The 132,470-nt window shown below is 31.4% G+C and overlaps 17 protein-coding genes and 1 long non-coding RNA gene across 25 annotated transcripts; 8 read left to right on the top strand and 10 right to left on the bottom strand.

Annotated features, from left to right (window-relative positions):
* Positions 1-7,238: 7,238 nt before the first annotated feature.
* On the bottom strand, positions 7,239-11,774 carry LOC101221331 (RNA-binding protein BRN1). Its single transcript, XM_004148836.3, has 9 exons — positions 11,480-11,774; positions 11,191-11,273; positions 9,905-9,956; positions 9,618-9,743; positions 9,436-9,515; positions 8,720-8,899; positions 8,090-8,423; positions 7,857-8,000; positions 7,239-7,707 (listed from the first exon to the last, which is right to left on the bottom strand). Exons 1-9 carry the CDS (start codon positions 11,667-11,669, stop codon positions 7,580-7,582), a joined length of 1,317 nt encoding a protein of 438 aa, XP_004148884.1. The 5' UTR covers positions 11,670-11,774; the 3' UTR covers positions 7,239-7,579.
* A 7,186-nt stretch (positions 11,775-18,960) lies between these two features.
* Positions 18,961-24,613, bottom strand: LOC101221566 (mitochondrial substrate carrier family protein ucpB). Of its 6 annotated transcripts, none has more exons than XM_011661016.2 (9): positions 24,455-24,613; positions 24,232-24,348; positions 23,485-23,546; positions 23,161-23,397; positions 22,919-23,086; positions 22,710-22,759; positions 21,292-21,424; positions 19,876-19,948; positions 18,961-19,651 (listed from the first exon to the last, which is right to left on the bottom strand). In XM_011661016.2, exons 1-8 carry the CDS (start codon positions 24,495-24,497, stop codon positions 19,904-19,906), a joined length of 855 nt encoding a protein of 284 aa, XP_011659318.1. In that variant the 5' UTR covers positions 24,498-24,613; the 3' UTR covers positions 18,961-19,651; positions 19,876-19,903. The 6 variants fall into 6 exon arrangements, with proteins under 6 accessions (XP_011659318.1, XP_004148885.2, XP_031744482.1 ...); XM_004148837.3 differs by having other exon boundaries at positions 19,040-19,651; positions 19,876-19,913; XM_031888622.1 differs by having other exon boundaries at positions 19,040-19,651; positions 19,876-19,913; positions 22,919-23,074.
* A 220-nt stretch (positions 24,614-24,833) lies between these two features.
* LOC101221793 (U1 small nuclear ribonucleoprotein C) lies at positions 24,834-27,892 on the top strand. The gene is made up of 5 exons (XM_004148838.3): positions 24,834-24,991; positions 25,111-25,153; positions 26,187-26,228; positions 26,450-26,699; positions 27,323-27,892. The coding sequence occupies exons 1-5, from the start codon at positions 24,984-24,986 to the stop codon at positions 27,571-27,573; spliced, it is 594 nt and encodes a 197-aa protein (XP_004148886.1). The 5' UTR covers positions 24,834-24,983; the 3' UTR covers positions 27,574-27,892.
* Positions 27,893-29,239: 1,347 nt separating this feature from the next.
* Positions 29,240-34,738, bottom strand: LOC101204397. 2 transcript variants are annotated; one of them, XM_011661014.2, is made up of 9 exons: positions 34,551-34,738; positions 33,973-34,326; positions 32,363-33,658; positions 31,936-32,159; positions 31,592-31,861; positions 31,405-31,485; positions 30,939-31,050; positions 30,794-30,860; positions 29,240-29,579 (listed from the first exon to the last, which is right to left on the bottom strand). In XM_011661014.2, the coding sequence occupies exons 1-9, from the start codon at positions 34,618-34,620 to the stop codon at positions 29,543-29,545; spliced, it is 2,511 nt and encodes an 836-aa protein (XP_011659316.2). In that variant the 5' UTR covers positions 34,621-34,738; the 3' UTR covers positions 29,240-29,542. The 2 variants fall into 2 exon arrangements, 1 of the variants encoding a protein (XP_011659316.2); XR_004218123.1 differs by lacking the exon at positions 29,240-29,579 and having other exon boundaries at positions 30,824-30,860; positions 31,410-31,485.
* A 2,575-nt stretch (positions 34,739-37,313) lies between these two features.
* On the bottom strand, positions 37,314-38,975 carry LOC101222027. Its single transcript, XM_004148839.3, has 2 exons — positions 38,600-38,975; positions 37,314-37,810 (listed from the first exon to the last, which is right to left on the bottom strand). Exons 1-2 carry the CDS (start codon positions 38,873-38,875, stop codon positions 37,550-37,552), a joined length of 537 nt encoding a protein of 178 aa, XP_004148887.1. The 5' UTR covers positions 38,876-38,975; the 3' UTR covers positions 37,314-37,549.
* A 1,330-nt stretch (positions 38,976-40,305) lies between these two features.
* Positions 40,306-48,635, top strand: LOC101222267 (protease Do-like 2, chloroplastic). Its single transcript, XM_004148840.3, has 21 exons — positions 40,306-40,685; positions 41,390-41,530; positions 41,931-41,981; positions 42,809-42,882; positions 43,041-43,104; positions 43,489-43,533; positions 44,172-44,279; positions 44,506-44,583; positions 44,713-44,779; positions 44,922-44,980; positions 45,217-45,316; positions 45,459-45,538; positions 45,791-45,847; positions 46,256-46,359; positions 46,480-46,567; positions 46,693-46,778; positions 46,879-46,903; positions 46,996-47,067; positions 47,261-47,311; positions 47,885-47,945; positions 48,033-48,635. The coding sequence occupies exons 1-21, from the start codon at positions 40,473-40,475 to the stop codon at positions 48,278-48,280; spliced, it is 1,872 nt and encodes a 623-aa protein (XP_004148888.1). The 5' UTR covers positions 40,306-40,472; the 3' UTR covers positions 48,281-48,635.
* A 593-nt stretch (positions 48,636-49,228) lies between these two features.
* LOC101222503 (probable indole-3-pyruvate monooxygenase YUCCA10) lies at positions 49,229-54,297 on the bottom strand. Of its 2 annotated transcripts, none has more exons than XM_011661013.2 (4): positions 53,582-54,297; positions 51,862-52,095; positions 51,615-51,743; positions 49,229-49,674 (listed from the first exon to the last, which is right to left on the bottom strand). In XM_011661013.2, exons 1-4 carry the CDS (start codon positions 54,206-54,208, stop codon positions 49,501-49,503), a joined length of 1,164 nt encoding a protein of 387 aa, XP_011659315.1. In that variant the 5' UTR covers positions 54,209-54,297; the 3' UTR covers positions 49,229-49,500. The 2 variants fall into 2 exon arrangements, with proteins under 2 accessions (XP_011659315.1, XP_004148889.2); XM_004148841.3 differs by having other exon boundaries at positions 53,570-54,291.
* A 4,773-nt stretch (positions 54,298-59,070) lies between these two features.
* LOC105436164 (classical arabinogalactan protein 26) lies at positions 59,071-59,707 on the top strand. The gene has a single exon (XM_011661012.2). The coding sequence runs from the start codon at positions 59,148-59,150 to the stop codon at positions 59,550-59,552; it is 405 nt and encodes a 134-aa protein (XP_011659314.1). The 5' UTR covers positions 59,071-59,147; the 3' UTR covers positions 59,553-59,707.
* A 6,986-nt stretch (positions 59,708-66,693) lies between these two features.
* On the top strand, positions 66,694-71,964 carry LOC101222742 (uncharacterized isomerase BH0283). The gene is made up of 6 exons (XM_004148842.3): positions 66,694-66,875; positions 66,987-67,205; positions 69,480-69,809; positions 70,174-70,335; positions 70,484-70,567; positions 71,757-71,964. Exons 1-6 carry the CDS (start codon positions 66,846-66,848, stop codon positions 71,862-71,864), a joined length of 933 nt encoding a protein of 310 aa, XP_004148890.2. The 5' UTR covers positions 66,694-66,845; the 3' UTR covers positions 71,865-71,964.
* Positions 70,578-70,936, top strand: LOC116404982. Its single transcript, XR_004218011.1, has 2 exons — positions 70,578-70,744; positions 70,776-70,936. It is a non-coding gene; the product is annotated as an uncharacterized LOC116404982 (long non-coding RNA).
* Positions 71,965-73,361: 1,397 nt separating the features above from the next.
* LOC101222982 (uncharacterized isomerase BH0283) lies at positions 73,362-77,867 on the top strand. Its single transcript, XM_004148843.3, has 6 exons — positions 73,362-73,561; positions 73,668-73,880; positions 74,919-75,239; positions 75,780-75,941; positions 77,223-77,306; positions 77,599-77,867. Exons 1-6 carry the CDS (start codon positions 73,532-73,534, stop codon positions 77,704-77,706), a joined length of 918 nt encoding a protein of 305 aa, XP_004148891.2. The 5' UTR covers positions 73,362-73,531; the 3' UTR covers positions 77,707-77,867.
* Positions 77,868-79,194: 1,327 nt separating this feature from the next.
* On the top strand, positions 79,195-80,763 carry LOC101204883 (probable aspartic proteinase GIP1). Its single transcript, XM_004148853.2, has one exon. It carries the CDS (start codon positions 79,227-79,229, stop codon positions 80,580-80,582), a length of 1,356 nt encoding a protein of 451 aa, XP_004148901.1. The 5' UTR covers positions 79,195-79,226; the 3' UTR covers positions 80,583-80,763.
* A 3,627-nt stretch (positions 80,764-84,390) lies between these two features.
* LOC101205132 (general transcription and DNA repair factor IIH helicase subunit XPD) lies at positions 84,391-93,180 on the bottom strand. Its single transcript, XM_011661011.2, has 12 exons — positions 92,492-93,180; positions 91,751-92,031; positions 91,427-91,509; positions 90,930-91,333; positions 90,016-90,209; positions 89,690-89,870; positions 89,475-89,599; positions 86,600-86,689; positions 86,224-86,302; positions 86,071-86,147; positions 85,226-85,334; positions 84,391-84,907 (listed from the first exon to the last, which is right to left on the bottom strand). The coding sequence occupies exons 1-12, from the start codon at positions 93,023-93,025 to the stop codon at positions 84,788-84,790; spliced, it is 2,277 nt and encodes a 758-aa protein (XP_011659313.1). The 5' UTR covers positions 93,026-93,180; the 3' UTR covers positions 84,391-84,787.
* Positions 93,181-93,990: 810 nt separating this feature from the next.
* LOC105436163 (hypothetical protein) lies at positions 93,991-97,281 on the bottom strand. The gene is made up of 7 exons (XM_011661010.2): positions 97,070-97,281; positions 95,889-95,946; positions 95,502-95,807; positions 95,383-95,431; positions 95,189-95,283; positions 94,585-94,715; positions 93,991-94,402 (listed from the first exon to the last, which is right to left on the bottom strand). Exons 1-7 carry the CDS (start codon positions 97,204-97,206, stop codon positions 94,345-94,347), a joined length of 834 nt encoding a protein of 277 aa, XP_011659312.1. The 5' UTR covers positions 97,207-97,281; the 3' UTR covers positions 93,991-94,344.
* A 1,326-nt stretch (positions 97,282-98,607) lies between these two features.
* On the bottom strand, positions 98,608-101,842 carry LOC105436162 (hypothetical protein). Its single transcript, XM_011661009.2, has 5 exons — positions 101,657-101,842; positions 101,408-101,518; positions 101,103-101,304; positions 99,503-99,592; positions 98,608-98,940 (listed from the first exon to the last, which is right to left on the bottom strand). The coding sequence occupies exons 1-5, from the start codon at positions 101,735-101,737 to the stop codon at positions 98,783-98,785; spliced, it is 642 nt and encodes a 213-aa protein (XP_011659311.1). The 5' UTR covers positions 101,738-101,842; the 3' UTR covers positions 98,608-98,782.
* Positions 101,843-106,831: 4,989 nt separating this feature from the next.
* Positions 106,832-108,745, bottom strand: LOC101223214 (40S ribosomal protein S19-3). Its single transcript, XM_004148844.3, has 4 exons — positions 108,526-108,745; positions 107,636-107,726; positions 107,319-107,502; positions 106,832-107,162 (listed from the first exon to the last, which is right to left on the bottom strand). Exons 1-4 carry the CDS (start codon positions 108,607-108,609, stop codon positions 107,090-107,092), a joined length of 432 nt encoding a protein of 143 aa, XP_004148892.2. The 5' UTR covers positions 108,610-108,745; the 3' UTR covers positions 106,832-107,089.
* A 1,388-nt stretch (positions 108,746-110,133) lies between these two features.
* On the bottom strand, positions 110,134-113,182 carry LOC101205373 (pentatricopeptide repeat-containing protein At4g02820, mitochondrial). The gene is made up of 2 exons (XM_004148855.3): positions 112,832-113,182; positions 110,134-111,933 (listed from the first exon to the last, which is right to left on the bottom strand). The coding sequence occupies exons 1-2, from the start codon at positions 113,132-113,134 to the stop codon at positions 110,641-110,643; spliced, it is 1,596 nt and encodes a 531-aa protein (XP_004148903.1). The 5' UTR covers positions 113,135-113,182; the 3' UTR covers positions 110,134-110,640.
* Positions 113,183-115,014: 1,832 nt separating this feature from the next.
* Positions 115,015-125,381, top strand: LOC101202946 (mitochondrial Rho GTPase 2). The gene is made up of 13 exons (XM_011661008.2): positions 115,015-115,341; positions 116,312-116,594; positions 117,213-117,389; positions 117,498-117,749; positions 118,516-118,584; positions 118,718-118,773; positions 119,167-119,248; positions 123,037-123,248; positions 123,416-123,485; positions 123,730-123,842; positions 124,372-124,522; positions 124,656-124,842; positions 124,944-125,381. Exons 1-13 carry the CDS (start codon positions 115,142-115,144, stop codon positions 125,015-125,017), a joined length of 1,926 nt encoding a protein of 641 aa, XP_011659310.1. The 5' UTR covers positions 115,015-115,141; the 3' UTR covers positions 125,018-125,381.
* Positions 125,382-132,470: the final 7,089 nt, after the last annotated feature.

Here is a 132,470-nt window from a genome sequence, read left to right as displayed (position 1 = left end):
TCTTAATTACTATTTTCTTTTTAGGTTTTGTAACCGTTCATAAAATCTTTATTTCGGAAATGGTAAAAAAAAATTGTTAAGAGTTAAGAAAGTTTCACAAATTGTAAAAAATCGTCATGTCTTAACGCTCGGGGTGGCTCACGTTTTCTTAGCAACCAAAACTTAAAATATAGTGAGTGATAATTTAGGAAAAAAGCTTTTAGAAATGAAGTACACACCATAAAATTATTTACAACACCTTAACATCAACATGTTGAGTATGATTTCAAATTTGATGCAATGCTTCAATTGGTGTTTTTATAATATCTTTTATATTTATTTGGTTTATGTATTACTAATTATTTATTTTAGTTAATGGATATTAATTTATTTCAATTTGTTATTAATAAATTTCAACTCATATTAATTTTGAAGAAATAAATTTACCAAAATAAATAAAATTTAGAAGTACAAAAACTACCGCCACAAAATATCTAGACCTTTCATAAAAGTTCTTCTTTCCACTCGAAATTTTCAAGTTTTATTCATTTTATTTTAAATGATACATTTTGACAACATGTGAACTATAATAGTAGAGAGATTTGAGCTCATAATTTTTTAGTAGGTATTAATTCTGATCGTATACTTTTAATTTGTCTATTTTTATCTCGATACTAATATTCTTTATTATTTATTTTAAACAATCAACTTCTTAGTAACTTCATCCATTACGCAGAATTATGACATAGACATCAAATTTGTTACTAGAAAGTGTGACGGTGTGAATCTCTCAGACCAAATAAGATTGAAATGACAAAAAAGAAAAAGAAAATTATTATAAAACCAATTTGCAAATGCAAAAGAAGAAATCTATTTTGTAAACTTGTATATTAATAAAAAGAAGAAAAAAACAAACAACGAAATAAATAAAATGAGTAAATCGATGGTTTTTGACTATTTTGCAACCACAAAAGGACGGCAAGGAGGCAGAAAAGAGGGCCCATTTTTGTCATTTCGTAATCTCGAAATACGTGTATCGCATGCACACGGCATATCATGCGGTCGCAGTCAGTTTCACCATTAGATTCAGAAAGTTACAGGTGGCAGAAACAGAACAGTGGATGACATCCTACTCATTCAATCTCACCAATCATCTTCTTTTCCTCTTACCACCAAAGCGTGTGAAAACCACTTTCCCCCATCAAATTCAATCACTAACCTAATCTTCCTTCTAGAAGGATCAAATTAAGTCTAAAACCCTATTTGATTATTGATTATTAATTTTGATATTTTTATAGGATAAGATATCAATTGTTCAAATTTAGGTAAAGTATGATCCTTTTTTTTGGATATGGTGGGGACATTTTGAATTTACATTTTATTCAATAGCAACACCATTTTTAAAATATCAAAACTATTTTTAAAATTTTCAAAATTCTAGAACCAGAATTTAGCGCATAATACGTTTCTTTATTTCTGCTTTTTTTTCTTTGTTTTCTCGATAACAATATTGGATGTTAGCCAAAAATGTCTAAAATTAGTAATAGTTCATTACTATTTACTATATTTCAACAAAATTTAAAAACAAGATGAGTTTTGAAAATCATCATCAATCTTTCTAAATAGATATGGAGTATACGTTTAATATTTTGGTAATTTGCTAGAATGTGAATATACATATCACATATACCTTTGTTTATGTTTTAGTGTGTTTAAGAATATACTAAAAAGATATATATAAACGCTCCATACATTGTTTAATATCTAAAGCGATATATATATTGCGGACATGCATTTTCTTGTTCATGCACTTATCAAGTGCGCTTTAGTTCATTTTTAGAAAATTTAAATATATAGCATTGTGTATGTCAAACATATCTTATTTTTCTACTTCTTGTTAGTTTTGGCTTTTATTTATGAGCACAAACGACTTTTGAAGTTTTAGATAAATTTTCCTTACTTGTGAAGGTTTTCAAAAGAAAATTGACTTAGGAAAAGTTCATAATTATAGCGTATGGATAAATATTTCAATCAATATAATAATAATAATAATAATAAGTTTCATTATTTATGTCTTAATCCACACGATTAATATTAAATCATATAAAAGAAAAAGATAATTACATAAACTATATATACTTCGATGTCACAAGGAATTTGACTTGTTCAATCTATTAATAAAATTTTCATTGAATCATTTCTCTAAATTAATCACTTGTACAATTAAATTATATTATTAATAATAATAATGTAGAAGCCAACAACTTAGGCATATACATAAACATATATATATATATATATATAAATGATTGAAAAGAAGCTTTCTAATATAAATTCTTATTACTAAAAGATAATCTATAAATTTGACATTTAAATGTATGTTCTACTTAATATATTTAAAAACAATAGTAAACCAATTAAAAGAATTTATGAATATTAAAAATGAATGCATCATAAAATGATTTGGTTTTTTTTTTTTGAAAAAAAGATAATGGGTTCACCCATATTTTAATAATAAATTAGTGGAATAACTTTTCATCTACTAATCTTGTTTTCTTGTCTTATTCAAAAAGAGTTTGTAAGGCATCTCTCCCTCACCAATTTTCTTTTCTTTTCTTTCCTTTTTCCTTTTTCTTTTTTTAAGTTTTACATAATAAGTTAATTATATATATATATATATATATATATATATATATATATATATATATATATATTAAAAAATAATTAAAAAGAACCACCCAACCGTGTGAAGCACAATTATTTAAAAATGTATTTGATTCTCACTTTATTTACTAATAATCAAAACTTTGAGATTTATATTTTTTTTCATAAGCTTTAGAAAACAAAACTTAAATTCATCTAATAGATTAATTAATTTAAAATAGGAGTAATTTGTAATTGGATAACAAAGAAAAGAAATGGAAAGACATGATACTCATCTTGTTTCATAATTGAACTTTAAATATAGATGTCAATTTGAAGAAAGGAGAGTTGCATTGGGTTTTTAAATATAATTAATAATTAATTGGATATAGTTAGAGTTTCCCATAGATTCAACAATTTATTTGTTTCACAAGAAAATAATTTATTGAAACAATTAAGATTGTGAATTTATGACACATCTTAATCAATCTTTCTTTCTAGAAAACATCACAATCAAAGACTAATATAATGAATTACTCACATCACGTGTATAACATATATATATATATATATATTAACACTAAATGAATATAGCTCTATTAGTCGAAATTTAAATCTATCATTCAAACCAATAATCAAAAGGAAAAAACAAAAATATTATTCCATTATAAATCTTTTTAAAAAATGTTCTATATTTAATGAATGTCAATTGCGTTTTATTTGGTTTGTCCAAAGGAGAAAAAAACACATGATAAAATTTTCATCGTTGTAGTCAATTTTTTTTAAAAAAATGAAAGAAATTGTTCTTGAAGCATCCATTTATTTTATCTAAAATTTGACTTAAGATCCCTTTTTTAAAAAATAATTTTATTATAACAATGGTGTATATATATAAAATTTGGATATAATTGCAAAATAATAATATGGATATAATAACTTTTGAGGGCCAAAGTATGAAGGAAATGTAAGGATGAGGCAGAGAGTACTGATAGAAAGATAATAATGGAGATAGAGAGATTGCATGATTTTCCCACGTTTAAAATGGAAATTAAATTTAACCCTTTATTTATTTATTTATTATTATTTTCTTATGATATAAAGTTTAGAATATAAGACTTTTGGATATCGAAATTAATACTGTAAATTATGTTAATTGAGTTATGCTCGTATTATTTTTAGCAAACGAATATTCTTCTTCATGACAGAGAATTATCCAAAATATTGAAGTTAAAAATAGGTTTAAGTTTTGATTTTTAAACTTTAAAAGACATATGTTTATTACAACAAAAAAAGAATGTCTACTATGATTCTTACTTTCGAGATTCTAATAACTTTTTAAAAGAATGATGGGTAGGATTCTATCTTTGATCGTTTAGTATTTTGGCTTGTTAGTTGTTGACATTCTGCTTCAGTAACTTTGATTGCTTGTTCTCTAAAGTTGGGGATATTTTTGTGGTTATTTAGGGTTTTTTTTCCACTTCTTTCCCATCCCTTCTTTTTTTTTTTTTCTTGTTAATTTTTTTATTAAGGCAGTAAAATGAAGTAAATCACTAATAATAAAATGTATACATATCAAAAATACGTAAATTCTCTCTTGCTTTTGTTTATTCGATTAAAATGTCATTGAGTTTGTTCAACTGACATAAAAGACTTAGACTACGTTAGCAAAATAGGTTATTTATCACACATTGATTGTATGCAATTAAACATTGTTGAAAAAAAATCAACATTGACACAAACAAAACAACCAAAAGTTCTAATTTCATAAAGTTAACGTAATTAAACCAATCGACTATAACAAACGATCTTAAAAGTTTAGAAACCAAAATATAAAAAAATGCAGATTTTATTTACACATTACAAATATTATAATTGACATTTCATAAACGTTTTATATTGCATTTTGTTGGACCACTGGAAAAAAAAATGGATGTAAACTTTTAATTTGATCGAATTGCACATCAAAATTAACTAAATATGTTGTTTTCATATATGTTTTGGTTGTATTATAAAACATATACCACTGAGTTGATAAGATTTGAGAGAAAATGACATCAAATCTAATTTTTTTGTTTAAATTTGCAAGTTTGAACAAAGTTATGCAAGTTCTCTCTTGTAGACTACTCAAACTTAAAACTTAAATTTGTGCAAAACTTGATCTCATTGAAATGATCAATTTCATGCAAAATTATATTTCTTTTAATTACAATGAACAGATGACATAACATAAATAGAAATCATAAAATTTAATTATATCTATGGATAGCTTTGTTGGACTTGAGACATACTCAGAAATTCTATGAAACCCTTCTTACAAGAACAGGCTTGTTATGAAAACGAGCTTGAAATGTTTGTATATTCCATTGGAGATCGTTCTCAAAGAGGTGCAATCCAAGGTTTCTTTCTCGTTAGTCACAAGTGCAACTCAGTAGTGTACCGGTTTACTTGCCTTCTCAAATAGGAATATACGTAGAACGACGAAAGTTTGACTTGGAAGATCACCATCCATGGATGGCTTGATTTGATCTTCTACCTTTGTTAGTTCTTATGTTTGCTGAAAGAAAATGAATTAATTAAAAAAATTGATACAAATTTGAATATTTCCTAAGATGGGATATTTATTGAACACTTAACACACACACACACACACACAAGAAATAAGTAAAGAAAAGTCAGCTTAAGAATAGTATTTGGTATTCACTCATTCTCTGGGACAGCTACAAGGGACCAATCCCGCATGATTTAGTATGAACAGAATTATGAGAAGACATCAAAGTTGATCAACAAAGACTTTTGAAAAGTTCATTGACTCAATAAATTTACTTTTAAAAGAAAATGAAAGGAATGCATTAACATGGACATATGAATCTTCTATCATTCATATCTGAATTGGGAAATATTTGGGTTTGGTTGAACCTTAAGGCCTCTGAATGAAAAACAAAACCAAAAATCAGGTGGTTACCAACCTAAGATTCATAATTCTTGGAAGGCCTAAGAAGAAAGCAAGATGGCTTTTGATTTAACCTAATTTCACATGTGATGGATGCAATGGTATTTTTAAAACTCCACATGCATCTCAGTATTGCTACGTGTTTAAGCCATCCAGTTGTTAACATAAAATAAGCACATGTTATATATATTAAAATGCAAGACGAGGTTTGAATCTTCTCACATAGATTAGATTTCACACTTGCTTACATTTTCATTCATTAACTTTCACATGCTATTATTCATTTCCAAATATGATATGAAAGTGTGGTGCATGTGATTTGAGTATGCCTAGTAAATTTCTATAAGAGGGTAGCAAAATTCATTCAAAGACCATAATGAAATATTTAGAAAACTTGTGGAAATTATATTTAAGATGAAAGAATCTAAGAGCACAAATGAGAACCTCTCAAGATCACTAAAACAACAAAAGCAAAATGGAACAAAAACAGACAAAATCACGATATAGCGAAGTTATTACATTGAATTGCGTAGGGTTCATGTCTCTGTGACAGCCCTAGTTAAAGATATAGTAGGATCATCAGTAGATTATAAGAATGGTTATTAGAAGGGGGGAAATTTTAGTAAGTTGATATGAAGAATTTTGTGGGATTTCCTTCGGAAAATTTCGGAGAATCTAGCCCCCTCGAAAGCCTACATTATCATATTACTTTTTTTACAATGTTACATCAAATTTTCATATGTTTCTATCCTTTAGTGTTCCGTTTGTTCTTGAATATTCTTGTTAGGTTGTATTGTATTCCAACAGTATCTCATTGTGAGGATTATCAATTGTACCCTTTGGATAATTCATTTATCAATGGGATGGTTTCTTATTAAATCTGAATTGCCTAAAGAAATTTCTAAATTTTTATAATATATAGTAACACAGATAGTTAAGAATTAATGAACAAGGAGAGCTACAACACAAACCTTATCAAGAATTTAAAAGACAAGGTCCATTACGAACATCACAGTGAAAAAAAGTAATTGGTTGGTTGGTTTTAATGGTACGAACAATCTGAAAAAGGAAAAATACTTATCCTAATCGAAGACCATTACAGACCAAGTGTAGTTATTAAGTCCTAAAAACTTAGAAACGACAATAGTCATCAAGTGTGATTTCAGAACAAACAAAATATGTATCGAAAGAATCAAACTCAAAAATCAATTAACCGTAATACCTGTATAATGCAGCAGCTAATGAGTTTGCATGGTAACAAATATCCAAGCATTCTTCATTTGAAAACTGCAAAAAGAAAATGAAATAAAAGAATTAAGTATTGAATCTTGTGTCTGTGATTGTCAAAATAAAGATGCAAGTCTGTGTATGAAAAACAGCAAAGCCACATGAATAATAAACCAACAAAGCCATCTTCTAACAAAATATAAGGACGAAAATCAAATAACTTTTTGCTGTTTAAATCAATGCGTTTAAAAGGATGTCAGATTGTTTGAAACTATGTTGATCATCTTCAACAGCAGGTCTCTTCATTCTGGAGGAAAAACAATATAGATAATCAAGAGCAAGATACACTTCCCACAGTACAACAACCAACAAAGTGCACGAGATGACTTTTTGTTTCAAAGAAACAGAAAGAAAACCAGAAGAAAAAAAAAGCATCAAATTAGGCAATACTAAATCAATAAACCTAAAAGAATCAAGAAATCATTTATAATTACATGGTATTTTACAATCAACAGATGTCCCGGAAGAATCAATTAAAGAATGTTAATCTTCCAAAATACATAAATTACAAATTGCATCAGCATGGCCGAACCATGAATTACAAGTATCTTTGATTTGATCTGATGCAATCACAGGCAGGATGGAGTAATGAATTTTTAAACATAGAAAGTCCCTAATCCACCCCAAGATATCTGATAATGGAATGATTGTCATGCATTTAGGCCCCCCCAGTGTCAGCAAGTGGTAGCAAATTTGCTGCCTTCGATAACGTTAACCGAATCAATATGGTTTACTCTGTTTGTTGTCTCTCTTCAGCTGGACTTTTAATTTCTTTCCACCTAATTGGCATCCATTCATCGTACTTATGGCAGATTGAGCAGCCTCGGCGGAATCATAACTAACAAACCCTGTAGAGGAAACAACGGTTAGACATCTACACATACCAAAATACAGAAAACACTTTCATCTTCAACATTTGATTTTGCAAAAAGTTGCAGGTGTAAAATAGCAAGAAAAATTTTCAACCCCTCATTAAAGGTATTATAACTGTGCTCACCAAAACATTTGCTAACTCCAGATGTTTTGTCAACAAATACTTTAGCACTCAAAACTCGGCCAAATGCTCTAAAAGAGTTAGCAAGCTCCCGATCTCCAAATTCTTGGGGTATGTGATAAATAAAAAGATTCGCACCAGGTGGACCTAGAGAAAAAAGATCGTGAACTATAATTCCCTGAAGCTCAAAACCAATCAGCAAATCAAAGTTGGATAAAAGGGGAATAACTATCTACCTTCAATCTGACCTCCAGACCCTTTACCCATACTAGACGTCGGAGAGTTCTTGCCACCAGTAAATGGCCCTGGACCAGGTGAACTGCTCACAACCCCTGGACTCATCATTCCTCCAGGGTACGCCATGGGATGCTGAAGAGCTGGAACTCCAGGATAGGCAGAGTAGCTTGCAGGAGGCATGGCATAATTCCTAGTGGCCATACCTGGGCCAAGGTCAGGTGGGATCCCACGCATTGCATTACCTTGGTTTAATTGAGGTATCATGTTGGGAAAACCAGATTGATTCTGCATTGGAGGTAGGTGATATTGCATAAGCCCATAACTTCCAGGAGCCTACAAAGAGAAAGTAAAGACTATCATTGGCTACCTTCGTGATTCAAAATAAAAATGCTCAATTGTAAACATGAAAATGAAAATCATTTAAGATCATGGATCAGGTACATGATTGATAACATTCATACCATTCAAACAAAAACCGTTCTTTTGAAGTGCATGTTAACCAAAAGTATAATAACAAGGACAACACAGATCCCTATGCAATAAATAAAAAGAGAGGAAAAAAGATCCTTGGACATGACACATACATACATACAAATTGAAGAAGCCTAAGAACAATCCCCTGCACTGACCTGATAACCATAGCCGTTATATGGTGGAACATAACCCAGTGGCATGGCTCCAAACAGTGAAGGATGTTGGGAGTCTGCATTAAGCACATTAGTGGCCTGTGATTGAGCTTTCTGAGCTTTCCGAGCTTGCCTTTCCTTCTCTGTGTCGGCCCATTTAACAACCAAAGGGACACTGGATCCCTGGGTAGGGGGAAAAATAATCAAATACATGATGCCTCCGTAAACCTATGTCTGTAAGTATAAATTCATAGTCTTCCATACTTTCAACGGGGTAAAAGATATGAGTATTAAGACAGACTATCCTACTTACAGGAAGCTAGGATTTTCATAATATGTCAGCCCTAAAATAACGTTGCCTTATGCAAGAATACTCAACTATTGAGTACATTGAATTTGACTTGAATAATGATAAAAAAAATCCTTTCCAAAAAAATTCCAACCAGTTATAGTAGCTAAAAGAATTTTAGCCGTCAAATAATAATAATAATAATAATAATAATAAACCCCACGAAAAGTGTTCAACATAACAAGAGCAAACAATATCTTTGTTCTGAAATGTCATTAAAATGTCGGGAAATATTAGAAGTGCCCACAAAGGTACAAAATATCAACGACGTGAATATGGATTTTCAGCAATATATAGGCTTTCTATGATTTCAATGATTTTAGTATTAACCTCCTATCTTTTTCCGGAAATATCATGAAAATTCCATTACCTCCATTTTACACTTTCCGTTAATTGCCTCAAGTGCTGCCACAGCTTGATCCTTCGTCTCATACTTCAAGAATGCACAACCTGAACATGAGCAACACATGGAGCTAATGGTGAAGATTCAACTGAATGTGTGATATCTTTCACAACTTCAACTAAATCAAGCTGAAACAAACCAAAAACTACCTTTACTTGTCTGCTGTGAACCTCTTAATATTTGCAAGTCTTTTATAGTTCCATACTGAGAGAAAAGACCAGAAACTTCATCTTCGGATACATTTTTCGGAAGCATTCCAATAAAGAGTTTGTGTTCTGCTCTTTTCAGAAATAACCAACCATTACTATCCATACAAACTAAATATTAATCTTTCAGGAAGATAAATACAAGATCGTTAAGAAAGTGGCAATGTAGGTTGATGGATGTTAGGAACCATCTTTTAGATGAGATATTCAAGCAGGGAATGATATTACACCTAGTCTTTCCAGCTCGCCATCTGCATATTTAACTTGCAACGGACTAGAAGCCTGGATTGAAGAGAGAATGAAGGGTATTACTACACACATTGACAAGAACAATGTTTAATTACAGATTTCACGGAAAAATTGAAAGACATTTATTTTATCAGAGGTATGGTTCATTGACTATAAACTATATTTGAGTACTGATTTGGTCCTTCGAAATTCAATTGCAGCGTTAGGACAGATTATTAGATCAAATTCAGTTCGGTGCAATGGCAAGGGCAAGAGAAAAATAGAAAAGAATGTCTCAGCAAGCATGGACTTAATACTTCAAAATACCTACGATTCATCAAATAAATTCCAAGAATAGCATACAAATTAAATAAAATAATTTGAGTCCACTCTACCACTATTTCCTAAATATTGCCCATAATTCCATAAATTTACAAACATTAAGAAGCTCCAAAGTGAATCAGAAATATACTTCACATGAAATGCCTAAAGTCAACTCTACAATTATTTCCTAACCAACTCACCAAAATTTTAATCATTTCGGCAAATTTTAACCATTAAAATGGTTATCGATGATATTAACGATAGATTCGATGGAAACCCATACTCTTCCTCGCATAATGAATACATCATTGTTTGTCTCTTCAAAACGCCTTTTATCACTCAATGGCAGACCATGCCAGTTACAAGCAGAACGATCACATCAGAAAATCAATGCTCGGATCAGAAGTTGATCCCACTTCATTGATGCGCAAATCTAGCTTAATTTAGTAAAAATAATTTCTCTAAAAGGTCTCCCTTTCCTTTTGTTCATCACAAAGTCATATCTTTGCATTCAATGCTAAATCACAAGGATAACATCTTTCAGAGTTAAAGAGCTTGATTCCGTAAAGCATAATTAAATAAAACTATTATAGTAAAAGAAAAAAAATGAAAAGAATCAATAATTATTTTTCCTTAAATAAAGGGAAGTGAAATCTTAGAGTTGTAGAGCGCTCAATTAGTTCATTTTCAAGTCCAAAATATAAGATGTATCACAATGTGGTGTAGTCTGAAACTAGAAAGCAGCTTTTACAGAAAAGCCAAGAGTTTTAGAATTTCAAGGTTATTGATAACAGCAATTACGCACAAGGCCAAGTCTATCGCATCGATCAATTGCATTGATTAGCATTATCGACAAGAAAAAAAGAAAAGACATAAAAAACAAAACAAAACATTGAGAAGAGAGAGACAGAGAGAAATAAAAATGATTAACAATTCGCAACTTAAAAATCCAGATTCCACTAACCCCAGGCAAAGTTTTCTTGTTATGGCAAGCATTGACCGCCTTATCCGCCTCTTGCCTCGAAGGACAAATCACGAAACAGCAACCTGAAAAATGCAGTAACCAAAACAAACAACAACAAAGATTAGGGTTCAAAACATGAGTTCACAATGTCAATCGATGATTAGACTCTACTCAAATTGAATCAAACCAGAAATCATCACAAACGAACATAACGAAAGATAAACAGAGAGAAGGCGAGTGTAAATGTAAAATTAAAAAAAAAAAAAAAAAAAAAAAAAAAAAAAAAAACCTCTGGAGGCGCGAGTGGTTTTGTCTCTGATGATGTTGACTTCATCCACAAGTGCAAACTCTTGGAACATTGTGAGAAGTTGAGGTTCGGTCATATGCTTTGGAACTTGACCAACAAAGAGTTTGACGCTGTCTTCTTCCTCCTGATTACTACTCTCCTTTCTCTCTCCTCCTCTACTCCCTTCCGCCATTAATGCCGGTTTGAAGCTTTCTCTCTCTAGATTTCGCCGTCAACTTCTCTCTCTGAGATTGGATTTTTCTTGGGAGAGTCTTCGTTGGGAAAAAATATAAAAAATATAAACTGAATGGCAAAAAATTGGATCTCTTCCAATAAATTTTTTATTATAATTATTAAATTCAATTTGATTTAGCCCTTCACTTTGTCCCTTATTTACTAATATGCCATTACAGCTGTTTTTACTTCTTCCCCTCTTTTTTGTTCTTTTGTTGTACCCAAAGTTGGTGTACTTATTTATGTCTTCCTCAATTACTTTTTTGCCCTTTTTTTATTAAATCTTTTTCTTCTTTTCTATTTCCTTTATATAAAAGACAATGCCAATACTCAATTCTCCCAAAATACAACCTTTTTTATTTTGTTCTATTTTTAATAATAAATAACCCTTCTTTTTCTTTCTTTTTTCCCACTCTATTTTACTTTTCTAGTACTTCGGTTAAATCCATTCTCTCAAAATTAATTTCTATCAAAATTAGTTAAATAATAATCAAAAGTTTAATGCAAGAAAATATTATTGAAAATAATATTTTTAAAGTTTAAAATAGAAATGTGAATAAATAACAAGAAAAAAAAAACTAACAGCTATGATAAATTTAATATTTATTAAAAGTTAGATTTGGACCATTATTAAAACTTAAAAGTACCTTTAACTAACTAAAAACCAAATTTAAACTTTTATTTAATTTGAAAAACCTAAAAATAAAAGCTTACAAAGTTTTTTCTAAAAAAAAAAAGAATTTTGCATGCTTTTCTTTTTTGTGAAAAGATCTAGCATGTGTTTGATATATCATTAAATTTAAATTTCTCCTTTTCCTAATTGTCTTTATTGTAATTTCCATCTTTTCAATTCGGGAAAGGAAACACAAATCTGTCTTTTAAATTAACCTTTTGGAAAAACAAAGGATATGAAAAGACCTCTTTTCTTTTCTAAATTCCAACCACACTAAAAAGGTTCAAATTTAACAAAAATAAAGAAAGAAAAAACAATACAATATTTGTCTTCAAATAATGACTTTCTCTCCTTCCAATGAAACCAAAATTATTATTATAGTTAAAATACTATTTTCTCTATATATTTTAATTTTGATAGCTTTTGATATAGTTGGTAAATAGTTTTTTTTGTTTTGTTTGTATTTGAAAATACTCCATTAATTTATTAATCAAAATGGTATTTTAACCAATTTTAATTTGGTTTTAAAACAATTAGGGTAAAGAGTTATAATTTGGAGGGATTAAGTGGAGTAGGGGTAAAAAGGTAAATAAGGAAGAAGGGTGGCACGGACGTAATAAAGTGAGGGAAGGAAGGGTGTTAGGTTAAAGAGGCCAGACTGTCGCGCCAACAAGGTTCCAGGGGTGCGCCCCAAACACGGAGAGACCAAGCTGTTTCTCGTGTGCCAAATCGCCTACTTCCACAATCAAATTTAATCCCTTTTCTTTTTATATTTATTCATTTCTTTAATTTAATCTCTCTGCTTTCGACTTAGTCTATCGTATTATTATTTCCAAAATGTTACTTCCGCTTTCCATCTCCTTTCATTCTACTATTTCCATTTTTTTAAATAAAATTATATTTATCTAAATTATATTTATAAATAACAAAACTTACACTTTTGGAGAGGCACTTGCAAAAATAGTAAAATAAGTTATAATAATTCAGTTCATATTACACACATTTTATTATTTGCAAAAATGACAAAAACAAAGTCCAGCTCACACATTAAGAGGTAGAATGTCACAAATGTTCTCGTTACTAATATATTTTTTATACACCTAATACACCAATTGACACACCCGATAAATTTGATTGGTACACTTGATGAACCTGATACTTTTTAATACATTTGATACCAAAACATTACTAATATATGTTTGATACACTACAAATACATTTTGTATTTTTCACTTATACAATTGATTGATTAAATGCACTTGATATGCTTGAAGTCTTATTTATACATTTGATATACTATTGACATACACTTAGTAAACTCTATTCATATACTTGATAATGATTCACTTTACTGATATTTTTTTAACAATATATTGTTGATATACTTGATAATGATACAATGAGTTACATCATTCATATACTTAATAATACTCTAATGAACTGCATAAAATTTGAAGAGAAAAATAATCAGTAAGTATATTAACCAACTAATACATATAATAAAAGTATATCACAACACTGATATACGAAACTGAGACAAAATAAAACCAAAATAATAATGTAAAAAAATAAAACAAAATCATTTGGAATTAGATTCAACTCAAAATACACATCGAAGAAAGTAAAAAAAATCACAAATGAAGTTAAATTATTCCGATCAACAACCATTATATTATATTTCATATTACAATTATTGTACTATTGATATTTTAAAATTAAGACTAAGACAGAACGAATAAATAATTTTTATAGTATAAGAATAAACAAATAATTAAGGTCTTAAAAAGTGGAAACATAAATAAATAATAAGTAGAAAATTAAAAAGAAAAAGAGAAATAAGTTATTAAAGAGTAGTTTATGAATAATATCAAATTTACCATGGAAAAGTAAATTTTTTTCCATTTGTACAAAATTTTAAAGCAATGTACTATAATTGTTATATTATATTCTTAAAATGTTATCATATGCAATTTTTCTATTTTTTATTAGAATTTACTTGTGTCTTTTGTCATATTAAAAAAGTACAATGACGTGGATTTTATTGTCATAATTTTCTTTGATATTTTTGCAAATTTCTCGTAATATAGTTATTAGGTTACTGTTGCGATGTCTTTTTCAAATTAATGATTTATTTGGGTTATTGACTTTTTAGAAGTTAAAACAAATGATATTGTCACTTAAAAATGCATTTTCAACCACTTAATGCATCTTAACCTCTAATAAATTAGAAGTTAAGATAATGTAATAATTTTTATTTTATTATATTCACAATAATGATTTTTATTTTATTGATTTTAAACTTAAATTATTTATTACTTTCATTCAATTAATTTTTTTTATTTTTTAATATTTTTTTAAAATTTATATCACATTAATTGAATTGCTTGACCATAGTACAAATTTGTATTTATTTTGTTTTACACATTTATTTTCACTTATACATTGTAACGTAACTCATCTTCACTTTGAATAGATGCATCCTATCTCGAATAATCATGTATCATCAACATCAAATGCATTAAGTCATTGAATATTATATTTTACTTGAGATAGGATAAAAAATATAAAGATAAAAGGAGCAGGTAAAGATTCTTGCTCATTTTAATTTCAATAGAGAAGATTTAAATATTATATTTTTAAATAGTTTAAATTTATGCGATGAACTTAACTTAACAATAAACGTGTTTGTTTAAGACAATAACATGTAAACTTTTTATCACATTTATTTTAGTTCATAAATAATTTATAACATTTTTACTTTCTTTTTCATAAATAAGTTGAGTTTAATAATTATACTTTTTTGACTTTTTTGTTTAGGGTTCTCGAAAATTAAATATACTATTTTACCACTTTGTTATTTAAAAAAAAAAACAAACAAAAAAAAAGTAGTCATACATTGAGGCTAAATAGTTTGGGATGATTTTATCATGCTTTTACAAATTTGTTTCCATAAGTTTAACTTGATTTAATTTTGGAATATACAATCACTTCATAACTCGAACAATCTAGACTATTCTATCTAAATTGTATAAGTTAAGTTGGTTAGTTTTATTTTTAAAATTGAGTTGGATTGAATTTTTGTTGATTTTTAAGGATCATCCAATTGAGTTATATGTATATATATTTCTACAAGGAGGAGATGAATTTGTGATTTTTTTAAAAAAATGTTATTCTATTATGAATGTTTGTGTTTGTTTAAAATTTAACGATAAATTTAAATGTTTTAAACTAATATAATTGTTTGGCTTTTGGGGACGTTGTTCAAATTTATCAATATACCAACTCAAATTTTCATGTTGGTTCAAGAAACAACGTAACTCAATCTAACTCATGTACCCCTATGTTCAAAAAAATATTTTTCAACGGAGTCTTTATCTATTTTTTAAACATTAATGTGTAAGATATATTAATATGAAAACTAGTGGTATTATATTGATTGTTTAAACATGAAGAACTTATTTATTAAAATTAAAGTCCAAAGCATATGTTTATATTAAAAAGAGATGAGCCATTTTTTAATCTTTAAACTTGAAAAGTCAGACAATTAAATATAGAAGTCCACATTAATCATCACAAACAACTTAAATTTTTTAGAAGTTTTGTAATAAATATATGAGTCGACTCAACCAAAGTTTAACATGAATGTTTAAGTGTATATTGATCGCAAACCTCATCTAATTGAACTCATATGAATTAATCCCATTGCGGCGCTTGCCATATAGTTAACATGATACAAGCTCAAAATAAGTTAAGTTGTCATCCTTTCTTTTACAACTTGAACAATTTGATAGAAGGTCGATTTTAATCAATCTAGCTCCTTTGAGAAATTCGTTGAACTCGAACTTAGCTCCGAGGCAAAGACATGCCAAATAGCAGCAAGCTAATAGACCAATTGGCCGAGGACGAGGCGACCGAGTCAATTGGATTTTGGCACAATTTTGTTCTCTTCAATTACTTGTTAGGAACCACTCTCATGAACCTACTTCTTACTTGTGTTGGGTTTGGTTTTATGATTAAGTAACTCTCTCCTAGTTTTATACTTATCTGTCCAAAATTACCCACAAGTTCATAACTATATAATTAAAATTACATAATGTGACCTATTATTATACCCTTTTGAATGTTTTAGTCTTTCACTTAATTAGGTAATGTATTTAACCTAAAATTAATTCTCCCATTTTAGAATTCCAAAATCCAAACTTAAGTTAATTAGTTAACTTTAGTTGTAAAGTTTTCAATAATTAATTAACTTAATTTAGTTCATTCTCAAGTCAACTTTAGTTTTAACTCTTTTTCATTTATTTTGTTTGGGTCATACCCATATGGTCACTGACTCAACTCTGTGTAATAAGTTTGTTTCTCTTAACATACAATATGGAGATTTGTTCTTATTTAAACAAAAATTTGAAAACCATCAATTGATTTATATAATTGTATAATGACTTGTGACTATATAGAAAAATGGATATGTTTGGTAGAGAATTTGAAAAGAATGGATTGAGCGAAATCAAAGTTGTATATTGTGTTTTTCATATATGTGTTTGGTAGCAAATTTATAAATTAGCTTTTAATTTTAAACTTTGTAGACTGATAATACCTACTATAAAGCTTATCAACGGTACGATATTATTAATTTATTTATGACATGTTTTTATGTTAAACAAATTTTGTATAATTATTGATTTATAATATTACATCATTTACAAAATAAATTGAAATTTTGGTGTATATGGTACGAAGCAAGTTGGAATTTAGGTTGTACATTTTATAGTTAATGCTTCGTAAATAGTATCTATAGTAGATACTATTTTAAGAAAAATTTAAGAAACTAGAAGGACAATGTATGAACTATGAAGTTGCATCAAACTATAGAAATAAATTCGAGCTCTTAAAACCATGTAAACTAATTAACTTTCAACTTTAGTTTAACCTAATTTATAATATATTACAAAATACATATTTTAATTTTAAACAAAAGAATTAAGCTTACGACATGATATATTGTGTTTCTAAATGTTTTTTTTCTTTATTTAAGGTGATTATGCATTTTAAGTTTTGAAATTTCAACAAGGGGTACAATAAAACATGAAAATAGTATTTTCCGAATTTATTTTGTTTGAATGATTAAATTCGAAACAATTTAAAAAAAATTCAAATTATTAATCAAACGCATAATCTAAAAATATAAAACAAAATTGAATTATCAACAAAAGAAAGAACTTGTTTGATAAAGAACCTAAAAACAACAATTTAAAGTATAGTTCATGTTTTTATATGTGATTGATAACAAATTCAAAAATCAGATTAACTAAATATAGAATTGGTTAATCTATAATTCATAATTTTGTTGTTTCTAGAAGTTGCACATTTGAATCACATAATTCAAAAATAGCTTTCATAGTCAAATTTCAAGTTACCTTTACCTCTTACTGAATTTGAAAACATAAGATAGAATCCATTTCACCTCATCATTTGTTATTATAACATTATCATCTTAAATTTGTATAAAAGACGTATTTGACAAAAAAATGTAGACGTTCAAATATGTACTATTTGAGTCAATTTTACGTGACATACTTGAAATCGTTCAAAAATTAAAATGCAATTCAACTATTCAAGTACCTGTACTTCCAATTATATTAAATACTTTTAGCAAGTTGGATTTAGACACTTTGCCCCTAAGTTTGAAAATTTTGATGTTGAAGTTATTAAGTTCAACAATTTTCATGATTGAACTTAGCCCTTTTGGTGAGATGAATAAGAGAGGCCCGAGGGTGTTAATAGTTGAATATTTCAAATTTCAAAATTTAACTTTATGGAGACATTAATTGCAACACTTTATTTCGCAAAATCAGACTATAGAAGAGGTAAGTTTAAACTTGAAATCTGTATTCACTTTCCTTCTTTTTTCCAATTAAATAAATCAGCCAATCAGATGACCCTATTTTACAACAATTTTGCTTTTCATGAGTTTTTAATTACACAATTGTTGTCTTTTTCAATTTTGACACACTCAAAACTCTATTCATATACTTCTTTTTATTACTTTAATTTTAAAAACTATGGTTCAATAATTAACTTATGGCTTCATTGTTTTTTATTTAATAGTTTTTATTTAAAAAAGTAAATTATTAACTTCCGATACAAATGAAGAGATAGTTATCAAAAAGTAAACACGGTAAACAAACTTTCGATACAAGTATAAGTGAGTAATTAATTAAATGTAATACCATACTCGTTCCGTCTCCACAATTTTCAACTCAACCTTTTTCATTATATTCACGCCTCACAATCGGCCTCAATTCCTCATGCATTCTAACACCTTTCAAATTTTCAGTCCCAAATAATTCCTAAATAGTTACCAAACAGGATAGGACTAGAGAAGGGGATTAAAATTCTCCATGAAATTTGGGAGAAATATTAGAGGAAAAAGTTGAAATGGATAACACAAGTACCTATCATGATAGCTGTAGTCCAACTCCAAACCAAAGCCAACTTCCTTTGAAGTCAATTACACACAACTTGGTTGGTTGTCTTTGTACCTAAATTGTAAATGAAGAAAGGATTGCCAGTTCAATAAGCCTAAAAAGCAATTAAATCTTAAAATTTTGGGGTTGTTTGTTCAAATACAGCCAGAGGCTGGTCAACTAAGACAGTTTTCAGTTCACACCAAAAAATTATAATAGAGGAAATTTAATATACACATATCATTTCAACCATGTCCAATTCTGACCCTTTCCAAGGGATATAATAATCTTAAGAATATAATCAATCTGGAATTCAATCGGAAGAACAATTCTGTATAATAAGTGCACATCGAGGTGGCCTAGACTTCGAGTTTAACCACTAGATGAAAAACTAGGTATTTTAAAATTCTTATTGTCTCTTGAAGCTCATAGGAGCCTCCCCAATGACCGATGGGTGACCGGGTACCTAAGGGCCTCGGTTGAGAAAGAAATGGGGTGGAAACGGATTCCTCAAGGGGGTAAACAATTGACCAAATAGAAATAATACGAGGGGTAGATCAGCAATTCAATAAATAGGAGATGTCTTTTATCACCTTTCTTCTTCTTCTTCTTCTTCTTTCTTTTTTTTTTTTTTGGTTGGAGGGGGTGAAAAAGAGATTAAATGTTTGTCACTTGAAGTTGGAACTATATAGTTGGATTTACGTCTAGATTGCATTTAATCCTGCAAGCTGGCGTAACTTCTCACAGACTATGAATGTGATTGTGGTTTGTGGACCCAATCTTGCAAAAATGGCTAGGCCCCTGCAAATATTCTGAGTCAGCAAACCTGTTCTTACACAAAACACTTTTAAAGCTCATAAAAATGCATGTTTCTTTGCATAGTTGGAAACAGTCATGTAGGCTATAAAAAAGTATTTAAAGAACTTTATTATATGTATCTACTGTTTCTAAAAAGAAAAGCATATATACATTTACACACTTTTTTGAGCTAATGAAAATGAGGGATTGGAAAAGAACATACTCACCCCTTGTAAAGTGCCAAAGGCCCTTCAGTTAGCACAATCTGAAATTAATTCCATAAATCCATGATGAGACAATCTACACATTATTGCTAAGCGAAATGAGGATGAGTTGTAAAAATAATATGAAAATGGAAGAGAAAACTCAGCTCCCTAAGACAACTGAGAGTCACAGTGAATATCACGAGTGAATCCCCAACCACTTTAAAAAGGACCCTCAAAATAGATAGAAGGAGCATGCTTTCTGAGGCCTACTGATGTTGTGAGACATGGACAATAAATTATGGACCATCTTAGTAATTAGCAAGAACGTGATAACTGAGAATAATGAAAGCAGAGCAAGGAGGATCAAACACTCCCGGTAATGAAGGTTCCCCATTAAAAAAATTAGCCTATAAAGATCAGTTGCTCACCCCCATTGTTAGATATAGATTCAAGTAATCAACGACACCAAACAAATACCAATCAAAGTTGAAAAGGAGATGGAGGAAATGGGATGTCTTTTCTGGCATGGGTATCTTGTTGCCACCATTGTTGAGCAACTAATTAAAATTTTAAAAAGATTTATATACGATAAAGTAAATTTACTTTCCAACTGCGTACAAATTACAATTTTTTTTTTATGCAAGATCAAGCTATATAGTGTAATCAAGGTCGAAACTTCAACCATAGTTGATTAACGCCTACAAGTGTGCAAGACACTAAAGATAAATGAAAATAACCAGTTGAATGAAACAGAGTTTTGAAGTAAAGAGATAGGGTGTTTAGATGGTAGAAAAGTTAAGATAATATAAATCATTATCCATCATTGTTGTAACACTCTAAATATGCCATGAACTTAGGTGAAATATGTAGGGGAAAATGACCCTCCACATATCTCCAAGATGGTATTAGTTATGATATCACCCACGTTAGACATAAACCCTCGTGGCCTTACTTTTGGTTTCACCTAAAAAGCTCCATACTATTAGAGATAATTGTTTTCATTTATATATCATGAATCTTCTCCCTTGTCCAACCAAGACTTCGGTCACATTCAATAAAACGAAAGTTTGATAAGATAAGTGGATTGTACAAGGATACAATTTCACAATTTCTGTCATCTAAAGGCGAACTTCTTACAGAAATACCTGGTTAAGATAATTAATTTTAAGGAAATAGACAACCTTCATGTGCAAGATAGTTACATTTACGATTAAATGAATTAATAAAATGGGGAATTTTTGCTTGCTTGACACTGAAACTTTTCCACCTCCCACATCGAAGCTAACAATAATTAATGCGGAAAAAAGCATGGACTTAAAAGGAGAAGGATAACCAAGCACACTGTGAAAATCCAATATGTAAGATGCTATTTTGCATATAGATAATATTTTTAGATGCAAGATAAAGGGGAAGAGGAAATGTGCGTAGGTCATATACCTGATATGCACAATGTAGTCCGTTCTTGTAATTTCCAACTCTTTTAGACTCACGTTGTAACATAAGACGTGTTTTAATCATGTCAATAGGCGTTGTCATGAGAGTACTCACCACTCCAGCTACTGTACTTGAGCTTCACAAGGGTGCAACAAATGGTTAATCATTGATGTAAACTAATGAGAGATTTAAACAGTTGAATTTAAAAATATTATGTAAATAATGTTCAAATGGTCTATCTTTTTTGTATCTATGATCTTAATTTGTTGTATTGGAGTTCCATTTTCTAATTTCTCTAGGTCTCCCTTTTTTGCTGGGTTGTTTTTTCATTTTTTTATGCCCTTGTACAATCTTTCATTTCTCCAAACGAAAGTACGGTTCCTAACAAAAATAATAAAAAAAAAAAGTTCAAATGATGAATATCTGTGTGTAGAAATGAAAAGAAAAATAGAACATTTGCCAATTGATAGAATTGGGTTGAAACCAGAACCTAAAAACCAAAACAAAGCTTTCGGTTACAATTGAAAACCAAACAAGCTAGTATGTAAATATTGAAAAATCTACTTAATAGTTTCTGAAATGATTTTTATTTTATTTTTGTTGCTAGAAAATCCTCCTTCAACCCGTTATTGTTGGATAAAAGGACAATAATGAGTGTTTTGGGATGCTAAGTTGGTTATTATAGTATGTGAGTTATAATAGCCCGTAGATTATAATAATTTACATTTGGATTGCAAACTATTTAGTCCGAGTTATAAAAGTTTGTGTTTTGGGTGCATACTATTTTAGTTTGAGTATGAAATAGTAAATACGGTAACAAAAAGAGAGATGATGGGTAGGAAATGGTAAACATCATAGTTAGTTGTGGGTATTAATAGTTGGAAACACTAACTACTATAATGGGAGCCATAGCCACTCCACCCACTTGAAGTTGCGCTTTGGGAGCCCTAACGCCCCCCTAAGCTTCAAGAGGGAACTTCCTTGCCACTTTGTACAGATATACCAAGTTTCCGACCACAAGAATTCAGTTTTAGACATCTTCTGGGGAAATGGAATGTCTATTTTAATTTTAAATTTTAATAAGTAAAAGAATCAAGGGGTTTGGGATCATATCCATTTTATGGTCTCCCTCAGGGCTTCTACCAACAGAAACGTATAATTTCCTTCTGTTGTTGTTTCGAGCTGATTAGAGTGTAGCATCATTACTTTTCCTAAAAACTCCAAATTCTTGTTTAAGGGCCGGCTCTTGGCCAGCTAACCATTTAATAATTTTTTCTGTTAATGTGATAATATATTACATAAAGCCTGAATATTCAAATAGGAAGCATGGCATCATAAAATAAATGAGTTTTAAGGCTAAAATGAAAGGGGAAGCAATATAGATAACAAAACATTTGTACAGATAGGTCAGAGTTTCATACATGAGATGCAAAGAAAATCCTTCTTGTAAGGGCGTCCACTTAACTAAAAGCTGCAAAATACAAATTAGGAAAAACTTTAAGGATAAAAAAAAACATAAGGATAAATAAGCTTGCAGAGCTATAACATATATATACAGATTCAAAAATCAGAAACTGTGGAAATTACTTCATGCAAGTTTAAAATGAAAAGAACATTCTTAGAAATGGACCTGCTTTGATTCATCATATGTCGCCAGCTGAGATGCTGTCAAAGCACCTGCTCTGGCCATAGCAGGACCAACACCCTTCCAAAGAGCTTTTAGTCCCTCCTCAGAAACAATTCTGGACATTTCTTTCATTGGTCCTTTGGTTGAGTTTGGATTCATCTGTAATCGCACCTGGCAATAACAAATAATTTTAAGACCAAACTATAATTGGAAAGTTAAGTAACGAGAGGAAGTCTAAATATCACCTTGAGAACTTCAACTGGATTGGTTAGAGCAGTTGCAACTGCACCAGCAATTGCTCCAGCTCCAATCTTAACAAATATATTAGTAGACCCAAAAAGCAGATCAGAAGCATGCTTTGATGGTTCATATAAACCTAGACGGAGACCTCCATAGAGAACTGATCTTGTCAGAGCTGGTGATAACCCCAAATACAAAGACTTTGGCCCTTCATTATTCAACAGTTGCACAAATACTTGTCCCTATGCATGTTCCACAATTAATATACAAAAGAACAAGAAACTTCAAGGAAAAAAAAAACGAAACCCTTATAAGAAAAACGTGAATACCATTCCAATCAAAGGCCCCCTCTGCCCCACAAGTTGCATTTGCAACCTAACTTTAAGTACATCTGCATTCAAGCTGGAGACAAATTAAGATCACTGTTTGTTGGCTATAGGATCAATTTCTTCTCTCTCTCTCTCTCTCTCACTTCTGAAAATTAAGAATCGTTCATGTCATTTCTACATGGTTCGGAATAAGAAAGGGTTACATCGACAACAGCTTGCCAAGAAACAACCAATTTGTTCTAGTTCAGAAATTCTCTTATTAACTGCTTCCAGCTTTCCATTCATCATTCATATATCAATCATAGCATGTACTAAGCATTACTATATCAAATAACAAATATTTTTTCGATGCAAACAGGTAGGAGATTTGAACCACGAACATTTTGATCCTCAACACATACTGATCCCAGTTGAGTTAACCTATTTTTTTCTACATCAAACAACAATTACCAGGAAAAAATTCGTTATAAAGTTCCACAGATCACAAAATTCTCACCATGAGCGTAACTCTAAGAAATCAAAACGGTTGCATCAGATTCAATTCTAAGTCCACTAAAACCTAATAACTTACAAGGATGACATACATTTAAAATCCAAATGAACCACAAAATACCCATCAACGACACCTGAATTTTAAATTTCTAAGCCAACAAAACAAGGACAGGAAAGGCATTTTTCAAGATTATAAAGGAAAATATAAATATATATATATATATATATAGAGAGAGAGAGAGAGATAGAAAGTACCTAAAGGGTGAGTAACGGCGGTGGCGATGGCGACGGAGAGGCCGCTGGTTCCAAAATGATTAAGAACATCAGAGGGAGAAGCTGCCCAATTCCGTCTCTCATTGCGCGGCAAAACTCCTGAATAGAATTGATCGAAATTGAGGCAAACAGAAGAAGAAAGATGGAATTGGAAGATTAATAATAATAATAACAACAATAATAAATGAAGGAATAGAGAGAGAACCTGAAATGGAGGATTCTTGGGGAGAAGAAGATTTGTTAACCATTACCCTCTTTGTTAGAGAAAATGGAAAGCTGCAGCTTCACCCACATTGTTATTTATATAGTGGACATGTTCTTATTTTCTCAGTTCACCTCTTCTAGTTTAAATAATCAACATTTTATTTTTAACTTCTTTAAAAAAAGTTCCATTATTAACACATTGTTACAAATTTGAAATAAAAACTATAGTCTATAGTGACTAAACCAAAGTTTCCATACATAAAATGATTTTTAACCGAATTTTGTAGTACACCAATAATTAAAAACCGGATCAACCTAAACCGAACCAAACAAGCTCAAATCTTAAAATGAGTAATCTATACGACCGAACCGAACCGATTGTATTGAAAATTCGAATCGAAAATAAAACCCAATACCTTCTCCTGCAAAAAGACTAAGCTTCTCTCTCTTCTTCCCTTTCTCGCAGAGTCGCTGATAGGGTTTTTGTTGGGTCTGCCATTGTTGCTTCTTCTTTGAGCTCTTACACCGCTATGCCTCGGTTCGTTCTTCCATATTCTTTTTCTTCCAGCCCTTATTACTTTATCCTTCAATCAAATTTAATCATCTCTCCGTTTCTCTCTCCATAGTTAGTGATGTGATCTTGTTGTGTATATGCAGGTATTATTGTGACTATTGCGATACGTATCTGACCCATGATTCTGTAAGTTATCCTCTTCTTATTTTCAGATGATAATGTCATTTCCATTTCGTTTGACCATTGCCTACCTTGCTCGCCATTTTTTTTTTTGTTTATTTTCGTTTTTTTGTTCGTTGATGCTGTAGTTTCTTGATGAGTGATGTTTTTGGGTTGATAATTCTTGGTTTTGGTTCCACATCAGTTATTCGAAGAAATTGTAGGATGATTCATATGACCGTGGTTGCTGTTGGGATTGGATCGAATGATGAATCAATACGACTGTTTGTTGTTTTTTTTTTCTCATATATATATTATGATGTTTACATAAATGTGTTTTAAGAGAAGCTAGAACTTATGTTAGTAATTGAAAAGTTACAATGTTAATGATGAGAAGACTTTCCATTAAGAATTAAATCTAAAGAAACAAGTAATGGTGAAAAGGTTTGGAGAGAGCACTCCAAGAAGCTAACTTTTGAGCGTTTGATATATCTTAGACTGAATAACTTGAGCCCACAAAACTACCGTTGGTTGGCCTAGTGAATTGTGGTTGAGGTCAAGGAAGAAAGTGAGTGTAGAGGCTATTGGTTCAAACTATTGACTGCATACATAAGATTTAAAATTCTACAACTTTCCTTCAACCAAATGTAGGGTAAGGTGGTTGTGGCTTCATGTTAGTTGAGGTGTGTGCAAAACCGGACTCCACACTTGATATCCAGAAGTGAAAAGTTAGGAAACCATAGTAGCCATTGAAAATTCGAATCGAAAATAAAACCCAATAACTAAACCATGGCTACTATGTGTAGTTCTTGATTTCAAGCAGGATGTGTCAAACCTCTGGTTTCCTTGAAACTAACATTGTTTCAGTTATACTTGATTCTTGTGTTCTACACGCAATAATATTTAGCTCCTTAGCATTTTTTTGGCTCCCCCACCCCCCTTTTTTAAAAGGTTGGTGGGTAGAGTATTGCCTTGGGGGCAGGCTTCAGATTTTTGTCATTTATATTGAATCGGTGAATGTTTAGAGTTGCTTATATTTAGTTTTTCTTTGATGTCTCAGCCATCTGTGAGGAAGCAGCATAATGCAGGCTACAAACATAAGGTATCTTAATATTTCCCACGTCTCAGTTTAGCGTATAATTCCCTATTCCGTGGAGGTTGAGCTCATCGGGCTGGTTTAGAAATTAAACTTAATATTGTTGTTTTATGTTTTTTAAAAAACAAGCCACTTTCAGATTAAAAAGAACTTGATTGTGGTTTATTGGTTATAATTTAGAAATCGAACAACAAATTCTTAGTTTTTTGTTCATGGATGCACTCCAGGCAAACGTGCGATCATATTATCAGCAGTTCGAGGAGCAACAAACCCAAAGTTTAATTGACCAGAGGATCAAAGAGCATCTTGGTCAAGCCGCAGCATTCCAGCAGGTTGGTGCAGCTTTTAATCAACATTTACTTGGCCAAAGACCTCGTCTTCCTGTACTACCTACTCCTGTAATGCCAGGAGCTGCCCCAGGGTTAATGCCTGGAATTAGGCCTCCAGTTTTGCCAAGACCAATTCCTGGTGCTCCAGGTAATATTCACAGATTTGATATTGTTGGAGATGTAACAATTTTTTTTAATGCATCTCCCTTTGACTCTGTTGATGTTATTTCACAATTTGCATTTTGAACTACTATAACCACATTGTCATGTTTTATGACTCAGTAAAAAAAATGCCTTAAAAACTTGAAAACTTAAAATAGTCAAAGTAATAACATACAAGCTTGAATAGTGGAGATATTAGATATAATAATTACTGCCAAAGTAGAATCTGGCACATATCTGTCTAGTTAAAATTATTTCTATTGTTGCTAGAACGATGTATAGTCCTTTTTTCAACAAACAAAAGACCAAACTTTGTTAGAACGTAAGATGGAAGATGATTAGAGCGATGCAGATTTTCCTGCTCACATTCTGATGAAGTTTCTCTTTTCCTTGCTGGAAAAAAGTAATAATCATTTGAATAAAAGAAATCAGTTTAACCAGATGTAGCTACTACTATCTCTTGAAGCTCAACTAGAATACTTCAAACCGACTCGTGTCAGTTAGTGACGTTGTTTTTGCTGATTTCGGCTTGTGCTTCCATTCATTACTAAATGGAAGTATTTAGCATATGTCTCTAGATGACTGAATTCCTCTCCTTTGTCATTGTAGGGTACCTACCAACTCCCACAATGCCACCCATGATGGCCCCGCCTGGAGCTCCCATCCCTGGCCAAGTGAATATTCCTTCCAGGCCACCTCCTCCAGCACCACTTCCAGGGAGTGCACCTCAACCTTCTTCAACCAATGGTGCACCATTGGCTGCACCGTCGACATACCAAGCAAACCCAGCCGCACCAGGAAGTGGAGGGTATGATAGTTTCACCTCCATGGCTCAACCTTCCTCTGAGTCTAACCATTAGAGCTCCTACTTGTGCTGTTTATGTATGATAACCAAAGCTCTTCTAATGCAGATTGTGACCAACATTTTTTAAAAATCTGAAGCAAAATTTGGAGCCTTTGATATTAAATGTAGAAAAGTTTTTCTAAATGAGCAAAGGAAATAATTTTTGTGGTTGATTCCTTGCTACTTGTTTGGAGGTAGAATACGTAGTGTGATTATATGGTCAAATGGGTGATTCTGAATCCGTTAAAACACAACGGTTTCGATTTTAGTTTTCTTTTCATAATTTCTAGATTTTGGGAATGGAATGTATTTGATGTTTATTTGCTCCCCTTTAATGTCTGATTTTCTTTTAAAAATTGTTGCTGATTATGGAAACAGTAGGTTGACTTTTTTTTTGGAGAGAGTGACCAACCCGACTTTCGTTTACTTTGACTAATGTCACGAGCCAAACTGCATACTGAAAAGAACTTGTCAAATATTAAATTTTAAGTTAATGAACATAGATTATGCTCATTTCTCTTGAAGACCTTCATTTTGTCCAGTCTTAATTGACCTTTATTAACCACTAAGCTATTCGACAATGGTTCCAAATTGCTTGTTTTGTTGATAGTTAAATTGGAAATACACACCACTGGTTATTATTATTTGTATCAAGGGATTCAACCTCAACAAAGATTGTGTCATTAGACATTAGTTGTTTGGCATTCATAAATTTTACTTTTTACTTTAATTAGTTTTTATAGTATAAATGGGTAGGTGGATTTGAACACAAGTCTTTTGGTCTTTGGTGGAAAGGTGTTAGCTTCACATCATCTTATTACTGAGTCATATATTACTTGTACCGTTTATCTCAAATTGAACTCTTGAGCTGATGGAGAAAGAGTATTTCCACGCAAACCACAGATTGATTTTCATACTTTTTATTGATTCTTAAACTGTTCTTAAGTGAAGGTAAAAAAAATACTCCATTATTATGTAATATTTATATTCTTTGAAAAAAAAAAAGGAATGAATCTTTCATAATAATTAGATAAACAAAAACAAAAATAGCACAATTTATTAATATAGTAAATCTAAATTTTGTTATATCTAAATTTAATTGTCAATATTTACCACTGCTTCTTAATATTATGAAGATTTATTACCTTTACTATTCATTTTAATAAATTAAACCCGTACTTAAAAGACAATACAATGTAAAATTGACATGTTTTAAGCTTGGTTCATAATCATTTCATTTTTAGTTTTATTTGTTATTATTTTTTGTAATAATATTTCCTAACAATTGATTGTGCCTTCACCTATACTTAGAAACATATTTAAACTCTTGGCTGAAATTTATAAGGATAAAAAAAACATGAAAAACATAGTCAAAGTTTTCAAAAGTATTTTGAGATTTCAAATTTTGAAAGAAAAATCTGAAATTGTTTTTAAAACGTAGAAAGAAAATCAAATAAAAACATAGGTAATTGTAGTACAACTCAATTTTTAAATCTAGAAAAAGAAAATGGTTATCAATCTAAGCTTTAGAAATTTGTATGTTGCCTTTTAAATAAAACTTTTGAAAGAAAAGAAGTCAGAATCTCTATTATTTAAAAATGAAAGAAAAAATTATTTATATTTTAGAGGTGAACTAAATTATAATGAAATTTGAAAGTTCATTTTCAAATGGTAAATAATAATTTCAAGCCCAAAATAGTATTTACTTCTATAAAGGTCGCCTGAAAATTGTTTCAGAAACAGTTTTTCTTTGTCATGGTGTTGGTCAACAGAATAGAGAAGAAAAACGAAGCACACAAAATTATGGATTCCATCATAATAGAAAGAAATTTATGTACAGTGTTTGGATCTTCCAAAAAATGCACTCAAAGAGATGGAGGATTACCTCTTTGAGTGAAAATACGTATCCATCAGTCATCTTTACCACCATTTCAATGGGGGAAGAAAGAGCAATTCTACTTCTTTTCTAGTGTTGTTAACCGCTATCAAAACCTTTTCGTGCTGTCTGTGAAGAGCTCATGCCTGTTCATGACAAGTGTAAATCAAACAACAAAGCTTAGTAGCTAATAATTTCTTGATGATTACTCTTTTTATTTGTCAATTAATTGTAAGATTCAACTCCATGTTTTTAGATATCGAAGTTCATATAATTCAAATGAGAATTTGGTTTGGTTAAAAAATTGAAACCTTATAAAAAATGTCAATCCAATTTTTAGGGCATGTTAGAGACCTTATATTTAAAGATGGAGGTACCTCGCACACTCTTAAAAGAAATATTTGCCACTCTGCCAATTTTTTATTGATTGTGAGATACAATCCATATTTCTTTCACAAATCAACGCTAGATTTGAGATCACTTTTGAAAACAAAGCTCACACTTAATGGTTTGGTTACATTATAGTTTTGGAATCACATTTAAAGAGGTTAAAACTACTTTACAACCTTGAACAAGATCTAATCATTGGAGGTTGTACAACTGTGGAAAAAATTTCTATATTACAATGGTATAAAAAAAAAATCATACTACCTCTATTTATTATTTACTACGTTGACCCAAGTCAGATGCAATCCATTAAGATTGAGGTAGGGTACACAAATATTTATGACAGCAAATTTAAAATGTGAACTATACAGAAGTATGATACTCTCAAATTCTCTTACAACTGTGCCCTTGAGTTCCAAATTCTTCTAGGTTAGCAATACCCTGCCTCCAATCTCCATTTCCCGACTTATTTACTCCAACCTAACTTTGGAGTATGGATGGGTCAACTTATTTAATCCCGGAAAAAGCAAACTAATGTAACCCTTTTGTTGAATTGATTTTCAACTTGGCGGATGTCAGTGAAAAGCACATAGATACAACCCACCTTGTTTCATGGAACCTAAGCCTATTCCTAAAACATAGTTTCTCGCACCAAATCCAACTTATAAAGAAGCCTAGGGCGAATCCAGGGGAGTTCTTTCCTGGGAATTTGTTGATGCATCTCGGAATTAAGTGAGAGGTAGCATAACCACTATTATTCAGTAAAGATCCAGTTGAACTCTCAAAGTAGTTTAATATTATACTCATTATTAAATCCAGCTCTAGAACTGGGCTCCAACTACTGAATCATTTTTATGCTAATTAGTAACCTTGAATGATGTTTTGCTAGAGTCAACATCTATAAAAGATTACAATAACTAGTACTTTCGTTTGTGTGTTCTTAGCACGTATGGTTTGGATAGAAAATACTAACCGTTTGTTTTCAAGTTTCTGGATAACTATCCCATTCAGTAGAAGCTCGGAACTGTAAACTTTTGCTCCTGCAGAAAGGAACTCTAGCATTATTCTTTAAAAAACCAGGTGTTTACTTACTAAAAAGGGGTTAAATAAATCCGTACCTTTTTTGAGGAAATGAACACAATCTGCATAATCTTCTTCGCATGAAAGAATAAGTAGATTGTTCGGGAACTTTTCATTCTTCCCAGTGAAAATCTGACTCATCTCAATAGGCTGCAAGGCGTTTAAATTTATCAACAATTTTTCAATACCAAAAGGGATAATCATAGATGGAGGTGAAATTTACTACAAACAATTATGGTCAATTTAAAAATTAAACTTATAAATACTATTTCCATCTATAGATTCCACTCTTATATGTTATATTTCTAAATATATTTAGGAGTGATTAAAAACCCACCCAACTTTTGAAATAAAAAATAATTTCTAAAAACTAGTTTTTGAATACAAATGTGTTAGAAAAAATGAAAACTATGGCAAAGATTAGAAAATAAGTACAATTTTTTAAAGACTAGAAACCAAATAGTTGAACATTCACGATTAGGCACGAGAATGTATATTCAGTACCTCACCCTGAGACATCTTTACCAAACTAGCAATGATTTCTTTACCAGGTCTTATGTTTTGGGTGACGAGGACTTTGAAACCCTGCTAAGTAGGATGGAAGAAGAAAATGTAAGATTTCTATAGCATTAATGAAATATAAGCTTGGAAAAAACCCTAGCATAGATGAAACTAAAGAACAGCATTCCACCTGTAGAAGTGGACATTGGGTAGCACGAGATAAGGAAACAGGCAAGCTAAAACCAATTTCCTTCTCCTTCTTAGTATCTCTTAGAATATATTTCTTTTCATCGATAAAACAGCTTGCTTGTCCACAACTTTCAAGCCATGAATGAGTAACCACTGGTTTACCAAGAGCAATAGCCTCCAACATGTTCCTCGTACGAACGAACTTATCTGCTACAAAATGTGTGGCATCTACAGAACTCGATGCAATTGATATTCCCAGTTGTAAGACAACCTACGAAGAAACTAGATGGTAAATACACGTTACGAAATAAGTTGGCTTCGTAGAAACGCGAAGTATAAATTTACCCTTTTTTGTTGCTTGAGGGTAACTTCGTCCAAATGCTGGCTAAAGCATACTCTTACCAAAGCCATTGTTCTTCTTCTCCTCAAATCTTTCCATTTTAGATCAGGCATCGACTCTGAGACACCTAATCTTGCAAGCTCTTTTGAAGAAGACTGTGGTAGCATTATTCTACGACTTGTATTGTGATAAACTTTGAATTTTGATCTGGACCTTGATGTGTTCTTCCCTACAGTAAAGCACAGTATGTTACTGAACCTGGACTACGTTATTATAGTATAAACAGAAAAGTTGAGAACTACGATTAAAGTCACGCAAGCATTTCAAAAATATTTTTGCACTGGGCGTTAATCTAGAACATGTTGCAAATTGCTTATTTAACTTGTACAAATCCCATATAGAACATTCTCCTGATTACGACAGTTGACTTACTGTTAGAATTTCTGCCTACTTTCCCATTTTTCATTAAGATGGAATTGTTGCAACTTCCATCAACTGCTAAAGAAGTGTTGTTCTGATTTTTTGATCTATTTGGATGGCTTTGGATGTTGCGAGGTGTTCTTCTTCCTCTGGGATGGCTACATAAACCAACCATCAAACGGGTGGAAACTTGATCTCCAACAGTGAGACCTCGCTGACTCAGTTGGCAACTACCTGTTTCGCTAAGTAAATTGGAAGGTGTGGCTGTATAATTGCTCTCATCAGGAGACTTTCTATAATTTGACTGTCCCTGCAACGCCAACCAACTTCTTTTTGCTTTACTCTTAGTTATCAAAACGGCTTGTAATTCCTGACACTCACATTGTACCTTGGATGTATTCAAATACTTTGCGTTAAGCTTCCTCTTAGATTTCAGTGTTCGCTTCGATTTCCCATCAGCGCCACCTATAGTCTGAGGATAAGAACTATTCAAGTGTGGTTTATGTTCTATCATAGAACATGAAACACTATCTAGGGCATTCTCTGAACTGCAAGCATTGGCAAGAGTATCGTTGTCTGGGATATAACACAGTGCTTCCATTGCCTCAGCAGCAATTTGAGTACTAAAGCCAATATCTAATTCGTCAGGTGCATCTCTCTCGTCATCCATAAATTCAAGTTGTCCCTCTACTAATTTTGCATTTGTTTTCTCGTTGGACCTATTCTCTATTTCAATGCTGCTCATCCCATCAGTCTCTAATGAATAGATATCTAATCTTGGATGTGGAAAAGTTGAAGCAGTTGAATCAGTCTGGAATTTAATGCCTGCACTTGCTTCCTCCTTGTCTTCATACCTTTTAAGTAAACAATCTCTTATATTGCTCAGTTTCGCCATATTATGAGGCTTGGTTGTATACGACTGTCCTCTGCAATTACTTAAATCAGAAGATGCCTTTTTGCACTTGCCAAATGAGTTACATTCTGCTTCTTGATTGTTAATGTCCACCCACTCAAAGTTCCCTGTTTCATCAATCGACTTCCTACCTATTCTCTTTGCCAAACTTTGAGGTCCCTTAATTCTTGAAAGAATAGGTGATTGCACTCTAGCAGCCTTTCTCTGGCCAATTCCTTGAGAAGGATTTACATTTGTAGTACTTAGTTTTACAAAATGATCAACAAAGCCAATAGCTTTGACTTGGGTTGACTCTCCGGGTTCTTGAGAACTGCAATAGCTTAACCTTGTCGAAAGTTGAGATGAATCCTTCTCCATGTCAAGCCCATTAAAACAATTTGAAGAAACTTGCTCCCCTTCATACAAATTTATAGACAAGTCAACCAAAATCAATATTAAAGAAAATGAACAGAGTTTAAAAAAGGGTTAACTCAAAAGTTTACTTTTAGTATTTTGTCCCTGTACTTTTAAAACGGCAACTTTTCGAACGTATTAGATAAAAATACACATTTTGAGAGTACATTAACCAAAAAGAATGTTTTTAAGTATATGAACGGACCAAAACAAAGTTTCAAAAGTATGAACTGGTAATTACATATCAAAATATGACTTGATTCTTTAAAAAATGTCTAACAATGTCATGTTTGAAATTAAAGCAGTGAGTATGGACCTGCATCGCATGGCTTGTGATCAGAAGAGTGGAAGTCCAATACCATATTCTCTTCTTGTGCATCACTTTTAACTTCTTGTTCCGCTTCATTTCTAGACAGGGAGCTAGAAACTCTAATCACTCGACTCCCATTAATTCCCTCATCCTCGCTATCAAGAACAACATCATCCTCATACTCGAAAGTAGGAATGCATAAGTTCTCCGAACAATCATCAAGTCCGTACACCATTTCAGTATCAACGAAAGGACTCTCCAGACGAACGACGCGGTTATCAAATCCAACACTGTCTTCAAAAGACAATGTATTTTGCAGTAGTTCAAAGTCATCAAAACTCCCACCGGAATCATCATTACCTAATTTTGAGACCATCACAAAGAAAACAAAACGCCACTAAGTACTAAGCCAATAACGTGCAAACATTTCGAACCTAGGGAACGAAAATCAATGAAAACAGAAAGAAACTTTCACGTTAAAAAATGATGCAGGTGGAAAACGATTCGATTCAGTGAGTTTATAATTCGTTTTTCGATCGATTACGCTAGAAAAATTAAGCGTATCGAAGATTAGTGATGATTACCAGAAACGGAAGATGAAGATGGAGAATGGAGATGAAGGAGACGAGTTTTGATATTGGCAATGGGTGTCATAGGGATCGTTGGTGAAGATTTCTTTATGAGAATCAAATGAGGTTGCGGAGAACATTAACACATTTTGAAATGCTTTTTGGTAAGAGCATGAAGTTTGGGAAAATGAAATGGAGGGAAGTTTTTGGAACGGTTGTCAATTTTGTTTAATATGTGTTTAAATCTTTTTTTATGGAGGGAAACACAATTTACCAAAAGAAAAACTTAAACGTAAAATTACTCTATTTTGTTAATATTTTTATTCATTCATTTTGATTTTTTTTTTTTTTTTTTTTCAAGAAAAATAAGCAAATTTCATCTTCTCACATGATTTATATACGTTTTAGGTAGAGTCGATGAATTCTTACCCAACTTTTGATGACAATAATTTTTTATTTTAGAAAAACAAATTTGCTATTAAATGGGCTTATGAATATATGGAGAGTCGTAAAAAAATGAGAAATTTGATAAAATATTTAAAACATATAGTAAAATTTCAAATTTTATCGATGATAAATATTGATAGACATCGATATGCTTCTATCAATTATCAAGACAATAATAAGAGTCTATCAAAGTTTATAATTTATAGAATCCAAAATTTTATTATATGTTGTACTATATTTAAAACTGGATGTATTTTTAAATAGAAGTAAATTAAAATAAATTTTATTATAACATATTTTAAATCTAAGGACTAAAATGAAATTATAATCAAGATTTTAAGAATGAAAAGTGTGTTGTTTTGAAATTTATGGATTATCCAAAATTCAAACACCAAAAGCGTATTGTTTTTCTTTTAAAAAAATGAACTATATGTTTTTCATTATTTAAAAAATAAGTTTTTACCTGATATGTTCACTTTAGTTTTATATGTTTGTTATCTAATTTCCATAAATGATTTAGAAAACAAAGTCACATTTGGAAAGTGTAAAAATAGTTTTCAAAATATTGTTATTTGTTTTTTAAATTTTATCTGACGAATAGATAAATTTTGTACAAATACTCTTGAACAATATTTGTTGTCCATAGTGAGTTAGATACTATATTAAATTTGCTTTCACTCGTTGGCTTAAATGTTTTAGACCGTTGGTGATTTAAGATGGTACCAAAGCATGTAGCTTTAGAATGTCATTGATTCAGCTACCTATATTGTCGTTTACTCACCATTAATATTGATTTTCAATTGTTAGATCTTTATTACATTTCTATAGGTATTCGTGTCGTTAGTCGTAACAAAATAGTTAAATATGTTTTTTTTTTTTATCAATTTTCAATTTTTGTTATACTTCAAAAAATACCACCATGGACATACGACTTTTTGGATTGTACATTGCTTTTAAGATGAATTATATAATATGGTATCATAATCAAATGAACGATGAATCCAAAAATACTAAAATTTGATGTAAGAACGTTAACCCAAAGAGATTCCACCAAAATATAGAAGGGTTGGACTTGGGATGACAATATCTCAAACTCACCAGTAGAAATAGAAGAACAAACATACATCAGAAAACATAATCAAAATATTCACATTCTAAACAGTCTCTTAGTAAAAAAAAAATGTCAGTAAGGACTTTGAAAGATGTCTGAACCAAGCTTAAATTTTGATTCTTGATTGTACATTTAACAGGATGTTTAATCCACCATTTAGAAAGTTGGTGGTAAATCACTTAATACTACTTTAATATATTAGTTTTGGACTTCATAACTCGACCTACTGCCCCAGCCACCCCTCAGTAAAAACGTTGATACCTGCACATTGAGTCATTAAGCTTGTATCATTCTCCATTTTTCGTCCAGCAATCGCTCCAGACTTGCACAGGTAGAATGCAAAATTGATTGTTAAGCTCGTTGCTTCAAACTTGCTTGAGTAGCATGTAGAATTGACTTGCTTGCTCCAGCTCTTGTTCTTTATTTTCCGTCTTTATTTAAATTATTTCAAAACCGAAGCTATATAGTAAATAAGGAGCATACTTCCATTAGAGAAAAAAAGGCCAGAGGGATGAGAGGTCTTCTGCTGTATTTACAAAAGTATTAACTACTTTAATTGAGAAAAAGAAAAAAAAATGAAGTACATACGAAAAAAAGAACAAAGGGCTCCAACCATACAAGATAGTTCCTATAAAATAGTTACAAAAGGACCTCGAAATCAAAGTCTAGAAGGAAGCATGGGATATGACAAGGGACCAAGCATTACTAGGACCCCTCACCAAACCTCTAGACACTCTGTCATTATAATCCCCCAAAGAACGCAACGCTCCCTCATGAGCGGATGGAGGAGAAACTCCCTGTCATGCACTGGTGTCCCTGTGTTGGGCCAGCAAGAAACCAAACATCTAAAAGAAGTAATTCCAGACGGAGCTCTGCAACCTCACAACTCTAGAGAATAAAGGGCCAAGTCTTCCTCCTCCTGCCAATTTGAGAACGTGTAGTACACGTTTCCAAAAGACTTGGAAAACCTATACAAGTATCATTTAAGAACCAAATAGACACCCTAGCTTATATTTCATAACACTTCCCTGTATAGTTATAGCTTTGTCTTTGACCCACAAACCTGAAAACACTCCTTGAAGTGCTGCCTTTATCAGACATAATTTGAGATCAAACAACTATAAAATGGAAAAAAAAAACACACACACAGTTCAAAAATCAACCATGCCCAATTACATTTCGATCAAATTTTTATTTAATCCAGATCAACATAAATGCAATAGAAGAAGCTCTACTTTTACTTATAGCAAACCTTCCAAGAGGAGTGGTGCAAGATCTGGTGCGTGGAACATCCATACTTAGTCAAAGAAAGTTGCGTTGACATTGAAGAAATAAAGCAATACATGAATTGTTTGTCCAGAAATATAGGTCTGACCATAAATGAGTTACTAGTAAGAAAATAAAGTAAAAGAGACAAATTAGTTAGTTACTTTCAAAATTGAAGTGGTTGATACAGTTAAGACAGTTCTATTCTTTGTGCAATTAAGTTCACTGCTGCATTGGCAGAAGAGAATGCTCCATGAAAACTTTCCTTATAGGAAATAGATTCCAATTCTCTTGCCATATTCAACAAAATTTCGCCTAGGTCGGTCGTCTTCTTTAACAAAGAATTGTAGTATGACTTTGCAGCAACCTTGCTTATATCTACATTAGTTTCCTCTGGACAGTACTCTTCATCTAACCATTTGTGCAAAGTAACCCTAAGCCACTCTGATTCCTGAAAAAAAATACCTCAACTGATTGGTCATAGAGGAAAGATTGATGCGCACACTTAACTGAAACTAAATTTTCAGAAAACATATATATTAAAAAGAAAAATTTAACCATTAACTGGACAGCCATTATGCTGGATTAGTGAAAATAGCTACACTAGACAGTAAAATTGGATCGCTCAAACTTATTGTTGCTATAAATTTCCTATACACATCTAGAAGAGCTTCCACAAGCTAATTAGACAAGTAGATTTGATTCTAAATCGTTATATCGAAGACACCAGCATATCTAATAGGACATTCCAAGACTGATTTCAAGGATTTCCAATCTCCTTCACGTAAATTGCTCGAAAAGAAAGGTTAAAATTGTCTTGGATCATCAAAACAGCTGTAAAATGGTGGCATCCTTCACAGATTTGACTTCAAAGCCTAATATTATTGATACTAACTTGAAAATATTTCCCAGCTCAATCCATTTAACATCTAGTGCTACACCATTTTCTTTTCGAAGAATACATCAAAAGTCATGCCTACCGTACTCTAGAGACCGTCCAAATTTGTGTTCACAAAAACATTGTCTAATTTGTAATTAGTTTTCATGAAGATAACAATGTCATCGCATCACATTCATCATTCAAAAACATCAAGAATGCACCATCGTCAACAAAAAAAAAAATAATAATAATAAAAATAAAACCAATTATTACGTTAAAATCATTAAATGAAGCTCGACAAGCAGCCTAATCAAGCAGGTACAGAAAAACCGAACGAAAATCAGAAGGAAGAAGCAATACCTCCAATGCCTTTGAAGGAACCGACCACTCATCAGGGACCCTGAGGCTTTCAACCTCCAGTTCGGGATCATCATCTTCCTCCCCATACGGTGGGCCATTCCGAATATAAGACCTGGAAGTTGTTTGAGCATGCAAACGGGCGTTGCAATGGATAATCTGTGGACAAAATTGTGGGAATTTGATGGCGCGCTTTCTGGAAATGAATGGGAAGGAAAAAACAGAAGAGTTTGTGATGGAAACGTGTTTAGTTGGTGGAATCAAAATAAGAGACTCCATTTCTTGTTGTGCTTCTCTGTGCCAAGCTCCCCGAGGAGTTGATGGCAGGGCGATTGAGACGTGTGGATATGATTTATCGGTGAAGCTTTCTTATTTTATCGTTATTTTTAACTTAAAGACAACAACGAGTAAATAAGGATAATAACCAAACACATAGTAAGGTACACATAGGGTCATGTTAGTTTATTGCACCACTTGCTTCAAACAACAAATACAAACTTTAAACTAAATAGTCGGACTAACCACGTAGGAATGTTGCAATGCAATGCCAAAATATGATATGTAACAATAATTTGATCACCCAGTGAGATAGGATTAGTTCGTGAGATTTTATGTCTCGGTTGATTATCCATCTAAAGTAACACAATTAGTTTAGTTTTTTAATTTTGTATCGTCGTATGGAAAACACTTGTTCCACAAAAGCATGTCCCTTGTAGCCATTTTAAAAGTATGTTAAACACATACAAACAATTAATATTGACAAATTGTAAAGTGAGTGATTTTTTTCGTAGTATTGCTTTTATTTCAAATGAGACTATTTCCATACATCACATAATAGTTAAAAATGTAATGATTTTCATACATTGTTAACAAATAAACACATATAAACAACAAAGGAGTTATGTTATGTTATCTTTCTGACTAACCTCGCTCTCACCATCAAACGAACCGATCAAATCAATATACTCTTTAAAGTTAAAACACTAATCCCAAGCCCACACGATATAGGGCACAAGAGAGCACACAGGCGAAGAGAGAGAAACACCGTTGTCGTAGGGTTTGGGTTGACGTGTTGAATCGATGGATATATACTATTCAAACAAAAATAAATCAAGTTGAGATCAAATCGATACTACACGACATCAAGTAGCTACAACATTCTCATCAGCTATATCTTCACACATGTTGTAATATTTTATTATAATACATACTTATAAATAACTTTACTTAATCACCTTGATCAATTTTTTTTGTGAGCTTAGATGAATTGACAATTTATCGTACTAATCTAGGCACCAAAATATGTTGGTCTAAAGAAGTCTTGGGTTCACTTAGAAGAAAATTAAGAAAAACTAAGAAGAAGTTGCTCACTAAAGACAAATGCCACAAAACACACCTATGACAAAGTCCAATGTAGACAAGATCCAAACCTCTAACAATGATATTTTCTCAAGTTCTCTTTTGAGCGCAACAATAAAACTGAATTATGACTTTGAAATGCAAATGGACGTCGTCGTTGGAATTAACAGTAACTTCACGTTTGGTAAATAAAGCGTGGTTTAAGATCTTATAACCAAACCATACACTTCTCATCAAAATTTGTGATTCTTTTCTTGGGAGGCTAATCACACAAAGGCCCAAAGTTCGGCCCAAATTAAATGGGCCGCAGTATTATTCCCAACAAGCCCACTGTTGGGTCAAAACTAGACATGGAGGCGCCAAAATTTCGCCGGGCTTTACCTAATCCTACATTTTCGTTTAAAGGATAAGGAAATTCTCCGGCACTGACCCACCGTCTCCGACGGCATTTGTATGTAAAAGTCTCACATATCTCACTCTCATTTCCTCATTTCCTCATTTCCCTCAGCTCCGAGCAATGGCTGCAGCAATGGCCAGCAGCTGTTTCTCTCCCTTCGACTCCACCGTTAAATTATGCTCCTCACTTCCCTCCCGGAGCCGCCTGCCCAAGTCGCAGCGATCAATTGCTTCGCTCACTCCTACAGCTATCGGTGGTGACCGGAGAAACGCTTCCGGCTCTAAAAGACGTTCCTCTTTGGCCGCTTCTTCTTCTGGCAACTTTGACGGCGAGGTATTTTGTAGTCCTAATGCTTCTTGCTATATCCACTTAAGTGTCGTCCCTTTCTTTTCTTTTTTACATGTTGACGGTATTATAGCTGAGAATTTGGAGTGAAACGTACCGAAATTAGCCTTTTCGTGTCAAGAGACTCGAGCCTTGGTTGATCTTGTGGAGTGATATGTTCTTGCAGCGCGTTGTTTTATTATGGAGTCTTCAGAATTTTCTTTGTGTTGCTCTCCCTCTTTCTTGCTTCTTGCTTAGAACTGCGAGTTCATCTACCCGAAAAATAAGCATTGTGTGTCAAGAGATCGAAATCTCCGTTGAGCTTTTGGAGCGACACGTTCTTGCAGCGTGTTGTCTCAATTTCTAGTCTTCAAAATATCCAACAACGCAATACCAGGACGAGGCGGGAGGCTAGAGAATCACCTACAAAGAACTTACTAGTTTCAATAAGGAAACGAAACAATATAATATTAAAATAATTAGACTACCTAACATAGTGTTACGGTTTCTTGAATAAAATGATTTTCAATTTTGAGGAGAAAGAAGCGAACAGATTCATTTGTTTAATTTATGTAATATGAAGATTCAATGCCACAAATTTAAAAGGAATGATAATTGTTTAACATTTACTGACTGGAGAGAAAATCTCATTGACTATTTTTATTGCATGATTTTTCTAACATATTTTGGTCAATTTGGGTCACCAAATGAAGAAGGAATCTGGCATACCACTGCTGCATCGGAGAGATAACAGTGCCCAACGAAATTCCGGCCGAGTGCAGACAGAAGCTTATAAATCATTTGGCATGCAGAGGAAAGATAAAAAAGAGTTGGTTAATGCAATCGAGGATCAGGTATGATTAGGGGCCATGGCATTTGGTATTTAAGTTGCATTATGATGCTAATAGGAACAAATCAGTCATTCTTCATCAACTTATTCAAATTAGATACAATTGCTATTTTCATTAGAGACGGTGAAAATTGTCATTTTCCATTGTTATTTCAGCATTTCTTCAGGTGGTGTTAGGATTATTTCAAATCAAAGCTTAAGTGATCTGTATATTAGCTGTAGAGTAGCGAAAAGTTTTCATGTATAATAGCTGTAGAGTAGCAAAATGGGAATGCTCAAATACCAAATTTTCTGCAATACTTTTTGTGTGCCATAGGTTTTCATGTTTACTATGCCCATTTTTTTGGGAGTTATTTTTTTTCCTGTCTCTTTTGATCCCGTGGATGACTGCTTGGAAATGTTAGGTTGAATCGGGGAATCTCCAAGGTGCAGCTTTCCTGAATGCTGTTGTGAAGGTAGTTTAAAGTAAAATTTTAAGATTGAATGCCTTAAGCAATAACAGTTACTTGGTATCACATCCATTTTACTATTACCTTCAGGTTTCTCAATAAATGTTGTAAAATTTGATTAACTTTTCTAATAAATAAGTCAGAGTTGGAATTAGGACCAGTTATTTATCTTCAGGATTCATTTTTTTTACTTACTTGATCTAACATGTCAATGACCAAAATAACTTAACTTCATCATCCTATGTATAATTCTGAATTATTGTTTTGTATGGTGAAAATAATAACCAAAATAACTTAACTTCCTCATTATAAGGCTAATTCTTGGATTATCCTTTTGTACGGCAAACAGTGAATAACATTCTGTATCCAGTGATATAAGTTATTTACTAGTTTCCAGGCACCAATACCTTTTCTTTGGGATTTCTTGTACTTCAACGAATTGGTATTCACCAGGGATGATTGTCTTTTTCTTTCTTTTATTGATGTCAATAAAAAAAGTCTTTATATCTGGTAAAAAAATGAAAAATGTCTATTCGCACGTGTATATATTGTTTATTGTCGTTAGAAAGGAAAAGAAGATGTGAAAAGGTGAAATGTCCTTTGCTATTTGGCAGTTGCAGACTGTCTAAGCTGGTTTGCATATTTTCTTCAATTCACGACTTGTTTTATCACTTCACTTTTCAAGGCTTTGTTTTTTTATTCACTTGTTGGAGCCTGTTCAAAAACTGTCTTAAATTATAACTTATCTCACTTTTGCAGACTCACCGAGCATATATCCACATGTTAATTTAGTTCATGAGATTTTCTTCTCACATCTGGGATCTATTGTTTAGGTTTATTGTACCCATACTGCTCCAGATTATTCTCTACCATGGCAGAAACAAAGGCAGTTTACAAGTACTGGGAGGTGAGTAATAAAGATGTTATCTTTTTTCCAGACATGGAATATGTTGAATTTCAGTTTCACACTTTGAGTTTTGGGGTCTATTTTTATATTGTAACTGTTCAAACCACTTATTATGCTTTGTGGTCGCTTTGTTCTTGTTCCTTTTATCTTTTATGCAGTGCCTTCATGATTGGCGATGGTAAACTCTTGACAAATGCACATTGTGTTGAGCATGATACACAGGTAATGCACTGAGGAATTTGAGCCTCCGTTCATGTGATAATATCTATTTCCTATACATGTTGTTGGCTCAAGATTTCCAATAAATTGTGTCATCTATAGGTTCCATCAGGCATAGTTGGAACCCTTCTTTTGGCTTCCTTTTGTGGGGTTGATTTTTTGTATGACTCTTTCAATTTATTTTTTTCAACTAAGCACATAACGAAGTTATTATTGTTTCTTATTCAGAAGGAAAAAGGAACAAAATGTTATTTTAACACCCCCACTCCCCCAAGAAAAAATAACAAAAAAAAGAAACTAGCTTCTTTCTAACCTGATCTTCCCAAGATCATTTTTATTTACCATTTTTCACGTTTTGTTGATGCTGGTCCCTGTGTCTGGTTGCAGGTCAAAGTAAAGAAAAGGGGAGATGATACCAAGTATGTAGCTAAGGTATTATTGGTGGAGAAGCTTGTTTTCATTTTTTGAGTTTTGACCATTCAAGCTGGAGCATCTGAAAATTTTGATTAATTTGAACAGATTTTGAGAACTTAGGCATGGAAACACGTACCAATACTAACATTCTTAAAGAAAAATAAAAATTTTAAACAGGTTTACTGTTCAAAATATTCCGAGTTTCTTGTTTATGTGAAAGGAAAAGTCTATAGAATATAAAAGAAAAATACTTTCCACTAATTTCTAAGCAAGTTCAATGGTCAAACATATGCAACCCAACGTTGTTAGTTGTGCTCTAGTGGTTTTCATGTCCTGAAAAATTCAACATGGTTCTTTTGAAATCATTTTGACTACTATAAAAAAAAATTGTTTTGACTATATCAGTGAAAAGTTTTATTTCTCGTAAATAAATTCCTTCTGTAGCTTCTTTGCACATTAGCTATAGTATTACTACTGTCTTTTGTCTAATAAACTACATATTCTCAAGTCAATGAAAAATATTTTCAAAATTTGATGCATGTGTGAATACTCGGGCGTACCAATTTCTCAAGTGAGATGTTTAATTTCAAGCTGTGTATTTATTGATATTTGCAAGATCCTTGCGCTTACCATCTTCTCAGTGATATTGTATACAGGTTTTAGCCAGAGGAGTTGATTGTGATATAGCTTTACTTTCAGTTGAAAATGAGGAGTTTTGGAAAGGAGCTGAACCACTGAAGTTTGGGAATTTGCCTTGCCTTCAGGTTTGTATTTGGCTATTTGATAAAGCGATTGATTCCAGTTGATGTCATCTTTTTCATCGTTCCTTAATTTTCTTCCTCTTTCAAATGATCTATTTTGTTAACTATGACTCTTAACCATTCAAATATGAAGATTGTTTAGTTAGAAATCATCTACGTTATTTTGCTTTATGTACATAATGCTATAGCTATATAACTTACACTCAATTCTTACTGTATTTCTGAGCAGGATGCTGTGACTGTTGTGGGGTATCCCCTCGGAGGAGACACCATATCAGTGACAAGGGGAGTTGTGTCACGTATTGAGGTACCACTTGTTCGATTCTGACTACCTTTTAACTGCTTATTTGCCGCATCAATGATAGATTACTTTCACGATTAAATGTCTGGCTGTTATAGAAAATATTCTATTGATCTAAGAAACTAATTTCCTCAGGTTACATCCTATGCCCATGGGTCATCAGATCTGTTGGGCATTCAAATCGATGCTGCTATAAATCCTGGTCAGTATATTATTATTTTCACCAAAAAATTTATCCCGCCAATTACTTTGTGGTCATTTATTATGTATTTGTATCCTTGCATTCTTGAGATATTGATATATTATCTATGTAATATTTACTGCGTCTTCTTGCTAGATTTTAGGTAATAGTGGTGGTCCTGCATTTAATGACCAAGGGGAATGCATTGGAGTGGCATTTCAGGTAGATTTTCTAAGTAATTTTTTTTTACTTGTTAGCCCTATGAAAAGACATTTTTGTCGTAAATGTTAAAATCCATATTTTAGATTGAATGAGACATGGCTAATTTTCAATTATGTTGCCTTTATAACCTGTCCTAATTTTAGATTGATATCTCAATCCAATCTTAAGCAAACTCCTGGTATTGTTATGTAAGAATATTTTCTATCAATTGTTCCTTTACAAGAAATTTCTTTTAGGTTTACAGATCTGAAGAAGTTGAGAACATTGGATATGTTATTCCAACGACAGTTGTATCTCATTTTCTGAATGACTATGAAAGGAACAGGAAATATACTGGTGAGACTTTATAACTTTCTACATATTATTACGTTCTTTTTCGTTCTCTATCACTTTTTTATGGTAGATCAGGTTAGGCAATCACTTAAATGTTGTTGCATTGAATGTTGCAGCATGTACCTAAATATTCATGAAATTTCAGGTTTTCCTTCTCTTGGAGTTTTATTGCAGAAGTTGGAAAATCCAGCATTACGTGCTTGTTTGAGGGTGAAGTCAAATGAGGTCTGTCTTTTCTTAAAATGCATTTCTTTTATAGGCTAATGGATTTTATTAGTATTATTATTTATTGTTGGCATTAGAGAAAAACTTTCTTTTGAATATTTGCAATATTAGTGTGGCTTCTTACAATTAGCCAATATACAACTTAGGTTTGCTTAAGTTGTCCCTTGTTTTCAATGCTAGAGCTTGACATCATTTTATTTTTAAAGTGATAATTTCTAATGCTTCCCTGACCTGACATCTATGTGAATTTAGGGTGTATTGGTGCGGCGAGTAGAACCCACATCTGATGCTAATAAGGTCCTAAAAGAGGTACACATAACATTATTTGGAGTTTATTGTTTTGGTGTGTTCTTTGACTTGTTTAAATTCTTGGAGAACTGCATCCGTGCATGTGAAATCCAACCGATTGCCCTTGTCATGAAGGATGTGGTCTGTCCAATGTGGAGAAACCTTGCAGTGTGACTTTATTATGACAAGTTGATTTTCATAAACTTTAAAACCACAACTTCACTCTTACATCAGTTATTACGCACTTTTACACCCTATTGAGGGGAATTTTGCGTAAGAGTTAACCTTAGTCTGGTCAATCTTTTTGGCATGTGAGTTTACTCATCTCAACTTACGAATTAACCTTTCAAGTGCTAGTAATAGAGTCAAATTAACTAAAGGCTAACGTTTTGAAGTTCAGGTAATTGATTGGCTTATTATTTTTTTCAGGGAGATGTCATTGTTAGCTTTGATGATATTAAAGTTGGATGTGAAGGAACAGTACCTTTCAGGACTAACGAGCGTATAGCATTTCGATACCTTATCAGTCAAAAGTAAACAACCTTAAATCCCTTTTGATGTTTATCATTATAATTTATGCTGTTCTACAGAAGAAACGACTTTGCTGTGGCTATAACTTAATTTGAGTCATTACCTAATTACAACTTTTACAGATTCGCTGGTGATGTTGCAGAGCTTGGTATTATAAGATCAGGAGAGCTTATCAAAGCCAAAGTCATTCTCAATCCACGCGTGCACTTGGTATAAATCCCTTCTGATGTCTATCATTACAATTTGTGCTTCCGGATGATGACAATGGAGCTCATTTGATTTGGTTTTGTATAAATTTCTTGTGCTGATTGTGTTTCTCATGCACTTCACTGAAGGTTCCATTTCACATTGATGGTGGACAACCCTCTTATCTGATAATTGCTGGCTTGGTGTTTACTCCACTCTCTGAACCCCTAATAGAGTATGCTGTAGTAGAAGTTTCCCTTAAATTTCATTTTCTCATAGAATATTTACAATTTTCATGCATTTGAAGTATTTTTATTGGTTTTATTTCTCTGCAGCGAAGAATGTGAAGATTCTATTGGGGTAGGTTACTTGGATGATACTTCTTAAGTCAGAAATTACAATTACTTGTTTGATAGTTTGAAGTTTTATCTTTCATTTTCTCTTTTGATTAGTTGAAACTACTGGCGAAGGCACGCTATTCCTTGGCAAGTTTTAAAGGGGAACAAATAGTGATCCTGTCGCAGGTAAGTTTCAACTTTGATTGATTTTAACCACAAACATCAAAATTGTTTAGAATCTTCAGATAATGGGGATATCTAGTTTAGGGATCTTGGAGTACATTCCTTGCTTTCATTTTAATGAGAGGACAAAAAAAAAAAAAAAAAAAAAAAATCACTTCTGATCATATAATCTTATTTGACGCCTTCTCACACTCAGGTCCTGGCTAACGAAGTGAATATTGGATATGAAGATATGGGGAATCAGCAGGTACTTAACCTAAATCTTTAAAGCTTATATTACAAATTATCTAATAGATCAAAGGGACAAAATTAATAGTTTAGAGACGTATTAAAAATTTGGGGATTTATTGGACACCTTTGAATGTTCAAGGATGGGAATAGATACAAACCTCCGAGTTAAAAGAGACAACTTGATAATTTCTTTTGAGAATTTAATTTTGTTTTTCTAGTCTTCCTTTTCTAAAAATAATCCAAAATTAAATTCTTAGCCAAAAATCTCAATTACACAAATTCTAGTCTCACTTGTTAACCATTTTGGACTAATGAACACTATTTTTATCCATTAATTTCTATATTTTGTTATCTATTTCCACGTTTTGAAAACATAAGCCAATTCTTTAAGAAAAATTAGTTTTCAAAAACTTGTTGTTATTATTATTATTATTATTTTCTATTAGAATTCGACTAAAAATTCAAGTGTTTCCTTAACCAAGGGAAATTAAGAGGAACATAGAAACAAACTTAAGAATTAAAGAAATCGTGATTCAACAGTTTGTGTGAATTCTCTCAAACATAAATGATGTACGTGACACCACTGCAGGTTTTAAAACTGAATGGAACTCGAATCAGAAACATCCATCACTTAACACACCTTGTCGACAGTAAGTCTCCAAAATCTCAAACCTCATACCTGTTTTTGTTGGCTTCACTTTACGTTTCTTCACTGATGGTCTTTGACATTTATTCAGCCTGTAAGGACAAGTACTTGGTTTTCGAATTCGAAGAGAACTACATTGCCGTTCTTGAGAGAGAGGCCGCCATCGCAGCTTCGTCCTGCATACTCAGAGATTACGGTATTCCATCCGAAAGGTCCTCGGATCTTTTGGAGCCATATGTAGATATATCAGAAGATGAGAAAGGAATGGTAGTTCAGAATTATGGTGATAGTCCCGTCTCCAATGCCGAAATAGGCTTCGAGGGACTTCTTTGGGCATAGTCACACAAAATCTTGCTATTTGATCTAAATTCTTACCTGCAGATATGATATGATATGGATGTTTGCTTAGAAGTTGCAGGCCACTAGAGTCGATGAGGCTCGACTGCGGTCGGTTCGGTTACTTACAACAGGTAATTTTGCTGTATTCTCTCTCCCTTGTTTGTGGGTTACAATTTTTTCTGCCATTGGAAAAGGGGAGCCAAAGTTTTGCAGAATAATAAACCATTGAAGGGCTTGTACCATTAATGTAAAAACATTAGTGTAAAATACATTATTCTTTTCATCTTCCAATCTCTAAGGTTCGATTTAGTCACGGTTGATTCTAGACATATTTAAGCCGTACAACTTTTTGAAAGGTGGAGTTACTTTTATCGTACTCATCTCTTTAGAAAGCGATTCTTATGCAGAAATGAATTGGATTCATACCAAACAAAAATGTACCTTGATTAGTTTTGTTACAAGTTTTCAAGACACTATTATATAATATATAATGTAATCCGATGCAAATGGCATTATACTTAAAATTTTCTTTGAAATCAAAAGGTTCAAATATCTTTGTAATTCGATTTAAAAAGTAGTTAAAAATTATAGTAGAAAGCTATGTTATTAAATTATTGGTTCATACATTATAGTTAGAATTATAATTTTGGTTACGTTAGAATCTAGTTGTTTATAATTATAATTTAGTATTTAATAAAACTTTCATAAATAGTTCATATATTGTGATGATAATTTTTTAAACGAGATTAAATCTTAACTTTCTTTGAATGGACCAAAAGAGAACCAATCACTCATATAGGAAAAAATACAGTTGTGATATTGAGGAACAGAATGATCACCACGGGTATATATTATAAAAGTATAATGAGGAAATTCAAGAAAAATAAAGAAAATTAGAAATTAAATATGAAAATAAGATAAAGGAAGAAATTGAAAGAAAGTAGAGAGTTATGAACCAACATTTTTTCTCTCACTAATTTCTTGAATTCTTAAACACACCAAACTCCAAAGTTACTATAGGTAATTTAACAAGTAGGACATGGCATTAATTGTGTACTAAGGATGTATGATTCCACATAGATGAAGGAAGCGTCCTTGTTTAAAGAATTGTACACAACGGTATTATGCATGGGCATCTATTTATAATAAAGGGATATAATTTCATAAGTAGTTTTGTTACTTTGAATACTTAATAAATAAGCTTTTAAGAAAATAAAGCACTAAATACATTGGAGTTGAGCTGCTATGTCTTTGGCAACTTCTTGGGCCTCGAACTTGGACCCAAAGAGCCCTCTTTTGGATAGGCCCACACAATAAAGCCCATTGCTTCCTTTCCAGTGATTGGGTTGATTCACTTTGGATAGTCCATCATCATTTAAGAGAGATCCATCATCCTAAATCAATAACATTTTAGGGAAATTGGTATAGACAGCAAATTTGAGGGTTTGGTTTTAAAAAATGTTAAAAAACAAAAAATCATAAGAATTATACTACATGTGATTTTACTTTTGGATAATCCTAAAATACCCTTGGGAGGATCTAAATAGATTGCAACTATTTTCCACTCAATATATGTTATACCATTTGAATCATATGGTCATATTAACAACAACAAAAAAGTGTATAATTACCTTAATTAGCTTTTCATTTTGTTATTAAACACTATTCTAATCACGGATGGATTTATGTTCGGCCAGTAAGAGTACTTGTCTCCTTTCATATTATCGATTTTTATATTTTTATATTAATTTTAAAGTGTTAGATTATAATATATATCATACAATTCTTTATTTTAACTAAAGTATGGTCGTTGTAGTTGTGCTTCTATCACAATTCTATAAATCTTAAATCACGAGTTCAAATTTTTTTTATTTTGTAAATAGTTTCACAAATGAGTTTTTATTACAAATATCAATCATTTTCTTTTTCCAAATATAAAATTTCTTCCTATATTTCAATAGTGTTTTTCTTCGAATATTAATTTTTTTTCAAATTTCAATAATTTTATTTCTCCAAACACTTCAAATGTCAATTTTATCCTCAAATTTCAATAATATCATAAAAGGAAGATAATTTAAAGAAAAAAGGATAAAAAACCTAATTAAGATAAAACTTGAACTTGTTTTCTACCCGTCATTTGTTATCCAACAAATATTTAGAAAAAATGCAAAAAAGTTGGTGATCTAACATTTCACTCCCTCAACAACATTCCATGAAAAAATATTATTATTTTTCTTTTTTTTTGATGCAATTTTTAAATTCACACTTACAATATTTATGTATATATTTATTTTATTTTATTTCATAGTTAAAAGCTACAAGATATATTTTTTTTTCGTTCATCGTTAGAAAATACATATCATATCAATTCACTGGTAAGTTCAAATTCTTTTTAATCTTTTTAGTTTTAATACTTTATAATCTATGTGATAAATCATAATACTTATATTTTTAATATTAATTTTGTAGAGTAAACATATCAATATGGAGAGATATTTTAAAAGAAAAATAACAATAGAAACTATAGAGTAATCATCTTAAAAAAGAGACATATACCTGATTTTGATAGATTTTATACAAAAATCAATTTATGAGAACTAGATTCTAGTCTAAGGACTAGAATTTCATATTATAATTATAATATTCAAGATCAAGTTTGTAGAGCATATCTACAAAAAGATCATTGTCAACCTCGAAATCATATTTTTTTCATTCAATAAATTTGGGACAAAGTCAAACGATTTCATCTAGGTTGGTTTAAACAATATCCTAATTTGGTTAAAATATAACATTTCAAAGGATGTTGCATTTTGTTTATGTTGCTACTTGTTCAAACTAGAAATAAGTGAATAATCACGAGGGAAATGTTTTCTAAACATTTTTTTTCCTGTCTTTATTATGTAGCATCATCTTATATAAAATTTATAGATTCGCCACATACTCTACCATTACCTTTTCTATTTGATTCTATATTTTCTAAAAAGAAAATTTAAAGATAGAATCAAAATTAGAAAGAAAAAAAAAAGTAGTTTTCAAGCCCTTAATCTATATTTTGAATTTGACATAAAGTTCAAATGTTTTTGAGGAAAAATAGTGGCACATACATAAATATTAAAAAAGAAAACATAAAACAAAATGGTTAAAAGGTGCATTATTTTTCTCTCATAAAATAGTTTTCTTTTAAGTCACAATCTTATCAAAATTTTAAAAATGTCTTTTTCATTCATCCTTTTGATATTGAATAACAAATAGTAATAATAATAACAATAAAAATTACCTCAAGGACTTTGAATGTGGAATTAATAAAAAGAGAAGGGTTTGATATATGTTTTACCTTAAGCCATGAGTTTGCAGAGCTAGTAAAGCCAGTGCAAAATATAATATCGTCGAATGAAACCATTTTCCCATCTTTAAATATCACATTCTTCTTGCTTTCTACCTTCGCTATTTCCGAAGATATTACCTAAGTTGAAAGTTAAAGTTATCGATCATTGTAAGTTATGAAAAGAGAATGATCTTAACGTTTCCAAATTATCAATCACTATAAGTTATGGAAAGACAATACACTTAGTTTTTAATACCTGAATTTCGCCGGATTTGATTTTGTTGCAGGTTCCTGCGTCAATGATAGGGAACTTTCCATGATGTCTCTTCATGTAGATAGGACCTTTGTTTGGTCTTTTCATTCCATATTTGGTTAAATCTCCAAAAACCATTTTGCTAAGAAATACCATCAATGAATCCAAAAACCCTAATGGAAGATATTTCCCCAAAAACACTTGCAAATTTATCAATCTTCTTGTCAATATATGTATCTGTTACGAACATGGTAGAAAGACATTCAACTTTGGAAATCAATAATATATGGATCCACAAACTTTTCAATTTTGTATCACATGGATAGTTGACTTATTTACTTTCTTAAAAAAAAATGTTTTGTAGTTATAAAAATTAAAGAAAATGTGAATTGTTCAATCTCACATATTTTATTTACTATTTTTTTTATATCCCTGAGTACGCTGGTCTCCACTTCAACTAATATCAAGTGAGACTTGCCTGACTCGATAATTAATTCTTAGATAGATGGTCACCATAGATTAAACTCGTAGGCAATAAATTTTCAAGTAGATGGTCACTATGGATTGAACCCATGATATGTTAATTGGTTATTGAGATTACCTTTTTACGATCAGTCAAATTGACTATGACGATTCGTATTTTATTTACCATTTTGAAAAAAAGCTTTTAATTTAATGGACTCAAATATTTTTTTTCAAATCCCAATCCTAAACGGGAACGGCTAGATTTCCTAATTTAGGAAAAAATGAAAACAAATAAAAGCATTAATTAATTTAGAAAGAATTTTGGTAAAATGAAAAAGAAAATAGTTTTTTAGTGATATTTTTTCTTTAATTTGGAGAGGACAAAGTACGAGTGATACAAAAACTTCAAAAGAATATTATTGTAATTAAGATTAGAAAGAAGAAATTTGTGTGATTAAAATAATTTATTTTGTTTTTATTTTGGTGGATCATTAGAGTATTTTTTATTTTCTTAAGTTCAAGGTAATTTATTTTAAACAAAGGTAATAACATTTTTGAAGCCTTTTAAATGTTGAGAGGGGCATGGTTGAAAATTTTGAAAGTTTATATACATTTTTTACACAAACTACGTAGATCAAGAACTTTTTTTTTTTTTTTTTCAAATTAACATAATAATAAAAAATTCAAATTTTGGCATATTTGAATGAATTATTATAAATCCCTCTCCTAATTAATTAAAGTGAATGGTTAAATAAACTTCCTAATTTAGAAAATAAGGTATCTTATCAAATATAACCAAACGATAAAATACTTATACACTATATAACAATTTCAAAAATGAGAAAAACTCACAAGCTCACCAATGAAAGTTATCACAAATGTTTCATAACCACATGTCCATGGTAGAAAATACAAAGAATATTTAGTGATTAATTGATATCTAGGGCTAAAAAAAAGTGTTGTTTAGATTTATAATTTTTTTTTGAAAAATGTGGTTTAGATTTGACACACGATTGTTCAATATAAAGAATGAAGAACAAACCTGAATTTTTTTTTAAAAATGATAAATTTCTTTTTTAACACGTGAGAGGTGATATAAATATTTATGATTGTTTGTTGTAGTTATGAAAGTGAAAAAAGAAAAGAAAAGTTAAAATTGAGAAAGAAAACAAATAAAAGCAATAAAAAATTAAGAAAGAATTGTAATTGTTGGTAGAAGGAAAAAGGAAATAAAAAAAAGAGTTACCGGACTACGAACAAGAAGGGAAGTGGCAGCGGAATGATTAACAAGATCATACGCAATTTCCATTCCCGAATTGCCCGATCCAACCACCAACACCTTCTTCCCTTCGTATCCCTTCCCCGATTTGTACATCTTTGAATGCATCACTCCTCCCCCGAATTTCTCCATCCCCTCCACCTCCGGCATGTACGCTTCTGCCGTCTCTCCCGTTGCCACCACCAAATACCTTCCAACATACTCCTCCATCTCTCCCTCCTCACCATTAATACTCTTATTCTTATTATTATTCCTCACTCTCACTCTCACCTTCCACTTCTTCAACTCCCTATCCAACTCCGCCCCCTCCACATTTCTCCAAAACATAGGTTCTATTCCGAATTTCGAGATGTAAGAATCTATATACTCTACAAACATCTTCTTCGTCAAGTAATTAGGGAATGGATCCGGAATCTCCATGAACGCCAGCTCCGATGATTTCTTCGGAAGATGGAGACATAAGCGATCGTAAGCGTATTTCCGCCAAAGTGAAGCAGAGCAATCCTCTCGTTCGAGGAGCTTGTATGGAATTGAAGCTTTAGATAAACATGCGGCGGTGGATAGGCCAGAGGGACCTGCTCCAACGATGATCACGGTGGTCTCCATTATGATATTCTTGAGATGTTAGAGATGTGAGGTAAGGGGTTTGGGTTTTTGTAAGGGAGGAGGACAAATACGGTGGATGGGAGTTTGGTGGATGGGAGTTGGAAGTGTTTGGGTTTTTTTGAATTATAATTTAGAAATAGTTGCAAATTTAGCACTTAAATTCAAAATAACGAATTAAATAGCAACATTTTAAAAAATTTACAAACATAACAAAATTTGTCAAATTATATTCTATGACCGATAGATCATGTTGTAAATATTGATCTATAACACACGAGTTTATAAGTCGTACATGTCTATAATGATAGTTTTGCTTTATTTGCAATTTTTTTTAAAATATTGTTATATCCTTAATTATTATTTTTAAAATGGTCATCAACTACAAATACCCCTATAATTTATGATCTTCTAAGATTGCATTAATTTTGTCTTTACTTTAGAGTTTGATGTTTTGCGTATTGACATCAATAAATTTTCATCTCTCAATGTGAGTCTAATATGTCTTTTCCAATAAAACATCGCTTTTTGAGTTTTCATTCTCAATCACTTTTCAAAACCTAATCTTTTTCTCTTTTTCGTTATTTCTTGTTGATGATCAAATGACAACACACTTTTCTTTTAAGAAACGAGAGCTACAACAAGAGTGAGAAAACTAATGAAAAATGAGTAGTTGCTAAATTGCCAATGAATCCACACTATGATTTGCCCTATAGATAACCACTCTAACAAAAGGTTATACAACATTAAGTTTTAGAGGGTGTGAATCAAATATTACATGAGCCCATTTCTTATACCATACATCCAAAAAGAAAAAAAGACCTATATAATAGATTCTTTACATGTAATTTTTATTAGAAAAATTAACTGATATATTAAACATAAAATTAAATTTCATATCCAATAGGTTTCTAAATTTAAAAACTCAAAAAATAAAAGTTTTTGTGATCAAACTTAAAATGTTTGGAACTCTAGTCGTATCCAAACCCTTTTGTTTTAATCATCCACATCTTGAATGTCACATTTGTCTTTGGTGTATTGAATTTGTTGAGAAAAAGTTGATGTGTAGTAGTTGTAAATGGTTGGTTAATTCTTTGAAGGAAAAAGAAAGAAAGTAAATACTTTAATGAAACATTGGGCTTTATGCCAAATAATTTTTTAATGAGAGTGACTTAATTAACAATAATTCACTTTATGTCAAATAATTTAATAATTCACTTTAGGTCAAAAATGTAAATATTATTTCAATGAGATGAGTTAATCGAGAAAGACCCAAAACAATTATTGAAGAGCGACTATGCACAAAAGAAAGATTATTGAAAAAAATGATATGATTTTAGGTGTCTTTATCTCTTCAAATTATCTTATAGTTAACAAATATCTTTAGGTGAAAGGAAAAAAAAAAGACAATTATTTGGTGCATATATCTTTCCATCACACATATTTTTTTTAATAATTCATTTTTTAACGGGGTGGAAATAGGAGTGGCAAATGAGTTGGATGCATTTTTCATCGTTTTCAAATAGTTATAAATATAACAATTAGATTTACATGGTTAAAAAATATATAACAATATTTTATCAATGGTAGAAGTCGATCACCGATTGACTTAAACCATGTTGCAAATATTGGTATATCAATTGATTTTACTATATTTTGCAAAATTTTATTAATATGTTACTATACATTTAATCATTATTCTGAAAGTTGCCTAACTATATATATTTTTGAGAAATTTCAATAGATAATAATAATAAAAAACTATTTACGAAAAAAAGAAATAAAAAAGAAAAAAATTAAATGAAATATAGAGAATTTGATAGTTTTTCTTTATTTTCTAAATAATTTCAATATTTTTATATTTAAAATCTCGTTTTTAAAAAACATTGATAAGTGAATGAATTATGAAAAATACTTTTAACTACTAAAATTTCAAAAAATATTCTTATATCCTCAAATGAGTTAAAATATAGGAAGTTTACACAAATAAAAAAAAAATTAGAATAAAAATAACAAATTTAAAAGCATTACTATTACTTACTATCGATGAAAGTTATATTTATCAAATTTGCAATATAAAACTACTAACGTGTTATTTTTCATGTAAAAGTTTAAAAATAGCTTTAAAACTTGAAGAAAACAAAAAGATTGAATCCATCGTTTTGAGCTAAGCCCATCTCCAGGTTTCTTTGAGCCCATTACCATTAATAAGCCCCAAGATAAATGACAAATGCAACAAATATATACCTCAATCATTTGAATTTGCTACCATTTTGCATCTTCAATGGTCAATCTATTTGTATTTCTACCATATGTTATGGGTGAAAAGAAAAAGGTAAAAATCAGTTTATTTGGTTAAATATGGAGGCCTAGATTAATTAGCCAATCAAGTGTTCGGTTGGTAAACATATTACTATATAATCAAGAAGACTCGTAATGTTAGTGACACAAATGAAATTCATGTATTGAATTCTCTACTAGTCTCTATCTAACTCTCTAAAAAAGCAATTAAAACTTGATTGTTTGTGTAGTTTTAGTGACAAAATACATCATACCGAAATAAGTTTTTCCTCCATTGTGGTAGAGAGATCATTCTTTTAATTTTCTTCATCCAAAACTTGACCATCATGTTAACTAATAATCAAATTAATTCAAGACGATGATTCATAATCAATTTTTAAATTTTAAAAACTAAAATATCTCTCCTTTGAAACTTCAAATATAATATCAAATAAATACTAGTTTCAAATATTAATGAGATTAGAGAATGAACATTAGGTACTCACGTTGTAGACTTCATTCCTCATGTATGTAATTGATGATTCACAAATTTAACGATGGATGAGTGAACATGTTTATCAAGTATGTTACATCTAAAAACATATCTTAAAAACTAAAAGTTTGTTCATGGAAGAAAAAACTATTTCTAAAGATTGATATATTTTAATTTGGAAATGAAACAATTATTCTAAACTATAAAGTAAAATAAAAAATTTAAAGTTATTAGACAATAACTTATATTATTATGCACCAAATTCTCATTATTTATATCCATCTCCACATTATTGTGTGACTAATGTCCAAAATTTTTCAATATTAAAATTCTCATAGTGGTATTCACACAAAGCACATCAACATTAATGGAAAAAAAAAAGTTAGTCTTCACTAATTCTAGGTTTTATATATTCTTTATGTGTACTTTAAAATGGTTAAATTAGTCTTTATATAAGGACCAAATTAAACTAAAATTTTAAACTTTAGGGATTAAATTGAATCCTAATTTTGAAAGTATATAATGATTAAAATCTTAAAAAGAATACATGAATAATCAAAGTGAAGTTTAAAATATATGAAATTAAAATAGTATTTATTGAGAAAAAAAAAAAAAGTAACCATTTTAGTGCTGAAGACAGAGAGCTGACCTAACACAAAGTATATTATAATTAAATAATAATAATTAAAAAAAAGTTTCACAAATTTGCTTTTATACAAATAAGATCAAAATAAATTTTTTTATATTCTTAACTTTTCATTATCTCTTTTCATCAGTTAGACAGGTTGGAAAATTCAAAGTAAAAGCTTAAATTCATATATTTCTATAGTTTTTGTATTAAGAAAAATTAAACACCACTTTAATTTCTATAGTTGAAATTTTGTTACATGTATTTTTAACACATCTTTCAAATAGTATTTATCTACATTAATTTGAGGCTAATTTTCATGATTTAAGAATAATAACTCAAGGCCATGATTTATATAAATGTGTTTTCTCATATCTTTTTCAATAAAATTTTTAGTTGAGATCTCATTGGGTTTAATTATAAATTTAGTCTAATTAATTACTCATAGTCACTCGTAAAACCCACCTATCCATTAATAATAACTAATGGATCGTTTGATAATCTGATTATGAAGGAGTGGAGTGAACTATTTTAGCTCACTTTAGGTTTGTTTCAATAATTATCATAATTCTAGGAATATGATTATTTTACTTTTTTATTCTTCCTTAGTTCTTCTATTCCACACTCCCCTATTCTACTATTTCTCACATTCCATCTTTTTTACATGTCACTATTCCTAAATTCTCAATTTCATTATTTCTCACTTCCCTAAACATAGATTATAATAACGCAAACTATAATAATTTGTATTAAACACAGACTATAGTAACTCACAAACTATTATAACCTACAGATTATAATAACTCATTCCACGTCTCAAACTATTATAACCTACAGATTATAATAACTCATTCCACGTCTCAAACATCTCTTATATGACTTCTTTAAACTTCTATATAAAGTCTATAATAAAGAACAACTAGATAAGGAAAATAAAACAAGAATGGACTGTTTGACACATGTCAACTCTTGTTTCTAGTGTAATACCCATCAAAGACAAGCTGTAAATACCTATTTTAACTCTCAAACGTATCGTTCGACTAAATAAAAAACAAAAATAGTCATCGTTTCTAAAAATTCTTTCTATTTTTCTTCTGAATACAAGTGAAATTGCATTCAATAATTATAAAAATCTCATAGTGGCATTCACACACAACCAACACAACACACAAAACACCAAATGCAAAAAGTTCAAATAATAACAACAATAACAATACAATATTTAAAAAATAGGGAAGGAAAAAAAAAACCTTAGCAAAACATTTCCATGTGATTGGGAATGGGGAAGAGAAGAAACCCAACACACACACAATATCAAGCCTTGTCTGTTAGCGTCACTTGCCAAGCTGTATTATCACATGACAGCCCACTAATATGCTGCCACGTTTCATTCTCTCTACACCCTTTACCAACACTCTCTCACCCTCTCTTTTCACCTTTAATAATCATAACCCCTTTCTTCTTCCTTCATATTCTTTCTTCTTCCTCTCAATTTCTCTACTTTCTTTTAGAAACATAAAATCTCTCTCTCATCATTGTAAATGGCTTCCATTTTCTCTCTCTACATTCCCATTTTCATGGCCTACACAGCTTCCGTTTTCCCTTTCTCTTTCGCTTCGTATCCCAATGACTTCCCTACCCACCTCATTTCTTCCATCTCCGCCGCGCCCGAATTTTCTCCGTCACCAGCGCCGGCTTCAGACATTTCTCCACTCTTTCCCACTCCGGGAGACGCTACCCTTCCCCCCTCCTCCTTGCCTACCATACCCTCCAGTCCCAGCCCTCCGAACCCCGATTTTATGGACGCTGCGCCGGCGCCGGAGATGCCTCTTTCGCCCTCTCAGTCCTTGCCATTCTCTACAGCTGCTGCTCTTAACTCCGGTGGGTGGTGTTGTTCGGTCTTTGTAGCTCTTACGACGACTCTCGTTGCAGAGCTACGCCGGTGACGGGTGCACCGCCATTGCTCGGATTTTAGTGGACATTGGAGTGTAGTTATGTTTTATGGCACGAGTAATTCTCTTATCTTTTACTTTTTGTTTTCTTGTTACTACATATATGTATATTTAATTTTTGGATTTGAGTCAATTTTTATTTTTTCAGTTCCATAATTTGGGTTTTTTGGGGAAAGAAAAATTGAATTATTCTTTGAATGTTCAATTAAAATTAAACAAAAATATTATTATATATGTTAGGGTAGAGATGTTTGACAAAGTTGAAAAATGAATTTTTCTTTTGAATATTTTGTAATTTTTATTTAAAGTTATATAATTGATTTTCCTGACAATGGTAGATATTGCACATGAAATTGTATAACCTTTTAATAATAAAAACAATTCTTTTGGTAAACTTATGATTTTATTACATCTGAAAATATTTTCTAAAGTTATTACTAGTCTTTTTTTAGTTCATCAACATTTTAAAAATAGGTGGAATATTATTAACGATTTTATTCTTAAAATTTCTACTATGTTTATGTATATTTGATATATCATAAAAGCACAATAATTAAGGTATTATAGTATACTAAGTCCCCTAAAACTAAAACTAAAAGTGCCTTGAAAAAGAGTTGTCCTTTTGGGGGTTTCTTTGTTTTTTTCTCATTTTCCAACCACACTCATAAGCTTGTCCTTTCCTCCCACTTCAAAAGTAACCATTACATTACATCTAAATATCTTATTTTAATTTTTCAATTGATTATATAAATTTATAAATCATGTTCAATTTTATATTTTAGTAAGATTTTTTGTTTTATGAAATGTGAAGATATATAGGCATGAATCAAATTTTGATTTTTTTTTTCAGTTTTCAAAATTAGAAAAACTAACAAACCAAAGAAATATCAATCAACTTAATTTTTTTTAAGAAAAATGAAATGATTATCTAATGTCACTTTAATTAAATAATACAACACAAAGAATATATATAAAAACTGGAAATTAATAAAGAGAAATAGAATGGTACGTATGATTCTGTATTGGAAGTTGTGTCTCTTTTGACATTTCTTATTTAAATAATTGTTTCTTTTCAACTTTTCAATTTCACTTCTTAAATAATCATTACTTAAAAGTTAGAAGTGATTTAGAACATTAGAAGGAACAACGTAACCTGTCCTTCTTTTGCTACATTAATTATCGGTATAAGATTGGAATAGACTTACTTATTCATCTTATCGTATCTTCGATTTTCTGTAAAAAATAGAGAGTCGAATAAATTTCCTCGGTGTCGACCTTCATCTTCCTCCTTCTGCATTTCAATCCAATTCTTTTGCTTCTCTTCCCATCCCAACACGGATCTTTTCTTCTCCCCATCTAAACTCGTCGATAACGGCATCCAAATAGGCACATTCCAAAGGTTTTGCTCCTTGATCGCTTGAAAAATCTTCAACAATGTCACACTGAATTCCACCATAATTTCGATGACTGCTAAGATTCTTGTTATAATCCTGTTGAATGCTTTTGGAATTTCTTCATCGTCGTCTTGGAATTTTTGTTTTTTTAGTGGCTTTTTAAATAAAATGTAAATAGTTTGCCATTTTTTTTTAAAAAAAAAAACCGTCCAAAACTTTCACTTAAACTCATTTTTGAAATTATTACGAAAAATAAAGGGAAACTTTATGGATAGTAAAATATTTTCTAGTTATTAATATCCGGAAGATTTGGTTTCTAAATTTATTTTATTGTGTAATTCATATCGAAATTATACAATCAACTTATCTTTGATGATATATATATACAGACACGTTTTATTAAATCAATTTTTGTATTAAATTTAATATATAAAATTTTCGTAAAATTTAAAATGGTTGGTGTAAATTGAACTTCTTTGTTATATATATATAGACCATTAATTTATGTATGACATTATGAAATTTTAATTAAGATTTTTAAATAGTCAGCAATATATTGATATAAAAACACTATAACTCTTTTATAATTCATATCTGATTAATAATAGTATTAATAAAATATAACTTAAAAGTATTAATAAAATATAACTTAAAAGTTGAAGGTTGAATCATAAAATATAAGAAGTATTCCATCATCACACATAATATAATTTTTATCAATCATTACATAACTTCAAAGTTCCTCTCTAAAAAGTGTAAAGTATACGTAATAGTAATTGATGCATGTAACATTCTTCTTCTTTTTTAATTTTTTATATACTTAATTATTATTTCTAAAATTGCTACACAATATAATTACCTTTAAAAATATTAACACACAACTTTAAGTCCTAAAATTTAACTTGAATCTTAAAGTCTGGCATTATAAGAATTTTGGTCTCTGCTGACGCAAAGAAACGTGGACAGATCTTAAAAAGAAAAAGGTGGGCAAAGCTTTTGCCGACATTATTTTTGCATGTGGTGGTTGAAACTTCATCTTTTTTTTTTTTTATTTGCCCACGTTGTTGACATTACGTCGGCAAAACTGTCAACACCAATTAAACTCGTGGACAGAAAAGATATTTTCGCCCATAAAAAAAAACGTTGATAAAAATGTTTTTTTTCTTATCATTGAGCTAACTGTACATGCACTGTTTCAAATGAATGTGAAACTATGTTCAAACCATTAGTCTTTTGATCATATGTTAATTACTATCATAAGAGTTGATTACTCAGTAATGATATGATCATATGTTATTTTGATCCTTTTTGTTTAGCGTTTGGATTAGTATTTTATGTTTGGATACTGTTATATTTTATGATATTTTGAATTGGGCAATGATATCACTAGCTCTATCTAATTCCATTCTCCTCCATTTTTTTTAGCGCAAAGAATCATTTTAAAAATACAAAACGAAACAAAATTGGTCATGTGTGATAGATATATGCTGCCCGTGAAGCATCTAAGTATTTTTCTTTCGAATTATTATTACGATTTTGGAGAATTTTAGGTCTTTAATTTTTACGAGTTTTGCGTGCTTTTTCTATAAAAAAAAAAGTCATTAATAAGACGACGAAAACCATAATTAAAAGAGACATTTTTAAATAATAAGACGACGACAACCATAATTTAAAGAGACGTTTTTAAAAATGACTATCGGTAACAGTCATCTATCACTGTAGCTTATCAATGACTATGAATGATAGAATTTGTTATAGTTTATAAATATTTTGTAAAATATACTATTTTTAAAAAATTTCCTAATTTAAAAGGGTAAAAACCAACTTAGATTTTAAGAATTCTATTCATCGAGTTGTCTACAGATTTGAAACAAGCTGAAATTATTAGGGTTGTTTTCAAATGTAACAAAATTTTAAAATCTATAAATGAAAAACACTTATTGATATATCGATACACTTTTATTGTTGTCTATAAATGTTACTCGTAGACAAAGATTGATTTTAAATTTTTGTTATATTTGTAAATATATTCAACAATTTTATCCTTTCAAGAAGAAAAAGTTCATTAATTACTATCACGCTAAAAAGGGAAAGAAAACCAAAATTTACCTCTAAACTTACTTATTACATCAATTTGGTACTCTAACCTTTTAATTTCGTCAACTTTTAAGTTAATTCATCCTATAGTTTTAACAAAAGAAAAGTACAAAATTTCATTAACCTGTTAATTTCAATAACATAAAGGTTTTGGAAAAAAAAAAGGCATCTGTAATAGTTAATTTACCGACGTAATTTAATTGGCATAGTGATGTGTACCATCAACTTTGAAGATTAGAGATTTGATTATTCTAATTCCCCATGTTAATACAATACCTTTAAAAAAAACTCAAACTTGGTCTCTAATGAAATTTCATATTTTATATTTGTTTAATAAGGTTAAATTAAAATTGGAGGTATGGTTTGGAGTAAAATTAGGACTTTACAAACTAATTTAAATAATTATTCTTCCAAGTAGTTGATTTTGTATGTTCTTTACAAACATCTCGAATGTTTGGTGTCTTTGCATATTCAGGATTTTGTATGTGGTAGTGCACATTGTGCCTTGGCGATCTACTGAGCCAAAAAGTTGGGCAAATCTGATTTTGTTGCTCATATGGTACTCTCTCTTACCTATCAACTTATTTTCAAAGATGCTCATGGTTAACCTTATCTCTTCCTTATTTATTCATACCTTAGATCAAAACTACAACTGATGAACAGTCTTACTATGAAAAGGTACCCTTGAGGACTTAAAAAGGTAGTTTGACAGCATTGGGGAAGGAAAAATATGAAGGAAACTTTATTGACTGAAATAGACTTAAAATGTATATGGATGTGTGTGTAATTCTACACTAAGCATATATATAACATTTCTAGTAAAGTGTGGAATGTTCGTTTTAGACCCAAATTAATTGAACATATGAATGGATAAGTTTTACCTTATTTGAACTCATCGATGGACTTAGTGTAGGTCTATGAGTCTTGGGCTCCGGTTCCCTCAACCTTATGCTATTTATATAATATATTTGACCTATTAGCTAGCCCAATGGTAAATTTGTCTTCCAAACCCAAGTTCAACGTTCATTCTTTATATTTGTGTTTTTCATATTATTTTTTTAATTATAAAAAATTTCTAGATCTGCCGAACTCATCCTAACTCAGTACATAAGGTTTGGAATAGCTGTTATGACTAGAATTGAGTTTATTAGATTTTGTTTCTTGACTGAATGTATATAAATTGAATTGGATGGTTTGGTTTTTTTTTTTTTGGTTAAGCATCACCTAGAAGTGGAGTATTGGACGTCCATCTGGATGACCAGAAACAAAAGGTTCTACTGCGAGGGAAAGCCATTACTACGATGGAAGGTGTTGTGTTGGTTTGAAATTTCATTTTCAACCATTGTGTTCAATCCTGTCGCTCTCTCTGATCTCTTTTGCATAAGAACCTTACGTAAGTGTTATTTGATTTGATCAAATTGGTTATTCTCATCATCCAGCACATTACTTTATCTATCACTTGGATTTGCATTTGAAATTGGGATGCATGTTGTTATCTTCTGTGATATGGTAGTATGGAATCAAAACAACTTTGATACCAAAATGCTAAAAGATTTGCATTGGATCTAAGAACTATGTTAACGATAAGACTCAAAATAACTCAACTTGAATTGCCTTTTAATAATAGTCTTGTAATCAGTGGAGGATCCAGAAAATTTATTGATAGGGGACTTCAAGATGTAACTTAGAAAAAAAAAAATTTTGGTTGGAAGGGAACAAGCATAGTTACCACTAAACTATCTATAAATATTAAACATTAATTGGTTTTGTTTATACCTATTATATAAAAACAATAAAATTGAGGAGGGGCTCGATCCCCTGGACCTATACTAAATTGCCAGTGCTTGTAATAATAGAACTCAACTTGAATAGCCCTAAATTAATCCCTAGATTATATATTAACTTAAAGGATATCTAATGAACCAACTACCATAGATCATAGATGAAACTTGAAACTATCATCGACGCTTGATTCTCAAGGTAACTTGCAAGCAAGGTAGATCAATCTTTACTTGAATGATCCAAATATTCACGTACTTTACCATAAAAACACACCAGATCACAGCGTAAAAACTCTCGAGGTTTAAAACTCAAAATATTACATTTCCAAATCAGCTCAATATAGCCTCAAATCAAGACCATATATCTTTTTATGAGGCATTTCAAGGATTGTAACTCTAATAATCTATGGCCATGATGAGCCATAATGTAAATGTAACCTAGCTAAGAAGCACATAAATAGACTTAGAACTGAAAAAATACATTTAATAATTTTTTTTTAAATATATAAAAATCTAGTAAAATATTCACACTATATAGAACAATTTTGAAAATAGAAAAATCTCACAGACTTACAGACTCACAATGAAAAATACCAAAAATGTCTCTATTAACAAGTGATTAATTGATCACACATGCGTAGGAATAATCTTCTTCTAGACGATCATGTTGATTATGATAAGCGATCGTTAAGATTATGCCAACATGATTGCGTAGTTCATTTTAAACTATGAGAAAATGACTTCAAAATTTATACGGTGGCTGTGTTGATAATGATCATATTGACATTGGTAAATGATTTTTTAAATCATGTCAAAATGATATTTAAACGATCACGATATTCTTAAATATGAGGAAGCTTCATAAAATCTTGTTGAAAATGGTAAAAATAAAATAGGAGATTTAAACACAAGAATAAATCGTTTAAAAATAGAATAAAGAAAATCTGAAAAAGAAGATGAATAAAGAGAAGTGACGAATCGTCTAAAACATTCAAAGGTAAAATGAAAATTATGAAAAGATTTACCGACTTCCTGAACTTTTATTTTTTTTATTACACGGACCATAAATATGGTTGGATTTTGTTAGGTTGATGTAAATTATCTTTTAATAAAAATCATAAATTTTGTAACCATCCAAAAGCTGTGATGGAAGTTTTGTTCCATAAAGGAAATCATAAATTTTGTAACCATCCAAAAGCCATAAAGCAATGTTTATTATTCTCGGTCTCATCTTCACGTCTTGCATGAGAATAATGAATAAATCTCTCACTCACATTATCAATACATATCTATACGTATATTTAGCTATACTATATATACACATTAAAAAGGGCTGCGAGAGAATTTTTAACTATTTTGCTCTTAACTTTTTTCAATAAAGACTCTTTCCCTTTCACGTTTTTCTTTTTCTTTTTTCATTTAATTTTACATAGCTTTCATTATATATTCTTCAACAAAATTCTTTTTTTGAATGGTCAACTTTTTATTCAAAAAAATCAAACAAGAAAATAGTTGTCTAATTTATAAAATTACACAATGTCAAACCCATTATATAGCTATATTTCAACCATTTTTATCTTCTTGTTATTTATCAAAATAGTTGCCCACCTATTTCTCGCCATCTCCCCCAATGAATTAAAATAATAACTCTTTGATACAAAGCTACCTTAAACTACACCTAATTAGTGTTAATCACCAATCTGATCTTCTCTTCCATTTTACTAATAGAAAAGTGTATTAAATGTATGACTTTTAATTTATTCCACATTTTTTATTCAACGAATAATAAACAATTCTTTAATACAAGTGGAATAAAAAACTATTTAAATGAAATAAAGAAACAGCTATTATATATATATATGTAAAGAAAATGTATATATAGTAGAAAGTTGTTTATTTAAATTTCACAAGCAAAGACGCATTGGAGGAGTCTGCTCTTGTTCTTTTTTTTCTTCTTCTTGTTGGCAGAAACGATTGACTGGTTTCACAGTTCTTGTCTCTATTTCTGATCAACCATGGCTAAGAAATCAGTAAAGTATTTCGTGGTATTTTACTTTAACCTAATCTCTTTCACCTATTTCGCATTCGGATTTTGATTTAGACATTTTGAGAAGTGTATATTTTGATTTTTTTGTAAATGAATCCAAACCAAATAGGTGGATGCATTCACTGACTCAGCGTTCAAGGGAAATCCTGCAGCTGTTTGTTTATTAGAGGAAGAAAGGGATGATAAATGGTTGGCTGATTTAGCCGCTGAGTTGAATATTTGCCAGACCTGTTATTTGATTCCTGTAAACGAAGAAGAAAAAGAAGAAATTGATGATTCAATTAATCCACCCAAATTTAGACTCAGATGGTTCAATCCTGTTGATGAGGTTTTTTTCTTTTACTGATAAGTTCGATTATTGTTTTGAATGCTACGTTTGTGTTTGATTAAAGTTTTGAACTAAATATCCTTTCCCGTTTAATTGTCATTTTTCAAAATTTACATTTTGTGGGTTGGTTCGGATCGAGTTGGTTCAACAATCATTCCATCGTTCTTTTTTATATTTCTTAAACCCAGATGACTTGTAATGAACAACATTTTGAGTTAGTCAGATCACTTATTAAAAATTTAACCATACAATTAGTAATGAGTTGAAGTTGTTTTTGGTAAATAAATGAAACAAGAGGAATTGTTATGAATAAAAAAATAAAACCATTTACAATATATCGATCAATTTTGCTTTAATTTGTAAATAGTTTTACTGTTTTGTTATTTTTCAAAATGTCGTCACATACAATAAATCAATTGATAATATTTTCATTTTTTTAACACAGCTCAAATCAAATGGGTTGATTGGATCTTTGGAATGAAGTTTTTTTAAATACCCTAATTTGAGTTTTTTTTTGTTGCTAAATTCCAAAAATAAAACCAAAATTTTAGACCTTTTTGGTACACCCTTTGTTCTTCAGTTTACTTTTTCTTTTAAACTTAAAGCCTAATTTCTTAGGGTTTCCTTCTTATCGTTTGTATAAGCAAAAGAGTTCACAAGCTTCTTTATTTGTTCTAAAAGTGTTTACTTTATAGTATGTTTGATAATGTTTTTTGTTTTCCATTTTTTGTTTCACGTTTTTCATTTTTTATAAAAAGATATGAGATTATCTTGGATAACTATTTCTATTTTCTGTTTCATGTTTTTCTCATTTGTTGTTTTCTTGTTTCTTCTTTTTTTAGAAGAATCGAGACTATATCTGATAACTATTCTTTTTTCTTGTTCTCTATTTTCTGTTGTCCTTGTTTATTCTTTTTTTAGAACAAAAGCAGGATAATGTTCGATAACTATTTTGGTTTCTTGTTCCTTGTTTTTTTAGAAACAGAAATGAAAAACGAGACTATGTTTGACAACTATATATTCATGTTTCTTGTTTTCTATTTCTCTTTTTTTTTTCTCTCTCTTTTTTATTTCGTGTTTCTCCTTTTATATTTCTCATTCCTTGTTTCTTTTTTTTTAGAAATAGAAACGAAACTATGTTATGTTTGATAATAATTATCTCTTTTCTCGGAAAAGAAAATAAAACAAAGTTGAGAAATGTAAAAAAAAAAGTAGATAAAAGTTGAGAATTGAACTGAGACCTTAATTCAAAAGTGAATATAAAATGTCTCTCCACCGATTAGCCAAAATTTAAAAGATAATGAAAATAGAATGAAATAAAATGGAGACAGAACTACTAGTAGAACTTCGTATCAACGTTCCTTCTACTCTTAAATTTCTTTATTATATATGACCAAAATGTTTTCAATAGTGTAGAAAACGTTCGAATTAGTGACCAAATTGGACTAAACCAAAAAAAAAAAAAAAAAAAAAAAATTATATGTGAGAAATCAAATGGAAAATCGGTCTTGCGTTTTTTTTTTATAATAATTTGTTCCTTACTTTGATCTTCAATCTTCCTTCCTTTCCCTTTTGCTTTTTTTTGTATTTTTTTCTTTTCTTTGGAACATGAATTTACTTTATAGGTGATTAAATGTTTGTATTGGAGTTAATGTGTTGTGGGAACAGAAAGTCACTAAATTCCAAAATCTTTGTGACTGTCTTGTGATTCACCATTATTCGTTCTCTGTGTGGTGTGAATGAATGCCAGATTTTTGGACAAAGAAATATTTGGTTTTGAAATTCTTTTAAACCGAATCCAACTTTATTTGGTTTTGATTCAATTTTTAAAATATGTTCCTAAAAAAACGTTTCAGTTTGTGTGGTTTTAATTCCACCCCTAGTTTTCAAAACTAAACTAATTTGAAATGGTTAAACCTTAACTAATATATTCTATGTAAAAACAACTAGAATTAAAGATTTAAAATCCCAATAAAATGATTGAATTATTGGAGAATTAAATGTTTGGTTAGAGCTTTAAATCGAACCTGAAGTAGTCTCAAAGTCATGCATGTTGAAGAAATAATGACGCTAGTCTCATATAAGACTATTTTCAAAGTGAAAGTTTTCTTATATGAAAACGAAAAATAAAGCATGGAGCTGGAACAAGGACGGGAAAGTCCTCGTTTCGTGAAAATCCCTAGTTACTTGTATTCGCAACTAAATGAATTGTAACATAATGTTTTGGTTGATGTAAATCTTGTTGTTTTTTATTAAGATAAACATTTTTTACAGGTAAAGCAGCTTTGTGGTCATGCAACGTTGGCAGCTGCACACATACTTTTTTCAACTGGTTTGGTAAATTCAAATATTATTGAGTTTTCCACACTTTCAGGAATTCTAACTGCTAAAAAGGTTCCAGATGTCAAGCTTCTTGAGGTTTCAAGTAATGCTCTTCTTAATAGTGGTGAATCACAAGACAGTTACTTCATTGAAATGGATTTCCCAGCTATTCCTACTGTTGAACTCAATTCTGCTGTTGATGTTTCTTTAATCTCCAAAGCTTTGAATGGTGCTTCTATAGTTGACATTAAGACGTGTAACATGAAACCCAATAGACTCTTGGTAAGTAAGCCCTTAGTTTATCTTTGATGTTTTGTTCACAACCCTACTTTTCATTCTTATAATTAAGATTGAGAAACAAAGAAAGCGTAGCCCATCCATGATCGTCGGTCTAGTGAGAAAAAGAAAAAAACAAACGAGAGAGATGGAGGAACAACTAAGAGGTCATGAGTTAAGTGCAAGTTCTTCTCTAAGATTAGCTAGAGTGCTTAAGGTGGCTTAGATACTCATAGATATATAAATAAAAAAGGAGAAACGAAGAAAGCCTAGACAATAACATCAACAACATCAACCGAGAGAGTCAGTCTTAGAATACAAGAATATATATATTAAGGTGTGTCACTCCTCTAAACCAGCGTTTTTGCAGGTTGTTCTTCCATCAGAAAAAGATGTTGTAGATTTTCAACCTAATTATGACGAGATACGAAAGTGTCCTGGATCTGGGTTAATCATAAGTGGATTAGCCCCTGCTGAGTCGAAATTTGACTTCTATACTCGACACTTCGCTCCCAAAGTAGGGATCGACGAGGTACAGTACAATCTCAATCTTCTAGTGCTGTATATAGATTGTATATATGCAGCATGCTTTGAGATGAAGCCAATATATGTCATTAGCTTGAACGATCAATGTTCTATTAATGGTTAAATATTTGGTTGTTGTTGCATATTATATACAGGATCCTGTTTGTGGAAGTGCACATTGTGCGTTGGCAGTCTACTGGGCCAATAAGTTGGGCAAATCTGATTTTGTTGCTTTTATGGTACTTTCTCTCTTCCTCCCACTTAAGAGTTACGTAACCAACATGTTGATCAATCCATTGCTTATATCACATGCAGGGGGTGTTCAAACAAAATTCAATAATCACAAAAAACCCATCAACTCCAACCTAATTCCTGCAGTCTAGACTGGGGTTATCAACTCATTTGACTTGGGTTAGGTTTAAATAAATAAAAATTATTATGGGTTAGGTTTAAATAAATAAAAATTATTATGGGTTAGGTTTAAATAAATAAAAATTATTATGGGTTAGGTTGGTTAATAGACTTGTCAATTCAAACCTCCAATAAAATAATTAAATCAAAAATAAAAATTAATAAATAAATAGAGTAACTCGAACTGATTGACTTGAGTTCATATATTTTTATTTTTTTATATAAAAAACTATTTTGGATCGAAGAAATTTACCATCCAAATAATTGAGTCGGATTTAAAGTCTTTATGCCCTACCCACTACCTATTTGTTTAGGGTAACTATAATGCACAACAATTTTAGAATTAATAACTAAGTATATAACAATATTATATTTTAGAAAAATTATAAATATAGAAAGTCGGTCAAAGTTTATTACTTATAGACCATAATCCAAATAAATCATAAGAGTCTATCGTTGATAAAATTATAACTCAATATTGGTCTACTTCTCATAGATTTTGCTATATTTACAATTTTTGGAGAATTATGCTATACACTTCATTATTATTTCTAAAAATGATGCATTCCATTATGATTTTTTTTTTAAAACAAAATTAACAAGATGGAGTTGGGTATTTTTGTTTGACCCAAAATAAATTCAAGAACTTAAATTAACTCAAATAAGCTTATAATAACTTAGGGTAATTATGATGAATTAATCACAATTTTACAATAATAATTAAATGTTTACCACAATTTAAAAGATTGTAAATATAATAAAGTTCTATCAAAGCTATCGTTGGTAAACACCTGTGATCCATCATCTATTACTCATAGATCAATATGTTCTACTAGTGATTAACTTCTATTATATGTTTTCAACTTTTTAAAAATATTTTGGTATGTGAGAATATATTTTGAGCTTATTTGCTGTATTTAATTTGCAACCGTGTAACTTTAACTCAATCCATATAATTTGAATGAAGTTGTTTAGATTTTGTAGTTTTTTTTTTAACTTTTAAAAGCATATTTTTAGGCATCACCAAGGAGTGGAATATTACACATTCATCTTGACGACGAAAAACAAAGGGTTATGTTGCGAGGGAAAGCTATTACTACGGTGGAAGGTTTTGTTTTGGTTTAAAATTTGATGTTCAAACTATATGGTTAAAATAAAAACTTTTAATAAGAACTGTTAGCTATTCAATAATGATATATATGATATCGCTACCTGCATTATCTAATTCCATTTTTCTCAATTATATATTTAATACAAAGAATTATTTAAAAAGCAAAAATGGTCAAATGTGAAAGTAGATACAACTCAGGAAGTATCCAAATATTTTTCTCTCGAACTATTATTACGACGACACAAGTTGGAATTATTTAGGTTTCTTTTTAAATATAGCAAAATTTCAAAATCTATCAACGATAAACCCTAATAAGTACTCATACACTTTTATTGATGTTTACCTACGTCATTCCTATACAATAATTGATTCTAAAATTTTATTATATTTATAAATATATTCAACAATTTTACCATTTATAAAAAAGTTCATTACTATCGTGCTAAAAAGGGAAGAAAACCGAAAACCAAAATTTACCTCTAGACTTACTTAATTATTACATCAATTTGTACTCTAAGCTTTTAATTTCGTCAAACTTTAAGTATAAATTTAAATAAGTGTTACATTATTCTATTTTAGCTAAGTTACCCAATAGTTTTAACAAAAGAAAAATGCAAATCTTCGTGAACTTATTAATTTCGATAATATAAAGGCTTTGCAAAAAAAACAAAGTAAGACTAAGGTACAAATTAAAGTATTGAATAAAATTATTTACGAGCTTAATTTAATTGATATAGTGCTTATATTACCAACTTTAACATTAGAAATTTGAGTCTCCCTTTCCACACATTAATCCAATAGCTTTGTGAAAGAAAAAAAAACAGCGGACAAAAAGAATAGCAAAATAGAATGTTTATGGATAAATGACAAATTGTTATTTAAATTAGTAAAATAGAAAAATAGAAAAATATGGAATGAAAATTGCTAGAACAATGTCTTAAATGCCCCTACTTTAGTTAGAAACAAGAATAATCTTGTCAATCTCGAAAATATCATAAATTAGTTAAGATTTTTCAACACCATGTTAGTTTGCAAATACACTATATTTGTTTATGCTTGTGTGATATTTCATCTCATTATTTGTATCATGCAAAGTATCAGTACAAAATGTATTATCTTACGTAAAAAAAGTGAAATTTTAAAGAGAAAGAAAGATAATGTATTAATTCAAATCCTAATTTTTTTTTTTTTTTTGTGAGTAATCAATCTATAGAAGTGGTGAGCATAATTATTAATTATGGTGCACGTCTTCATGAATAAGTAGATAAAAATAGAAAAATAAGAGATACAAATTTGATTATTTTTCTGATTAATGTTAGGCAATCCCAACATTTTTAACAAAAGTTGTATACAAATAAAAGTAGAATTATATATTTTGATATTATTTAAAAATAAAATACATATCTTTGATTTGAATTGATTAACTCACAAAAGTTAAAAGTCCTATTTCTTTATGTTTCTATGCTGTGGAATTTCAATTACAATTTTGTAAGGACTAATTTAGCCAAATTTTTAAAAATTAAAATTAGTATACAAAAGAAGTCCGTTTGTTGAAATTTCGTAAGCACAGACGCAATGGAGGGAGGCGGCTTTTCTTCTTCTTCTTCTTCTTCTTTTTCTTCTTCTTCTTCTTCTTGGCAGAAACGACCATTCTCACGGTTCTTCTCTCTGTTTCTCAACAATGGCTACGAAACCTGTGAAGTATTTCGTGGTATTTTACTTCAACCTAATCTCTTTCGCCTATCTTGCATTCGGATTCAATGGCTACGAAACTTTAGATTCAGATTTATTTTTATTTTTCTGAGTGAATCAAACAGGTGGATGCGTTCACCGAGTCCACGTTCAAGGGAAATCCAGCGGCTGTTTGTCTATTAGAGGAAGAAAGGGATGAGAAATGGCTCAAAGATTTGGCGGCTGAGTTCAATATCTCCCAAACCTGTTATTTGATTCCGTTAAACAACGAACAACAAACTGATGACTCCATCAAACCCCCCAAGTTTAGCCTCAGATGGTTCACTCCTGTTGCGGAGGTTTTTCTTTTCTTTTACCGTTTTAAGTTAATGCTCTGAGTGTGTTTGATTAAAGTTCTGAGATCAACCAGTTTTGGCTATGGATAATCGTTTGATTTTTTATTTATCTTTTAAAAAAATGTGTCTGATTCGAATTCTAAGTCAAATTACGAAAAACAAATCAAATTTCTTTAAAAAAATCTTTTTAGTTCTCGAAATTTGACTTGAATTTATGTATAGATAACTCTGTTTGTAGGCTTGATTTTTCAAAAACCAAACCCAAAGGTAATAGTTATCAAATTGAGCCCAATTAGTAGCTTTAGTTTTTTCTTTGTCACCGAGCAAATTCCAGTTGCTACATTTTCCATTTTTTTCATTGTTTTTTTTGTCTCTGTCTAAATGTTCTCTTTGACCGATGGAACTACAAAATCAATTTTGATGATATTGTAATAACAAAATACCACTGCCTATTTACTATATTTGTAAATCTTAGAGAGGGTTTTCTTCATTAAAATAATTTCCCTTTTTTATATGTTTGAACCAAGATTACGATGTAATATATTTTTGTTTTCTAAATATTATTTGTTCAAAAAATTTCTAAACCTTTTTCACTGGAAATTAACCATTAAAATGGTCATTTTCTATTATAAAAATCATTATATTTTATTACTATTTTTTTAAAGAAACTAAAGGATCTTCGTAGGAATCCCTACAAAATTAAATGAAATTGTGGGAACAAAAAAAAATGAGGCTAAATTTCAAGTTCCGTTTCTATTATTTGAAGAAGGACAGAGAACTTAGTCCATATAGTTGGATAAAATTTTCATAAATAGTTTCTACGAGAATTTTATCTAACCACCATAGAAATTAATCATAAATTGTTCTCAAATGTTAAGAACTAAATTCTAACTTCATGAACTATAAAGACTAGACTTAACTTAAATGGAGTAGAGACAGGGATGTCGTCCCCCCCATGAATAATCCCTACTTGTAATGAAGGTAATACAATTATTTGTATTGTAAATCTTATTGTTTCTGATTAAGACAACTTTTTTACAGGTAGAGCTTTGTGGTCATGCAACATTGGCAGCTGCACACATACTTTTCTCAACGGGTTTAGTAAATTCAAAGATTATTGAGTTTTCCACTCTTTCAGGAATTCTAACTGCTAAAAAGGTTCCAGATGTCAAGCTTCTTGAGGTTTCAAATGTTCATAATAATGGTGAAACACATGACAGTTACTTCATTGAATTGGATCTCCCAGCTATACAAACTGTTGATCTCGACTCTGCTGCTGATGTTTCTTCAATCTCCAAAGCCTTGAATGTTGCCTCTATAGTAGACATTAAGTTGTGCAATGTGAAATTCAATAATCTCATGGTAAGTTAGCCCTTCATTTGTCTTTGATGTTTCGTTGACAACAATACTTTTCATTCTTATAAGATGAGAAAATTGGTTGATGCTTCTGGACATTGAGATTTTATATGTTTTCAAGTGAAGTTCTTTTCTTTCTTTTTTTTTTCTCTAAAATTGTGTGTACGAATCTGCTAACCTGCCTTCTATGGAAAGAGTGTGAAAAAAGGGGCCCAACATACGGGAGATCCTTCGAAAATGGAGGAGCTAGCCAAACCAAACGTCACTTAAAAGGAAATAAAAATGGCTCAAATCCAAAAGAACAAGGCCTAATGGATACTTTCTATGTCTAGAGAAAGTCATTATGAAACACCCGGAGACGTGGCGGTGAATTCAGATTTCAAATTCTAATTTGAATCTTGAGTCTAGGCTTTACATATGATATGAAAGCGGTTTTCTCTCTGATGTGGTTCGCAGAGGAACGAAGGCAGGAACTAGTGTGTGCATGTAACACTTGGGAATGTGGGTATCTCAAGTTATTCAAGTAACCAATTGTACACTTTGCAGGTTGTTCTTCCTTCAGATAAAGAAGTAGTAGATTTTCAACCTAACTATGATGAGATACAAAAGTTTCCTGGAACTGGGTTAATCATAACTGGAGCTTCCTCTGCTGAGTCGGAATTTGACTTTTATACTCGATACTTCTGCCCCAAATTTGGGATCTATGAGGTATTAAATGCTCAATCTTTCTCTAAATATTATAATATTGAAAATTTTAGATTGTTTATGCATGAGGTGAAGGTAATACATGGAATTAACCGGACTAAGCATCTCTTCATTATTTGTAAGTTGTTGAAGGAAAAAAATCATTATTGGTGTAAAGTAAAAATTAAAATAGTCTCTAAATTTTAGTATGTTAGAATGTAATTGGTTAACTTTAAAATTTGTAATGATGTAGAGTTTGTTTGAAAGTGATAGTTGAAGTATTAGATTTTGAAAAAATAGATTTAGATATAATCGATTTTGCAAAATTGATTTTTAAGAGATAAATTTATATTTGATACCAAACTTTTAAAAGTTATATTTAATATGTATTTTTAATATTATGTTTAGATCCAAAAGTTAATATAGAGTTACCCAATTAGTAATTGTATTTTCAATTTAAGAAGTAATTATTCAACTAAATAATTATGGTAAAAACATATTTCTATTTATTTTATTGTTAAATTTTTGGTTGTATAGGTTTGTATACAGATATTGAAATAAACTTCAAAAACATAACTTTTATTTTATTAACAATTTAATGACAAGCAAGGTTTGTTATCTTTTTTCTTTTTTTTTGTTCTAATATTAAATTTCCTTTTTAAAAAAATCACGAATGCTAAAATATCTATTTTGGGAGTGATTGATGGGAATTCTCCAAAAAAAAATCACCCATCACCTAATTCTTCCAAAATCAATTTGAAATGATTTTATATTTTTCTACAATCAATTTTAGTTCATTGAAAACACCACTATTTGAAAGAAATGTGATTTTGACGAGCGAAAAAGTTATTTTTATCGTCTCAAATCAAAATTATTGTTAAGTTAATGGAGTCCAAATCTCTTATATAGGTATTTCAATAAACTAATTAGAGACCTTGTATGTTTATTGGCCACAAAGTCCAAATTTTTAAATAATAAAAATCAACACTTAAATTTGATAGAATTTGGTATGAAATTGTTATAAATTTGAAAGTACATACTAAATTATTATCCTACCGTATAAGAACTAAATTGTTACAAAATTGAAGGTATAAGGACTGAATCGTTACAAATCAAAGTACGAAACTAAATTATTATCACGGATGAAAAATATTTTTTTAGCCTAACTTGTTTGAGTTTGGGTATCAAAACTAGGGAGGAAATGGAGGTATTGGAAATCTCAAAGGATGTTCTTTCCAACTACTTCAGCCTCTATGCTCTTTACAAACTTCTGATATGTATATATATTTGTTGCATATCATTCAGGATCCTGTATGTGGGAGTGCACATTGTGCTTTGGCAGTCTACTGGGCCAAAAAGTTGGGCAAATCTGATTTTGTTGCTTATATGGTACTCTCTCTCTTCCAAACAATCTTTATATGCTATGAAAATCTAGTTTTCAAAGTTTTTGGAGGAAAAATATGAAAGAAATTATTGAATAAAAATAGAGTTAAGATAGATACAGATATTGTTGAAACTTTTTGTAAGTTCAAGAGAATGTACAAATCCTGTAAAGTGAATATATGTTATCAAAAGTAAGTATTAAGTGTAATTAAGGTATATAAAGATTTTAGTTATCTAACTTCTCAAAAGAAAAAAAAGAAAAAACAACCTGCCCTTTTTATTGTTTCTTTTTTAATAGGCATCACCTAGAAGTGGAATATTGCACATCCATCTGGATGAACAAGAACAAAGAGTTCAGTTGCGTGGGAAAGCTATTACTATAATGGAAGGTGCTGTTTTGGTTTAAAATTTCATGTTCAACCATTGTTAAATCTTCTCATTTGCATTAGAACTTTGAGTAAGTGTTACTCATCAAGTAGTTATTATCATGTACTGTTTTACTTTATTTGGAATTTGGAGGATATCGTACTCTTTAGTAATAAAGGACTGTGATTTTTTTTTCTTTTTTCTTTTTTTCTTGTGTGTAACTCAACAACCGTGAAAATGAGATATTGAACCTCTCATCTCAAGGAGAACTACATATCAATTATCATTGAGTTAAGTTCATCTTAAAAAACTATTTAGTACTAAATTTCTTTTTCAAATTACTAAAAAAAAAAAAAATTCAAGGTATGCTTTCATTTAAAACTAACATTAAGAGGATTTTTAAACTCGTTTTAAACGTTTAATTTAATTTATTTTTTAACATGGAATAAAATATATGGATGTTTTGTTTTGTATAATTTGTCAAAATATTAAACAGTAAATTGGTTTCATTTTTTAAAATTTAAGAATGTTTACTTAAAAATAATTGTGATATAAAAGTTGTGAAGAACTTCCACAAAATTCTTTTTATTAAAAGAAAAAATTATTATCTTTCACAATTAATTATTTTTATGTTATTTTTTCTAAAAGTGAGATAGGATGCCAACTACAACTACAACTATGTTTACTTACCATTTATTTTTGGGCTAGAACTATGTTTATTTACAACTTACTTTTATTTTTTCAAATTAGGTTATAACAAAATTTTAGATTCTATCAATAATAGAAATCGATAACTTTTAGTCACTGTGTATGGAAGATCATCAAATAGAGTTTGATCTCTAAAATTTCAGATTGGATTCAGTCCTACAGCACTAGTGGAATGAACTTCATGTTCAAACTTCAACTTCTTACTTGTGTGAACAACACTTCCATAAATATTCGATCTATCCCACATGGAATATCACAAAATAGTATTAGTTTTATCTCACATGTATTTTATTAAAAATTATTAATAATTTTTCAAAGTAGAGTAATTATTTAGCATTATGATTAGATACAACCTCCTAACATTAAAAAAAAAATATTATATCATGAAAGAATAACACAAAAAGAGATACACGTGATATTGGATTTTATATTTTCTATAAACAATAATATTGTGTGATCTAAATTTCAAGAGGTTCTTCATTGATACGTTCTTATAGAACAAAATTCGAACACTACGAATCATAAGTAAACTATACATTTTATGGTAATTATAATGGGTAATAATTTTTAAAATAATAATTAAGTGTATAGTAATATTTTAAAAAAACTGCACATATAACAAAGTTGATATTCCAATATTTTCAAGAAGAGAGTTTTTTTCTTAATTTTTTTTTTGTTATTTTGTTATTTTCAATTTATAAATTGACCACGTTTTTCTTTCTTTCTCTCTCTTTTAAAAAAAGAAAGAAAAAGAAAGAAAAAGAAAGAAAAAGAAAATTGGAGTGTTTTTAAAAATGGTTTATTGCTGTATAAAATGAGTTCCATTTCAAACTAAGAACGCAAAAAACAAACATGTCAACTCCTCCCCTCTTTTTCTTCTTCTTCTTCCTCATTTCATTTCCTTTGTATTCTCTTCAAACAGCTCTCATTGCTCCTCTCTACAAACACCATACCTCTCTCCTCTACTCCATCTCCCTCCACCTCAAAACTCCCCTCCGCCCAGCCTCCCTCTACCTCGACCTCGGCGGCGCCTTCTCCTGGATCCACTGCTACCAAAATTACAACTCTTCCTCTTACAAATTCGTCCTTTGCAATACCCCTCTCTCCAATTCCTTCAACCAGGCTATTTGCGGCTCCTGCGTCCAAGCTCCCTCTCCTATCTGTGCTAACGACACCATCTTCTCTTACGCCTATCCAGAAAACCCATCCCTCAGAGATCATTTTGTTGATTACGATCACCCTAAGCTCACCGATTCCGAGAATGTCATCACTGATGTTCTTGCTCTCTCCACCACAGGCGGCTCCACATCCGCTCCACTCCGTCGCATTCCTGAATTTCCTTTCGCATGCGTCAAGACCAATTTCCTCCGAGAAGTTGCTAAGAATGTCATTGGCCTAGCCGCGCTCGGCCGTTCCAACTTATCGATTCCATCGGTGATTAGTGCAAAATTCAGTAGCCCTAAGTATTTTGCCATTTGTTTATCAGGAGCGAGGTCAGGGCCTGGTGTTGCTTTCTTCGGATCTAAAGGCCCGTACAGATTTTCCCCCAATGTTGATCTTTCTAAATCCCTAACTTACACACCATTGCTCTTCAATCCGGTTAGCGCCTCGATTTACACCTATTGGTTACCGTCTTACGAGTATTACGTTGGACTCTCCGCCATTAGAATCAACGGCAAGGTGGTGCCGTTCAACACATCTTTATTGTCGTTTGAGCCGATTCACGGTCGCGGTGGGGCTAAGATCAGCACCTCCACCAATTACGCGTTGCTACGGAGTTCGATTTATAGAGCATTCGCGACGGTGTTTATGAAGGAAGCGGTTGTACTCAACTTCAAGTTGATAAATGCGGTAGAGCCGTTCGGAGTGTGCTATGAGGCAAAGAGCGTGGGAGTGACGGCGGAAGGACAGGCGAAGGCTCCGGTGGTGGATTTGGTTATGGAGAAAGAGAAAGTGGTGTGGAAATTAGGGGGGAGGAATACGATGGTGAGGATTAAGAAGAAGGGAGTGGATGCTTGGTGCTTGGGATTCATCAATGGCGGAGAGTTTCCAAGAACGCCGATCGTGATCGGAGGTTTGCAAATGGAAGATCATTTGTTGCAGTTCGATCTTGAAAATTTCAGATTTGGATTTAGCTCTTCGGCATTAAAGGAGGGAACTTCATGTTCAAAATTCGACTTCACTTCTGCAAACAACACTTTCTTTTAAATAATTTTAGAAGAAATTTTGGGTCAAACTTCAAATTTGGTTGATTACTACAAACTTAATCTCCATCATCTATGATTACAATTCAGTCCCTAATATGTGGATTACTTTTCAGAATTTTATTAATTGTAGAGACTGCTTGTAACTTTTAAATCTATCAGAATAAAAGTTTGACATTCTCTAACGTCTTCTTTAAAATTTCGGTTTTGAAGATTTCAATTCCTAATATGTTTCGAATGAATTTTGTTATTTAGTACATTTTTCAAAATCCAAAATGATCTCAAACCCTATTTTTACTTAGAAACTTTCTTAGCCAAAATGCTTGAATTTTGTAGATTTAAAAGTAAATTAAATAGTTCACTTGGTCATTTTAAAGGTTTCAATTAATTCATTTATAAAGTTTTAACTTATACAGTCTAAATATAGACTCAATTACCATTTTTTTTCTTCATAAAAAGGACATTGAGCTTCAAATTTACAAAATAGTAAGGAATAAATGATAGCATTGCCCATTATTATGATTGTAAATTCCAAACCCTAAGAAAATTGAGTTTTTCAAAAGTTTGGGAGGTCAATTTAAAGGAAGTTAAGATGGAAAGTAAGCTTAAGAAGTGTCATTGTAAGTATGTCATGGTAGGTGAAAAGAAGGAATCATAAGTAGGAATATTTAAAAAGTTAAGGAGGCTAAGTTGAAAAGTGAGAAATTTGGCTAAATCCACACTCTAGGTGTTTTGGACTTGGTGGGCAACCAAAAGAACAGAAAATAACATCCAAAGAGGTTATCTAGTCGTTTGGACATAGGTTGGTAGCCATGCATGAGTTTGTGTGTGTGGCCGAGAAAGCTTGTCTTAAGAGGTTATTGGGCGGTGAAGATGGTCATTTAGGCGTTTAAGCTAGGCGGCTAAGTGACTGAAGACTTTGTCTTTAGAGGTTAGTGAGGCGTGGAGAAGTAGGTGTTGAGACTTGAGTAAGCAAGATGGGGCTTGCGGTCAAGGTTAAAGAGGTTAGCAAGGCTTTCTAAAGGCTTGAGGCGTTTTAGTCAGGTGTTTTGAGTAAAGTTGGACGAAATGGTAAGTCGGTTTAGTGGTTTCCACGTGTCCTCTGCATGCCTAAGTTAAATTTCGACAAGTAGGAGGTGTCAAGAAGGTTTTGTGCAAGGCTCATTATACATAGATCACTTCATAAGGAAATTTTTTAAATTTTACACGTGCGATTTGGCTGAAATTAGTTCGAAAAATTTAAAAATTGGACATTTTCTAAGTTGGGGCTGCTAGTTAAATTTGTAGAGAGGAAGCTTGAGTTTGAGTTGAAAGAAGTGAGAAAGGTCGTTCTTAAAGGAAGCCTTAGTCATTTTCACTCCAAGGAGGCTACATAACGCATAAATTGAAGTTGTTGGCTAAAAGATTCAAGTTTAATTATGTTGTATTCATATAATCTTTGAATTGTTTTTGTACTTCGAATCCCCAAAGTACCCAATAAGTTCAAATTTCAAGGATAAGCTTCCATCCAAAACTAATGGCAAGAAGATTTTCGAACTCATTTAAAACATTTAACTTATATAAAAAAAAATCGAGTAATTGATAACTATGAACTAAAAAATTGTGAAAAACTTGCGCACATTTCTTTCTACTAGTTAGTAACACGTGCATTGCACGTGAAATTTGTTATTTTGTTTTAGTATAATTTGTCATTTTTGTTTTAGTACATAAAAAGAGTGGGATTTGTATAAATAGCATAATATGAATATTGTATAAATAAAAAAAAAATTTACCTAAAAGGAAAAAGGGAAAATGTGAGAATGGTAAGATTTTGGTAGTTGAAAACTAAAATAGTCAAGTTTAATAAGTTATGTAAAACAAAATATTTAAGAAAAGTGGATTGTAATTAGTGTAAAATTTCTTAAATTATAATAAATATTTTTTATTAAAAGTAGGTCACTTTGATATTTAAAAATAATAAAATAAAGAACTATTAAGTACTACTTCACAATATTTATTATCGTAGCAGGAAGAAGAGTATATCACTTTAAAAAAATGAAAAACATAAAAACATAATTGCAGTTACCAAATAATTAAGTATGCATAGCATACTTGTCTTTTTTTAGTAAAAAAAAAAAATCAAGTCAATAATGAAAATATCATAAAAACATTCATATAGATAGTCTTAAAGACCCAAGAATGATCTTTCTAGCCAAATTCATTCCACAAACATTTTCTAGCATGAGTGGAAAGAGGTGCATAATTATTAAAAGCTCTTAGAGTGCAATGAAAATCCTTAATAATTTTTTGCCTTTGTCGCTATCAATAATACAAAATAAAATTTGCTAGAAGAAACTATGTACATGAAGGAACAAAAAAGATGTCCTTACCTACCATTTTTTAAATCAAAAAATGAATTTTAAGAGAAATTGAGTTGTGTGCAAAAGAAACCCAGAGAAGACAAGTTTTAGAAAATGGAGTGATGAAGACTCATTTTATAGTATCAAATAAGAATGATATTGCAAAACTAGTGAAGTTTAAAAAATCTGGAAACCAATGCAATTATAATTAAAGGTAGAGTGATAACTAGAGTGGTTTTCTTTTTAGAAATAAATAGATAAATACATTTCATATTCTACCTTTTTAATTCACAAATAATTAGAAATTAATTAGCAAATATTTGATGTGATTTGAAAAAAGGACAAAACTATCCTCAAATTAATTTTAAAAATGGTTACAAAGAAAGAGTAAAATAGGAAAAAACAAGTATAATAGTTATATGCGGATAATTTGACTAATTTGTAGGAGTAAGTGGACCAATGGTTTCCTTTTGGTCCACTTTTCAACTAAAACATTCCACCATTATCTTTTTTGAGTGCATCCAACAAATAATGTTGTCTTGACGAGAAGATATCAAGAAAATGGAGAGAAAATAATATTCATTTTCTAGATTATCTATCATGGTTTCAATGTGTATATTAAAAGTGACATGTGAGGGTGTCAATGGTGGATCTGATAATGAAGAAAGGGAAAGTTGTGTGGAAATTAAGGGAAGAAATGCGATGCAAGTTGGATTAAGAAGATCAATGGAATGGATGTTCTTGGTGCTTAGGATTCATCGATGGCGGAGAATTTCCAAGAAGGCCGATCGTAATTGGAAGACTGCAAATGGAAGACCATTTGTTGGAGTATGATCTTGAAAATTTCGGATTTGGATTAAGTTGTTCGGCACTAATGGAAGGAACTTCATGTTCAAAACTTCAACTTTACTTTTGTCAACAACAGTTTAATTCCCATAAATAATTCCCACGTGGATAACACAAATAGTATTATACTTTTATCTCACCTGTATTATATTAAAAATTACTATATCATGAAAGAATAAAAAAAAATCCATCTGATATTGGATTTTATATTTTCTATCAGCAATGATTGTTTGTGATCTAAATTTTATATTTTCTATGAGCAAGCAATAATTTTGTGTGATCTAAATTTTACTTTTTTTTTCAATACTGCCTATAAGAAATAGATTTTACAAATTTTGTTATATTTTCAATTCTTAAAACTGAAAACTATACCACCAAACTCAAAAAGACAATTTCCAAACTCACCACCTTCTTTGTCTTAACCTCCTGAACTCTTCCAAACAATTATATTCAACTATAATATTTTATATATGGATCGGTGAAATATATACATATTGTAGAGCAAATTGTTATTACTTCAAAAAGCTTCACAACCAAACACCGGATGACCAAGACCAATTTCATGAGACGAATACGTCCTAAACGATCTTCAAGCACCCAACCAAGACCACCACAATATGAAACAACTCATCCAAAATCAGTTAGAGTTTTTATTAGTAAACTAATGCACTAACCATAAACTTGAAAGATAAAAGACTGTTTAACCCCAAAAAAAGTGTAACACTGGAAGTCAAAAAAGGGAACAAGAGGTCATTTATATACATATACCATAAAGTTACTTGTCAAAATTTCTTTTTAGGGTTTTTCATTTAGAGAGGTTATCAAACAACCCTTTTCGATTCCACAAGCAGGCAGCATTCAAATTTGAGTTCTTTCCTCTTCGGGCGGGACCTCATAAGGGAATTTCCTTTTCAAACTATCGAACCAAATTGTCGAGAGCCGATGAATGTGGTAAGTAGAATTCAAGAAGAATGTAAAACAGCACTCTGGACTAAGAAAGAGTCCATTTGCAGTGTTGAGATTCTTAATACAACATCTCATTCATGTTGGCTTCAGACATCTTTTCTAAGTCTTCTTGGGACAATAAGGTCTTTCTACCACTGCTCCCTGCCTTATCATAGGGTTGTGCCATCTTCCTTAGGAACTGCACCCACGAGTTTAGTCTCGATTCAATTATTTTGTCAATAACCGATAAAGAAAAATGTTTAGACATTTTTAATAAGTTGGAAGTTAAACATCGGAAGAGATCTTATAGAAGATGCAATTAAGATAATAAACCAAACTTTGCTTCAACTGCAAATTCAAAGGGAAGATAAGAACTTCAAATATTCAACATCCCTTTTATAGCTGTAGTAACTAACTAGAACTGGAAGGAGTCGATCTGAATGTCAATACTTTGTAGATGCGTATGAAAGAAAATATGTCAATATCTTGGACTACAAGGATGTTAACAAATACAAACCTCCCGAGCTATGTGCAGAGCCATGTCTGTGCTCAAATTCAAGTGTGCATCACGTAAATGTGACAATATCCATCCAGGCAATTTTGAGCGTTTATCATGACGACTATACCTGCATAGAGGTGAAAAAAACAAATCAAGAAGACTACAAAGACTATGCTTGAAAGTTGAAACTAAAAAGTCACATTTTCAATATATTTTGTACTAATAAATTGCAAATAGCTTGGTATTCTTTTAACGTATAAAAAATACATGGTAGTTTCCCATTAAACCATCTTTTCAAACATCTCAAGTAAAATCATCGATTGAAAATATAATTTCATGCTAAATGGTAATTGTCAAATGTCAACAAAACATCCTGACAACATTGCTCAAAGGATATTGACGATAATAAGGGCACATCTGGTAGTACTACAAATTTCAACTTAAAAATCATCATTTCAAAATCTTCTCAACTTTTATTCTCTAGTAATTGCATCAACTTGCGTAATGCACAATCATTGAAACACAATGTCCTCAGAGCTTCGTAAACTGATTTTACACCTTCCACCTAGTGTGACATTCACTGGCTACATGCACTCGCTTCCGTAGCAAGCTCAAGTGCATGTAAGTGTATGTCAAGTACATTTGTCCATCTAAACATGGTACGCACCTTCAAAAGGCACCCACTATGGTAGCCATTTGATCTCCATGATCACAAATTCATGAAGACAAGACTGTTATATATGAAAAGAGGGGTGACCATTAACTTCTTTGAAAAATGGCGAGTCACATGTCGGTATATGTTCTGCAATCGAGGAATTAATTGAAACTATGCAGTAACATTAATAATAAAAAAAAAAAAAAACCTTTTGTCAGCAAATATCATCATTCCGTAATCAGCCTTTGATCGGATAACTCGACCAACACATTGTGCAGCTTGTCTCTGCTCAAATTGTTAGAACCAATTATTTCCAACATACACCAAAAACACTACAGATAGAAGAGTAAGTTTCCCATACCAAAGCATCAAAAGTTAAAAAATCCCCTTCCTTTATTTGAAATGTCTCACGTAAATACTCCAGCCGAGCAAGCAAAATTCTGAAAATAAAATCATTATCTACGCGGTCAGAACAACCAAGTCCAAACAAAAACCACCAAACCATCCTCCTCCTCACCCTAGGTGGCAGCCAACCCACCCAAAAGCAAAGGAACACACTCAATTTTCAATTGAAAGAATAAGAATTCACAACCCCACAGGATCCTGTTCTTAAATTAACAACCATATATGTGATAAGTACAAGACAGTTTAAAAAATGAAAAAATACTTTATTGCATTTATTAATCTGTCATTTAGTCCCACAAGTTATCATTAGAAAGTCACAATGTAAAACTCACTTGCTTAATGTGTATTGAAAAGGAACACCGAACATTATCACCAATCGTCCGTAATGTCGATCAAAATCTATACCTTCAGCAACTTTTCCCCTGCATTAACATAGATTAAATTCCAAATTACTTTCGGATCACTCATCTGTATCACTATGAAGTTATCTAAAAGTAATCTTTTTTTCTTTTGAATGAATCTAATAATTTCATAGATGGTATGAAATCACCAAAAGGAGAGGATAGCCTCCCATAAAAGAAAGATCATAAAAATTCTTTCATTAGGTACAGAGATTTGATAAATCATAGCTAATAAGTGGGAATGATATTTGCACTTAAAAAGACCAACAAAAATTACATGTTCAAAAAAATATATCTATGGCTTTTTCTATATCTATATCATTGAAGAATCTATTTTTTACACACACAACCAAAATTCCAATAAATAGCTAATAAATTGAAGCTGGAACGTATTCGTTTCGTTTTTTAAAGGTTGTCCAAGAAAAATGCTTTAAAGAAAGTATATTGATAGTGAAGAAACTACAAAATCATTATCTACACAGAACCTCTGTTTAGCTATCTCTTCTGGAATCTGGATTCCCTTTGTTTCTCCCAGCTTATGAAATGTTTTGTAGCGAAAGGCTTAAAGATTTTTTTTTAGTGGAATTGCGTGGGGTTTCTCCCCTGTCCTTTGTTTCCACGTCAATACCACCTTTCAGATAAGAAGATACAATGGGTGACTTCTATCTTGCCTCCCCAGGATTCCTCCTTTTCACTTTCCTAGGGCCTTTGTCGCCCTCTTTCTGGTAGAGAGACAATGGAAATGACAACCCTTCTCTCTGTCCTTTGTAGCCTTCATGTGTATCGTGGCCCATGGGGAAGGGGCTTTAAGGTTTGGACTCCCGATCCTCCTTTTTGGAGCTTCTCGTGCAAGGCTTTTTTCACATTTATGTAACCTACTCTCCCGTGTGGCCTTGGCTTTCTCCTCTCTTTTAAAAATTAAAATTTTCAAGGTCAAATTATGTAGTTAACAGGTTTTGCATCGAAGTGTCAATACCTTGGACTCAAAAGGCATTCTTCCTTTTCATTGTTTCAGCATTAGTGCATTCTATGCAGGAGACATTAGGAGGATATTGACAGTGTGCCGTGGGGTGTGAGTATTCTCAGTCCCTTTAGAATCATTGTTCAAGTCATTTTGCATTATGCCCGGTGCGGTGTAGGGATTGTTGTACCGTATGTGAGAAGGTGCTCCTGAATCCTCCCTCTCAAGATCAATGGTAGAGTTTTGTGACATGCTATGCTTTTGTCGTGTCAAGGAGAATTCAGTTTGAGAGGAATAGAAAAAATTGGGTTTAGAGATCACGTGAGGAGGTCTGGGAGGTTGCTAGATTTAACACTTCATCTTGTCACCCCAGCACTTTTGTAATTATGAGTTCAGCTTGATTCTTTTCGATTGGAGTTTGTTTCTATAGTTAGGTTTGAACTCCTTTTGCAAACTTTTTTTCATGTCTTCGTAGAATGTTTCATATTTCTCTATGAAACACGGTCTCATAAAAAATAAATAAATGAAGGACGACCACAGAGTAATTTGAGGAACTTGAACACTCACCTCTTAAGAACACTTAAAAGCTAAAGCATCACAAATCTTTAATTAAATTATAATTAACTCCTCTACCTTATGTACCTCATCTACCTACTTTATGCCAATTGCTTCACTACTTTATGACAGTACTAATTACCATACTAACCCTCGCTATTAAGTCCTAACAGAGGAGGACTCCCAGAAAACCTTTGATGCTCTTCGGGAAAGCCACTTGCTAATCAAAAGATTCTAAGGTCTCCCAAAACTTTCTTGCTAAGGGGCATCAGAGGAACCCTTCACAAAACTATCCTTGCAGGTAATACAACAGCTTGGATTTATACCATTCCAAATCTCCAAGTATGGTGAATCAGGAGAAGATGTGGTGTTTCCCTAACTCCAAAAAGAGGGATATGACGAAGAAGACAGTAGTGAATGAGACATATCATAGGGAGAATGCCTAGGAAGGAGGCTCCTCTTGTCTCAAGTATCAGTGGAGGTGTTCCAATTGATTTAAGCAGAAAAGGGACTGCAGGCCCAGTTGCACCAGTTTATCGAAGACCTAGTGGAACTTCCATTATTCGTCTTGTGTCAGAATCGATAAAGAATAGTATCTTTGCAGTGTTGTGGTAAATGTGAGAATGAATTGTCACAACCATGTGGCAAGAAGAGACCTGTTTCTGAGTGGATTTGCAATATTGAGAATGCCCATATCAACAGGGAATTGGGCTTTCTTCCAATTGACAAGATGGCTATTATTTTAAACACTAGTTAAACATTATATGCATTGCACACAAAATGCAAATTTCAATGCAATAGATATAGAAACATTATACTAAATTTTGAATCATAAACTGGAATTTACAGAAGAGAAATTCATTAAAATTTATGGTTTCAAATCACTATGGCATTTAAACATCAAAAATTGAGCAAAAGAGTAACCTAAAATCAAGAATAACTCAAGGAAATCAAAACCCTCATAGTATGTATTTTACGTTCCCATTCCACCATTATAAATTAGGACATTTGTTGCCATTTATTTGGGAATGAAAAAAATTAAGCCATAGTTCAGAAAATTTGATGCAACCAAAATGAAAATTCAACTTCTCTCAACTATTAGTCCAAGTCTAGTCACAGACTTGAGAGTCATTGTTAATTATCAGCCACCTAACCAGCGATGTGCAAGTTGTATTCATATATATCTGTTGTACTTGTATGAAAAGGATAATACAACCTTCCAAACTACATATTGTGCTTGACTACAAAGAAGGGGAAAAAGGGAGAACCATTGACAGAGGACTGGATTACCTGGCTACGGAAAAAAAAACAGCACCTCTCCCGCAATCACAAGCTTTGCGGTAATTGTCAAGAGCCAGCGTAGTCTCAACGACATCTTGGGTCTCAATGAATACAAGTTTGTGCTGCATTATTTCCTGAGGAAACGAGTCTAACCATTTAGTATGATCAGGATGAATCATGCTACGACTACTAAGCTGTTAACAAGCAAACATGAGTAGTGTCACCTTTAGGATGCCAGTTTCATTCCAACTATTAATAATGCCATCCATATATGAGTAACTGACAAAGAAACATACTATCCCATCTGGGACTGCTGAGACCATCTCAAGCAAGAGCCTGCCATAATTCCTTACTACACCAAGATCGCTTCTCATATCAAATTTAGTACTCACTGGAAGCTGGTCGCTAGAACAAAAAAAAAAAAAAACTTTGTTTAGTGCAGAAGATCCTAGATATTACTTGTTTTTTATAAGGAAAATAAAATTTTGAATAGGACTTAAATAATAATATACAGAATTGAAGGATAACGTATTTCAACAGAACCACACACCTGCCACGAGTGAGAACCATTGGGCATATACAGTCTCTGGTCAAGGACATTGTAAAACTTCTGCTAACCACAGGATTAAAATTGAGTAAACGAGGGTATAGATCAATTGGGCTCAGAGTACCAGACGTAATCACAACTGATTGGAATCGTTCAAACACAGGCTTAATTGCAAGTGAGGCATCATGACAGCTAAGCTGAGGAGAAAATAGGGAATATTTAATAAATAATTTTGTTTAAAAAATGGACACAAGTATTGAAAACACAATATAAAGTTTAAATTTCAGTAAATACTAAACAGCATCATGCATGAGCTAGAGGCTATGCAACTAGAGAACAGAGGTAGGTGTTTACTTCTTTAGGAATTTCTTTTTTTTATAGGAAACAATTCCATTGATTAAATGAAAGGTACAGAAGAGGAGGCCATCCATAAAGAATAGCAAAAAACTTCTCCGACGATAGAGAGCAAAAAATGAGGAGAATCAAGCAATTCCTCCGAGGATCTTTCCTTGTTTAGAAAGATTCTTGTCTTCCTTACCTCCCAAATCACCCAAATTGTGGCTTGTTTTGAAATTTTCTAGGATATTCTTGTTCTGATTGGTACATCTTCTGGAAAGCCTCAAATTTCAATGTAGAAATATGAGATGAAGAGAGAATCTCTCTCCCAGAAAAAAGGAGTTGGAAAGATTTTGTGAGGACTCTCCTAATCTAAGAAGCTTCTACGTTTTAACATCAGAACAGTAGCTAAATACAAAAACCATGTACCTATCTGTGAAGGGGTCCAACTCAAACACCTCTCTACCATCAAGGGTGCTCATCTAAGCCTAAGAGCACAACTTTTAGCATTCAAATTCTGTACTGCTTTCAAGAAGGATGTGAACATGTGTGAGAGAGAAATAAAGTAGACATGAACTAACCTGCAGTACAGGGTCAGGAATATGCGGCATTCTCTCATCAACAGGCTCAATTATAATTGAGAAACCTCGTGCATATGTTCCAACGAGTGTTGCAAAATCACATATAGTCTGTACGTGCAAAAATTCATCTGTGTCAGTAATTTCAAGTGTCAGCATGAGGGAGTGGAGACGATCGTAACAAAACTTCAAAGTTTTTTGGTCAATTCCAGCCTGTGAACCAATAGAGCCAACAAAAGTTACAAGCCCTTCCTTCTCAACATTTTCAGTATCCAATCGTCCTTCAAGATACTGAACCAATCTCCGCAATACATGTATAAAGTGTTCGGCTCGGCGTATATTTCCAGGCACAGCCTCCTTCAAAATATCATCTGGAAGAGCAGGGTTTGAGAGCCACGTGTCCGAAACTGCACCAAAAAATTAAAGAAATTTAGGATTTTATATTATACAAGGAAAAAAAGCACGCAATCTTGATACAACTGCAATAATGTACAACATACTAGGTAGGTTTCCTCTTTGTGCCAAACCCTCCACCAGCCTGTTATATTCTGCTCGCAGTCTACCTGCATCAGTTTCCTTGAACCTTCCTACCATATCAAGGAAGACACTGATTAAATTTCAATTCAAAAGAAACAAAACTAAATACCTAGACAGTGCACAGAATCTCCTAGAGCATCTTATTGAAATTTAAGAAACCTAGATAAATCTTACAATAAGAGACATTTTCACGTTAACTCTGAAGAACATTAAAAAAAAAAAATGAACCAAGACCTCTCAAAATATGGTATGAAAATACAAGAAAGCAAGTTAGGATCTGATTATACCTCTCAATCTCCTGGCGCATTTTATTGAGATTTCTTCTGGCACCTTCAATAGTCTGCCTCCTCACACTAACACTAAGAGCTTCAATACACACGTTATCAATATTGTGCGCCTCATCAAACACTACTACAGATTCTCGCTGCATTTCCTTGGATATAATGCTAGCCACTTTGGGATCAAGCAAGTATTGATAACTATATACTACCACATTTGCAAACTGTACCATATGCCGTGCCAAGAAGTAAGGACACCAACCCTTCTTTGTCCCAAAAGCTCTCAGATCCTATAAATTTAGTGAGGAAATTACAAGAATGATCCATTCAAGGTAATGATGATTCCATCTATAGAAATCAATATTTGAAGAATTTAGTCAATACAGCCTAGTATATATATAAATTATTTCTGAATCAACTTGTCTTTAGACAATAATACTATAAGTAAAATCGTAAATGAAAGTCAAACTTTATCTGCCAATCCTCAACAAACTAAATGCTACTGAATTATAATCTCAACACTGTTTCAAGAACTACACCCCGAAGAAACAACTGAAATTTTAAATTTCATGAGGTAACATCTCAGGGAATTTTAAATTTTAAATTTCTGAAAGATTTGAAATACCATTCCAAATCATTCAGAAATAAGCTACATTCTAGTTCATTAGTAACCGCTACACAATTCAAATCACCGTTGGTGAATGGGAATTCTCAATTTCGCGAAATTTCAAGTTTCGATTCAACCAGTACCTGCAACGTATAAACCCCCGGCGGCAACACAGCACTGGAACCCGCCTTTTCATATTGCTCGAAGAACTCACAAGTGGGAACATCGGGATTCTCAGCCGCCATAGCCCTAACCCAACTCGCCGTCAACTTGCGACAACCAGCGTCAACAGAATCCCGACTTTCCGACGCCAAAACATTCGGATTGACACACAGATTCTTCCTGGACGAAAGCCCCACAGCCAAGATCTGAGCGCGAGGTCCAAGCTGCTGAACCTGGTAATCATGAAGCAATCTGAGCTCAGCGAGGGTCTTCTCCATTTCGTGGACAGTGCGAGTGCAGTAGATGAGCTTGACAGGGTTTTGGGGTTTGGAGAGGGCGTAGCTGGTGATAAGGGAAAGAAGGGCGATGGTTTTTCCGGTGCCGGTGGGCATTTCGAGAAGACAATGGCCCTTGGCGTCGAGAGCTCGCTTCAGCTCGAGCATGTAAGCGTACTGCTCAGGGTAAATGTGATCGTAAGGGAAGTAGACTGTGACATCCTCTAATTGAAACTTCATGGCGCTTGCTCCGCCGGTGACGAGATAACGGCGGAGAACCAGAACCGAGGCGGCGGCAAAGAGATTTCGGAGGTCTGGTTGGAGGTGCTCGTTCTTCACGCGAACAGAGTCCTTGCCCGAGCAAAGCCTCCCTCTCTTTCACCCCATTTTTATTCTTTTTCTTTTCTTTTTTTTTTCTTTTTTCAAAATACAATTTCTTTATTTATTATTATTATTATTTTTGTGAATTAATTTCTTTGCGTTTAAATCTAAAGAAAAAAAAAATCAAATTTATCTTAGAATAATTTCAACAAATTAGATACTGCAATTTGCATCATTTGAGAACAAAATTGTACACGGTATCGCAACACAACTCTCAGGGTTGTTCGTTGTTATGGAGAGAGATCAGATCTTTTTTTCTTGTATTTCTTCCTCTTGTCATCAGTGAGGTGAGAGTATAAATTTTTTAGTGGTTGTTGCTCTTTACCCTTCGTCACAAAACACTCTTACAAATTAGATATTTGTCACTTCAAAAAAATGTGTTTAGCATACCTATGTGCAAAAAAAAAAAAAAGAATAATCTAGTAAATACATACCACTCTTGTTTATTGTCTAACATGTCATTAAATAGTCCGTTCATTCATTTCATGAATTTTACGTAAAATATTTTTTAAAAAAATAATGCTACTGTTTGATTATTATTATTATTATTTTTGATAAATTTTGAATTTGAAGTGGTTTATTATAAAACTAATTTTGTGAATTTAATTTTGTTATTAAGTTTTACTCAAAATTTTACAGGTGTTTCTTAAGTTAGAACTACATAAGATGGTGAATGGAGTAAAATTTGATGGTAAAATTGCTAGAGGTAATAAGGTAAACAATGTTTATGTCTAAATTGTGTTATTTTTCAACATTATTTTTGTTGTAATCTCAGAGTATTTGCTTTGGAAGTGATATTAGTGAAAATATTTTTCTATAAATTGTATATTAAACAAAACTTAACTTTTCATACATATATTTCAATATTAGTTTTTACAACAAGGATCTTAAGGGGAAGGAGTACATATTAAATCTCGCTAAAATAAGCTTATTCTAACATTGAATTATCTAAGAGAAGAAATTGAAGCTGACTTTAAGCTTTCAAATTTACTTAAATCCCCAAAATTGAAATTAGCTAAAAGGATTTATCTAAATCCTATTCCAGATAACCTCCATATCAAGAGCTATATTCTCCAGGTTCTAGGGCTTTTTTGTCTACAAAATACAATTAGAAGCAATTCGTTTCCAAGTTTATGGGTTAGTGTTTACTTGCGTTGAATCTTTGACTGTGAGCGTTTTCAATCTTCATCAGGTCTATTGAATGCTAGCCCCTTGATTGCATGTCGACATTGAAACCTGGCAGTGATCAACTAAGTTTCTTAATGCTACAATCAACAGCCATGAAGCTCTAAATTGTAACTTACTTAACCAATCATCTTTATTTCAAGAATGAATGGTAATTTATTAGCAAAACATATTCCCATTTCACTTATCTCCATTATCTCCATCATAGCAACTGAAGATTAAACGTTCCATACCAGATTGGATCTTCTACTGAAGAGTTGGTTAAGTCATCAGAGTTCCCAACTTGAGATTCACGATCATGATCAGGATGTTTCATTTGCTGGATTTGGGCTTTGCACTTAAATCGTAGTTTGAAAGGCACTATCTGCATCAAAGACCTTTTTAGACAATATCAAATTGATTAACATAGCTTGGACAATCAAAATTATCAACATTCTATTTTGACCTCGGATTATGCATGGATCAAATTGAAAGATCTAATGCCAAACAACATTGATAACAAGAAGTGATGCAGTAAAGTATATTAAACCAGTCAAATTATCATGAAACAAAATCTACTATGATTGGGAGATTCAAGATACTGTTGACGGTTGAGAAATAACAGATTTTTGTCACACATGGATATCCTATGTTCTTTTTGTCAAATAGCTGATAGGTATTCTTCCATCAGCTAATTGAAATTAAGAAGATACTCTTTACCATTGATAATTTATTTAAAGTTTTACCCAAAACAAGATTAAAGCATTCTTTAATAAAAGAGAGGTAGACCACAAAGTCTCCCAGATAATCTCATATTAATATCCTTACATGATAAAAGCAAACACGTCTAACGTTTACCTTTCTGCTATATCGGAATTCACGTTTTGGAATGAAGTGCAAGGGCAGATTGAAAGAAGAAGGGGCCTTCACCAATAGAAACAACTTAGTAGGGCCTAAAACAATATGTTATCATTTCTTAATGAGGGAAATTTGAAGGACGAAAATTCTTCTCCCAACTTGATCAATTTGCTTTAATATGCACAACTGTATACCTGGATATGAGACAGACCCAGCATCCTTTGAGATCAATGTTCGAATAGCCTGTTGTTAACAACGAAATTTGTATCAAATAATGATAACGTTGAGGAAAGATAATACAATTTACAACCACCTTTCTTGAAAGAACTTCTGCTGCTTTGTGTTTGGCGAAGTTATCTGCACCTCTCAGCGCAAATCTTTTATGTGAAAAGCACATCTCATAAACATATTGAGGTCGTAGTGGGGTTGCTCCAAGAATTAATAAGACTTCTTCGATGTTAGGTGCCTCACTAATCAACGATTTGATGGCAACTTGAAAACCAGATACTGAATTCATTAACTTCTCCATTCTCTTAATTCCCTGTCTGACCTCCCTCATTCTGCCAGTATGCTTTCTTCGTGACGATGCTTTTAGTTCATTTTGTTCCAGTTCACTTCCCTAAAACTAACCATTCTTATCATCCTCATATGGAAGCAAAAAAGTGTAAAGTAAACAACTCATTCTCAGCTCTTAACATACCAGCTCTTTGTATTCTTCATGCAAAGTGTCAAATTCAATGCTCATATCTTGTAGGGTTCTGCACATTAGGCACCAAATATCAGTACTTATGGAAAACATACCATTACCAAATAGATATCTCATACAATGTTAAATCTTAATTAATCATATATTTCTGTAGTTTATAGCATTATGAAAGGGGACCCAGAATTGGGGTTGTATAAAATTTACGATATTTGGGCTCCCTGGATATAAGTGGTGAAGACTAAATTAGACAATCAATGCCTACTGAAATTGAAAAGAGAAATTTTTAGCTCTACAAACATGAATACTTAAACGGAAGATTACACGGATTTCATTTCAAGACTAAAAAGGTATTCTCGCATACTGAGTTTTAGCCTCAAACTAAGAAAAGCTAGTAAGCTAGCTATGTTCGTTTATTTAATGGGTGACCCTTTTCTCCACAATATCTACCGTTTACAAAGGCATTCAAGGGCTTCTTGTAATACTAGGAAACGAACAATCAAACTAATGGTGCATTACACGTGATGTCAAACAATCTTGATGCTAAAATCATAGAAGACACATCAAAATGGATAAAATGAAGAAAGAATTAAGCAATATTAGGCAAACATAAACGGTCTCTCAACGTTATTCATTTCGACAATTTTATCATTTCTTTAGTACAACAGATGAAATCGTGGAGACTTAAATCTCGACCCGAACGACATATTGGCCTTTGTCTACATACGATTCCATCCTAAACACATCCTTAAACCACAATCATAGCAATTTCCAAATCCTAGAAAGAAATCGCTGAAGTACTTTTACATTCAATTCCATTAACACCAGATACAACAAGAAAAATTCATTACACGAAAAATGATCATCTAAATCAACCAAACCTTACAGATCGAAAGCCACAATAAATTTAGAACTAAAAAAACCTCACAACTCATACGATTCTCAAATTGCCTTCCTCAAATTTACAGGCCACAATTTAAAACAGAGTGATTGAGGTAATCAAATCGAACCACGTGCATATATCAGGCAGAAACTCCAACACAATCGAAAGAATTTTAACATAAACAATTCGATTGTTTCACAATCAGAAATACATTTTGTATTAGGAATCAAAAATGAAAGGATGTTTGTAAGTTAAGAAACGGAAAATACGATGGAAATGGAAAAGAGTAACTTACGAAGGGACTTGTTGATGCATGTACAAGACGAAGGCGGAGACATCGTTGATGATATTAAAGAGTATGGAACTGTCGAAGCAATCGGTGGAGGATTCGATCTCCGTGTACTCCATTTCTGAGCTACCTTCTCCCTCCATTCCGAAAAGAGAGAGAGAGGTATGCGTTTTGTTTTGTTTTGTTTGTTAATTTGAAATGAGAAAGAGGCGGGAAGAGGGAACGCGCATTAAGGACAATATTGTCACGGTGTTGATATTTGTTTATATATATCCGTAAATCCAATGCTTTAATATCGATACTAAACATTAGTGAAAGAAAATATGTTATCTATTTAGTCCAATATTAATCGAAATATTAATGAAATAAATTGTATTTCTTACTTACTTTTAATTTAGACTAAAACCAACTTAATTAATAATCTAAATAAATTTTAATTTATAATTTCACTTTACAGTTATTTAAACTAATACTAAATAGATAACATATTAATGGTAGAGATGAGTTTAAAACAAAAATCAAATCAAAATAATTTTGTAATATTTTAAATTTTAAATATTAAACTTAAGATGTTTTTTCAAATATAATAAAAAAATCACAAAATATTTATTTTATTTTTCGAAGATATTCAAAATATTTACAGTGCTAATACAAAATGAAAAATAGTCAAAAAAAAATTAAATATTTGAGTTTGGCCTTTCTTTTCTTTGTGTTTTTTTTTTTTTTTAATATCTGTTTTTTTGCAAAGTTGTTTTTTTGCAAAGTTGTTATAAATATAAAAGATTCTCAAACAAATCATTGCCAAATCTACCAAAATAGTACAAAGAATCTTTAAAAATGGTTATATTTACTAAATTATCAAATATAAACCTATATAAATGATTTTTATCGTTTAAAAAAAGAATAGCACAATCTAAATAGAAAAAAAAAATTTATAGTTTATATTTGTATAAAGAAAATAATAGCTCAATCTAAATAAATAGACTTTTTTATATTTTTTATTGCAGACGTATTATTTTTTTTCCGTTTTTTAAATTACTCCCTAAACATTTTATCAGTTTCTTATATTTTTAAAAAGATCTCAAATATGTACACAAAAACAAAAATATCAATAAAGCCACCAAAAAAAACAATGTTACACAATTTTATCTTTTCATTCTACAAATTCTTTCAATTACCAAGCCAATTTGAAAGCCTAAAAAGTATATGTAAAATTTTAAAAATAAGAATTACATTAGAAAATCTAAAAAAAGAAAAAGGTTTCGATCAACTATGTTCTTAATAATTAAATCTGTTTTTTTTTTATCAAACTTAAACCTATTTTCCAAACAAGCCTCTAGTAAATACTAAAAATGAGGGAATTTATAATAATTGGACAATTATCAACCACGTACAACTTATGAATAAAAATAATTTTCTCGATAAATAATTTTTAAAGGCTAGAAAATCTTTGATTCGTTTATACGGCAATATTTATTTGAACATTTTTCAAGTGAGGTTTATTAATTATTTCTTTTAAAGTAATGATTAAATTTCTAGCGGTGACGGGATGGAAATGATATTTGATTTAATGGTAAAGACGAATGTTACAATTTGATACGTATTATTAAAATGTACATTATAATAAAAGGTGATAGAAAGAGCTAGCTAGCCCCTAGCTTTGGTTGAATTATGATTTTTTTTCATACATTGTAAAATATGAATAATTTGGAGAACTAGTTAATAGGTCCATTCTTTAGGAAGGAATATGATATCTTGGGATGAATTGGTTTGATTTTGGGACATGAAGGAGCAATGCGTGGATGTCACATCTTTGGCCTTCTTGTTTTTCACTATTGAGTTGTTGCATTCTCTACCCTTTTGGTTGTTTTTTGCCTCTGCATTATATAACAATTAATTTTTTTTTTTTTTCTAATATGTTTTGCATTATTATGAGGAAGAAAATCAAGTGCATGTATGTATATAGATATTATATGTTTTCCATTGTATGTATAAATTATTTTTATAAAAAAATTGTAACCTTATCAATCTCTAAAATATATATATTTTTTTTTTGGTTGCTATACTTCAATATCAGTTTAATGTGGATTCTTTTAAAAGAAAAATCCATTATAAATTTTGAAAATGTATTTGTATATTAAATTTTTTACCTAAAAAGTATTGTTTTGTTATTATTTAGTCAATTCCAATATAAAAAAAAAAAATTAAAGACTAAAATTGAGGGTTTTTAAAACAACAACTAAAATTAAATAAACATTGTTTAAAATGTGATATTAAGATAGAGAAATCCATATTTTTTTCCTCCCTTGTCTACTTTTTCCTTCTTCTTCTTCTTTTTTTTTAAAAAATTTTCTTATTTACTTTTTATAGAATTTATGAGATGAGATAATTTAATTATTGAACTTCTATATTAATTTTTGAAAATATATATTACCATACCTTTGCGTGGAGAAATTTGCAATCCTAATGCTTGAACATCAAGATTAAGAGCTTTGACAACTCGAGCAGGAACGAGCACCATGGAGCAAGCTGCAAGTAATTTCACTATTTTAAGTCTTAAAAAAGGAATCCCAACAATGAAGTTCTTTAAAATTATTTATTACTAACAGATGTCACATCTAGAAGTGTAGAGTTATCGACTAAAGTCGGTTTTTCCGACTAAATCGTTACTCAACAGTTTATGATCGATTCAATAAATGTTCAAATTGACTTTGACTGTCAAAGACTGAAAGTTGGTTGGTCAATTTAACTCTATCTTTCAAATATTTTAAAGAAAAACTTTTATTTCAATTGTTCCAAATCAACCACTAATTCATCTCATTTTTAACCGACTAGCTTCAATTGGATCAGTTGGCTTGATTTTTAGATCCATCGTACTCACTTCTAGTTGCACCTAATTTTCATGTTTTCTTTTCCTTTACACACAACAGCTAAAATAAAAAAGAAAACCAATTTTTTTTTTAATAAAGGCAATGGTATCTTATCATCCAATTCCTCTGCACAGTCTTAAAATTTTCGATTGTTATCGTGAAGGTAAATATATTTAATATTCATAAACTTTTACTAATAATGGTAGCAATTTAAACAATAAAATTTTATAAGTGCATCATAATTTACATCGTTCTTCAAGTTTTATTTGACTAATGTCGTGTAAATATCATAACTTAAGTCAATTAATTCCAATTTTTTTACCAAGCGATCAATAATTTGAACATTTTATTGCAATTACTTAAAAAAAAATTGTTAGTTTTTTTTATATATATATTTTAAAAAATGTGTACTCACACAAATTTAGAATGAAGTAATATATTCCAATCAAAGAAAAATTGCTTAAATATAGAATTATTCTTCATTTTTCCGATAACCATTGCCTAATATCAATGTCAATATAAAATATGTACACACTCTCAACCAAAATAAAATGGGCGTTTCTAAACATATCCTAAATCTATCAAATATAGAAATAATACGAGTTTATATGGTAGGAGTTAGTTGACATATATTTAATTCAAAATTCAATTTTATATATATTTATGGTAATTTATTGTCAATCCCAACTCCTATTTATTTTACTTTTAAAATATACATATATAGTATGACAATATTCTCCTTAATCATGTAGTAACAGAAGAATAGGGAATTAAATATATAAATTGCAAAACCTATTTTTAAGTTTTAAGCATATGCATAATTAAAATTGAACTCTCGAGTTTAGGACCCACGAACGAAAATATTAAATCCTTAACATCAATTATATGAGAATAATTATACTGTTAGTACTTTAAATTATATATATATAATTTGAGAGAATAATGTTTTTGTTTTTTTTATTAAATTAATAATTATAAATCAAGAGGGGAATTATTTTCTGTCGCTGTTTCTTCTTCTTCTTCTTCTTCATGTTCTATGAATTGAATAAGCAGAAACAGGTACGCACGAATACAGAGTTCTTCCTTTTTTAAAAAAAAAATTAATTTCTCAATGGAAATTTTTATTGATTATTTATAAAAAATGAATCGGAATCGGAATCGGGTCGTACCTGGCTTTTGGTTTGGTTGGTAATTAGTGGAGCCGCCGGTTCCTCGAGGAAGAAAAACGCCGGTACCGCCTAATTGGCGGCCGGAATCGAGAAAAATCGCTTGCATTCCATGTCCTCCAGCCGTCCAATTCGGCGCCGCAGCCGCTGGTTTTTGCCTCTGGTGCGGCCGAGAACAATCATTACTGTACTTCGATTTCTCATTCTAATTCAATTTCACCGAAACGAAAAAAATCAGTAAGGTAATTAAAAAGAAATATAGGGCTTGAGAAAACGAAAGAACTCAAAATGCCGCAGCAATACAGTACCAGCGAAAGAGCGAAATCGGAGGGCGATAACGGAGGACGATGGTGAGGGCGTTGGCGATGGAGGAATGAAGGTTGATGAATGTGGTGGTGGAGGTGTTGCCTCTTATACACCTGATTGATTGATAATAATAATCAAAAAGAGAAAAAGGAACAAGGAATGTAAAACTAATTTTGTTGGAAGATTTTGGTTTATTGAGAAAAGAAAGAGAAAAGGGGAGAAAAAAAGAGAAGTGGAAGTAGAGGAGAAACCTTGATATCGCAAGCTTCGTCAAGAACTTGAGAAGGAAGCCATGGCATTGCTTCTTCTACAGGAAGTTGGTCGGCAGCCATGGAAATGAAACGGAGAGAGAGAGAGAGAGAGAGATTTCGGTTTCGGGTTTCTGTTTGTGACTATAGATTAAGAGAATTGATGAGAAAGAGAGAGTTGAGCTCCAATGTCTTACCTGTAACTTAACTAAATATATAGTTACGTGGAGAGGGAACCCGGGATTATAAAATTTTTAAATTAATTTAAATAAATAATATCTAAACACTTTTTGGTTTCAAACTATATCTACTTTTACCTTTTCATAATTTTAACTCTCAAAACTCTCAAAATTTCTTATTCAACCGTGCTTTCACATACAGTTAGTATTTTTTTTTGTACATTTCGTTGTTTTGTTTATAAATATGAGCAAAGAACTTATCTTGGTTTATGTCAAACGTTTCATTAAGTCGGTGGTAAATTACAAACGTATTCCTAAATTTCGAAGTGTATTAATTTTTAGTTTAATTCAACAACCATCTTCTTATTTATCGATAATCAACCATAATATTTTATATTTACACCCACTTATCAATTTTGGTGTTTTAAACGAGGATTTAGAAGCAAAACTAGTAAACTAACACGAACAAAATGACAGCTAAATTATAAATTTGATAAATTTATAGATTTGTCAATTTGAACCCAACTTTTAAAATTTAATTTCGGTTTAATTTAATTTTTAATTAGTTTTGTAATTGACGTGTCATTGTCGTTAACCCGATTAGACATATAATATGTATTGTTGACTATATTAACTAAAAAGTATAGGATACGATTTAACATGTAGACTTGTGAGGTCGACTAATTTAAGGATCTACAATCATAAGTTAGATGAAATCTTACCAAATTGTATAGATTGATATTGTAGAAAGGCCCATTTACTTGCTCATATTTTCAAATCAAATTTTGAATAAAATAGAGTATTTAATCATGTAATCATCATACCAAACAAAAAAATATATATATATGAAAATGAAAAAGAAGAACTTTAAATCGAAAATATAATATTCTTATTAGTTTTATTAGTGATTAATTTTTTTTCATTTTTAAATTAAATGATTAATCATATATATATTTTTAATATAACACAATGGAGTAGATGGAAAATGAACGACATTTGATGAAGTAATATATGATGATTATATTTAGTTGTGGTTATGTTGCCTCGTTAACTAGTTAAAAACATTAAAATCGATTCATTTAAACATCATAGTAACCAAGTAAAAAAATGTAGATGAATTGTCTTACAAAAAAATAATATACATAAATTATCGTCGAAATGATGTATATATCGATGTCGAGTTTTTTTAATACATATGAAATAGATGGATAAAAATTAATATGTTAATTGAGTTTTGTGGGGGAGGATGTATGTGAGGAGTGGAGGAAGAAAAGTGAGTTAATGATAAAAAAGAAAGGGGCAAAAATGGAATTAGGTGAAAGAAGTAAGTAGAAAAGTTGGGTTGGGTTGGGCTAACCAACTTTCATTTGCCCTTTCACTTCGGTTGGTTGGTTGCACTTTTTTCTACATGCATGTAAAGCCATCTTGCTACTCCACACAATCATTATTATTCCTTTTTTTAAACGAGGATTTAATTCATTGATCTTCCATCCATAAGGAAAAAAAAGGTAGGTTCAACTAATATAAAATACTTTTTTTAAAAAAGAGAAATTAATGGAGTATGATTAATATTAGAATGATAAAATGGATTTTTCAATATTCATAAAATAAAAAATTAAACACAAATTAATTGACTTAAGTGATTAAAACAATTCATAAATTAATCAATTGGTATTGTTATTATCATAAGTCAATAAGTGATTAATGAATTCATTTATTTAGAAAAAATAATTACATTAATTAAGGTTAAATTTGGAAGAGGACCACCCTCCCGAAAATATGAGATTCCAAATATAAAATCAATGTTAGTATAATTTTTATAGATCAATAGTTTGAATGTCCACCAATATAGTATAGTCTTGAGGGTATATGTTAAATATTATAATAAAATATTGGTTGAAGTTGAACCCAATATATATATACACACATACATTTTTTGGTCAGCTACTATGTGTTTTTGGTATCAAAGAACACGTGGCAACTTGTAGTAGTTATAGGTTACCTAGATTAGAATAAGAGGATTAAGCATGAATTTGAATGATTAACCTAAATAAAATACTAGAGTGTTATTTTAACTTTATTTCATTAAAATTTTAACAATACAAAAATAAATTTGACTCATTTTTCCTATAATTTTAGGATAATAAACAGTTATAATTGTTTATATCAGGAAGAGGAGGAGGAATGTCTTAATTTACACGTTTTAGAGGGTAAAGTTTATATTCATTTATCTTTATAAAAGTAATGGACAAGATCAAATGTTTTAGTTTTTGTTGGTAGTTTGTGAAAGTGGAAAGATTTTATCTCTTTTCTTTTAACATGTTTTACGTTTTGAAAACTTGACGAAAGATTTAAAGAATACGTTGTTTTGAAGAAAAGAAATATGAGTGTTTGAAAAAATTTACTTTAAACATTTATTTCTTTTGAAGTCAATTTAAATGAAAGAGTGATTCTGTAATTGGTTTGACTTCATAAAAGAACGAAGGTAGTATAGTTAAAGTAAGGACAAAAACTAAAAGAAGTTGGGGTTGAGATATATTATGTTAGTTGGGGTTTTAGTTCAATGATAAAACCAAACCAAATAAAATGGAGCAGTTCAACTCTTTTAACAAAAATGACATTGTTCATTCTCTAAAAGCAAAAACAAATTTTGGAGTTTATATGGATAAAGGGAAAACATCTTTGTTTAACTTTGTTGTGTGGTAGATGAGAATGGTTTAAAGGCAACACAATATAGAATTATTAACTTTGTTCGTAAGTTCTCGTTATCTATGTTAACGAAAGGTTGGTTAGTGAGGGTTGGATGGTGCATAACTCTTCTAAATCTTTGAAAGCAGTCGGTTATTGGAAAATTGATAATCATGAGTGGATTATAAAGCTTCTTGAAGCTCAACTATCATTGATGGGCTAACGTTTCTCTTTCGTTCTATATTACAATTCACCTTTTCTTTTGTGGTTCAATCTTATAAGAGAGAGGTGGTGATTAACAACTGCTCAAAAGATTTGACTGAAGCAAAAAATGCATTTGTAGAAATTAGGGTTCTTTGGGTGAAGTAGTTGAGTCTAACTTGCTTCTTCTTTTGTCTCTACGTGTATAACAAGGTTGCTAATTTTGTTGGTTTTTGTGATTCTTCGGTTTCTAAAGGTCATGAGTGTAGTAGGACCTCCAACTTCTCTGCTACTTTGGAGTGAGCATTTTTCTCTCTCTTTTTTTTAAAGGTTGATAGCAGCAAGACATTAGAAGAACAAAATAACCAAAATCTAAAAGGTGCTAGGTGTCACGATCATACTCGTCTACGGAGTGTTTGTCTATGGATGTACGCCTGAATACCCCCAATTAATATTATCTTTATGTCTTGTATTTAGTTTAATTAGTTGCTTTTCAGTTCAAGTCATAAAGTTTGGGAGTGACGTTTCGACATTTTCATATGCAAGCCTACCAAGCTGAAAATGTTCAAAATATACTATAAGGGAGACATACTAGTTAAATCACCGCTCAAACACTGTTGCACTATTTGCAAGCAAATCTTTTTCCCTTGCAACTGACAGTCTTCAATGTATATTGTAACGTTGATTTCAATGAATTTCTTTCCTCACATTTTCTAAAACATTTTTTCAAGAACGTGACAGGAGGTTGATTCATACCGCGAGTTTGCCAGCGATTTTCAGATTTTGGTCGGCTGACTTGTTCATCAAGTTCAAACAAGTGTCGCACAATCATCTGTCCCAAGGTTAAAAGGCTACGATTGTGACACTAGGAAGCATATGGTGCAAAGTAATACAAAATCAACCAAAAACTATGTTCTTTTACATAGTTTTGATTAAACACTTCAAATCTTTGGTGTATTAACTTTAAAGGTAAATAATTTATCTTATTGTATTATATTATTTGATAGTAAAAAGAAGATTGTGAATAGTATGAAATATTGAGAGTGGCTTTTTTAGTTAGATTTAGAAATATAATTGTGTACCTCGGGGAACTTTTCATATTATAGTATTTTATTATAATATCAAAGTGAGCACAGCAATAGCTCAAGCAACATGAATGTTCGTGCTGTGATCACAAAATTTGTCTATTCCTTCCTTGGTATTAAAAAAATCACAAATGGATTACTTCTCTTCCGAATTTTTCACGTAAACTCTTACCTCTCTTATTTGAAAGGTTTTAATTGTATTCCTTATTTGGTAGGTTTTTTCTCCCCTAATAAACAATATAAGAGATTAAATGTATAAAAAGTCTATGCTTTAAGTTTATCAACAAGGATTTGACCCCCCCAAAAAAGTAAGACGGAGTAGGAATAAATCCATGAATCTTCGAATTATTTCATAACGTTTGTGTAAATTTGAATTTTGAGCATAATATGTGAGTTTATTTTTCAAATTTCATAGACGAAAATCTCATGAAAACTCATTTAATTTGAAGGTAAGGAATAGATTTGAGTTAAGGAATTAAGTTTGACAATTAGAAAAGATGATGTATATTTCCCCCACACATCTTTCAAAAGCTCACTTTGACGCTCCAATTGTTTTTTCCTTTCTTACTAAGTTTCACTAACCTATCAAATTTTAATACTCAAAACAAATACTATAGAGTTGCTAAAATGAACTTTGAACATTAGTAAATAATGTAATTCCATGCCTAGAGTTAGAAGGTCTGATCCTTGATTTGATCTCCCATCCTCGAGTTGATATAATCATGGCATAAGCTACACTAAGAAAGATTTAGATGCTTATACCTATATAGATTATAGAACTAAATATCAATCATTGATAAACACTTGTATTCACATTATCATCTAATTCAAACAAAATCATTATAATTGATAGATAGACAAGCCATATATAAGATTAGCCAACTTGCAAAATTTGAAGCTCGTTTCAAAACCCTTGAAAGCTTTTAACACAAATAAATACGAATCCAAGATATTATTATAATTTAACCATTTAAATTGAACCTCATTGAATAAGAATAAAGATAGCTCTAAATGCAAAAATTATGTAGGCCAAGCATCAAAGTTGCTGTAGATAAAAAAGTGAAAACAGGTTTCTTCCAAGAAAATCCAGAAAAAGAAAATATAAAACAAAAGGGAGAGTAAATGAACTTTAGACCATTCAAAACCCGTGAAAAAACAAGAGTAAGCATATTCATCTGGAAAATCTTTCAACAGCTAAATCCAAAATTTTAATGACGCATAAGAAATTGTTTCTCATCAGCAAAACATAAGTCTCTAATTTAACAATAGAGGTAATTGATCAATCAAGGGGCAACAACAATACGGCCAGCAACTTGATCCAGATCTCGTCGGCCACTTGAAGTAATTCTCCTTCCACTGCAAAACATCCAGACAGAAGAACAAATCAACTGACTTGACATTGTTGTTGGAATAAATGAATTGAAAACCAGAATTGAACACAAGCAAAATTCGAATGAAAAATCAGGCATAATTTGAGAAAATAAGATAAAACTTAAGAAGCTTTGTACTCACCCCTTTGGGTCCACATCAACAATGTTCATCTCCTGCAATTGTTGTAGAATGTGGCGGGCAATGGCTCCACTGCTTTCACAGAAGTGTGGAGGGCGACTTCCGTTCCTCTTGCTTCCACCATAAATCCGCTTGAATGCTCCAACACCAAGACCTCCTCTCAAGTAGATCTTCCTTGCCATGGATGCTGAATAAGTTTGAAATGGCGATTGTAAGAATAAAACAATCGGAACATCCGAAATGACAGCAATAAAATTATGTTTGTTTTATTTATTTTATATGAATACATGGAAATCAAAGAAGAAAAAAGGTAAACTAACCAGCTCTCACGTAGTACCAATCTGCATCATATGGAGCAAGTTCCTTGAATCTTGCAGTTTTGACAATATCCGCCCATGGTGGAAGTTCAACCTGCTCGTCAATTATTTATAGGGAAAAATAAGTTAAAATCACATATGTTACAGATCAATGTTTAAACTTATAAATTATTAGTAAACAAGATAAATATAATGTAGGAAGTTCTAACCAATCAAAATCCAAGAATAGTACTAAAAATCAGACAATCCAAACCAGGTAGATTCGCAAAAGCCTTCTGAAGGGTTCCTTTTCTTTTAAAGAAATGTTCATTGATAGAATGAAATATTACAGTAGTGGGAAAAAGCCAAATCCCGACCAATGGATAAGGGCTTTGGGAATGTTGAAATTTTCTAAAGACTGATAACACATCCACAAAACGTACAAGAACCCAGAAACATTCAATGGCAAGTATAAAGTCACTAAAAAATCACGATTTCTCAGACGAAGTGCGACGAGCAAGATAAACTGATAAATTGCACCTAACCCACAAACTTAATCAACAGACGAGGCATACTCAAAGCACAAGCAGATCATTTTATAAGCCATTATGGTATAAGAAAAACAATAATCAGTAGCATATCGATCGAAAAATCTACACCCTAAAACTTGAAACTTCTTGTTTGAGTAAAAAAGCCTAGCTACAACACAAGCCAAGGCAAAGAAATAAAGACGATAAACAATGCAGAATAGAACACACTCCCAAACAGAGCCGAAAAAACTGCAACTTAAAATTTAGCATTCACTCACTCCGTTTTCGAAACCAACATCCTAGAATACTCTCCCTTGAATCGAAAACCAAGTAGTCTCATCCAACAAAAGAAATAGAGGCGAATTGAGAGAAGGAAAAGGATACCTTTCCGGATCGCTTGAGATGAGCGGCATAGGCCTTAACAAACTCGTGAGGAGAGACGTCCTTGACGGTCCTAGCAGTGGCCATGGCTGTTGAATTCAGTGAGCAAAGGCCGGCAAAAGCTCCGTTTGCTGAAATAGGGTTTCCGCCTTTCTCAAACTCTAGGGTTTTCAAAGAAGCGGAACGTGCCCTATATTTATACTCAGAAATTTCTCGTTTTCAACCTCTTTGATTTGTGATATTTCAACTATACCCTCTTCTTTTTGTAGTTCCCAAAATTGCCCCTCACGCCATATTCTTTTATATGAGAATTAAATCGTTAGCTTATTCTATTGTATATTAATTAGCCCATCAATGTTACTTTTGTACTTAGCAATGTATTAAATCAATCATCCATATTGTAATTGGATCTTTGTCAATTAGGAAATTAGAATATAGTTATTACGATAACAATGACTTGAATCACTAGATCATGAAGTCGTTAATGGCTCTTCCTAAAAATCAATAAAAATTAATTTTTGCAAAATTGTTGAGCGCTCTACTTCACAAAAACTTCTCAGATGTTTTAAATTCGTTAATATTACAGGTGTTATTGTTTTTTCAGGGGCTTATGAATTTTTTTTCATAATTACAATAGAACTTTATAATAAGTTTGCAATAGAAAGGCATCTATAACCCCAATCGGATGTTCATTGGTTTTTAAAAAAATATTGCAATTGAAATCAATAACGCATTAGGGCTCCATAAATTTGTTAATGGGAAGAAAGTTTGATATCGGAAAAAAAAATATAATGCAATATGATATCCGGAATAAGTTTTTAACTTTCGTTATGCTCTTATAATTAATTTCACAACAAAGTCTCTTTATGAACAAGTTAAAAAAACATGAACAAGAATCGATGATACCTTGTTGCAAAAATACACCAGACTTTCAATAGTTGCATTGATATTCTTACCTTTAAAAGAAAACAAAGTTGCACGCACACACAAAAAGACTAATTTGAGGAAAAACATATATGAAAACCGTTCAATAGACCGAACTCAACTCAAATTTACCTACTCAAACAAGAAGATTTAAACTCCACACACTTTAATCATTTGTACACTCTTCTATACAAGTTGAAATATGATCACTCAAACTCGTATTAGTTGAATTATGCCCATTTTCACTCAGTTTACTGACTTATTTAGCAAAGCTAGTTTTTTAACATTCAAATTTAATATTCTCTTTTTAAAAACAAATAAACACTTCTCGAAGAAGTGTTTGGCAAAATTCAAAACTAAACTAAGATTTTTTAAAGCATAGTTAAAAGAGCCACCAAATGATTCGAAATCAACCCCAAAAGCTACTAAGTATTTCAAATCAACCTAATTTCAAAAGAAAATTTATCCCCCTTAATTAATAGTTGGTTTAACAAAAACTAAAAAAACCATTAAAATTTCCACATAATCACTTTTAGAGCCTCCAAAATCACCTGGCAAGCTTGTGGTTGTAAAAATCATAGAATAGAAACTCTGCTTCTCCCTAATGCCTTCAGCTTTTACTACGTTCAGTATCCTAACCATTGATTCATGATCTCAACAGCTCTTTAATAAAATAACATAAAAAGGTGATCCAAAAAGAGTTATCAAACTCTCGAATACATGAAACCCAACATTTTTCCAGCAAACTTCATTGAAATTGCTAATAAATAACAAAATTTTGTTATAGTCTACATTCAATCCGAGCAAGTAATTGAGATCCAAATATAGCATTAAGGTAACTTGAAAAGATTTAACATGTTGTACTGACTAGTAAGCATCAAAACTTCTTCTCACGGCAGCTTCATCCACACGCAGCTTCTGAATTTAGCTGTGTGTGAATGATTCATTTGCAAGCACAGGTAAAACAGCATATAGAACAGCTACTTGCAGCAGGGAAAATGGGTCTCAGGATTCTGCCACCTGGAAAGTGTCGGTCCGGGTTGAATTATTGGCAAACGTCAAACCAACATATCTGTTTAAGAACTATGAAAAGAAAGCAGGCAACCTAAACGAATCAGCAAAAACTATCCGATCCAACTTTTGGATATTTGATACTTCAGAAAGCTGGAGTAACCTAAGGAGTATACTTCAAAGTCAAGCGGATTGAATTGAGTCCATTTGATCTGTTTTATCATATAAAGTGCTTGAAACTTCACTCACACACATCTTGCTGGTCAACCTTAGAAGCTCTCGAGTCTCGTCGTTCAACTGGACGTTGTCCCTTTCCATTCTTTCAGCAACTATGAGTGGCATTTTACCAGCTTTTGCATAGGTCCGCAATAGAGAATTGTATATCTCAGTATCCACATGACCAGCATTCCTAAGAATAAGCAACAACTGCTCCACCCCGTTGATGTTACCTTGCTCCTCGAGTTTCTTACAAACTCCTTTAACCAACCTCTCATCTGCATTCCATTTCTTCACTCTGTTAACTGCCTTCCTGAAGAAATGCAGGACTTTCTCCATCTGGTTCTCTTTTAAATATCCCCATGTGAGGAGCTCCCAAGTTGTGTAAGATGGAACTGTTCCTTTTTGCAACATCCGATTGTAGAAACTCTCGGCTTGTTCTATTTGGTTTTTCTTGATATACGCTCCAAGCATTACATTTGAAACCCGAGTATCACGTGTCCCAGATACTGACTCCCACTCAGTATAGAGCTTCTCAGCTTCTTCAAGCTCATTAAGTTTCACAAGAGAGGATATCATGCACATATACTCACGATCACTCATCTTGCGAAAGGATGACTTCAACTTTTTCCATATCCTGTAAACTTCATTCTTATCCCCTAAATTGGTATACAAGCTAAGAAGAGATGAAAGTGAGAGTCTGTTACTTTTAAATGCCATTTTCTCCATCTCTTTCAAAGTAGCGGCTGCTTTTTCGGTAAGTTGATTTTTGCAATACAAGTTAGCTAATGTGCTAAATGATACCCAATCCGGTTGGATTTTTGTCTTCTTCATCTCAAGGAAAATGTTTTCTGCAGCTTCAGTGTCGTTTTGCAAAGTGCAAACATTCAATAAAAGATTATACGTTACCACGTCTGGTTTGGTGTTCTTCTTTAATCCTTCAATCAGAGCAGGAACCTTTTCTAGTTGCTTGTTTGAGATGTGAAGAGAAAGCATGTGGTTGAAAGAAAGAGGACTTTTTAAGAAACCACATTCAGACATTTTCTCCATTAAAGCCTCAGCCTTTTCAGATAGATTATTTTGAACGTATGCATGAAGAAGAGATGTGCAGACTGATTGTTCTCTTATTTTATCAGGGAGATCCTCGAAAAATTTTTCTGCTCTATTCAGGCCTCGGATTTTGCAAATCAAATCCAGATGAACTGCATAGTCACCAGGTACCAGCCTCATATCTTTCTGTAATGTCATCCATTCACACACCTGCACGGTGGAAAATCTCAAGAAAGATTACTCGAGGCTCAAGGCCATCTTCAGATCATACAAGCTACAAGGTTCAAGGCCGTACCAAAGCATTTTATTCGTCTACTTATTTTTACAGGAAATAAAGCAAAATATTCAATGAAATTGTATTTCAGCATATCTGGGTTCACCCTAACCTATCTAACCTTTTGGATAGTCTTGATTTAATCTAGTACTAGAGTAGTGACTCTAGCAAGTCACTGCAATATCATTTGGTTTCATATTGTTGAAGATCCCTCAGGAAAAATTAAAACCTCACAATGTTAGCTCCTTTTATTTTCAATTAGTTTTGAGACAAAACGTCTATTCGGTCAAAAAAAAAAAAGTTGAGATTCAATTAATGTATGGTGATCACAAAAGAGGCATCATCACATTGAAAAAAGTTATGAAGGGATCTCACAGTCTTTGTGGGTTATTCCTCTAACTGTCAATTTAATTATGGTATGTAACACATGTTACCTAATGAATATGTACAATATGTAGAGCTAATTTCTAACTCTCCAAGTGTTAAATAACGTGTCATTAAATTTGCCATATTTATAAATGATCAGCTTCTGGGCATCGTAACAATCTAAAATCCATCATAGTATAACCACAATACCCTTTTCAAAGCTAGTCCACTGTCCACTTGATTGAGACTAAATTAAACAGATTATAGAAATAATGAACCACAAGAACATCAGCTGAATTGACACTAACTCTTCAAGTGTTGATCGAGTGAAGGGTGCAGACTCACAGCACAAGTAGACGATGAGTTCATTCAGATCACAAAATGGTACAATACATGATCTCGAGCATTAATGACATTACATGAGTTTTCACGCAACAAGGAAAAAAATAATAATAAAGAATTGAATACCTCAAGTGCGTGCTTGTAGCGCTTGAGCTTGCGAAGCTCCCGAACGTTGCGATTGAGCTCGTACTTGCGAACAGTGCGGCCCTCTTCTTGCCATTTACGTATGGCAGTCACGGCGCTGCGTTTGGGGAAAATGAGGCTCATGAGCCTTCGCCCAAGCGTGTCTCGACCACCGCCTTTGCCGGATACGACGCGGGTGCCTGCAGCGCCTTCTAGTGCCGTGTTCTCCGACGCCGCCATAGAGGCTTCCCCGGAAAATCGGCGCGCCGCAGCTGTGGCTAGAGATGGCCGGAAGGAGCGGAACATCGTGTCTGAGTGAAGTTTTGAAATGTGAGTGAGGCTCTCGGGCTGGGTAGGGTTTGATTATAAACCGCGAGTTGATTTTAAAATAATAACAATCACGTAAATAAATAAATAAATAATTCTTTCCATTCAAAATAACTCTATGCTCCAAACACAATAATTCCCTTTTATTAAACGTTCCACTAAACAAATAAACAAAAGGATGAGATAATTACTACTAAATTACTGTTTGTGTTTGTAAAAAGAGTTGGATTAGTGTTACGAGGATCATGGAGGATTAATGTTACGAGGATCATAGAAGATTAGTGTTATAATAAACGGTGTTTGAAAAGAATATTATAAATGAATAGTTATGATAAGATGTGTTTAGAGGAATATTTATATAGTTAGTGTTATAAAATATATTTTTGTATATATATATATATATATTTGAGTTCGTATTATAAATCTAACACAAATTTTGTATATTTAATTTACCAAACTATTTTATTTTCGTAAAATATTTTTCAGTAATTTTTTTAAATGTGACGTCTATTTTTTTAAAAAAATTATGCAATCGTTACGTGCGAATAATTTATTGATTATTTAAAGAAATTTGTATTATAAATCAAATATATAGATTTCATATAATTAATTTATTGAAATGTCCTAATTTCGTAAAACATTTTTCAATTATTTTCTTAAATACGACATCAATTTTTAACTTCTTGACATAATTGTTAGTTGCAAATAAATTTGTTTAAAATCATATTCTAACTTCAATACACAAATTTTTTATATTTAATTTACCAAATTGTCGTAGTTTTCGCAAAACAATTTGCCTTCATTTATTTAAATACGACGTAAGATTTTTAATATATTTTTTTAAGTAATCGTTACTGTTGAATAGATTACTGTTTTTCCTTTTAAAGATAAAACAATCTCACTTTTCTTTTTACCTAAACATTATTTTTTTTTCTCTTTATAAATTAAAGGATTGTTATTCCATGGACCAATTAAAATGAATCAATGAAATATATAAAAACAGAAAAAAATAGTATATTTTGTAAAGTATAGGCATTATTTGGTAAAAAAATAGATTCAAATTTTAATTCAAATAAATCTTAAATTAAATGTAGCTTAAGAGAATATATTTTACATTTAAATTTTAAATACTTCAAAAAAAATTTGTTATACATGTTTCAGGCTATTTAAAAATTCAAAAACTATTTAATTTAATATTAAGTCTGATTTGATTTTGTTATGAATTTTTATAAATTTAATAAAATTCATTCTTTTAAAAATTTATTTAACTTAAAAATATCATAAATAGTTTAGATAGAATACTTTAAATCTCAAAAACAGATAAAAATAAAAATAAATAAAAAACATTAAATAATAAAATTAAAAAAGTTAAATACGAAGACTAAATGCCTAAACTCATCCTTACTAAAATTTAATTAAAATTAATTTTGCAAGTAAAATAAATATTATTTTAATATTTTAAATTAATTAGAAACAAACGACAAACCTAATTCAATAAAATAATAAAACTATGAAAAGCTAAAAAGGTAAAGAAAAATGTGTTCCGATAAATCTAAAACAATTGTTATGATAATTCTTTCCACGAAAGAGTTGGATTATTATAAACCTAATTCAACAGAGTTGGATTATTATAAACTTAATTTAAGTGGACGTGTTAGAAGTTTTATTGAAATAAATGTTTGAATAAGTTATCATAAATGAAAATTTGTAAAATTTTGATGCACTCAAGGAGTTGGTTGGAGAGAGAAAGGAAACATTTTAACAGAGAGAGTAAGAATGTAAATTTAAATATTTAGAAATAGAATAGTGATAGAGAAATATTTTACTCTTATGAAATTTGTGTGCACAAAAGGTATTTTTCATTGTTGGGTTCAAGTTGAACTCCCTCGGTCCAATATTTCCCACGTAGTGGCCTTCAATCGTATGCATCCAACGAACTAATTTCTCTTTCCCTCTCTCTCCCTCTCTCTGTTTCTCGCTGTTCCAATGGCAGCTAAGACCGGCGTCCGTCCCAGCGTTCGAATCGTGGTCGCCGGCGATCGAGGCACCGGAAAATCCAGTTTGATTGCTGCCGCCGCTACCGAATCATTCCCCGACAACGTTCCCTCTGTACTTCCTCCCACTCATCTTCCCGCCGATTTCTACGCTGATGGCGTCCCGCTCACCATTATTGACTCCTCTTCCAGGTATGCTACTGATCGTGTTTCTGTTTCTGTGATCTCCGAGTGATTTGGATGTCATTTTGGATATGGATTCGTTTATGTTTTTCAGGTTTATGTAGTGTTGTTGTTTTATGTAACTTTCATTTTTCCTGTCTAATAACTGCATTCGACGGTTCAGTTTAAAAGTGCTTGTAGTGATCTCTGAGTGATTCGAATGTCACACTTGATATGGTTTTGTTTGTGTTTTTTCACTTTTAGGAAGTGCTGGTGCTTAATGTAACTTCCATTTCCTTTTCCCTCACAATTTTCATTCAGTGCTTCAATGAGATAATGTTTTTGTGTTTGCGATATCTGAGTGACTCAAATGTCATATTTGATGGATTCGTTTGTGTTTTTGAGTTTTAGAGAGTGCTAGTGTTTAATGTAGCTGTTTTTTTTTCGTTTCCTTAAAAATCTCATCCTGTGCAATGAAAGAATGTTTATGTGTTTGCGGTTTCTGATTGGTTTGAATGTTACATTTGATATGTATTCGTTTGTGATTTCCATCCTAGGTAGTGCCAGTCTTTAATATAACTTTCATTTTTTTCTTTCGTCTAATATATTTTCATTCAAGGGTTCAATGAGTATTTGTGATTTCTGAGTGATTCGAGTGTCATAGTTGATAGAGATTCCTTTATTTTTTTCGTTGTAGGAAGTGCTAGTGCTTAATACAACTGCCATTTTTTCTTGCCTCAAAAGTTCCTTTTCACGGTCAAATGAGAAAAAAATGTTACTATTGTATGTATCTTAGAATTGCTTCAAATGTCGTATTCGATATAGATCCGTTTATGAGTTTCAGTTTTGTGATAGTCTTTAGTGACAACATGTTTTCTTTCCTCTAAATTTTAGTACACGTTAGTGGGTTTATTCTAATTTTTTCTCCAGTATGCAGTAATTCCATTTCTTGTTTCTATTTCAATTTGTGATTAATGTCGTTTGATCTATCTATAAATAGCATGGATAACAAATCCAAGCTCTATGAAGAACTGAAGCGAGCGGATGCAGTGTTATTAACTTATGCATGTGATCAACCGATGACGCTTAACCGTTTGACCTCATACTGGCTCAATGAGTTGCGCCAGTTGGAGGTGAAGGCACCTGTTATTCTGGTTGGTTGCAAGCTAGATTTGCGTGATGAACACCATCCAATGAGCATGGAGGATATCGTTGCACCCATTATGAAACAGTTCAGGGAGATTGAAACTTGTATAGAATGCTCTGCGGCTACGCTACTTCAGGTATTTGAGAAGCCATTCATTTTTGTAGCTTGTTGATTTATTCTCCTTTGAGCTTTCTTGCTTACTTGATTTACTTAGTTCTTAATATAGAATTAAGCTTCAGTTAGTTTTGAGGCCGAGGGGTTCGTATTATCCCTTGGATGTTTTTGTAACTCTTGAAATAGAAAAAAAACCTTTAGTAAAGTTGCAAGATCATTTCTTTTCTTTTCTTGTAGTTCCTAGATTTAACTGCCATTAACTTACTTTTAGTAGTAAGGTGCACCTTAATGTTATTGCTTTTTGTAGTGAAATCCATGGAATGCCTTCTTCCATTTTTTTTTCAATTGTTGCTGCAACATCATTTGATATACTGGATGTAAGATGCCCAATTTTGTGAAAAACCATTCATACACGAAAATTTTAAGACATGTTGACATGAAGGAAGGGCGAAGAAACTCATCAACGATGCTCCTTATCATTTCCATATGCTTTCTAGTGTTATCCTTATTTATTGTAGTATAATTTAAAATATCTCATAGAGCTTTAATCTCTGTCAAGTGCCAATTAAAATTCTATCTCGCATTCCAGGTTTGTTCCTAGTGATTTTGAATCTTGAAACTTTAAATTACTTGTTTACAGGTGCCAGAAGTTTTTTATTATGCTCAAAGGGCAGTGCTTCATCCAACAGCACCATTGTTTGATTTAGAAAGACAGAGTTTGAAACCCAGATGCAAAAATGCTTTGAGAAGGGTATTTACTCTTTGTGATCGTGACATGGATGGTGCCCTTAGTGATGAAGAGCTGAATGAATTTCAGGTGACCCTCCCCCGTGGGAACTTCTTTTCCTTCCCATTTGCCATCCAGTCATTTTATGTGTCTTTCTTTGTTTTTATTTGAAGCTAACAGCTTTCAACTATTAAACAGGTTAAGTGCTTCAATGCTCCATTGCAACCAGCAGAAATAGTAGGTGTTAAAAGAATTGTGCAAGAGAACTTACCAAGTGGAGTTAATGATCGTGGTCTTACCCTTCCTGGTTTCCTATTCCTTCATGCTCTATTCATAGAAAAAGGCCGCCTTGAGACTACTTGGGCAGTGTTAAGGAAATTTGGCTATGATGATGATTTGAATTTGAGTGGAGATTATCTTCCAGTTCCATCTAAACAAGCTCCTGATCAGGTAACTTCTATTTTCTTTACCCCATCACCCATTCAAAAAACATAATTTGCTTTATTCTCTTTTAGATGAAAGGCCAAATATAGTTGGCTAGATGCCAACCAAGGGACTTTGTTTGTAAGTTTTATTGGCACTGTCGTGTGGGTATCGCGTGTAACTCGTCTCTTTGGGTGTTCTTGTTTTTAGATTTTATAGATTTTCATTCATTCTTCTTTTTAATTTACAGAAATTTGGGATAGTTATTTCTGGGTGCTTTAGTTTTGTAGGCCTCTTTTTGGATCTGTCCTTATCCTTTAGAGGTGAACCATTCAGTTTTTCTTTTTGAGAGATTTCTCTCCTTACGCAGCTGCTTTTCTACCTTTTCTTAATAAAGCTTCTGGTCGAAGTGCCTGATGCTCTGATTTTTGTAGCAATCTTCATGGACAAAGATTGTGGTGCCTCTTGGATCTTTTCCTTGGAATGGGGCACTTTTATCTCTCTGGTTATTGAGTTCTGCTCCCTCTTCTTAATAATTGAGTGAGAGTTTGTCATAAAAAATTTATGTTTTTTATTAGTAGTTCGTACAAAAAAATAATGAATCACAACTTATGAGTTGGTTATATCTGAGAAAACACAGGATCTGTCCATAGTGTTGCAATTAATCAACAATTCAATAATATCCTTTGAATTTTCCAGTATTTAACTACCGTGAACAATGAATTTTTATCCCATGTTACAATTTACTGAACAGATGTTTGTGTATAAGATACTTACTGGATGTTATTGTTAGAGCATGGAGCTGTCAAATGAAGCCTTGGACTTCTTGCGTGGTGTCTTCCAATTGCTCGATACAGATAATGTGTGTATTCGCCTACCCTGAGATTTCCTTTCGCTTTGTTTTTTTCCTGCTGCAGTGGTATTTAGTAGTTGAGGCTGTTTAATGGTGTTTACCTTCTTTTGAACCTCAAAATGCATTTGGTTGGGATTGCTAGGATGGAGCTCTGCGTCCAACAGAGCTCGAGGAACTATTCAGTACTGCTCCAGAAAGGTGAACTTTGTTACTCTAGAAACCTTTTCTCATGTTACATGTCGCTCATTTTAACATTACTCGTATTAACTTATTGACATGCCCTCCATTCGACCTCAATTTTGTGAAGATTCATTATGGACATAGAAAGTAACTGCTGTTTTTTATTTTTAACAAAATATTTGTTCCACCTTAGAATTTAAAACTTTCATATTTTTAAGAACGTGTACCACCAAAATGTTCTCAATAAACATTTTATTTCAATTGTCTAGTCATTTAGCAATTATCAATTTTACTTTGATGCTTATGGATATGGGTATAGTTCCTTGAAAAAATTTATTTAACTAATATGTGCCAATATTAGTAATATTTAACTGTTTTTACTAATTTTTTCTCACTGCTTGTTTGAATCAGTCCTTGGGATGAGCCTCCTTACAAGGATTCTGCTGAGAGAACTGCTCTTGGAAATTTAACTCTCAATGGGTTTCTATCCCAGGTATGTTAATGACAGCTATTTTTGCTACATTAACCATTCCTATATGTTTTGTGAATATGAGTACTGTTGTTTTGGATGTAATTGATGGTAAGAGTGTTGCAACCTGGGAAACCTTTAGGTATGTTACTAAGTGTGACAAATTATTGATGTTGGATTTCTTTCTTTGCAGTTTGCATCAATTTTCTCTATAAATTTGAAGGATAGCTACAATATCTGATTGTTCACGCACCTGTTTTTTGAACCCAAATTTTACATACCTAACAACGATCCATTTTGGGTTTTTCTATTACCATTAATAGGAAACCTAGAAGGAGGATTGTTCATTAGATGGAAGTGAGGCAAGGAAAAATCCTTTCTCCCTTCCTCTTTGCGCTCTGCTAGATGCCAGGCTACTTGAGGGAAGGTCTCATGAAGCCTTTCAGGTTGGAAGTGATTCTATTCCTCTAAATTACTGATATATTGTTAGGGACACCTTATCATTCCTCATCTACTGATAAATTATTATAATTAGTTTTTCTTCTTTCTTTTGGATAAAAAATCCCAAGAAAGAGGAGAGATTGACATACACAAAAAGCATCCCAATAAGAGGAACTAGACTAAAAGAAAATAAAATCTCCCAGGTGGACACTAATACCCCACAAAAGAAGCGTGAATGGTAGCAACATATCAATCCTTATCCCAAGAACTCTTCCATCCTCTGAAAATCTTCTTATTCCTCTCAGCCTAAGGCCCCAATAAAATCGTAACAAAACTATTAAATCACCAATTGACCCAAAAGCTTAAACCGATAAGAGAAGACAAACTTAATAATATATTATTTAACACTCCTCATTTGTGGGCTTGAAATATGTAGAAGGCCTAATAAGTGAACATCAATATTAATGGGGGAGTAAATAATATTGCAGGGATTTGAACACAAGGTCTCTTGAATGGCATGCTCTAATATCATGTTAAGTCACCGATTGATCCAAAATCTTAAATTGTTCAGTGAAGGTAAATTTAATATTATATCGTCTAACACTCTCTCTCACTTTATATAAGAAACCCAACAAGTGATTTAGCATGGTGTCATAGTTGGTGGTTCAGAAGGTCCTTTGTTTAAACCTTTGGTCTCTTGCAATGTTATTTCCTCCTTAATTAAGATTGAATTCTAGTTGTTGAGTCTTCTACATATTTCAATCCCACAAGTGAAAGGAGGTGTTAAATGATATAATATTAAATTTACCTTAGTCTATTAGCTTAAGCTTTTAGGTCAATCGATGATTTAACAGAATCCAACATGCCATAAAACCGACCTCTTCTTATGAATGGAGATTGAAGAAGGAACTCCTTAAGCATAGAACTGCAAACTCTAGGGTGATCCAAATAAACATCGAAGGTCTTAGAAAAGTGGTTTTGCATTGAAAAAGTAAATAGAATACTCCATGAAAGACGAATCTTCAGTGCTTCCCCACACCTCTAAAAAAGAGCGTATATCTTGTACTATGGTTCAAAGCGAAAGCGTTAATTCTGTTATGTAAAATTTAACACAAAAAAGTGGACATTCTTGGAAGTGTGAACTTCCCAAAACAACAAAAGAGTGGGCAACTAAAGGGGGATAAAACTGAGTGGTTAACTTCTTCACAAGTAGTTTAGAAACTTTGACCTTGGTTGTTGGCGTTGTTCACCATGATAGTGATTTGTTTTTCTTGAAGATATAGTCTGGGAGTAGAGTTTGGGGAGTCGTCTCTTGAATGTTTGTCTTCTTTTTAGGTAGCCTTGAAAGCCAGGAGTTCTATTGGCCTATGTTGGTAAAGGTTTCCGGCAGGCTTAGTAAAGAAATTGAGAGCCTCACTCATGCTAAAGCAATTTTCCCACTCTATTCCTTTGAAGTCTTTATTTTTACTCGTTCAGTCGTCAAGAAGACTAGTAGTATTCCGAGAAAGTTCTTGGAAATGAAATAGATGACCAGCCACTTGTCGTAAACTAGTGTACAGTTTCTCTTCCTTTGGGATATGGCAAGTGATTATGAAGATTCCATTGAGAGTTGAGACTTGATGGTATAGAATTATTGTTTGCATTTATGGCAACTAGACTAATTGGATAGTTCAGTTGGAAATACTCTTGTACGTCTAACTTGGTTTTCTCTTTGTTATATATATGAATATATGTCCACGAGCATTGTGTTAGCATATGACTACCTCAAGTAATCTTATGAGGCAATTACTTGACAACATGACATTTGGTTCAGAAAAAAATTTGTTGGATTTTAATATTCTAGGTTGGCGGCCACCATATGATTTTAACTAATGTTCCAAGAGTCCCACTTTCGTTTTCTTCACTTGTCTTAGCCCTGGTTTTCCATTCTTAAATGAAGAAAATTCTATGTTACAAGTATTGTTTGAATACCAGGTATCAGGGCATATTACTCTTTACTCGGTGGCTAAATAAATTGTTAGAACCGTGATTATAAATACAATAGGTTTGGGGGGTTTAAAAAGCATGCCAATTTTAATGAATGGTTTTTGGGGAATTTAAGCCTACAAAAGTTTTGGCATATTGTAATTTTCCTTTCATATATCATTAGCATTTTCTATTAAATTTTACTTGGATTCTTCTGTACCTATGAAATAACAAAATAACACAATCAATTGCTGATCAGCTTGTACTCATTTGACCTTCCGTGCCAAAGCTTTGGTGGAAGCTGCTTAAACTTTTTGGTGTTTAGATCCCCTTTGCTTTGAGAAGTACCGAAGCCGAACTATTTCTCCTTCTTGGTCAAAGCTTTGTAAGCTGCCGACTCTACAGCCAATGCCTCTTGGGCCATTTTGTTGTTGGATCTCTCCTCCTCTAGGGAGTCTGTTTTTAAGTGGTTTGGAGGACCAAGGTTCCTAAGAAAGTTAGATTATTCATTTGGTAAATTCTATTGGGTCGGGTTAACAATGTGGATAAGCTTGTGAGGAGGAGGTTTACTCTTGTTGGGCCTTTTTGTTGCTTGCTTTGTTGGAGGGCGGAGGAAGACCTTGATCAACTTTTCTGGGATTGCTAGTGTACTCGTCTTTGTGGAGTTTGGTGTTAGCCATGCTGGTCATGGGGTGTTTGTGTGACGAGTGAGGGATTTCTCCTCCATCCGCCCTTGGGGGGGAGGCTTTTTATGGATCATCGGGGGAGTGCTATTTTGTGGGACATAGGAGAGGAATGAATGGGTGTTTCGTGGTAGGAAAAGGGATCACAGTGGTCTTTGATTAGATTTTATTTGTCCCTATGGACTTCGAAATCGAAGTCCTTTTGTAATTATTTCATTCGTGACATTCTTCTTAGTTGATCCCCCTTCTTTTGGTTGGAGCGTTTTTGTGGGCTGGTTTTTTTGTATGCCCTGGTGTTCTTTAATTTTTTCTCATAAAAAAAAGTTAAATGGAAAGTCCATTTCAAAAGTTTGAAGGATACTGTTCTTTTGTGGCCTCTTTTTAGAGTTCTCTATCCAATTCCTTTGTAACTATCGTGTAATATTTCTATTTTTGCCAATTGACTGTTTTTTCTCCAAAAGATAAATTAAAAATGACTTGACAATTTTGTATGCACAACCTTTGTTGTTACTTCTTTAGGTTGGAGATTTTTGGATTTCTTTCCTGGTCTCTTGTAATCTCACTCCACCAATAAATTACTGTTTCTCATTAATAAGTAAACTATTGATAATTTCATGAAGTTATGTCTCCCTTATAACTTCATTTGTTCAGTGAAATGATATTTTGTCTTTCATAAAAAATATTGATCTATCTTGACAACAGAACTCTATTAAATGATTGCAGTGGGCACTGATGACGATATTGGATCCTCCACGGAGTTTGGCTAATTTAATATACATTGGATATGGTGGCGATCCAGCTAAAGCACTCCGTGTTACTAGGAGAAGATTGGTAGATCGCAAAAAGCAAAAAACAGAAAGAAACGTGTTTCAATGCTTTGTCTTTGGTCCTAAAAAGGCTGGAAAGTCGGCTATTTTGAATACCTTAATCCGAAGGTCTCATGCCTTTTCCGATCACTTCTTATTGATGATTTTTCATTTTGCTAGTACCTTCGCCTTACCAGCTCTATTGCAAAACCTTTTATAATATCTTCATTATCACCATCTTCAAATTGCTTTTTATTTTTTTTTTTTTACTTTTTTTTTTCTTACTCTCATTTCAGGCCTTATTCTAAAAACTATAGCTCAACAACTGAAGATGGTTACGTCATGAATATGCTTGAAAGAGTTCAGGTGACTACAATGTGTTTTCGTATGATTGTGTCCTCTTATTCTCATCCTCCCTCAAAAGGAAAACGAAGTTCAAATCTACATATATTTTAAGTCCCATACACACTGAAACATCGAGTTCAGTGCAGTCATAATATTGAAATTTACATATTTAACATTAATCTTTCACCGTAAAGATTTCTAAGTTTGAAAATCTGATTCTTATTTGACCTTTTGATCATGTTTATTGCACTGTTTGCATCATTAGGGAGGTCAGAAGACACTTATATTGAGAGAGATTCCTGAAGATGGCGTCCATAAATTTCTTTCAAACGAAGAGTGTTTGGCAGGATGTGATGTTGCTGTCTTTGTCTATGACAGGTGACATAACAGTTTTTACTAGATTTTTTTGGTAACATGACAGACCAATATGAAGTTCCCTATTATTTCCTTTGGGGTAACTGCAACTTTAAGAGTTGAAAATTGGCCGTTTGTGTTGCTTAAATATGCCACTTGTATTTGAACAAGAAGTGAACTTTATATTATTGTTGCTTAAATGTTATACTTGATATTCAATAAGAATTTCTGTTTGCTAGTATTCGGCATAAATGTATGTTATTTAAGGTTTTCTAAAAAAAAAAAGAAGTATGTTATTTAAGGATGTTCAGATAACTTCTTTGTTGATGGAGAGTATCGAATGTCTCATTTCTGTAGTCATCTTAATAATGAGAAACATTAATTAAAAAAAAAAGTTAAAATGAGAAACATTAATCTGAATCATTAAATGCTAAAATGTAATTGGTTGAGGATATATTATTCACTATCAATGTGGATCGTTGTGTGTGAACTGTCAATTATGTTTCCTCCTCTAATATAAAGCTTCATGTCGATGTTGATTCACTCTCCACAGTTCAGATGAAGATTCATGGAATAGATCAAGAGAACTACTTGTTGAGGTTGCGAGAAAGGGAGAAGTTAGTGGCTTTGGAGTTCCTTGCATTGTTACTGCTGCCAAGGATGATCTTGACCCATCTCCACTTGCAGTACAAGACTCAGTGAGGGTATGCTTACCATTCTTGCCTCTATACACGTAGTTCAAACTTTCATGATAGGTCTTACATTATTGACGGTTACAAACGTTATTTTGTACATGATTCACTAGAATATTTGTTTAACTTCAGTCAACTATTTTAGGTTTGTCAGGGATTGGGAATAGAAGCACCTATACCTGTGAGCTCAAAATCAGGTGACTTAAGCAATATATTCAATAAAATTTTGACCGCTGCAGAACATCCTCATGCAAACATTCCAGAAACAGAGAGAGGGAGGAACCGTAAGCGGTATTACAAACTCTTTAACCGCTCTCTCATATTCGTCTCAGGTATGTTTGTGGTTCATCCATTTCTTTTTCCAACTCCTTACAGTAGAGAAGAATAGAAACATATTCCATTATGCTCAATCTCTTCTGTTTGCAAATCACAGTTGGAGCTGCTGTGGGTGTTATTGGATTAGCTGCGTGCCGCGCATACGCTGCCAGGAAAAATACCTCAAATTAACTGAAAGAAATCAACTTATGTGGTCGCCGTTAAGTACCGCGATAACACTGCCTTAATTTCTTTGTTAAGTTATACATTTCTGTCTTTGCTAATCGATCCTCTTGTGTAATCTAGAAGTATATTTGGTTATTTATAGAAAGAATGTTTTGGTATTTCTATCAAGCTGGGTTCTAAATTTTCGTAACCCCAAACCATTCATCCTACTTTTGTTCTTTGTTTAAAATTATTTATCTAACTTGTATTTATGAACCCGAAGGAATTCAAAGAGGACTCCGGAACGAGCTTGTTGGGGCTACCAGTTCTCCATGTAACTGATGCTATTTAAAGCAATTACAATAATGCAAAGATAGATACTGCTCTCTCATTTGTTTGGCTTTGTATTCCTCTATTATGATTTATTTTGTTTTATTATCATACTTTAGAGTGGAGAGAGTCGGTTTTGAATGACTCAAATGTTTAGAAACACTTTTCAAACTCCTAGGCAGTCATTCCTAACAATCCTTTTACTGCACGTTTAGGTTCCATCTGTTGGCTTAATGATGGTATCTTGTTTAAGTAATTACTAATATGAGTGGGGATGTCTATTCCTTTCTTGGAAACCATATCTTGTTAGTTACTAAAAACTAGTCTTGATTTTGATTGTTGTACCCCGATATATATAATATGTATTTGCCTCTTATGTCTTTAATTATTTCCTTCGTTTTCATGAATTTAAAGTTTACCATTCAGGAAAAAAGGTTCTATAGTGTTCAATTGTGATGTTTTATCAAGTACTTACCTCTTCTCTAATATGTGTGGATCTACATGTTCTTTCATGTTGAGTATCTCCGTTGCTTGCTGCCATCAGTAGTTTGTCCTTTTTCTTCTTTTCTTCATCACTGAATTTTTCGATCTTCACTTAATTTTTCGATCTTCACTTAATTTTTCTCATAAGAAAATGAAGAACAGGACAATAATCAATTATCAACTACTAGACTTCTCCCCAGTAAGGATTCCCACTTTCTTTCTCTTAGAATTTTATCGTTTTCTTGTATTGAATTTTAAGTATGTTAGGAGTTTTCTTATATCAAACTTGTAACACTCACCTTATACTACTAGATTTTGAAGACAATCCATGCATCATTTGGTAACTAATTTTATTTTTTGTTTTTGGTTTTTGAAAATTAAGCCTGTACAAACTCATTCTATTTATTGTTTTCTAGGTTTTGTTGTCTACATTCTAGGAGTGTTTTCTAAAATTAAAGCAAATTATGAAAAGCAGAAAACGTTTATTTCAAATTGTAATTTTTCAAGTTTTTTTGCTGCTACTTTTAAAATGCAACCACAAAATTCTAACAAATGATATGGCTATTAAAGGTAATGCTTATGTTTGACAGTTGATATGAAGTAGGTATTAATTTTCTGCCTATGTATCAACATTTTCACGTGTCCATGAACATATGTGTACAAATATCATCAGCTAAGGGAGATATAATTAAAAAAATTTAATCTATTTAAATTATTGAAAAACTTATTTTTTATTTATATAATTTTTCAACCATGTCAATCAACATTCATTTTATCGATAGTCTAATAAACATTTTTATAAAATTGAGATTTCAATATTTTCATCCACATCCACCTCCTAAAAGCAATACAAAGACCAAAAGAAGTTCTAAAAACATACTAATTAAATATATATAAAACAACATATAAATTTAGTTCCCCATTATTTGATAAGACAAAATCAACCTAAATTAGTGTCCACTATAACAACTATTTACAAAATTTTGAATAAATCATGGAAAATAATTATTTTTAATCAAAATTTTGCCATTTAAGTTACCATTTTAAACAAACTTATAAATCTTATTTTGGTCTCAAAATTAAAATTTGTTTGATTTTAGTCCAACGTTTTTGAAACGTATGTTCTAATATTTGAATTTCTAAAAAAAGCATATTTTGGTATTCTCATTAAAATTTTGTTTACTCTCTAACGAAATGATAATACCATTTCTATATGTGGATAACTAAGCCGCTAAATAAAATTTACCACTTTTAAATCTAAAGTTTTCTAATTTTTAATTAGAGACGAGATAGTAAATTGAATTTTTATTAGAGAATTTAAAATGTCACTTTACCTTCAAGATTTTGACTATCACCATTCTTGAAGCATTGACATTTTACTTAAAGTTTTGCTTATTCTCTTAAAGATGTCAATTTGAAAAAAAAAATTAGTAAAGAGTAAAAAACTCAAGAAGAAGATGTAAGAGTCTTTGAAACAAAATTACATTTAGATTTATTTGATAAATGTATCGATTATATTGGTAAGTTGGCATAAATTAAGAAGAAAAATTTGTTATTAATCGATTTTAAAGTAACACGATAAATGTAGATTCTTATCGAGCTACATAGAAAGTCGTAATGATAAGAAGTAAGAACCGAGGCTCTTTGTACAAGTTGGAAAACAAAAACAAAATCAAGAGGTTAGAATAAGATAAGAGGAAGAGAAAACCAAAAGAGGAATTTCACACATATGTAGAATGCATGAAATGTATAGACACCATATTAAAGCCGAAATGGAGAAGAGAAGAAAATGGCACAATGATTGATGGTTTTGGATTGTTGTGTGCAATTAAATCCCACTTGCGTATTACCAATGCCAAGAAAAAGAAGGAATTTCAAATATTTTGTTGGATTGTGGGAATCCATTTTGGCCTCCACACTCAACAAACATTGTATTGTACCCTAACACTTTCCTCCTCTCTCTCTCTCTCTCTCTCTCTATCTATATATATCTTTCTCAAATCATCTCTTTTTAATCCATATATAGTTTTAATTTCTTTTCCTTTTTCTTTTTTACAAAGTTTAAATTTACTCTTTATAATAAATATTCAAATTAGCCACTCACCTTACTTTCAACTTACCATTTCTATCCATATATTAACATGTTCAACCACATTTTCACACGTTCATCATAAAACATTTTCATTGTATCGTTAAAAAAATAAATGAGTCGTACAAAATGTGAATACAATATCAATTATAAGTATTTCTTGGACTTAGTTTTCTCAATACAATATATAGAGGTAGGAGAAACATCTATGAAAAATAGATAAAATATGTCAATTATCACTTGACCCATATGACCATCTTAACTTAATTAAACAATATATATAAAATCTAATATTTTTTACGACCATTTGGTAAAAGATCAAGTATAACAAGTAAAAGAAAGGTAATTAAAACATTCGTTTACTAATTTAAATAATCTTTAAAAAATATCGAGTGACATTGACAACTTATTACATTTTTATAATCCTGACATTGTCTTATTATCAATATTTGTATCAACATCGAAATTTTAAACCTTACTTTTCAATCAAATTTCACCATCACCATGGACACCATCCTCTCTCCGCATGGAGAGATTTCTTTTATAATTTTTCTTTGTTTGTAGCGTAGCTTTCAAGAAGATATGGTAATATATGTATATGTGTGTATATATATATATATATGAGTAAATATAAAAGCCATTTTTGTGATGCTTTTTAGATGGATTCTCATCTAAATTCTTTTCCTAAGGGTTTAGATGGCATAGCCAACATATTTGACATCGACAAGGCTTTTAAATAACATACAAATAAATAATGCAAGTGCCTACTTAGGGTTTTGTCAATTAATATTTGTCAAACCACCCCTAATTCCTCCAACATTTTAATTTGCTATTGGAAGAAATTTACATCACAACTAACAAGAATCAATTAGAATCTATAGCTACATATACTTAGTTCCCAACCTATCGTCTATCTTGTAATACAAAAGTATAAATCGGTATGCTTTAATTTGAGTATTTGAAAAAAAAAAAAATTTAGACAATGATGATCGTTTGATTCACTAAATGTTCGGTTCACATACTTCACAATCCAATATTTAACGATAGTTCTACTACACTAATATCAACATTATATTTGTTGAAGTCTTCATTTTTTTGAATAATTTCATTCCTTTTTTTTTGTGTGTGTATTCTTCTATATATCTAATACTTTGAAAACTATATTACCAACCTCGAGTTAGAAGTTCAATTCTTCTTCCACACGAATTGTGTTAAAAAAAATGTGCGTAATCAAATTTCTTAATCTAATTTCCGCTACACTACTTTATCATTCAATTCCAAACCTAAGCTAAAATTTAGGTAGATAGAATAAAATATTTTTAGAAAAATGTAAATTTTAAATTGATCAAGAGTTGTAATTTGTTACATCCATATTCAATCTTCTACCAAATTCAAATTTAAGTGAAATTGAAAAATGAAAAAAAAGCCACAAATAATGTAGAATTTTTTTTGAAAACTTTAACCAATAGTATATTATGCATAAAAAGAGAAAAAATAAAGTCTAAATTTAACTTTTGCTTGAACAATACTCACTCTAAAATCCTAATTATTGTACTCCCCATGTTAATTAAATCTCAAACTTTATAACACCGAAAATGATCCTTAGTGTAAGACATGAATTTTTAGTGCGCGAACTTGATGTGACTATATACATTTTTTTTTTCTAGTTCAACAATATGTAAGGTGAATGATTAAAATCTTTGACTTCTTCGTATAGTATTTTATACTTTATTCGAATTGAACTATTTTCATTATATAAGACTAATACTTGTTTTTTTTATTATATTTTAAAGAAGAGCAACACTTGTTTTGAAAATTTTCTAGTACTAGAAGAATCTCCATGTATTATACATCTGGTCAACATGCTTTTTAAAATTACTAGATCTAAGTGTTTGAATAAAAACCAAGTTACTATAATTGAATAAAAAGTAATTAACAATAGGTTTTGCAATAATATTTACTTTAGTGAAAAGTAATAACAAGAGGTTTTGAAATAATATTTACGTGATTATTGTTGTCTTTATAAAGTTATTGCTCTAAACGTCCTCTTCTCATATATATATAGATATATATAAATAAGATGAGTATCCATGTCAGACAACTCATTGTTGTCCAAATGTGAGCCGTCAGATGAGCATATCCCAATTGTTGGTAATTTTGTCTGACAGATAGGGAACTTGGACGGCTATGATTTATATCTTATTTGGTGACAATTTCTTTTCAACCAATCTATACTGTCAAGTCTATTACCCATTCAAAATATTAGCACTTTTTACTAGTGAGATACCTTTATCTAAATACAACAATATATGATGAGATCCACTACATACATGGTAACCATAGTTGTTTGAACATAAAATTTGATCAAAGGTAAATTGTATTTTACTCTCTCACGTCACATCAACGGTAAAATTATAATTTTAAGAAGAGTGAACATGCAAAACAAACAAATAATATATTTATACATAGAGCAAGAATTTGTTGATGAAGAAGGTAAGAAGGTAAGAAGGTAAGAATGTAAAGTATTTGAGGCCATAAAAAAATTTCTGATTCACCAAAAGCCTAATAACCCAAATTTATAACAAGAAAGTTCACTGTTTTCCTTATCTAAAAGTAATTAATAAATGACAATCTAATGAGGGGTATTTTCAGTCTTTAGAACTACATATATAAGGCCTCACCTCACTCTCCAATGGTGTTAACTTCATCTATAATTTCTAATCACTCTTTAGCAATGATTTCCATTACAAAAAATCAGTATTATGTTCTAATACTATGGTGAGACTTGTAAATTCTAAGCCCATTCAAATAACTTGGGTATATTATTGTCGGGTTCATGTTATTTTGCAACCCATCTTAAATTAATAGAGCCCTATAGACACATTTTCCCACCTGTGAAAGTATATTGATTCTATATGGATAATAGAGTGCACTTTTTTTAGCAAAGCATATGTTAGATTCATATTTTGATTTGTAACAAATTATTGATAAGAATCTTATAAAGATGAGATGATTGAGAATAAAAGATTCTAATTGCATCAAAGTTACCATATGTGTTCTTATCCATTGAGTCAATCGAAATATAACTCGATGGATAAAGATACAGACTATTATCATCTTAAAAATAAGCAAAACTGTTAAGTTAAGCATTACTAAATTTTGGACCTTCATTACATAACAATGCCCTTTGTAGTGCATCCTTACATGAAGATATGCTTTGTTCTTTTGTTTTAGAAAGAAAACATAGCAATGATATTGCAAATTGGAAGAAGACAAGAAATTAGATTCTGAAAAAGAAACAAAGGAAAATAATAAACATTTAAAAAAAGATAAAAAGGAATAAATTTTAATATTAAATAATTGAATGGGGCCCTTTTCTTGGATTCTCTAAATCTTTCATCATCATAAGTATTATTTATACTCTAAAAAAAAGGCAATATATTCTTTTTGAAAAATGAAATGTCTAATGGGTACCATTTTTTCTAATAAAATTTTATAAAATTCAACATAATCCAATTTGAATACATTTTTACATCAAAACAATTAGGATAATACAGTCTATTCCATAAAATTTTCTAAATTTATAAAAATAGTAAATCTAAATGTGATGGCCATCTAATAGTTATATGATTATCGTCTAATAGTCGTTTGATATCATTAATTTTGTCAACTTTGTAATTTGTAAAAGAAAATGATGTCATAAGCTGTTATTTTCAAAATAATTTTGTTATTTAATACAATTTTTGAGATGAGATTGTGTTATGTTTTGTAAATATTTCTTTTGCAATTTCTTTATTTAAAATAATTTTCATTTTACAAAACATAATTCAACGTTAGTTCTCACAGAAAGAAAAAGTTATAAAATTTTAGTTTAAGATTGATGTTCTATTAATGGATTGTGTTTTTAATCTCTTGAGACTATTTAACAATATTATTATCATTAACGACAACAACAATTTTACTATATCAATATTGTCGTTGTCGTCGTCATCCACTCTTTCTAACTATAATATAGAATAAGAATAGGTTTGCATTTGGTTTATGAGTTTTAAAATTTTAAAAATGTACCTTTTTAGTCCGAGTTTTTAAAATGTACATTTTTAGTTATTGAGTTTTTAAAAATAGGTTTTTGGAATTGTTAATGAATAAACAACGAATTCGTTTGGTTTTCACTTACGTAATGAAATAAAACAGATGAAAAACAAAAGGAATCAAGAAGGAGAATGAAAGAGTGGAAGATTAGGTCGATGACATGGATCGTTACGTACTATACACATAAGATGTGGAGAACATTAGGGTTGAGCATGTAGGACAAAATTTGTAACACAAAAGACACCACATAAAAACTTCAAACATTATATGAACTCTATCTCTCTCTTGCGTGTTTGTGAATAGAGATGGCTTCCTAATCCTATAACACAAATTGGCTTTATATTTGTGGTGCCCTTTTCAACAACTATATATATATATATAATCTCGTTTTTGTAAATATTGGCATATCCAAGGAAGAAGAGGACAAGGACAACTTGAGCATTCAAAATCACATAAACTTAACAATAAAATTTAAAACTTTACTCA

Source organism: Cucumis sativus, chromosome 7 (genome assembly GCF_000004075.3).
Source record: "Cucumis sativus cultivar 9930 chromosome 7, Cucumber_9930_V3, whole genome shotgun sequence".
In the NCBI taxonomy this organism is placed as follows: Eukaryota; Viridiplantae; Streptophyta; class Magnoliopsida; order Cucurbitales; family Cucurbitaceae; genus Cucumis; species Cucumis sativus.
Note: the sequence above shows the minus strand (reverse complement) of the source record. Positions and strands in the feature narration are given on the sequence as shown.

What these genes read in the sequence shown, in the direction of transcription:
- LOC101222503 (XM_004148841.3), bottom strand. Translation starts at nt 54,208, where the DNA reads ATGGAGACCACCGTGATCATCGTTGGAGCAGGTCCCTCTGGCCTATCC. An exon ending in TCAAATCCGGCGAAATTCAG is followed by an intron (nt 51,744 to 51,861) that starts GTATTAAAAACT and finishes CTTTCAACTTAG; the next exon opens with GTAATATCTTCGGAAATAGC. An exon ending in CTGCAAACTCATGGCTTAAG is followed by an intron (nt 49,675 to 51,614) that starts GTAAAACATATA and finishes TTATTGATTTAG; the next exon opens with GATGATGGATCTCTCTTAAA.
- LOC101222982 (XM_004148843.3), top strand. Translation starts at nt 73,532, where the DNA reads ATGGCTACGAAACCTGTGAAGTATTTCGTG. An exon ending in GGTTCACTCCTGTTGCGGAG is followed by an intron (nt 73,881 to 74,918) that starts GTTTTTCTTTTC and finishes ACTTTTTTACAG; the next exon opens with GTAGAGCTTTGTGGTCATGC. An exon ending in CCAAATTTGGGATCTATGAG is followed by an intron (nt 75,942 to 77,222) that starts GTATTAAATGCT and finishes CATATCATTCAG; the next exon opens with GATCCTGTATGTGGGAGTGC.
- LOC101222742 (XM_004148842.3), top strand. Translation starts at nt 66,846, where the DNA reads ATGGCTAAGAAATCAGTAAAGTATTTCGTG. An exon ending in TGAAACCCAATAGACTCTTG is followed by an intron (nt 69,810 to 70,173) that starts GTAAGTAAGCCC and finishes GCGTTTTTGCAG; the next exon opens with GTTGTTCTTCCATCAGAAAA. An exon ending in CCAAAGTAGGGATCGACGAG is followed by an intron (nt 70,336 to 70,483) that starts GTACAGTACAAT and finishes TATTATATACAG; the next exon opens with GATCCTGTTTGTGGAAGTGC.
- LOC101204397 (XM_011661014.2), bottom strand. Translation starts at nt 34,620, where the DNA reads ATGACACCCATTGCCAATATCAAAACTCGTCTCCTTCATCTCCATTCT. An exon ending in CCCTCAAGCAACAAAAAAGG is followed by an intron (nt 31,862 to 31,935) that starts GTAAATTTATAC and finishes GTTTCTTCGTAG; the next exon opens with GTTGTCTTACAACTGGGAAT. An exon ending in CCCAATGTCCACTTCTACAG is followed by an intron (nt 31,486 to 31,591) that starts GTGGAATGCTGT and finishes CCTACTTAGCAG; the next exon opens with GGTTTCAAAGTCCTCGTCAC.
- LOC101221793 (XM_004148838.3), top strand. An exon ending in ATGCAGGCTACAAACATAAG is followed by an intron (nt 26,229 to 26,449) that starts GTATCTTAATAT and finishes GATGCACTCCAG; the next exon opens with GCAAACGTGCGATCATATTA. An exon ending in ACCAATTCCTGGTGCTCCAG is followed by an intron (nt 26,700 to 27,322) that starts GTAATATTCACA and finishes TTGTCATTGTAG; the next exon opens with GGTACCTACCAACTCCCACA.
- LOC101221566 (XM_004148837.3), bottom strand. Translation starts at nt 24,497, where the DNA reads ATGGTTAACAAATCTTCTTCTCCCCAAGAATCCTCCATTTCAG. An exon ending in GGATTTTCTTTGCATCTCAT is followed by an intron (nt 21,425 to 22,709) that starts GTATGAAACTCT and finishes ACCCTTGTGAAG; the next exon opens with CTCAAGTACAGTAGCTGGAG. An exon ending in GACTACATTGTGCATATCAG is followed by an intron (nt 19,914 to 21,291) that starts GTATATGACCTA and finishes AATTAATTTCAG; the next exon opens with ATTGTGCTAACTGAAGGGCC.
- LOC101202946 (XM_011661008.2), top strand. Translation starts at nt 115,142, where the DNA reads ATGGCAGCTAAGACCGGCGTCCGTCCCAGCGTTCGAATCGTGGTCGCC. An exon ending in AATTGCTCGATACAGATAAT is followed by an intron (nt 118,585 to 118,717) that starts GTGTGTATTCGC and finishes TGGGATTGCTAG; the next exon opens with GATGGAGCTCTGCGTCCAAC. An exon ending in TTCAGTACTGCTCCAGAAAG is followed by an intron (nt 118,774 to 119,166) that starts GTGAACTTTGTT and finishes TGTTTGAATCAG; the next exon opens with TCCTTGGGATGAGCCTCCTT.
- LOC101223214 (XM_004148844.3), bottom strand. Translation starts at nt 108,609, where the DNA reads ATGGCCACTGCTAGGACCGTCAAGGACGTCTCTCCTCACGAGTTTGTT. An exon ending in ATCTCAAGCGATCCGGAAAG is followed by an intron (nt 107,727 to 108,525) that starts GTATCCTTTTCC and finishes ATTGACGAGCAG; the next exon opens with GTTGAACTTCCACCATGGGC. An exon ending in GTTGATGTGGACCCAAAGGG is followed by an intron (nt 107,163 to 107,318) that starts GTGAGTACAAAG and finishes GATGTTTTGCAG; the next exon opens with TGGAAGGAGAATTACTTCAA.
- LOC101222027 (XM_004148839.3), bottom strand. Translation starts at nt 38,875, where the DNA reads ATGGAGTCTCTTATTTTGATTCCACCAACTAAACACGTTTCCATCACA. An exon ending in TTCCTTCAAAGGCATTGGAG is followed by an intron (nt 37,811 to 38,599) that starts GTATTGCTTCTT and finishes ATTTTTTTTCAG; the next exon opens with GAATCAGAGTGGCTTAGGGT.
- LOC105436162 (XM_011661009.2), bottom strand. Translation starts at nt 101,737, where the DNA reads ATGGCTGCCGACCAACTTCCTGTAGAAGAAGCAATGCCATGGCTTCCT. An exon ending in CCGATTTCGCTCTTTCGCTG is followed by an intron (nt 101,305 to 101,407) that starts GTACTGTATTGC and finishes AAATTGAATTAG; the next exon opens with AATGAGAAATCGAAGTACAG. An exon ending in CCAACCAAACCAAAAGCCAG is followed by an intron (nt 99,593 to 101,102) that starts GTACGACCCGAT and finishes AATTACTTGCAG; the next exon opens with CTTGCTCCATGGTGCTCGTT.
- LOC105436164 (XM_011661012.2), top strand. Translation starts at nt 59,148, where the DNA reads ATGGCTTCCATTTTCTCTCTCTACATTCCCATTTTCATGGCCTACACA.
- LOC105436163 (XM_011661010.2), bottom strand. Translation starts at nt 97,206, where the DNA reads ATGGAGGGAGAAGGTAGCTCAGAAATGGAGTACACGGAGATCGAATCC. An exon ending in ATGCATCAACAAGTCCCTTC is followed by an intron (nt 95,947 to 97,069) that starts GTAAGTTACTCT and finishes CCTAATGTGCAG; the next exon opens with AACCCTACAAGATATGAGCA. An exon ending in AATTCCGATATAGCAGAAAG is followed by an intron (nt 94,716 to 95,188) that starts GTAAACGTTAGA and finishes TCTTTGATGCAG; the next exon opens with ATAGTGCCTTTCAAACTACG.
- LOC101205373 (XM_004148855.3), bottom strand. Translation starts at nt 113,134, where the DNA reads ATGTTCCGCTCCTTCCGGCCATCTCTAGCCACAGCTGCGGCGCGCCGA. An exon ending in GCTACAAGCACGCACTTGAG is followed by an intron (nt 111,934 to 112,831) that starts GTATTCAATTCT and finishes TCCACCGTGCAG; the next exon opens with GTGTGTGAATGGATGACATT.
- LOC101205132 (XM_011661011.2), bottom strand. Translation starts at nt 93,025, where the DNA reads ATGAAGTTTCAATTAGAGGATGTCACAGTCTACTTCCCTTACGATCAC. An exon ending in TTTCAATACACATTAAGCAA is followed by an intron (nt 86,303 to 86,599) that starts GTGAGTTTTACA and finishes TTTTATTTTCAG; the next exon opens with AATTTTGCTTGCTCGGCTGG. An exon ending in ATGATATTTGCTGACAAAAG is followed by an intron (nt 85,335 to 86,070) that starts GTTTTTTTTTTT and finishes ACCTCTATGCAG; the next exon opens with GTATAGTCGTCATGATAAAC.
- LOC101221331 (XM_004148836.3), bottom strand. Translation starts at nt 11,669, where the DNA reads ATGGCGGAAGGGAGTAGAGGAGGAGAGAGAAAGGAGAGTAGTAATCAG. An exon ending in ACAAGAAAACTTTGCCTGGG is followed by an intron (nt 9,957 to 11,190) that starts GTTAGTGGAATC and finishes TCTTCAATCCAG; the next exon opens with GCTTCTAGTCCGTTGCAAGT. An exon ending in TGGAGTTAGCAAATGTTTTG is followed by an intron (nt 7,708 to 7,856) that starts GTGAGCACAGTT and finishes TTTCCTCTACAG; the next exon opens with GGTTTGTTAGTTATGATTCC.
- LOC101222267 (XM_004148840.3), top strand. Translation starts at nt 40,473, where the DNA reads ATGGCTGCAGCAATGGCCAGCAGCTGTTTCTCTCCCTTCGACTCCACC. An exon ending in GTGTTGAGCATGATACACAG is followed by an intron (nt 43,105 to 43,488) that starts GTAATGCACTGA and finishes GTCTGGTTGCAG; the next exon opens with GTCAAAGTAAAGAAAAGGGG. An exon ending in AATGTGAAGATTCTATTGGG is followed by an intron (nt 46,904 to 46,995) that starts GTAGGTTACTTG and finishes TCTTTTGATTAG; the next exon opens with TTGAAACTACTGGCGAAGGC.
- LOC101204883 (XM_004148853.2), top strand. Translation starts at nt 79,227, where the DNA reads ATGTCAACTCCTCCCCTCTTTTTCTTCTTCTTCTTCCTCATTTCATTT.